Here is a 144,179-nt window from a genome sequence, read left to right as displayed (position 1 = left end):
GGGGAGAAAAAGGGTCCGCATTAAACAAGAAACTTTATTGCTTAATAAGGAAAGGGGCGGTCTTTCACTCCCATCCTTCTATCATTATTTTTTGGCGGCACAGACCCAGTTTATTCTGGAAAACAGACAGTCTAATATATTTTATGCGATTACTTTGCAGTTGGAGCGAAGATTTGATTCAATTTTGGCTCTATTAGAGTCAGGCCAACTGAAGCGTCTTAATGTTAAGAGATTCCCTTTGGCATGGTTATTGGAGTATACCTGGAGAGATCTTAGGAGTTTATTTGGTATTAAGGGAGGCTTTAAATTTACTCCTCTGTGGGGTAATCTTAATTTTTCAGAGCTAGCTAAAATGGAAGACGTTGGGTTCTGGGAAAGAAAGGGGATTAAGTCTTTGGAGCAGTTGGAAGAAGATGGGACATTGCCCTCCTTTCAGGATTGGTGTCTTAGGGATATTTTGGAGGAAAGGGATTTTTTTAGGTATCGCCAAATTGAGCACGCATATAGGAAAGAATTACATCACGATAGGTTCATGATACACTTAGGGGGTAAATTTACGGAATTATTAGATTTAGATGTATCATGACTTAATTTATCAAGTATTTACGGTTTGCTTAGGTATACTATAGACCAGAAGTTTAGCCATGTTACTCAATTGAAATGGTCAAACCAGGTCGGTTTTATCACTGTGGCACAATGGCGTGATATTTATAAGAATGTGGTAAGATCAACGATCAATTTAAATCACAGATGCACACAATTATATATATTATATAGAATTTATTTTTCACCAGATTTAATGTTTAAAATTGGTTTAAGGGAAAATTCGAACTGTAGGAGGTGTAATTGTTCCCAAGCCGATATCCTACATGTTCTATGGGACTGTCCGAAGATCAACCCTTACTGGGAGGAGATATTCATGAGATTAGAGGACCAGCTCCAATGCTCTTTCCCGCGAGTCGCCACCTTTGGGGTCCTGGGCCTGCTCCCGATTCCCCTAGATGATAGATTAAAAAGTGACTTGGCCCTAAAGACTATCTTCCTCGCAAGATTAGTATTAGTTAAACATTGGTTAGATGAGAAGTCCCCAACAGTGAATGAATGGAGTAATTTAGTCAATCGTATAAAATCATACGAATGTGCGTTCGAGAAACGCTATAGGAAGGGCAGCAGACTTAAGGATATTTGGAATCAGTGGAGTTTATAGAGGGTTTCTCTGTACTCCACTGTGTATCCATTGTGTCCACTCAGCGTCTCCAGCATCGGTAGAGAGTGGGGAGGGAGGGGGGGTTGGGGGGGGATTATGCGTATTGATATTTGGACATTCTTTGCGATAGGATGGTAGCTCTTAGTAGAAGGGAGACCGTGTATATGATGTTATTTACAACACGACATGTAATGATTTAAGGTATTATGGATTTTGTTTTGCAAAAGATGTCATGTATAGAGATGAGCGAGCACTAAAATGCTCGGGTACTCGTTATTCGAGACGAACTTTTCCCGATGCTCGAGTGCTCGTCTCGAATAACGAACCCCATTGAAGTCAATGGGAGACTCGAGCATTTTTCAAGGGGACCAAGGCTCTGCACAGGGAAGCTTGGCCAAACACCTGGGAACCTCAGAAAAGGATGGAAACACCACGGAAATGGACAGGAAACAGCAGGGGCAGCATGCATGGATGCCTCTGAGGCTGCATAATCGCACCATTATGCCAAAATTATGGGCAACAGCATGGCCATGACAGAGTGACAGAATGAAGCTAGATAGCACCTAAAACATCCAATAATTGACCCTGACACTATAGGGGACGGCATGCAGAGGCAGCGGCAGCAGGCTAGAGAGTGGCATGGCGACATACCCTAAATGGACTCAGGCTTCAAACCAATGGGTGGCAGAGAGGAACCAAAGGAGGTGAGCAAGAAGCGCTCAAATAATATCGGTACATGATAAAAGTTTGCCAGTATATTTTGTGGATTACACAGCAGGGTGGCGACAAAGTTAACATGGAAGCCATGAAAACAACCCAAAATTCTGCCTGACACAGCTCGTTTGATAAGGGGACCATGTATGGAGGCAGTGAACTAGTAGTAGATTAAAGGTGCTGCAGTTAAAACTATGTTAGTTGGGCGGGGCGTGGTTTGGCTGCCGGTCTGCATGGACGTGTGAGAAGCTAGCTCCAGTGAAGACCTCTCCACTAAGCGACTCCACACCGCAAAATCCCACCGAAAAACGACGCGGAGGTTCGATACCGAAAGGGGAGCATGACGAAAAGAAGAAAAAACATTTCCAAGCCTCGCAAGCTCACAGAATTCTATTTTCCTGCCGCTCCGGACTCGATCCAAGATGGCGCCGACCAAGAGAGACTCGCGCACTCACAAGAGCAGCAGACGGAAGGAGAAGGAGAGGAAGCATTACCTCAAAGCAGAAGGTCCAGCTCCGCTCCGGTGTCCCCGGTCCCCGACGGAGGAGGAGAAGAGGAGGATGGCATGGAAGTGCGAGACAACAGAGGCCGGGAGAAACTGCGTCGCAGTAACTCCGCAATATGGCCGCCGCTACCATCTACCGCCACACAGAACAATGTCAGGAGATCCACTGCTTCCATACATGATCCGGACGGGACGGCGCAAGATACAGAGGCTCCATTGAGCTCCCCCTCAACATCACGGGATGCTTTCGACCTAATACCAGCATCAGACAAGGTATTGACTGAGTCCACAATGAAAAACATGCTGATTGCATGGCGACACTCTTTTCAAAGGGATATGCACAACCTAATATTACCCATTAAAGCAGATATAACTGCATTAGAAAGTAGAACACAGCACACAGAAGAGAAAATGGGAGAAATGGTACGTTCTCATAACGACTTAATTGATGCCCACTATAGCCTTGAGGAGGAATTCACCCAACTACAAGCAAAAGTGGCGGATCTGGAGGACCGGTCACGCCGGAATAATATTAAGTTTCGGGGCATACCTGAACTAGTACCGCAGAGTGAGCTCACTCCCTACTTAAAGAAATGAATGCAAGCTTTATTGCCAGAATGCCCTGTGCAAGAATTATGCATAGACCGGGCACACAGATTACCCCGTCCAAAGCACCTGGACGAGACGATCCCAAGGGACGTGCTGGCACGCATTCATTTTTATACAGTCAAAGAGCAAGTGATGCTCGCAGCTAAGAAAAAAGGCATTCTCCCCCAACCTTTCCAAGATATCACCTTATTTACAGATCTTTCGGCCTCAACGCTCAGACTTAGAAAGCAACTGCAACCAATCACAGCTACGCTTAGAGAGCAGCAGATCATATACAAATGGGGATTCCCAGTCAAGTTGGTGATCACAAGAAATGGCACAACATCTGTGATCAGGTCCCTAGAAGAGGGAACAGGTCTATTGGAAAGATGGGGAATTAAGATCGTCGACGCACCTCAACGGCAAAGAACACCCCCCTCAAGAGTAGAGGGAGAATGGCACACAGCAGGGTCCAAAGAAAAGAGAAGAAGATGAGAAGTTGGAGGGGTCCTGGCTCTCACCGTCTATGCCAAGATCCATCACAGACTGGTAACTAATTATCCGGACTGTTTGTTTCACCCCTGAATGCGCAGTGACAGAACTGCAAAGTTTTTTTTCAATGTTTAGGTTGCAATTCCGTTTGCTATATTTGTTATTCACGAATTATACAGGTCATAAGATAGGTAACACAATAATCGGAGGTCATGGTAACAGAGATAAGATAAGGAATCATAAAGAGTTCTCTATTACGTTTAGAGTCGTCGCTACAGCACTTGTAATGGATATGTTATGGGGTTGAAAATCCTATCCATGAACACAAAAGGGCTCAATAGTCCATATAAGAGAGCCCAGATATGGAGAGATGCACACAGTAAAACCTGCGACATGCTCTATTTGCAGGAATCGCACTTAAAACACATAGATGCAGGTAGACTTAAGAATCCCAACTTCCCGCATATTTATCACTCTCATTATCATTCCAAGAGTAGAGGAGTCGTGATTGCTATTAAAGCATCGGTGGCGTACCAGGAGATCAAGGTAGTAAGTGACTCAGCAGGGAGATACCTAATAGTTGTATGCATGCTTAATAATGAATTATACACATTGGCAACAGTATATGCTCCCAACAAGAGACAAGTACATTTTTTCCGTAAGATAAAGAGACTACTAGAAAGCCACGCACAAGGGGAAATCATACTAGGGGGGGACTTTAATATAACCCCAGATCCGGAAATAGACTGCTCAACTGCTCCTACCAGACGTTCGCAAAACTTAGGAAAAGAGATTTGGCTAACAGAATTGTACGATATATGGAGAGCACAGCATAGTACAGAGAGGGACTATACCTTTCATTCCAATGTTCACAACTCATACACTAGAATCGATCTATTCTTAGTAAATAGACCTCTCCTATCAAAAGTAGTAGATACATCTATAGAAAATATTACGTGGTCCGACCACGCAGCCATAACTCTCACCATTTCGGATGCCCATGACCAGACTCCAACGTACATATGGAGATGTAATAACTACATCTTAAATCAACCAAATTACAAAAAGATCTTTGAAAGAGATCTGAAAGAATATTTTAAATTCAACCCTGCCTCAGTGGAAGATCCCACAATATTGTGGAACGCTCACAAGACATACATTAGAGGCACTTTCATTAAGCTGGGGATACAGGACAGGAAACAAAGAACCAGAGAAATAAAAAATATCACGGATGACATTGCCAGACTAGACGAGATTAACAAAAGAAAACCCACAAAAACTGTTGCGGCAGCAATATTTGAGAAAAGAGAACAGTTAAGGCTATTACTGATACACATATATGACAAAAGACTGCAAAAGTCGGGAGCTATGTATTATGCGGAGGGAGACAAGGCTGGAAAGCTGCTGGCCAAGCGATTTAGATCAAAACAAATCAAAGCTAAGATTCCATACTTATACACAGCAGACAACAAGGGTAAATTACTCACACCTAGGGACATCGCCAATAGATTTAAAAATTACTATGCAGAATTGTATAACCTAAGGGAAGACCCTTTTACTTATCAGCCGACTCAAACCGAAATTATGACTTTCTTAAGCAAATTAAAGTTAAAGACTAGAGATGAGCGAACACTAAAATGCTCGGGTACTCGTTATTCGAGACGAACTTTTCCCGATGCTCGAGTGCTCGTCTCGAATAACGAACCCCATTGAAGTCAATGGGAGACTCGAGCATTTTTCAAGGGGACCAAGGCTCTGCACAGGGAAGCTTGGCCAAACACCTGGGAACCTCAGAAAAGGATGGAAACACCACGGAAATGGACAGGAAACAGCAGGGGCAGCATGCATGGATGCCTCTGAGGCTGCTTAATCGCACCATTATGCCAAAATTATGGGCAACAGCATGGCCATGACAGAGTGACAGAATGAAGCTAGATAGCATCTAAAACATCCAATAATTGACCCTGACACTATAGGGGACGGCATGCAGAGGCAGCGGCAGCAGGCTAGAGAGTGTCATGGCGACATACCCTAAATGGACTCAGGCTTCAAACCAATGGGTGGCAGAGAGGAACCAAAGGAGGTGAGCAAGAAGCGCTCAAATAATATCGCTACATGATAAAAGTTTGCCAGTATATTTTGTGGATTACACAGCAGGGTGGCGACAAAGTTAACAAGTTTGTTGTGGAAGCCATGAAAACAACCCAAAATTCTGCCTGACACAGCTCGTTTGATAAGGGGACCATGTATGCTTACAGTTCATGCCAGTCGCTGCACTGGCTGCCAGTCTCCTTTCGAATACAGTTTAAAATAATAATAACCCTCATCCATAAAGCTCTGTATAATGCTGCACCCCCCTACCTCTCCTCTCTTATCTCAGTCTATCGCCCAACCCGTGCTCTTAGATCCGCCAGTGATCTTAGATTAACCTCTACCCTAGTGCGGACCTCCCACTCGCGTCTACAAGACTTCTCTAGAGCTGCACCAATTCTATGGAATGCTCTGCCCCGGACTATCAGACTAATACCTAACCTCCAAAGTTTCAAACGTGCTCTTAAAACCCATTTCTTTAGGCAAGCCTATAACACTCATTAACTGCATGAAGTTTTAACTCTTCTACTAACCCGTCCTGTGTCGTCCTCCCATCTGTTATCCAGCAACCAACAGGCACCAGACTTCTCTGCAGTCCCATTCACCCTGGACCTGGTATATAAGATGACGGCTGAGTGGTTCAAGCGACAGCAAATCCATTTATTATATTTTGTTCTATTCCCTAAGAAGAATGGCTTGACCATTAAATATTCTTTTACCTCGTGTTACCCCATCATCTTCATAAACCGTAAGCTCTGGCGAGCAGGGACCTCACTCCTGTTGTTCCATACAAATGTTGTGCTCTGTTACATTACATTTGTATTTGTTTCCTATGATTTGTAAAGCGCTGCAGAATATGATGACGCTATATAAATAAAGATTATTATTATTATGGAGGCAGTGAACTAGTAGTAGATTAAAGGTGCTGCAACTATGTTAGTTGGATCTTGTGATGGAGCTGGCGCTCCGCTGCCAGGCGAGCTTTCGCCAATCCAAGCCCCTGTTTCTAGGCTACTCCCCAAACAGCACTTCTAAGAACCTTTTGTATAAGATCAAGTGTAGTAGCGTTCTTATAAGTTTAGGATATGCCGGGTGAGGGGAATGTAAACAGATGCGCAAGAAGCGCTGAAATAATATCCCTAAATGGTAAAAGTTTGCCAGTATATTTTGTGGATTACACAGCAGGGTGGCGACAAAGTTAACAACTTTGATGTGGAATGCCCTGTAATAGCTCTTGGGCGGTGTGCCTTTTATCGCCTAGGCTCAGCAGCTTGAGCACCGCCTGCTGTCGCTTAGCGACGGCACTGCTGCTGTGCCTAGAGCTACCGACTGATGGCGCCATGCCCACGGATGGTAATTCGGAGGAGGAGGAGGTGGAGGAGGGGTGGGAGGAGGTATAGTAGGCCTTTGAGACCTGGACCGAGGTAGGCCCCGCAATTCTCTGCGTCGCCAGTATATGAGCAGCCCCAGGGTCAGACTCGGTCCCAGCCTGCACCAAGTTAAGTGTAGTAGCGTTCTTATAAGTTTGGGATATGGCGGGTGAGGGGAATGTAAACAGATGCGCAAGAAGCGCATGATGCGCATGGAGCTGGCGCTCTGCTGCCAGGCGAGCTTTCGCCAATCCAAGCCCCTGTCTCTAGGTTACTCCCCAAACAGCACTTCTAAGAACCTTTTGTATAAGATCAAGTGTAGTAGCGTTCTTATAAGTTTAGGATATGCCGGGTGAGGGGAATGTAAACAGATGCGCAAGAAGCGCTGAAATAATATCCCTAAATGGTAAAAGTTTGCCAGTATATTTTGTGGATAACACAGCAGGGTGGCGACAAAGTTAACAACTTTGATGTGGAATCCATGAAAACAACCCAAATTTCTGCCTGACACACCTCGTTTGATAAAGGGACGATGTATGGAGGCAGCTATATGGACGACTTTTGGAGGTAGCAATGGAGACAACGTGTGGAGGCTGCTATGGAGACAATTTAATTTGGATAGTGCCTGTATGTGGCAGTCCCAAACATTTTTCAAACCAGAGGAGCAGGTAGGTGGCCCTCCAGTAAAATGGAATAGATTGAGTGCCTGTATGTGGCAGTCCCAAAAATGTTTCAAACCAGAGGAGCAGGTAGGTGGCCCTGCAGTAAAATGGAATAGATTGAGTGCCTGTATGTGGCAGTCCCAAAAATTCTTCAAACCAGAGGAGCAGGTAGGTGGCCCTGCAGTAAAATGGAATAGATTGAGTGCCTGTATGTGGCAGTCCCAAAAATGTTTCAAACCAGAGGAGCAGGTAGGTGGCCCTCCAGTAAAATGGAATAGATTGAGTGCCTGTATGTGGCAGTCCCAAAAATTGTTCAAACCAGAGGAGCAGGTAGGTGGCCCTGCAGTAAAATGGAATAGATTGAGTGCCTGTATGTGGCAGTCCCAAAAATTGTTCAAACCAGAGGAGCAGGTAGGTGGCCCTGCAGTAAAATGGAATAGATTGAGTGCCTGTATGTGGCAGTCCCAAAAATGTTTCAAACCAGAGGAGCAGGTAGGTGGCCCTCCAGTAAAATGGAATAGATTGAGTGCCTGTATGTGGCAGTCCCAAAAATTGTTCAAACCAGAGGAGCAGGTAGGTGGCCCTGCAGTAAAATGGAATAGATTGAGTGCCTGTATGTGGCAGTCCCAAAAATGTTTCAAACCAGAGGAGCAGGTAGGTGGCCCTCCAGTAAAATGGAATAGATTGAGTGCCTGTATGTGGCAGTCCCAAAAATGTTTCAAACCAGAGGAGCAGGTAGGTGGCCCTCCAGTAAAATGGAATAGATTGAGTGCCTGTATGTGGCAGTCCCAAAAATTCTTCAAACCAGAGGAGCAGGTAGGTGGCCCTCCAGTAAAATGGAATAGATTGAGTGCCTGTATGTGGCAGTCCCAAAAATTTTTTAAAACAGAGGACCGGGTAGGTGGCCCTCCAGAAAAATGGAATAGATTGAGTGCCTGTATGTGGCACTCACAAAAATTGTTTCAAACAGAGGACCGGGTAGGTGGCCCTCCAGAAAAATTAAATGCATGAAGTACTATAGCAAGAGCCAGTGGGCCCTGTCCAAAAATAGCCATTTTCCTCTGCTTTACTGTACAAAGAGGAGGAGAAGGAGGAAAATGAGGAGGAGGAGTGGATCAATTATTCAGGTTGAGCTTCCTTCACCTGGTGGAGATTGGAAATTCTGAGAAATCCAGCCTTTATTCATTTTAATAAGCGTCAGCCTGTCAGCGCTGTCAGTCGACAGGCGTGTACGCTTATCGGTGATGATGCCACCAGCTGCACTGAAAACCCGCTCGGACAAGACGCTAGCGGCAGGGCAGGCAAGAACCTCCAAGGCGTACAGCGCCAGTTCGTGCCACATGTCCAGCTTTGAAACCCAGTAGTTGTAGGGAGCTGTGTGATCATTTAGGACGATGGTATGGTCAGCTACGTACTCCCTCACCATCTTTCTGTAAAGATCAGCCCTACTCTGCCGAGACTGGGGACAGGTGACAGTGTCTTGCTGGGGTGACATAAAGCTGGCAAAAGCCTTGTAAAGCGTACCCTTGCCAGTGCTGGACAAGCTGCCTGCTCGCCTACTCTCCCTCGCTACTTGTCCCGCAGAACTACGCACTCTGCCGCTAGCGCTGTCAGAAGGGAAATACTGTTTCAGCTTGTGCACCAGGGCCTGCTGGTATTCATGCATTCTCACACTCCTTTCCTCTGCAGGGATGAGAGTGGAAAGATTTTGCTTGTACCGTGGGTCCAGGAGAGTGAACACCCAGTAATCGGTGCTGGAATAAATTCTTTGAACGCGAGGGTCACGGGATAGGCAGCCTAGCATGAAATCTGCCATATGCGCCAGAGTACCAACGCGTAAGAATTCACTCCCCTCACTGGCCTGACTGTCCATTTCCTCCTCCTCCAACTCCTCCAACTCCTCTTCTTCTGCCCATACACGCTGAACAGTGAAGGACTCAACAATGGTCCCCTCTTGTGTCTCGCCAACATTCTCCTCCTCTTCCTCCTCATCCTCCTCCACCTCCACCTCCTCCGATATGCGCTGAGAAACAGACCTCAGGGTGCTTTGGCTATCAACAAGGGAATATTCTTCCCCCGTCTCTTGTGACGAGCGCAAAGCTTCCGACTTCATGCTGACCAGAGAGTTTTTCAACAGGCCAAGCAGCGGGATGGTGAGGCTGATGATGGCGGCATCGCCACTGACCATCTGTGTTGACTCCTCAAAGTTACTCAGCACCTGACAGATATCAGACATCCACGTCCACTCCTCATTGTAGACTTGAGGAAGCTGACTGACCTGACTACCAGTTCTGGTGGAAGTTGACATCTGGCAGTCTACAATCGCTCTGCGCTGCTGGTAAACTCTGGATAACATGGTCAGTGTTGAATTCCACCTCGTGGGCACGTCGCACAACAGTCGGTGAGCGGGCAGTTGGAGGCGGCGCTGTGCTGCCCTGAGAGTGGCAGCATCTGGGCTGGACTTCCTGAAATGCGCACAGATGCGGCGCACCTTCGTGAGCAAATCAGACAGATTGGGGTATGTCTTGAGGAAACGCTGCACTATCAGATTTAACACATGGGCCAGGCATGGCACATGTGTCAGTCTGCCGAGTTGCAGAGCCGCCACCAGGTTACGGCCGTTGTCACACACAACCATTCCCGGCTTGAGGTTCAGCGGTGCCAGCCACAGATCAGTCTGCGCCGTGATGCCCTGTAATAGCTCTTGGGCGGTGTGCCTTTTGTCGCCTAGGCTCAGCAGTTTGAGCACCGCCTGCTGTCGCTTAGCGACGGCACTGCTGCTGTGCCTAGAGCTACCGACTGATGGCGCCGTGCCCACGGATGGTAGTTCGGAGGAGGAGGTGGAGGAGGGGTGGGAGGAGGAGGAGGCATAGTAGGCCTGAAACACCTGGACCGAGGTAGGCCCCGCAATCCTCGGCGTCGGCAGTATATGAGCAGCCCCAGGGTCAGACTCGGTCCCAGCCTCCACCAAGTTAACCCAATGTGCCGTCAGCGATATATAGTGGCCCTGCCCGGCAGCACTCGTCCACGTGTCCGTGGTCAGGTGGACCTTGTCAGAAACGGCGTTGGTCAGGGCATGGATGATGTTGTCTGACACGTGCTGGTGCAGGGCTGGGACGGCACATCGGGAAAAGTAGTGGCGGCTGGGGACCGAATACCGAGGGGCGGCCGCCGCCATGAGGTTGCGAAAGGCCTCGGTCTCTACTAGCCTATAGGGCAGCATCTCCAGGCTAAGCAATCTGGAGATGTGCACATTAAGGGCTTGGGCGTGCGGGTGGGTTGCACTATATTTGCGTTTCCGCTCCAGCGTCTGGGGTATGGAGAGCTGAACGCTGGTGGATGCTGTGGAGGATCGTGGAGGCGACGATGGGGTTTTTGTGCCAGGGTCCTGGGCAGGGGGCTGACTAGCAGCTGACACAGGGGAAGGAGCAGTGGTGTGCACGGCCGGAGGTGAACGGGCTTGTTGCCACTGAGTGGGGTGCTTAGCATTCATATGCCTGCGCATACTGGTGGTAGTTAAGCTAGTAGTGGTGGAACCCCTGCTGAGCCTGGTTTGGCAAATGTTGCACACCACAGTCCGTCGGTCATCCGGTGTTTCCTTAAAGAACCTCCACACTTCTGAAGATCTAGCCCTCGCCGCAAGAGCCCTCACCACGGGAGCTTCACTAGTTGACAGTGGCGCTGATGCACCAGCTCTGGCCCTGCCTCTCCGTCTGGCCCCACCACTGCCTCTTCCAACCTGTTCAGGTCGAGGACTCTCCTCCGTCTCAGAAGCACTGTGTTCACCCGGCCTCTCAACCCAGCTTGGGTCTGTCACCTCATCATCCTCCGATCCCTCAGTCTGCTCCCCCCTCGGACTTCCTGCCCTGACAACAACTTCCCCACTGTCTGACAACCGTGTCTCCTCATCGTCGGACACCTCTTTACACACTTCCACTACGTCAAGAAGGTCATCATCACCCACAGACTGTGACTGGTGGAAAACCTGGGCATCGGAAAATTGCTCAGCAGCAACCGGACAAGTGGTTTGTGACTGTGGGAAGGGTCCAGAAAACAGTTCCTCAGAGTATGCCGGTTCAAATGGCAAATTTTCCTGGGAGGGGGCAGACTGGGGGGGGAGGAGGCTGAGGTGCAGGAGCTGGAGGAGTGGGGATTTCGGTGACATGGGTGGACTGCGTGGAAGACTGACTGGTGGTGGACAAATTGCTCGAAGCATTGTCAGCAATCCACGACATCACCTGTTCGCACTGTTCTGGCCTCAACAGTGCTCTACCACGAGTCCCAGTAACTTCAGACATGATGAACCTAGGGAGTGTAGCTCTGCGGCGTTCCCCTGCTCCCTCATCAGCAGGTGGTGTCTCACCCCGCCCAGGACCACGGCCTCTGACCCCTGCAGTAGTTGGACGCCCACGTCCCCGCCCTCGTCCTCTACCCCTAGCCCTGGGGTTAAACATTTTTAAAATGAGAGTTATAACTTTTTTTTTTTTTTTACTTTTTTTTGTTTTTTTTTGTGTTTTTTTGTGTTTTTTGTTTTTTTTTGTGTTTTTTGTTTTTTTTTGAGTTTTTAGAAACAAACAATCCTATCCTATTGCTATGGCTATTTTCTAGCCAAGTATCAAAGGAAGCACACTACTATGCCAGATGAGATGACACTGAGTTATTGCCTAATAGAAATCCAACCCCTACTGAATTTTCCCACTTCGGCCTTTGCTATGGATATGTGCGCCACTAAGCGCAGAACACAGCGGTCGCAAGTCTCACTACAAATTGCTCAGAATTGGCAAGTACATGCACTGCAGAAACTACAGCCACCAGCAGATCAACCAGAAATCAAATATATAGAACGCTACTGTAGGCTTCAAGAAGCTATTTGTATTCTCCTATGGCTATTTTCTAGCCAAGTATCAAAGGAAGCACACTACTATGCCAGATGAGATGACACTGAGTTATTGCCTAATAGAAATCCAACCCCTACTGAATTTTCCCACTTCGGCCTTTGCTATGGATATGTGCGCCACTAAGCGCAGAACACAGCGGTCGCAAGTCTCACTACAAATTGCTCAGAATTGGCAAGTACATGCACTGCAGAAACTACAGCCACCAGCAGATCAACCAGAAATCAAATATATAGAACGCTACTGTAGGCTTCAAGAAGCTGTTTGTATTCTCCTATGGCTATTTTCTAGCCAAGTATCAAAGGAAGCACACTACTATGCCAGATGAGATGACACTGAGTTAGTGCCTAATAGAAATCCAACCCCTACTGAATTTTCCCACTTCAGCCTTTGCTATGGATATGTGCGCCACTAAGCGCAGAACACAGCGGTCGCAAGTCTCACTACAAATTGCTCAGAATTGGCAAGTACATGCACTGCAGAAACTACAGCCACCAGCAGATCAACCAGAAATCAAATATATAGAACGCTACTGTAGGCTTCAAGAAGCTATTTGTATTCTCCTATGGCTATTTTCTAGCCAAGTATCAAAGGAAGCACACTACTATGCCAGATGAGATGACACTGAGTTAGTGCCTAATAGAAATCCAACCCCTACTGAATTTTCCCACTTCAGCCTTTGCTATGGATATGTGCGCCACTAAGCGCAGAACACAGCGGTCGCAAGTCTCACTACAAATTGCTCAGAATTGGCAAGTACATGCACTGCAGAAACTACAGCCACCAGCAGATCAACCAGAAATCAAATATATAGAACGCTACTGTAGGCTTCAAGAAGCTGTTTGTATTCTCCTATGGCTATTTTCTAGCCAAGTATCAAAGGAAGCACACTACTATGCCAGATGAGATGACACTGAGTTAGTGCCTAATAGAAATCCAACCCCTACTGAATTTTCCCACTTCGGCCTTTGCTATGGATATGTGTGCCACTAAGAGCTAAACACAACGGTAGCAAGTCCCCCTGCTAATTCCTCACAAAATGGTAATAGATGCAAATTAAAATAAAAAAAGTAGAACGTTATTGTAGCCCTAAGAAGGGCTGTTGGGTTCTTGTTGAATCACTCCTGCCTAACAGTAATCTACTAGCACCCTAACGCTGTCCCTGACCAGCAGCAGCTCTCTCCCTAGCGGCATCCAGAGACAGAATGATCCGAGCAGCGCGGCCAGCGGCTAGTCTATCCCAGGGTCACCTGATCTGGCCAGCCAACCACTGCTATCGACGTGTAAGGGTACCACGTCATGCTGGGTGGAGTGCAGAGTCTCCTGGCTTGTGATTGGCTCTGTTTCTGGCCGCCAAAAAGCAAAACGGCGGGAGCTGCCATTTTCTCGAGCGGGCGAAGTATTCGTCCGAGTAACGAGCAGTTTCGAGTACCCTAATGCTCGACCGAGCATCAAGCTCGGACGAGCATGTTCGCTCATCTCTATTAAAGACCCTTTCTGAGCAACAAAGTAATGACATGTCAAATCCAATATCGGAGGAAGAAGTCACTAGGGCCCTCAAAGAACTTCCACCCAACAAAGCTCCGGGACCTGATGGTATTATAGGGGAATATTATAAGCTTTATAGCAACCTAATTTCCCCGCACATGTCCAACGCTTTCAACCATATGATAGAAAGTGGAGCGTTGCCGGAGGAAAATCAGGAGGCCCTGATAGTTACAATACCTAAACCAGGTAAACCAGCAGACATCCCCCAGAATTTCAGACCAATCTCTCTCTTGAACGCAGACACAAAGATATATGCGAAAGTCTTAGCAGCCCGACTTATGAAGTACTTGCCTGGGTTGATAAATGAAAACCAAGTAGGATTCATTAAAAACAGACAAGCCTCGGACAACACCAGGAAAATCATTGATCTGGCCCACTTTGTGGAACGCCAGCGTCTGTCCTCTGTGTTTTTGGCCTTGGACGCCGAGAAGGCGTTCGACCGCATTCATTGGTCGTACGCCTTCGCGGCCCTGGGCGAGATGGGGTTTAAGGGTAATATACTAAAAGCAATCAGAGCATTATATTCAGCTCCAACAGCAAAGGTATATGTTAATGGTACTCTGTCGGACCCGTTTAATATCACAAACGGGACTCGGCAGGGGTGCCCACTATCCCCACTGATCTTTATACTGTCACTGGAACCCCTAGCTTCGGCAATACAAAACTCCTCTACTATAAGAGGCATAAAAGTGGGCGAATCAGAACATGTCATCTCCTTATATGCGGATGATATCATCCTCTCTCTATCGCATCCAGAGGACTCACTTGAGTCAGCGATGGATCTGATAAAAACCTTTGGTAGGATATCCTACTATAAGCTAAACACGTCTAAAACCCAAGCACTACCCATATTTATAAAACCCGAAACTCTCTTTTACTTGAATACAAAGTATCCATTTGACTGGAGAGCACATAGCCTTCAATACTTAGGTGTACAAGTGACCTTTCCTACGTCCAAACTATATGCGGAAAATTATGAAAAGTTATTAGATACCTTACAAAGGGAAGCAAAAACTATGCTCAATTTGGAAGTGTCATGGTTGGGAAGAGTGGCTGCGTACAAAATGCTGTTACTGCCAAGATTATTGTACCTTTTTCGCACTCTCCCAATTGCCCTGCCGGCAGGATTCTTTGCCAGAGCCCAAAAAATAATGTCTTCTTACATTTGGAAGGGTAAAAAGCCACGGATAACGAGAGCAATAATTATCAAGCATAAAATGGTGGGAGGCTTGGGAGTCCCAGATATTAAGGGGTACTATAAAGCAAAAGTGCTTCAACAGGCGGCTAGCTGGGTCCAATCCAACGAAAAGATGCCATGGATGAAAATTGAACTATCAGTAATTAATTTATCAGAGATTGAGACAGTACTACAGTCCAGTCTGTGGAACTTTAAATTGACCACTTCGCCATTGCCGCTAACAGCTAATATGATTGGCATATGGAAGCAGGCCCACCATATAGAGGGTTCCAAAAAGACCAAATTAGAATTATCAGAGATAACTTTGGAAATGGTGGAATCCACAGTAGCAGATTTAGACCTTCGCGTGTGGAAAATGTCAGGATTAAAAACCATAGGCCAATTGATGGAGGGGAGGCAGGTCCAGAATTTTGCAGACCTTCAAAGGAGGTTTCAACTACCAAACTCCACTATATTTAGCTACCTCCGACTCAAGCATTTCATAGAGGCAAATAAAGAACTAGCATCCAATTATGACGAGGTGCTATGGAAATTAATCCATTCGAAAGCGAAGGGTCTACGACTAATATACACACATCTCACCTCCTGCTATAATTTTAAGACACACTATACACATAGAATGTGGGAAAGAGACTTAGGCCGCACAATCACACCAAAGGACTGGGGCAAAGCCATATCCCTGACTCATAAGGCTTTGAAGTGCACTTCCCATTTAGAAAATGCAATTAAGATGTCGTTGAGATGGTACTTCACACCAGATAGAGTACATCTAGCTTATCCCAACATCCCACCCACTTGTTGGAGAGGATGTGGAGGGAAGGGCACACTGATTCATACTTTTTGGGGTTGTCCTAACATCCAACCCTTCTGGGAAGAAATATATAAGGTGCTAAGGATGGTCATAGACCCAAAATTAAATAGTTCACCTGGCCAAGCGTTGCTATGCTTGGATTTACAAGCGCTGCCTATAACTCAAAGAATGCTACTATGCAAACTCCTAACATTAGCTAGAATACTCATCGCCAAATACTGGAAAACTCCTAACTCCCCACTATTGACAGAGTGGCTAGCAAGAGTAGACACAATATATAGATACGAAAAAGCTCTATCACATGGATTCCTAAAGAATCAACCTATAGGAAAGACATGGAATCCATGGAAAATATACAGAAACTTGGAATAACATAACACCGGGGCCTGGTCGGGATACCTCCAACAGGGAACAGGGAAGAAGGAGTGACTACTTCGTAGGGTAGACTATTTTTCTGATATCAAATGAAAAAATTCATTACCTGGAACAGAATGGCCTGTATACATTCATATGTTTATTTGTTCATAAGTTGGTTTATGCCCAGTTGGGCGATTTGTTAAAAAATAACTTTATAAGGAAACTAATGCATTACAAACCATAAAAGAAGAGTATAAATATATTTCCATCAATAAGTTGGCTAGCATGTAAAATACTGTCATCCTAGTTCTCCCGAACAGATAATACTTCTGTAATGCCATTCTGCTTGTCCGACTTACTGACATATATCTGGTAAGAACAAACTATGTACAACAATAATATGTTAATGTTTTGAGATCAAATGACAGACTGTACTGTTGTAACGCAAAATATTCTTTAATAAAAACAATTTGAACCAAAAAAAACTATGTTAGTTGGATCTTGGCATGGAGCTGGCGCTCCGCTGCCAGGCGAGCTTTCGCCAATCCAAGCCCCTGTCTCTAGGCTACTCCCCAAACAGCACTTCTAAGAACCTTTTGTATAAGATCAAGTGTAGTAGCGTTCTTATAAGTTTAGGATATGCCGGGTGAGGGGAATGTAAACAGATGCGCAAGAAGCGCTGAAATAATATCGGTAAATGATAAAAGTTTGCAAGTATATTTTGTGGATTACACAGCAGGGTGGCGACAAAGTTAACAAGTTTGATGTGGAATGCCCTGTAATAGCTCTTGGGCGGTGTGCCTTTTATCGCCTAGGCTCAGCAGTTTGAGCACCGCCTGCTGTCGCTTAGCGACGGCACTGCTGCTGTGCCTAGAGCTACCGACTGATGGCGACATGCCCACGGATGGTAATTCGGAGGAGGAGGAGGTGGAGGAGGGTTGGGAGGAGGTATAGTAGGCCTTTGAGACCTGGACCGAGGTAGGCCCCGCAATTCTCTGCGTCGGCAGTATATGACCAGCCCCAGGGTCAGACTCGGTCCCAGCCTGCACCAAGTTAAGTGTAGTAGCGTTCTTATAAGTTTGGGATATGGCGGGTGAGGGGAATGTAAACAGATGCGCAAGAAGCGCATGATGCGCATGGAGCTGGCGCTCCGCTGCCAGGCGAGCTTTCGCCAATCCAAGCCCCTGTCTCTAGGCTACTCCCCAAACAGCACTTCTAAGAACCTTTTGTATAAGATCAAGTGTAGTAGCGTTCTTATAAGTTTAGGATATGCCGGGTGAGGGGAATGTAAACAGATGCGCAAGAAGCGCTGAAATAATATTGGTAAATGATAAAAGTTTGCCAGTATATTTTGTGGATAACACAGCAGGGTGGCGACAAAGTTAACAACTTTGATGTGGAATCCATGAAAACAACCCAAATTTCTGCCTGACACACCTCGTTTGATAAAGGGACGATGTATGGAGGCAGCTATATGGACGACTTTTGGAGGTAGCAATGGAGACAACGTGTGGAGGCTGCTATGGAGACAATTTAATTTGGATAGTGCCTGTATGTGGCAGTCCCAAAAATTTTTCAAACCAGAGGAGCAGGTAGGTGGCCCTCCAGTAAAATGGAATAGATTGAGTGCCTGTATGTGGCAGTCCAAAAAATTTTTCAAACCAGAGGAGCAGGTAGGTGGCCCTCCAGAAAAATTGAATAGACTGAGTGCCTGTATGTGGCACTCCCAAAAATTGTTTAAAACAGAGGACCGGGTAGGTGGCCCTCCAGAAAAATTGAATAGATTGAGTGCCTGTATGTGGCACTCCCAAAAATTGTTTAAAACAGAGGACCGGGTAGGTGGCCCTCCAGAAAAATTAAATGCATAAAGTACTATAGCTAGAGCCAGTGGGCCCTGTCAAAAAATAGCCAGTTTCCTCTGCTTTACTGTACAAAGAGGAGGAGAAGGAGGAAAATGAGGAGGAGGAGGAGTGGATCAATTATTCAGGTTGAGCTTCCTTCACCTGGTGGAGATTGGAAATTATGAGAAATCCAGGCTTTATTCATCTTAATAAGCGTCAGCCTGTCAGCGCTGTCAGTCGACAGGCGTGTACGCTTATCGGTGATGATGCCACCAGCTGCACTGAAAACCCGCTCGGACAAGACGCTAGCGGCAGGGCAGGCAAGAACCTCCAAGGCGTACAGCGCCAGTTCGTGCCACATGTCCAGCTTTGAAACCCAGTAGTTGTAGGGAGCTGTGTGATCATTTAGGACGATGGTATGGTCAGCTACGTACTCCCTCACCATCTTTCTGTAAAGATCAGCCCTACTCTGCCGAGACTGGGGACAGGTGACAGTGTCTTGCTGGGGTGACATAAAGCTGGCAAAAGCCTTGTAAAGCGTACCCTTGCCAGTGCTGGACAAGCTGCCTGCTCGCCTACTCTCCCTCGCTACTTGTCCCGCAGAACTACGCACTCTGCCGCTAGCGCTGTCAGAAGGGAAATACTGTTTCAGCTTGTGCACCAGGGCCTGCTGGTATTCATGCATTCTCACACTCCTTTCCTCTGCAGGGATGAGAGTGGAAAGATTTTGCTTGTACCGTGGGTCCAGGAGAGTGAACACCCAGTAATCGGTGCTGGAATAAATTCTTTGAACGCGAGGGTCACGGGATAGGCAGCCTAGCATGAAATCTGCCATATGCGCCAGAGTACCAACGCGTAAGAATTCACTCCTCTCACTGGCCTGACTGTCCATTTCCTCCTCCTCCAACTCCTCCAACTCCTCTTCTTCTGCCCATACACGCTGAACAGTGAAGGACTCAACAATGGTCCCCTCTTGTGTCTCGCCAACATTCTCCTCCTCTTCCTCCTCATCCTCCTCCACCTCCACCTCCTCCGATATGCGCTGAGAAACAGACCTGAGGGTGCTTTGGCTATCAACAAGGGAATCTTCTTCCCCCGTCTCTTGTGACGAGCGCAAAGCTTCCGACTTCATGCTGATCAGAGAGTTTTTCAACAGGCCAAGCAGCGGGATGGTGAGGCTGATGATGGCGGCATCGCCACTGACCATCTGTGTTGACTCCTCAAAGTTACTCAGCACCTGACAGATATCAGACATCCACGTCCACTCCTCATTGTAGACTTGAGGAAGCTGACTGACCTGACTACCAGTTCTGGTGGAAGTTGACATCTGGCAGTCTACAATCGCTCGGCGCTGCTGGTAAACTCTTGATAACATGGTCAGTGTTGAATTCCACCTCGTGGGCACGTCGCACAACAGTCGGTGAGCGGGCAGTTGGAGGCGGCGCTGCGCTGTCCTGAGAGTGGCAGCATCTGTGCTGGACTTCCTGAAATGCGCACAGATGCGGCGCACCTTCGTGAGCAAATCTGACAGATTGGGGTATGTCTTGAGGAAACGCTGAACTATCAGATTTAACACATGGGCCAGGCATGGCACATGTGTCAGTCTGCCGAGTTGCAGAGCCGCCACCAGGTTACGGCCGTTGTCACACACAACCATGCCTGGCTTCAGGTTCAGCGGTGCCAGCCACAGATCAGTCTGCGCCGTGATGCCCTGTAATAGCTCTTGGGCGGTGTGCCTTTTATCGCCTAGGCTCAGCAGTTTGAGCACCGCCTGCTGTCGCTTAGCGACGGCACTGCTGCTGTGCCTAGAGCTACCGACTGATGGCGCCGTGCCCACGGATGGTAGTTCGGAGGAGGAGGTGGAGGAGGGGTGGGAGGAGGAGGAGGCATAGTAGGCCTGAAACACCTGGACCGAGGTAGGCCCCGCAATCCTCGGCGTCGGCAATATATGACCAGCCGCAGGGTCAGACTCGCTCCCAGCCTCCACCAAGTTAACCCAATGTGCCGTCAGCGATATATAGTGGCCCTGCCCGGCAGCACTCGTCCACGTGTCCGTGGTCAGGTGGACCTTGTCAGAAACGGCGTTGGTCAGGGCACGGATGATGTTGTCTGACACGTGCTGGTGCAGGGCTGGGACGGCACATCGGGAAAAGTAGTGGCGGCTGGGGTCCGAATACCGAGGGGCGGCCGCCGCCATGAGGTTGCGAAAGGCCTCGGTCTCTACTAGCCTATAGGGCAGCATCTCCAGGCTAAGCAATCTGGAGATGTGCACATTAAGGGCTTGGGCGTGCGGGTGGGTTGCACTATATTTGCGTTTCCGCTCCAGCGTCTGGGGTATGGAGAGCTGAACGCTGGTGGATGCTGTGGAGGATCGTGGAGGCGACAATGGGGTTTTTGTGGCAGGGTCCTGGGCAGGGGGCTGACTATCAGCTGACACAGGGGAAGGAGCAGTGGTGTGCACGGCCGGAGGTGAACGGGCTTGTTGCCACTGAGTGGGGTGTTTAGCATTCATATGCCTGCGCATACTGGTGGTAGTTAAGCTAGTAGTGGTGGAACCCCTGCTGAGCCTGGTTTGGCAAATGTTGCACACCACAGTCCGTCGGTCATCCGGTGTTTCCTTAAAGAACCTCCAGACTTCTGAAGATCTAGCCCTCGCCGCAAGAGCCCTCGCCACGGGAGCTTCACTAGTTGACACATTTGGCGCTGATGCACCAGCTCTGGCCCTGCCTCTCCGTCTGGCCCCACCACTGCCTCTTCCAACCTGTTCTGGTCGAGGACTCTCCTCCGTCTCAGAAGCACTGTGTTCACCCGGCCTCTCAACCCAGCTTGGGTCTGTCACCTCATCATCCTCCGATCCCTCAGTCTGCTCCCCCCTCGGACTTCCTGCCCTGACAACAACTTCCCCACTGTCTGACAACCGTGTCTCCTCATCGTCGGACACCTCTTTACACACTTCCACTACGTCAAGAAGGTCATCATCACCCACAGACTGTGACTGGTGGAAAACCTGGGCATCGGAAAATTGCTCAGCAGCAACCGGACAAGTGGTTTGTGACTGTGGGAAGGGTCCAGAAAACAGTTCCTCAGAGTATGCCGGTTCAAATGCCAAATTTTCCTGGGAGGGGGCAGACTGGGGGGGAGGAGGCTGAGGTGCAGGAGCTGGAGGAGTGGCGATTTCGGTGATATGGGTGGACTGCGTGGAAGACTGACTGGTGGACAAATTGCTCGAAGCATTGTCAGCAATCCACGACATCACCTGTTCGCACTGTTCTGGCCTCAACAGTGCTCTACCACGAGTCCCAGTAACTTCAGACATGAACCTAGGGAGTGTAGCTCTGCGGCGTTCCCCTGCTCCCTCATAAGCAGGTGGTGTCTCACCCCGGCCAGGACCACGGCCTCTGACCCCTGCAGTAGTTGGACGCCCACGTCCCCGCCCTCGTCCTCTACCCCTAGCCCTCGGGTTAAACATTTTTAAAATGAGAGTTATAGCTTTAATTTTTTTTTAACTTTTTTTTGTGTTTTTGAGTTTTTAAAACCAAACGATGCTATCCTATTGCTATGGCTATTTTCTAGCCAAGTATGAAAGCACACTACTATGCCAGATGAGATGACACTGAGTTCTTAAACAAAATAAACGTAAAATAAAAAAGGACAAATGGCAGACTGTGCCTAATTGAAATCCAACCCCTACTAAATTTTCCCACTTCGGTCTTTGCAATGGATATGTGCGTCACTAAGCGCAAAACACAGCGGTCGCAAGTCTCACTACAAATTGCTCACAATTGGCTAGTAGATGCACTGCAGCAAGTACAGCCACCAGCAGATCAACCAGAAATCAAATATATATAACGCTACTGTAGGCGTAAGTAAGCCGTTTGGATTCTCCTATGGCTATTTTCTAGCCAAGTATGAAAGCACACTACTATGCCAGATGAGATGACACTGAGTTATTAAACAAAATAAACGTAAAATAAAAAAGGAAAAATGGCAGACTGTGCCTAATTGAAATCCAACCCCTACTAAATTTTCCCACTTTGGTGTTTGAGGTGGATATGTGTGCCACTAAGAGCTAAACACAACGGTAGCAAGTCCCCCTGCTAATTCCTCACAAAATGGTACTAGATGCAAATAAAAAAAAAAAAAGTAGAACGTTATTGTAGCCCTAAGAAGGGCTGTTGGGTTCTTGGAGAATCACTCCTGCCTAACACTATTCTAATAGAACACCCTAACGCTTTCCCTGACCAGCAGCAGCTCTCTCCCTAGCGGCATCCAGACACAGAATGATCCGAGCAGCGCGGGCAGGGGCTAGTCTATCCCAGGGTCACCTGATCTGGCCAGCCAACCACTGCTATCGACGTGTAAGGGTACCACATCATGCTGGGTGGAGTGCAGAGTCTCCTGGCTTGTGATTGGCTCTGTTTCTGGCCGCCAAAAAGCAAAACGGCGGGAGCTGCCATTTTCTCGAGCGGGCAAAGTATTCGTCCGAGCAACGAGCAGTTTCGAGTACACTAATGCTCGAACGAGCATCAAGCTCGGACGAGAATGTTCGCTCATCTCTAGTCATGTAATATAATATGTAAAAGAAAACAAATAAAAATAATTAAATAAAAAAAAAAAAGAAACATCTCCCCTCCTCCATTGTGTATAGCCCTGTATAGCCTGACCACCAGGTCTAAGAGAAGTCTATAGAGAACTGTGTAGAAACATCTCCCCTCCCCCCCATTGTGTATAGTCCTGTATAGCCTGACCACCAGGTCTCAGAGAAGTCTCTAGATAACTGTGTAGAAACATCTCCCCTCCCCCATTGTGTATAGTCCTGTATACCCTGACCACCAGGTCTCAGAGAAGTCTATAGAGAACTGTGTAGAAACATCTCCCCTCCACCCATTGTTTATAGTCCTGTATAGCCTGACCACCAGGTCTCAGAGAAGTCTATAGAGAACTGTGTAGAAACATCTCCCCTCCTCCATTGTGTATAGTCCTGTATAGCCTGATCACCAGATCTCAGAGAAGTCTATAGAGAACTGTGTGGAAACATCTCCCCTCCCTCCATTGTGTATAGTCCTGTATAGCCTGACCACCAGGTCTCAGAGGAGTCTATAGAGAACTGTGTAGAAACACCTCCCCTCCCCCATTGTGTATAGTCCTGTATAGCCTGACCACCAGGTCTCAGAGAAGTCTATAGAGAACTGTGTAGAAACATCTCCCCTCCCCCCATTGTGTATAGTCCTGTATAGCCTGACCACCAGGTCTCAGAGAAGTCTCTAGAGAACTGTGTAGAAACATATCCCCTCCCCCATTGTGTATAGTCCTGTATAGCCTGATCACCAGGTCTCAGAGAAGTCTATAGAGAACTGTGTAGAAACATCTCCCCTCCCCCCATTGTGTATAGTCCTGTATAGCCTGACCACCAGGTCTCAGAGAAGTCTATAGAGAACTGTGTAGAAACATCTCCCCTCCCACATTGTGTATAGTCATGTATAGCCTGACCACCAGGTCTCAGAGAAGTCTATAGAGGACTGTGCAGAAACATCTCCCCTCCCCCATTGTGTATAGTCCTGTATAGCCTGAACACCAGGACTCAGAGAAGTCTATAGAGAAATGTGTAGAAACATCTCCCCTCCCTCCATTGTGTATAGTCCTGTATAGCCTGACCAGCAGGTCTCAGAGAAGTCTATAGAGAACTGTGTATAAACATCTCCCCTCCCCCCCATTGTGTATAGTCCTGTATAGCCTGACCACCAGGTCTCAGAGAAGTCTATAGAGAACTGTGTAGAAACATCTCCCCTCCCCCATTGTGTATAGTCCTGTATAGCCTGACCACCAGGTCTCAGAGAAGTCTATAGAGAAGTGTGTAGAAACATCTCCCCTCCCCCCATTGTGTATAGTCCTGTATAGCCTGACCACCAGGTCTCAGAGAAGTCTATAGAGAACTGTGTAGAAACATCTCCCCTCCCCCATTGTGTATAGTCCTGTATAGCCAGACCACCAGGTCTCAGAGAAGTCTATAGAGAACTGTGTAGAAACATCTCCCCTCCCCCCATTGTGTATAGTCCTGTATAGCCTGACCACCAGGTCTCAGAGGAGTCTATAGAGAACTGTGTAGAAACATCTCCCCTCCTCCATTGTGTATAGTCCTGTATAGCCTGACCACCAGGTCTCAGAGAAGTCTATAGAGAACTGTGTAGAAACATCTCCCCTCCCTCCATTGTGTATAGTCCTGTATAGCCTGACCAGCAGGTCTCAGAGAAGTCTATAGAGAACTGTGTAGAAACATCTCCCCTCCCTCATTGTGTATAGTCCTGTATAGCCTGACCACCAGGTCTCAGAGAAGTCTATAGAGAACTGTGTAGAAACATCTCCCCTCCCCCATTGTGTATAGTCCTGTATAGCCTGACCACCAGCTCTCAGAGAAGTCTATAGAGAACTGTGTAGAAACATCTCCCCTCCCTCATTGTGTATAGTCCTGTATAGCCTGACCACCAGGTCTCAGAGAAGTCTATAGAGAACTGTGTAGAAACATCTCCCCTCCTCCATTGTGTATAGTCCTGTATAGCCTGACCACCAGGTCTCAGAGAAGTCTATAGAGAACTGTGTATAAACATCTCCCCTCCCCCCCATTGTGTATAGTCCTGTATAGCCTGACCACCAGGTCTCAGAGGAGTCTATAGAGAACTGTGTAGAAACATCTCCCCACCCCCATTGTGTATAGTCCTGTATAGCCTGACCACCAGGTCTCAGAGGAGTCTATAGAGAACTGTGTAGAAACATCTCCCCTCCCCCCCATTCTGTATAGTCCTGTATAGCCTGACCACCAGGTCTCAGAGGAGTCTATAGAGAACTGTGTAGAAACATCTCCCCTCCCTCCATTGTGTATATTCCTGTATATCCTGACCACCAGGTCTCAGAGAAGTCTATAGAGAACTGTGTAGAAACATCTCCCCTCCTCCATTGTGTATAGTCCTGTATAGCCTGACCACCAGGTCTCAGAGAAGTCTATAGAGAACTGTGTAGAAACATCTCCCCTCCCTCATTGTGTATAGTCCTGTATAGCCTGACCACCAGGTCTCAGAGAAGTCTATAGAGAACTGTGTAGAAACATCTCCCCTCCTCCATTGTGTATAGTCCTGTATAGCCTGACCACCAGGTCTCAGAGAAGTCTATAGAGAACTGTGTATAAACATCTCCCCTCCCCCCCATTGTGTATAGTCCTGTATAGCCTGACCACCAGGTCTCAGAGGAGTCTATAGAGAACTGTGTAGAAACATCTCCCCACCCCCATTGTGTATAGTCCTGTATAGCCTGACCACCAGGTCTCAGAGGAGTCTATAGAGAACTGTGTAGAAACATCTCCCCTCCCCCCCATTCTGTATAGTCCTGTATAGCCTGACCACCAGGTCTCAGAGGAGTCTATAGAGAACTGTGTAGAAACATCTCCCCTCCCTCCATTGTGTATATTCCTGTATATCCTGACCACCAGGTCTCAGAGAAGTCTATAGAGAACTGTGTAGAAACATCTCCCCTCCTCCATTGTGTATAGTCCTGTATAGCCTGACCACCAGGTCTCAGAGAAGTCTATAGAGAACTGTGTAGAAACATCTCCCCTCCCCCATTGTGTATAGTCCTGTATAGCCTGACCACCAGGTCTCAGAGGAGTCTATAGAGAACTGTGTAGAAACATCTCCCCACCCCCATTGTGTATAGTCCTGTATAGCCTGACCACCAGGTCTCAGAGGAGTCTATAGAGAACTGTGTAGAAACATCTCCCCTCCCCCCCATTGTGTATAGTCCTGTATAGCCTGACCACCAGGTCTCAGAGGAGTCTATAGAGAACTGTGTAGAAACATCTCCCCACCCCCATTGTGTATAGTCCTGTATAGCCTGACCACCAGGTCTCAGAGGAGTCTATAGAGAACTGTGTAGAAACATCTCCCCTCCCCCCCATTGTGTATAGTCCTGTATAGCCTGACCACCAGGTCTCAGAGGAGTCTATAGAGAACTGTGTAGAAACATCTCCCCACCCCCATTGTGTATAGTCCTGTATAGCCTGACCACCAGGTCTCAGAGGAGTCTATAGAGAACTGTGTGGAAACATCTCCCGCGCTTTCATGCCTTACCCTCCCCCGGTCATATCTTCTTTCTCTAATGCTTTGACCGGTGGATTAGAGACGGATGATGGAGAATCCACGTGACAGCCACATTGCATCATGGGAAGTAGCAGGACAGATACAGAATAAAACAAAAAGACCTGGGACAGGAAATTTCCTTGAGATTTGGATTTTGTATATTTACTTACACAAAAATCAGGTTAATATGAGAAAAGATGCAATGACATCACAGATTATTACATCCTGCTAAGTGATGAGTGGACCCGAGCCCAAATGTTTGTGTTTGTACCGGACTTTGCAGGTCCCCCCCCCCAGGGCGGGGCTTGGCTTATACACCCCCCCCCCTCCATTAACGTCCGTGCTGGATTGTCGCTCCTTAATGATGTCATAGTGAGCACTGATCCTCCCTAACATGGCGGCGCGGTGTGCGTCCGCCGGTACTTATGATCCGCTGGTGACTTTGCCGACACTGATCCAGATTCAGACCCAGAGCTAGATACAAGGCCGATGAACTACCCGTCATAGTAAGGACCATCTGAGCCACTACCGAGAGCAGTCATGGGGCCACTCCGCTTCACATTGAGGATCACACATCAGAATTTTAGGTTTTTTTGTTAACCCAAAACCTATTAAATTGTAATCACAAGTCCTACAAAAGCCATAAAATGTCTTAAAGGGAACCTGTCACCAGGGACCTCATTTTCAGGAAAGTCAGGTTACAGAAGCCCATCACAGCTGCGTTGTACATGTTTTTCTAACTTTTCTAAGCATTTGCATTACAATATAATTGTGTGTTATAACTTACCTTACTCCCTGACATAATCCTCTGTGTAGTCCCAAGGGTTGGGCTTTGGTTTGGATGCATTTGAAAAAAACAACATGGGACTTGTCTGTGCTGCAGACTCCTCAGCTCTCAGCCCCCACCTTTGTGCTCCTGTAAAGCTCCTCCCGTCTGCTCCTTCTCAGAGGTCACAGCCTGGTGAGCTGACACCAGTGAGGGAGGGAGGATCTGTACAGGAGCACAAAGGTCCCAGCCAGGTGAGCTGACACCAGTGAGGGAGGATCTGTACAGGAGCAAAAAGGTCACAGCCAGGTGAGCTGACATCATTGAGGGAGGGAGCATCTGTACAGGAGCACAAAGGTCACAGACAGGTGAGCTAACACCAGTGGGGAGGGAGGATCTGTACAGGAGCACAAAGATGGGGGCTGAGAGCTGAGGAGTGAGCAGCACAGACAAGTCACATGTTGTTATTTGAATGCATCCAAACCAAAACCCAACCCCTGGGACTAACAGAGGATTCTATCAGGGAGTAAGGTAAGTTATAACACACAATTATATTGTAATGTAAATGCTTAGAGAAAGCAGGTGTGAAATGCGCTGTTTTCTGACATTTATTTCCTTCTCCCGTTTTTGCCGATTTTCTTCTCCAGCTCTTTCATCCTCTGCTCGTGCTCGTACTGTTTCCTTAATCTCTCTCTCTCGAATTGTTGCTGCATCTCCTTCTCCTTTTCCTGATATTGTTCTCTGATTTTTTGCAGCATTTTTCCCTCCTCTTCTTCCCTCTTTTTTGCTTCTTGCTCCATGTTCGCTTTTTGCTTGTCTATTTCTCTTTGTAGGTTTTGAGTCTGGGTCTTCAGTTCCCGTTCGTGAATAAACTTCAGCACAAACCACTTCCGCTCCATCATCTCCTGATCCGGGTCCTGACGGTGTTCGGCCTGGAACTCGGCGTAGCCGATGACTTCATACAGAAACCTGATGACCGCGCTGTCAGTTTCCACTTTTCTCCTTGGACTTTTTTCTGTGTAATTTTCAAGGGCGAAAATCTTATCTGTTCCGATGTCCGTGAACATGTTTGTAATTTCTTTATAATTAGGATGATTATTGTTAGTGAGGACAACGATGGGAATAACGGCTGAAAGGAAAGAAACAGAAGGAAAACCTCCATTATTTTGATCATATCCATAAATTATACTTACAGATAAGAGAGTATCCGCACATAGTACACACACCCTGCACATAGTACACACACCCTGCACATAGTACACACCCCTGCACATAGTACACACCCCTGCACATATTACACACCCCTGCACAAAGTACACCCCCTGCACATAGTACACCCCCTGCACTTAGACACCCCCTGCACATAGTACACCCCCTGCACATAGTACACACTGCACATAGTACACAAACCCTGCACATAGTACACACCCTGCACATTGTACACACCCTGCACATTGTACACACCCTGCACATAGTACACCCTGCACATAGTACACCCTGCACATAGTACACCCTGCACATAGTACACCCTGCACAAAGTACACACACACTGCACATAGACACCCCCTGCACATAGACACCCCCTGCACATAGTACACCCCTTGCACATAGTACACCCCTTGCACATAGTACACCCCTTGCACAAAGTATACACTGCACATAGTACACACCCTGCACATAGTACACACTGCACAAAGCACACACACTGCACATAGACACCCCCTGCACATAGTACACCCCCTGCACATAGTACACCCCCTGCACAAAGTACACACTGCACATAGTACACACTGCACATAGTACACACTGCACAAAGTACACACTGCACAAAGTACACACTGCACAAAGTACACACACCCTGCACATAGTACACACCCTGCACAAAGTACACACTGCACATAGTACACACTGCACAAAGTACACACTGCACATAGTACACACTGCACAAAGTACACACTGCACATAGTACACACTGCACAAAGTACACACACCCTGCACATAGTACACCCTGCACATAGTACACACCCTGCACAAAGTACACACACCCTGCACATTGTACACACTGCACATAGTACACACCCTGCACATAGTATACACCCTGCACATAGTACACACCCTGCACATAGTACACACCCTGCACATAGTACACACCCTGCACAAAGTACACACACTGCACATAGACACCCCCTGCACATAGTACACCCCCTGCACATAGTACACACTGCACATAGTACACACCCTGCACAAAGTAAACACAATGCACATAGACACCCCCTGCACATAGTACACCCCCTGCACATAGTACACCCCCTGCACATAGTACACACTGCACATAGTACACCCTGCACATAGTACACACTGCACAAAGTACACACACCCTGCACATAGTACACACCCTGCACAAAGTACACACACCCTGCACATTGTACACACACCCTGCACATTGTACACACCCTGCACATAGTACACCCTGCACATAGTACACACCCCCTGCACATTGTACACACTGCACATAGTACACACCCTGCACATAGTACACACCCTGTACATAGTACACACTGCACTTAGACACACCCTGCACATAGACACCCCCTGCACATAGTACACTCCCTGCCCATAGTACACTCCCTGCACATAGTACACACTGCACTTAGTACACACTACCAGATAGTACCTTGAGCCACCAGCCCCCAGTAGTATAGTGCCACCAGCCTCCAGTAGTATAGTGCCACCAGCCTCCAGTAGTATATAGCCTGCCAGCCCACTGTAGTATTTAGCGACCAGCCTCCTGTAGTATATAGCCTGCCAGCCTGCTGTAGTATATAGTCAGCCAGCCCCTGCAGTATATAGCCTGCCAGCTCCCTGTAGTATATAGCCTGCCAGCCCCCCTGTAGTATATAGCCAGCCAGCCCCCTGTAGTAGATAGCCTGCCAGCCCCGTGTAGTAGATAGCTTGCCAGCCCCCTGTAGTAGATAGCCTGCCAGCCCCTGTCGTAAACAGCCACCAGCCTCCTGTAGTATATAGTCTGCCAGCCCCCTGTAGTATATAGCCTGCCAGCCCTCTCTAGTACATAGCCTGCCAGCCCCCTGTAGTTTATAGCCTGCCAGCCCCTGTAGTATGTAGCCTGCCAGCCCCTGTAGTATATAGCCTTCCAGCCCCCTGTAGTATATAGCCTTCCAGCCCCTGTAGTATATAGCCTTCCAGCCCCCTGTAGTATATAGCCTGCCAGCCCCTGTAGTATATAGCCTTCTAGCCCCTGTAGTATATAGCCTTCCAGCCCCCTGTAGTATATAGCCTTCCAGCCTCCTGTAGTATAAAGCCTGCCAGCCCCTGTAGTATGAAGCCACCAGCCTCCTGTAGTATATAGCCTTCCAGCCCCTGTAGTATATAGCCTTCCAGCCCCCTGTAGTATATAGCCTGCCAGCCCCTGTAGTATATAGCCTTCCAGCCTCCTGTAGTATAAAGCCTGCCAGCCCCTGTAGTATGAAGCCACCAGCCTCCTGTAGTATATAGCCTGCCAGCCCCTGTAGTATGAAGCCACCAGCCTCCTGTAGTATATAGCCACAAAATAATAAACTTTATACTTCCCTTCCCTTTCAGTGATGCAACGACGCAGCATGCAGCGATCGGACGACGACAGCGTGACATCATCACTCGACGCCTGCATCCCATCACAACATGTGCAGACGAAACAGTGCATCTGTGATCTCCCGCAGCAATGGCAGCTCAGGGACACAGGAAGCATCATCTCAGGGGCACAGGAAACATTATCTCTGGGTCAGGGGCACAGGAAGCATCATCTCAGGGGAACAGAAAGCATCATCTCAGGGCCACAGGAAGCATTATCTCAGGGTCAGGGGAACAGGAAGCATCATCTCAGGGGCACAGGAAGCATCATCTCAGGGCCACAGGAAACATTATCTCAGGGTCAGGGGAACAGGAAACATCATCTCAGGGGCACAGGAAGCATCATCTCAGGGGCACAGGAAGCATCATCTCAGGGGAACAGAAAGCATCATCTCAGGGCCACAGGAAACATCATCTCAGGGCCACAGGAAGCATTATCTCAGGGCCACAGGAAACATCATCTCAGGGCCACAGGAAGCATTATCTCAGGGCCACAGGAAGCATTATCTCAGGGCCACAGGAAACATTATCTCAGGGGAACAGGAAGCATCATCTCAGGGGCACAGGAAGCATTATGTCAGGGGCACAGGAAGCATCATCTCAGGGCCACAGGAAACATTATCTCAGGGTCAGGGGAACAGGAAGCATCATCTCAGGGGCACAGGAAGCATCATCTCAGGGGCACAGGAAGCATCATCTCAGGGCCACAGGAAACATTATCTCAGGGTCAGGGGAACAGGAAACATCATCTCAGGGGCACAGGAAGCATCATCTCAGGGGCACAGGAAGCATCATCTCAGGGCCACCGGAAACATTATCTCAGGGGAACAGGAAGCATCATCTCAGGGGCACAGGAAGCATTATGTCAGGGGCACAGGAAGCATCATCTCAGGGGCACAGGAAACATCATCTCAGGGCCACAGGAAGCATTATCTCAGGGTCAGGGGAACAGGAAGCATCATCTCAGGGTCAGGGGAACAGGAAGCATCATCTCAGGGGCACAGGAAGCATCATCGGAACAGGAAGCATCATCTCAGGGCCACAGGAAGCATTATCTCAGGGTCAGGGGAACAGGAAGCATCATCTCAGGGGCACAGGAAGCATCATCTCAGGGACACAGGAAGCATCATCTCAGGGTCAGGGGCACAGGAAGCATCATCTCAGGGGCACAGGAAGCATTATCTCTGGGTAAGGGGCACAGGAAGCATCATCTCAGGGGAACAGGAAGCATCATCTCAGTGGCACAGGAAACGTCATCTCAGGGGCACAGGAAGCGTCATCTCAGGGACACAGGAAGCATCATCTCAGGGGCACAGGAAACATCATCTCAAGGGAACAGGAAGCATCATCTCAGGGGCACAGGAAGCATCATCTCAGGGGCACAGGAAGCGTCATCTCAGGGACACAGGAAGCATCATCTCAGGGGCACAGGAAGCGTCATCTCAGGGGCACAGGAAGCATCATCTCAGGGGCACAGGAAGCGTCATCTCAGGGGCACAGGAAACATCATCTCAAGGGCACAGGAAGCATCTCAGGGTCAGGGGCACAGGAAGCATCTCAGGGTCAGGGGCACAGGAAGCATCATCTCAAGGGCACAGGAAGCATCATCTCAGGGGCACAGGAAGCGTCATCTCAGGGGCACAGGAAGCGTCATCTCAGGGGCACAGGAAGCATCTCAGCATCAGGGGTCAGACACTTCTGCAGCAGAGGTCAAGCTTTGGACACTGTCTGTAGTGTAGCAGTGTTAACAGTTTCTGCCCTGCACACATACAGGGGCAGATTTAATTACCCGGCCCATTCGCGATCCAGCGGCGCATTCTCTGCTCTGGATTCGGGTCCGGCCGGGATTCATGAAGGCAGTTGGTGGCGCTGCTGCGCTGAAAATCATCTCAACGCGCCGGAATGCACCACCTCGGACCAGGTGAAGGTAAGCGCTCCCCACTTTTTCGGTTTTTAAATGCGGCGGTTTTTCCGAATACGTTCGGTTTTCGTTCGGCCACAGGAAGCATCATCTCAGGGGCACAGGAAGCATCATCTCAGGGCCACAGGAAACATTATCTCAGGGTCAGGGGAACAGGAAACATCATCTCAGGGGCACAGGAAGCATCATCTCAGGGGCACAGGAAGCATCATCTCAGGGCCACAGGAAACATTATCTCAGGGGAACAGGAAGCATCATCTCAGGGGCACAGGAAGCATTATGTCAGGGGCACAGGAAGCATCATCTCAGGGGCACAGGAAACATCATCTCAGGGCCACAGGAAGCATTATCTCAGGGTCAGGGGAACAGGAAGCATCATCTCAGGGTCAGGGGAACAGGAAGCATCATCTCAGGGGCACAGGAAGCATCATCGGAACAGGAAGCATCATCTCAGGGCCACAGGAAGCATTATCTCAGGGTCAGGGGAACAAGAAGCATCATCTCAGGGGCACAGGAAGCATCATCTCAGGGACACAGGAAGCATCATCTCAGGGTCAGGGGCACAGGAAGCATCATCTCAGGGGCACAGGAAGCATTATCTCTGGGTAAGGGGCACAGGAAGCATCATCTCAGGGGAACAGGAAGCATCATCTCAGTGGCACAGGAAACGTCATCTCAGGGGCACAGGAAGCGTCATCTCAGGGACACAGGAAGCATCATCTCAGGGGCACAGGAAACATCATCTCAAGGGAACAGGAAGCATCATCTCAGGGGCACAGGAAGCATCATCTCAGGGGCACAGGAAGCGTCATCTCAGGGACACAGGAAGCGTCATCTCAGGGGCACAGGAAGCGTCATCTCAGGGGCACAGGAAGCGTCATCTCAGGGGCACAGGAAGCATCATCTCAGGGGCACAGGAAGCGTCATCTCAGGGGCACAGGAAACATCATCTCAAGGGCACAGGAAGCATCTCAGGGTCAGGGGCACAGGAAGCATCTCAGGGTCAGGGGCACAGGAAGCATCATCTCAAGGGCACAGGAAGCATCATCTCAGGGGCACAGGAAGCGTCATCTCAGGGGCACAGGAAGCGTCATCTCAGGGGCACAGGAAGCATCTCAGCATCAGGGGTCAGACACTTCTGCAGCCGAGGTCAAGCTTTGGACACTGTCTGTAGTGTAGCAGTGTTAACAGTTTCTGCCCTGCACACATACAGGGGCAGATTTAATTACCCGGCCCATTCGCGATCCAGCGGCGCAGCCCATTCGCGATCCAGCGGCGCATTCTCTGCTCTGGATTCGGGTCCGGCCGGGATTCATGAAGGCAGTTGGTGGCGCTGCTGCGCTGAAAATCATCTCAACGCGCCGGAATGCACCACCTCGGACCAGGTGAAGGTAAGCGCTCCCCACTTTTTCGGTTTTTAAATGCGGCGGTTTTTCCGAATACGTTGGGTTTTCGTTCGGCCACGCCCCCCGATTTCCGTCGCGTGCATTCCGGCGCCGATGCGCCACAATCCGATCGCGTGCGCCACAATCCCGGGGCAATTCAGGTACAATCAGCGCAAATCGGAAATATTCGGGTAACACGTCGGGAAAATGCGATTCGGGCCCTTAGTAAATGACCCCCACAGTGTTTAGAGCTTTTTTAGTGTCTCATGTGCCGGCAGTGCTGCTTCTATGGGGGATTGGGCGGCCATGGCCCCCTGGAAGCTAAAGGACTCGGGAGACCGGCCATACCGCCTACATGAGGATCCGCTACTGCCTCCTTATAAACATCTATTGAGAGAGATGAGGAGGAAGAACAGCTGCTCCCTGTAGTCCATAGCACAGAGAATCTCCGATAGTAATAGTTCTGTGATATCACCGGGTCCTCACACACTGGTCCTCAGCTCTATGTCCATCTCACCTTCCATCCTGCACACCGGCTGGATACAAGGGGGAGGGGGCACTTACCTGTTAGATCTTGTGCATGTTTGAATATCTTCTTGAGTTCATCCTTAAGATCCGGAGTTGGATAATTTTTCACGCTGGCGATAAAGAAAAAAATTGTTGCTATAGAAAATGTCCAATTAGCCACTTGCTGTTCTCCAGCAGAACCCAATATTGACATAAAAACATCCGGCTCCATAAAAAGCTTCCTCCATTATAAATCCATTGGTAGATCCATAGAAAACATCAAGTAAACAGCCGCCGCGTTTCCGGTGTACTAGACGCCCTTACCCTTACCTATGAATGAGGGCGTCTAGAGCACCAGAAACGCGTCGGCTTTTTACTTGATGTGTTCTGTGGATCTACAAATGGATTTATAAAGGAGGAAGCTGCTTTTACGGAGCCGGATGTTTTACCACTTTTTTTTATGAAAACATTTTTTTAAATAAGTTTTTTTAATCAGTTGATCTCCAGTAAATACATTGGGGCAGATTTACTTACCCGGTCCAGTTGCGATCCAGCGGTGCGTTCTCCGACGCTGATTTGGGTCTGCCGCAATTCACTAAGGTTGTGCGCCCGATATCCAGCAGGTCGGCCGGAGTTCACCTTCTTCCCGCTGTATGTGAGTGTTGATCTTGCGACACAAATTCTTTTTTAAATTCTGCGTTTTTTCCGAATCCGTCGGGTTTTCCAATGGCCACGCCCCCCCCCCCCCCAATTTCTGGCGTGTGAAAGCCGGTGCCAATGCGCCACATTCAGATCGCATATGCCAAAATCCCAGGGCAATTTGGCGCAAATCGGAAAAATTCGGACCCTTAGTAAATGAGCCCCACTGTGTGGTCGGGATTATACAGGTTCAGCAAAAACTTATCTTTACATTCAACGGGAAACTACAACGTGGCACAAATATTAAAGGGGTTGTCCGAGTTTTTTTTTAAAAACTATATGTGGCCGGGAGCGGGCTGACTAAAACAATAAAGATGTACTTACCTTCCGGTGCCCTCCGGTATCTAGCACTGCTGTCGCTCCGGTCCGGGCGCCATGTAAACAAACATGGCCGCCGGAGCAGCGCTGGATTCAGCTTCCAGCCGGCCGTGGCCGGGTACGCCTATCCGTCCCTATGCACAGCATTGTGTATGGGGGCCGGAAGGTTGTCGGGTCCGGCCAGAAGCTGAATCCAGCGCTGGATACCGGAGGGCACCAGAAGGTAAGTACATCTTTATTGTTTTAGTCAGCCCGCTCCCGGCCACATATAGTTTTTTTAAAAAAACGTCGGACAACCCCTTTAACCTGACTCTTATATGTGGTCACGTGTGAGGTTTACTACAAACTTTTACTTACCCCGTTTGGTGTCAAGTACAAGTTTGCTACATCTGTGGCTATAGGGGGGGGAGGGGGGGACGCAGGGGTATCGGGTAGTGGGCTCTGGTACCAGTGGAGGCCCAATCAGAAGATACCACTGGTAGATGGAGCACCGGAGTCCGCTACATGTTACCCTTCTGTCTGCTGAAGTACAATGATGAACATTGGGTTTGAGTTTGAGTTATCTGCTTTGTCTTGTCATGTAATGACCTAAATGAGGAGAATTTATGGCACATTGGGGGTCATTTACTAAGGGCCAGATTCGCGTTTTCCCGACGTGTTACCCGAATATTCCGATTTGCGTCGATTTTCCATGAATTGCCCTGGGTTTTTGGCGCACACGATCGGATTGTGGCGCATCGGCGCTGGCATGCATGCGACGGAAATCGGGGGCGTGGCCGAACGAAAACCCGACAGATTCGGAAAAACCACCGCATTTTAAAAAAAAAATGTGTTGCGAAGATTGCGCTTACCTTCACTAGGTATAGGTCGGTGAACTTCAGTGCGTTCCGATGCTCTTCAGCGCAGCAGCGCCACCTGGTGGACGGCAGAGGAACTACCTTAGTGAATTCTGGCCGGACCCGAATCCACCGCAGGAAACGCGCCGCTGGATCGCGAAAGGACCGGGTAAGTAAATCTGCCCCAATGTCTAGTAGTGTCAATGTTGCCGAGGTTAAACGTCTCCTACATTGTCCCAAAATGAAGCCAAAGTGCAGCAAATATTGTGGCTCCAAAAAAGCTCTAAAGATACAAAGCTGCTTCTTCATCATCCAGCAGCAGACAATGAGGTAACTGTGGAGCAGCACCAGGCGCCGGCAGTAAGTGCACACTGGATGATAACACCAGGATTAGACAATCTGCCCCATAATCTTATAAATCACTGTCTGTCTCTTGTACAGAAAATGGATGAATGGAAAAGAATCAGGTTGAGGAGAGCAAATATTTCATTTTGGGAGGAGTTTGTAAACTCTATATACTTTGCTTCCAGAGAGAAGAAGATCCTATGGTCCTGGGGTGAAGCTGTAGGAGCACAGGGGTATCACACACACCCAGGACAGCTACATGCAGAGAGAAGATCCTATGGTCCTGGGGTGAAGCTGTAGGAGCACAGGGGTATCACACACACCCGGGGCAGCTACATGCAGAGAGAAGAAGATCCTATGGTCCTGGGGTGAAGCTGTAGGAGCACAGGGGTATCACACACACCCGGGACAGCTACATGCAGAGAGAAGAAGATCCTATGGTCCTGGGGTGAAGCTGTAGGAGCACAGGGGTATCACACACACCCGGGGCAGCTACATGCAGAGAGAAGAAGATCCTATGGTCCTGGGGTGAAGCTGTAGGAGCACAGGGGTATCACACACACCCGGGGCAGCTACATGCAGAGAGAAGAAGATCCTATGGTCTTGGGGTGAAGCTGTAGGAGCACAGGGGTATCACACACACCCGGGGCCGCTACATGCAGAGAGAAGAAGATCCTATGGTCTTGGGGTGAAGCTGTAGGAGCACAGGGGTATCACACACACCCGGGGCAGCTACATGCAGAGAGAAGAAGATCCTATGGTCCTGGGGTGAAGCTGTAGGAGCACAGGGGTATCACACACACCCGGGGCAGCTACATGCAGAGAGAAGAAGATCCTATGGTCCTGGGGTGAAGCTGTAGGAGCACAGGGGTATCACACACACCCGGGGCAGCTACATGCAGAGAGAAGAAGATCCTATGGTCTTGGGGTGAAGCTGTAGGAGCACAGGGGTATCATACACACCCGGGGCAGATACATGCAGAGAGAAGAAGATCCTATGGTCCTGGGGTGAAGCTGTAAGAGCACAGGGGTATCATACACACCCGGGGCCGCTACATCCAGAGAGAAGAAGATCCTATGGTCCTGGGGTAAAGCTGTAGGAGCACAGGGGTATCATACACACCCGGGGCAGCTACATCCAGAGAGAAGAAGATCCTATGGTCCTGGGGTAAAGCTGTAGGAGCACAGGGGTATCACACACACCCGGGGCAGCTACATGCAGAGAGAAGAAGATCCTATGGTCCTGGGGTGAAGCTGTAGGAGCACAGGGGTATCACACACACCCGGGGCAGCTACATGCAGAGAGAAGAAGATCCTATGGTCCTGGGGTGAAGCTGTAGGAGCACAGGGGTATCACACACACCCGGGGCAGCTAAATGCAGAGAGAAGAAGATCCTATGGTCTTGGGGTGAAGCTGTAGGAGCACAGGGGTATCACACACACCCGGGGCAGCTACATGCAGAGAGAAGAAGATCCTATGGTCCTGGGGTGAAGCTGTAGGAGCACAGGGGTATCACACACACCCGGGGCAGCTACATGCAGAGAGAAGAAGATCCTATGGTCCTGGGGTGAAGCTGTAGGAGCACAGGGGTATCACACACACCCGGGGCAGCTACATGCAGAGAGAAGAAGATCCTATGGTCCTGGGGTGAAGCTGTAGGAGCACAGGGGTATCACACACACCCGGGGCAGCTACATGCAGAGAGAAGAAGATCCTATGGTCTTGGGGTGAAGCTGTAGGAGCACAGGGGTATCATACACACCCGGGGCAGCTAAATGCAGAGAGAAGAAGATCCTATGGTCTTGGGGTGAAGCTGTAGGAGCACAGGGGTATCATACACACCCGGGGCAGCTACATGCAGAGAGAAGAAGATCCTATGGTCCTGGGGTGAAGCTGTAGGAGCACAGGGGTATCACACACACCCGGGGCAGCTACATGCAGAGAGAAGAAGATCCTATGGTCCTGGGGTAAAGCTGTAGGAGCACAGGGGTATCATACACACCCGGGGCAGATACATGCAGAGAGAAGAAGATCCTATGGTCCTGGGGTGGAGCTGTAGGACCACAGGGGTATCATACACACCCGGGGCAGCTACATCCAGAGAGAAGAAGATCCTATGGTCCTGGGGTGAAGCTGTAGGAGCACAGGGGTATCATACACACCCGGGGCAGATACATGCAGAGAGAAGAAGATCCTATGGTCTTGGGGTGAAGCTGTAGGAGCACAGGGGTATCATACATACCTGGGGCCGCTACATGCAGAGAGAAGAAGATCCTATGGTCTTGGGGTGAAGCTGTAGGAGCACAGGGGTATCACACACACCCGGGGCAGCTACATGCAGAGAGAAGAAGATCCTATGGTCCTGGGGTGAAGCTGTAGGAGCACAGGGGTATCACACACACCCGGGGCAGCTACATGCAGAGAGAAGAAGATCCTATGGTCTTGGGGGTAAATCTATAGGGGCACAGGGGTATCATACACACCCGGGGCAGCTACATGCAGAGAGAAGAAGATCCTATGGTCCTGGGGTGAAGCTGTAGGAGCACAGGGGTATCACACACACCCGGGGCAGCTACATGCAGAGAGAAGAAGATCCTATGGTCCTGGGGTGAAGCTGTAGGAGCACAGGGGTATCATACACACCCGGGGCAGCTAAATGCAGAGAGAAGAAGATCCTATGGTCTTGGGGTGAAGCTGTAGGAGCACAGGGGTATCACACACACCCGGGGTAGCTACATGCAGAGAGAAGAAGATCCTATGGTCCTGGGGTGAAGCTGTAGGAGCACAGGGGTATCACACACACCCGGGGCAGCTACATGCAGAGAGAAGAAGATCCTATGGTCTTGGGGTGAAGCTGTAGGAGCACAGGGGTATAACACACACCCGGGGCAGCTACATGCAGAGAGAAGAAGATCCTATGGTCCTGGGGTGAAGCTGTAGGAGCACAGGGGTATCACACACACCCGGGGCAGCTACATGCAGAGAGAAGAAGATCCTCTGGTCCTGGGGGTAAATCTATAGGGGCACAGGGGTATCATACACACCCGGGGCAGCTACATGCAGAGAGAAGAAGATCCTATGGTCCTGGGGTGAAGCTGTAGGAGCACAGGGGTATCACACACACCCGGGGCAGATACATGCAGAGAGAAGAAGATCCTATGGTCTTGGGGTGAAGCTGTAGGAGCACAGGGGTATCACACACGACCGGGGCAGCTACATGCAGAGAGAAGAAGATCCTATGGTCTTGGGGTGAAGCTGTAGGAGCACAGGGGTATCACACACACCCGGGGCAGCTACATGCAGAGAGAAGAAGATCCTATGGTCCTGGGGTGAAGCTGTAGGAGCACAGGGGTATCACACACACCCGGGGCAGCTACATGCAGAGAGAAGATCCTATGGTCCTGGGGTGAAGCTGTAGGAGCACAGGGGTATCACACACACCCGGGGCAGCTACATGCAGAGAGAAGAAGATCCTATGGTCTTGGGGTGAAGCTGTAGGAGCACAGGGGTATCACACACACCCGGGGCAGCTACATGCAGAGAGAAGAAGATCCTATGGTCCTGGGGTAAAGCTGTAGGAGCACAGGGGTATCATACACACCCGGGGCAGCTACATCCAGAGAGAAGAAGATCCTATGGTCCTGGGGTGAAGCTGTAGGAGCACAGGGGTATCACACACACCCGGGGCAGCTACATCCAGAGAGAAGAAGATCCTATGGTCCTGGGGTGAAGCTGTAGGAGCACAGGGGTATCACACACACCCGGGGCAGCTACATCCAGAGAGAAGAAGATCCTATGGTCCTGGGGTGAAGCTGTAGGAGCACAGGGGTATCACACACACCCGGGGCAGCTACATGCAGAGAGAAGAAGATCCTATGGTCCTGGGGTAAAGCTGTAGGAGCACAGGGGTATCATAAACACCCGGGGCAGACACATGCAGAGAGAAGAAGATCCTATGGTCCTGGGGTGAAGCTGTAGGAGCACAGGGGTATCATACACACCCGGGGCAGATACATGCAGAGAGAAGAAGATCCTATGGTCTTGGGGTGAAGCTGTAGGAGCACAGGGGTATCACACACACCCGGGGCCGCTACATGCAGAGAGAAGAAGATCCTATGGTCCTGGGGTAAAGCTGTAGGAGCACAGGGGTATCATACACACCCGGGGCAGCTACATCCAGAGAGAAGAAGATCCTATGGTCCTGGGGTGAAGCTGTAGGAGCACAGGGGTATCATACACACCCGGGGCAGATACATGCAGAGAGAAGAAGATCCTATGGTCTTGGGGTGAAGCTGTAGGAGCACAGGGGTATCACACACACCCAGGGCCGCTACATGCAGAGAGAAGAAGATCCTATGGTCCTGGGGTGAAGCTGTAGGAGCACAGGGGTATCATACACACCCAGGGCAGCTACATCCAGAGAGAAGAAGATCCTATGGTCCTGGGGTGAAGCTGTAAGAGCACAGGGGTATCATACACACCCGGGGCCGCTACATGCAGAGAGAAGAAGATCCTATGGTCCTGGGGTGAAGCTGTAGGAGCACAGGGGTATCATACACACCCAGGGCAGCTAAATGCAGAGGGAAGAAGATCCTATGGTCCTGGGGTAAAGCTGTAGGAGCACAGGGGTATCATACACACCCGGGGCAGCTAAATGCAGAGAGAAGAAGATCCTATGGTCCTGGGGTGAAGCTGTAGGAGCACAGGGGTATCACACACACCCGGGGCAGCTACATGCAGAGAGAAGAAGATTCTATGGTCCTGGGGTGAAGCTATAGGAGCACAGGGGTATCATACATAACTGGGGCCGCTATATGCAGAGAGAAGAAGATCCTATGGTCCTGGGGTAAAGCTGTAGGAGCACAGGGGTATCATACACACCCAGGGCAGCTAAATGCAGAGGGAAGAAGATCCTATGGTCCTGGGGTAAAGCTGTAGGAGCACAGGGGTATCATACACACCCAGGGCAGCTAAATGCAGAGGGAAGAAGATCCTATGGTCCTGGGGTGAAGCTGTAGGAGCACAGGGGTATCACACACACCCGGGGCAGCTACATCCAGAGAGAAGAAGATTCTTTGGTCCTGGGGTGAAGCTATAGGAGCACAGGGGTATTATACATGCCTGGGGCCGCTACATGCAGAGAGAAGAAGATCCTATGGTCCTGGGGTAAAGCTGTAGGAGCACAGGGGTATCATACACACCCAGGGCAGCTAAATGCAGAGGGAAGAAGATCCTATGGTCCTGGGGTAAAGCTGTAGGAGCACAGGGGTATCATACACACCCGGGGCAGCTAAATGCAGAGAGAAGAAGATCCTATGGTCCTGGGGTGAAGCTGTAGGAGCACAGGGGTATCACACACACCCGGGGCAGCTACATCCAGAGAGAAGAAGATTCTATGGTCCTGTGGTGAAGCTATAGGAGCACAGGGGTATCATACACACCCGGGGCAGATACATGCAGAGAGAAGAAGATCCTATGGTCCTGGGGTGAAGCTGTAGGAGCACAGGGGTATCACACACACCCGGGGCAGATACATGCAGAGAGAAGAAGATCCTCTGGTCCTGGGGGTAAATCTATAGGGGCACAGGGGTATTATACACACCTGGGGCAGCTACATGCAGAGAAAAGAAGATCCTATGGTCTTGGGGTGAAGCTGTAGGAGCACAGGGGTATCACACACACCCGGGGCCGCTACATGCAGAGAGAAGAAGATCCTATGGTCTTGGGGTGAAGCTGTAGGAGCACAGGGGTATCACACACACCCGGGGCAGCTACATGCAGAGAGAAGAAGATCCTATGGTCCTGGGGTGAAGCTGTAGGAGCACAGGGGTATCACACACACCCGGGGCAGCTACATGCAGAGAGAAGAAGATCCTATGGTCCTGGGGTGAAGCTGTAGGAGCACAGGGGTATCACACACACCCGGGGCAGCTACATGCAGAGAGAAGAAGATCCTATGGTCTTGGGGTGAAGCTGTAGGAGCACAGGGGTATCATACACACCCGGGGCAGATACATGCAGAGAGAAGAAGATCCTATGGTCCTGGGGTGAAGCTGTAAGAGCACAGGGGTATCATACACACCCGGGGCCGCTACATCCAGAGAGAAGAAGATCCTATGGTCCTGGGGTAAAGCTGTAGGAGCACAGGGGTATCATACACACCCGGGGCAGCTACATCCAGAGAGAAGAAGATCCTATGGTCCTGGGGTAAAGCTGTAGGAGCACAGGGGTATCACACACACCCGGGGCAGCTACATGCAGAGAGAAGAAGATCCTATGGTCCTGGGGTGAAGCTGTAGGAGCACAGGGGTATCACACACACCCGGGGCAGCTACATGCAGAGAGAAGAAGATCCTATGGTCCTGGGGTGAAGCTGTAGGAGCACAGGGGTATCACACACACCCGGGGCAGCTAAATGCAGAGAGAAGAAGATCCTATGGTCTTGGGGTGAAGCTGTAGGAGCACAGGGGTATCACACACACCCGGGGCAGCTACATGCAGAGAGAAGAAGATCCTATGGTCCTGGGGTGAAGCTGTAGGAGCACAGGGGTATCACACACACCCGGGGCAGCTACATGCAGAGAGAAGAAGATCCTATGGTCCTGGGGTGAAGCTGTAGGAGCACAGGGGTATCACACACACCCGGGGCAGCTACATGCAGAGAGAAGAAGATCCTATGGTCCTGGGGTGAAGCTGTAGGAGCACAGGGGTATCACACACACCCGGGGCAGCTACATGCAGAGAGAAGAAGATCCTATGGTCTTGGGGTGAAGCTGTAGGAGCACAGGGGTATCATACACACCCGGGGCAGCTAAATGCAGAGAGAAGAAGATCCTATGGTCTTGGGGTGAAGCTGTAGGAGCACAGGGGTATCATACACACCCGGGGCAGCTACATGCAGAGAGAAGAAGATCCTATGGTCCTGGGGTGAAGCTGTAGGAGCACAGGGGTATCACACACACCCGGGGCAGCTACATGCAGAGAGAAGAAGATCCTATGGTCCTGGGGTAAAGCTGTAGGAGCACAGGGGTATCATACACACCCGGGGCAGATACATGCAGAGAGAAGAAGATCCTATGGTCCTGGGGTGGAGCTGTAGGACCACAGGGGTATCATACACACCCGGGGCAGCTACATCCAGAGAGAAGAAGATCCTATGGTCCTGGGGTGAAGCTGTAGGAGCACAGGGGTATCATACACACCCGGGGCAGATACATGCAGAGAGAAGAAGATCCTATGGTCTTGGGGTGAAGCTGTAGGAGCACAGGGGTATCATACATACCTGGGGCCGCTACATGCAGAGAGAAGAAGATCCTATGGTCTTGGGGTGAAGCTGTAGGAGCACAGGGGTATCACACACACCCGGGGCAGCTACATGCAGAGAGAAGAAGATCCTATGGTCCTGGGGTGAAGCTGTAGGAGCACAGGGGTATCACACACACCCGGGGCAGCTACATGCAGAGAGAAGAAGATCCTATGGTCTTGGGGGTAAATCTATAGGGGCACAGGGGTATCATACACACCCGGGGCAGCTACATGCAGAGAGAAGAAGATCCTATGGTCCTGGGGTGAAGCTGTAGGAGCACAGGGGTATCACACACACCCGGGGCAGCTACATGCAGAGAGAAGAAGATCCTATGGTCCTGGGGTGAAGCTGTAGGAGCACAGGGGTATCATACACACCCGGGGCAGCTAAATGCAGAGAGAAGAAGATCCTATGGTCTTGGGGTGAAGCTGTAGGAGCACAGGGGTATCACACACACCCGGGGTAGCTACATGCAGAGAGAAGAAGATCCTATGGTCCTGGGGTGAAGCTGTAGGAGCACAGGGGTATCACACACACCCGGGGCAGCTACATGCAGAGAGAAGAAGATCCTATGGTCTTGGGGTGAAGCTGTAGGAGCACAGGGGTATAACACACACCCGGGGCAGCTACATGCAGAGAGAAGAAGATCCTATGGTCCTGGGGTGAAGCTGTAGGAGCACAGGGGTATCACACACACCCGGGGCAGCTACATGCAGAGAGAAGAAGATCCTCTGGTCCTGGGGGTAAATCTATAGGGGCACAGGGGTATCATACACACCCGGGGCAGCTACATGCAGAGAGAAGAAGATCCTATGGTCCTGGGGTGAAGCTGTAGGAGCACAGGGGTATCACACACGACCGGGGCAGCTACATGCAGAGAGAAGAAGATCCTATGGTCTTGGGGTGAAGCTGTAGGAGCACAGGGGTATCACACACACCCGGGGCAGCTACATGCAGAGAGAAGAAGATCCTATGGTCCTGGGGTGAAGCTGTAGGAGCACAGGGGTATCACACACACCCGGGGCAGCTACATGCAGAGAGAAGATCCTATGGTCCTGGGGTGAAGCTGTAGGAGCACAGGGGTATCACACACACCCGGGGCAGCTACATGCAGAGAGAAGAAGATCCTATGGTCTTGGGGTGAAGCTGTAGGAGCACAGGGGTATCACACACACCCGGGGCAGCTACATGCAGAGAGAAGAAGATCCTATGGTCCTGGGGTAAAGCTGTAGGAGCACAGGGGTATCATACACACCCGGGGCAGCTACATCCAGAGAGAAGAAGATCCTATGGTCCTGGGGTGAAGCTGTAGGAGCACAGGGGTATCACACACACCCGGGGCAGCTACATCCAGAGAGAAGAAGATCCTATGGTCCTGGGGTGAAGCTGTAGGAGCACAGGGGTATCACACACACCCGGGGCAGCTACATCCAGAGAGAAGAAGATCCTATGGTCCTGGGGTGAAGCTGTAGGAGCACAGGGGTATCACACACACCCGGGGCAGCTACATGCAGAGAGAAGAAGATCCTATGGTCCTGGGGTAAAGCTGTAGGAGCACAGGGGTATCATAAACACCCGGGGCAGATACATGCAGAGAGAAGAAGATCCTATGGTCCTGGGGTGAAGCTGTAGGAGCACAGGGGTATCATACACACCCGGGGCAGATACATGCAGAGAGAAGAAGATCCTATGGTCTTGGGGTGAAGCTGTAGGAGCACAGGGGTATCACACACACCCGGGGCCGCTACATGCAGAGAGAAGAAGATCCTATGGTCCTGGGGTAAAGCTGTAGGAGCACAGGGGTATCATACACACCCGGGGCAGCTACATCCAGAGAGAAGAAGATCCTATGGTCCTGGGGTGAAGCTGTAGGAGCACAGGGGTATCATACACACCCGGGGCAGATACATGCAGAGAGAAGAAGATCCTATGGTCTTGGGGTGAAGCTGTAGGAGCACAGGGGTATCACACACACCCAGGGCCGCTACATGCAGAGAGAAGAAGATCCTATGGTCCTGGGGTGAAGCTGTAGGAGCACAGGGGTATCATACACACCCAGGGCAGCTACATCCAGAGAGAAGAAGATCCTATGGTCCTGGGGTGAAGCTGTAAGAGCACAGGGGTATCATACACACCCGGGGCCGCTACATGCAGAGAGAAGAAGATCCTATGGTCCTGGGGTGAAGCTGTAGGAGCACAGGGGTATCATACACACCCAGGGCAGCTAAATGCAGAGGGAAGAAGATCCTATGGTCCTGGGGTAAAGCTGTAGGAGCACAGGGGTATCATACACACCCGGGGCAGCTAAATGCAGAGAGAAGAAGATCCTATGGTCCTGGGGTGAAGCTGTAGGAGCACAGGGGTATCACACACACCCGGGGCAGCTACATGCAGAGAGAAGAAGATTCTATGGTCCTGGGGTGAAGCTATAGGAGCACAGGGGTATCATACATAACTGGGGCCGCTATATGCAGAGAGAAGAAGATCCTATGGTCCTGGGGTAAAGCTGTAGGAGCACAGGGGTATCATACACACCCAGGGCAGCTAAATGCAGAGGGAAGAAGATCCTATGGTCCTGGGGTAAAGCTGTAGGAGCACAGGGGTATCATACACACCCAGGGCAGCTAAATGCAGAGGGAAGAAGATCCTATGGTCCTGGGGTGAAGCTGTAGGAGCACAGGGGTATCACACACACCCGGGGCAGCTACATCCAGAGAGAAGAAGATTCTTTGGTCCTGGGGTGAAGCTATAGGAGCACAGGGGTATTATACATGCCTGGGGCCGCTACATGCAGAGAGAAGAAGATCCTATGGTCCTGGGGTAAAGCTGTAGGAGCACAGGGGTATCATACACACCCAGGGCAGCTAAATGCAGAGGGAAGAAGATCCTATGGTCCTGGGGTAAAGCTGTAGGAGCACAGGGGTATCATACACACCCGGGGCAGCTAAATGCAGAGAGAAGAAGATCCTATGGTCCTGGGGTGAAGCTGTAGGAGCACAGGGGTATCACACACACCCGGGGCAGCTACATCCAGAGAGAAGAAGATTCTATGGTCCTGTGGTGAAGCTATAGGAGCACAGGGGTATCATACACACCCGGGGCAGATACATGCAGAGAGAAGAAGATCCTATGGTCCTGGGGTGAAGCTGTAGGAGCACAGGGGTATCACACACACCCGGGGCAGATACATGCAGAGAGAAGAAGATCCTCTGGTCCTGGGGGTAAATCTATAGGGGCACAGGGGTATTATACACACCTGGGGCAGCTACATGCAGAGAAAAGAAGATCCTATGGTCTTGGGGTGAAGCTGTAGGAGCACAGGGGTATCACACACACCCGGGGCAGATACATGCAGAGAGAAGAAGATCCTCTGGTCCTGGGGGTAAATCTATAGGGGCACAGGGGTATCATACACACCCGGGGCAGCTACATCCAGAGAGAAGAAGATCCTATGGTCCTGGGGTGAAGCTGTAGGAGCACAGGGGTATGATACACACCCGGGGCAGATACATGCAGAGAGAAGAAGATCCTATGGTCCTGGGGTGGAGCTGTAGGACCACAGGGGTATCACACACACCCGGGGCAGCTACATGCAGAGAGAAGAAGATCCTATGGTCCTGGGGTGAAGCTGTAGGAGCACAGGGGTATCATACACACCCGGGGCAGCTACATGCAGAGAGAAGAAGATCCTATGGTCTTGGGGTGAAGCTGTAGGAGCACAGGGGTATCACGCACACCCGGGGCAGCTACATGCAGAGAGAAGAAGATCCTATTGTCCTGGGGTAAAGCTGTAGGAGCACAGGGGTATCACACACACCCGGGGCAGATACATGCAGAGAGAAGAAGATCCTATGGTCCTGGGGTGAAGCTGTAGGAGCACAGGGGTATCACACACACCCGGGTCAGATACATGCAGAGAAGTAGATCCTATGGTCCTGGGGTGAAGCTGTAGGAGCACAGGGGTATCACACACACCCGGGGCAGCTACATGCAGAGAGAAGAAGATCCTATGGTCCTGGGGTGAAGCTGTAGGAGCACAGGGGTATCATACACACCCGGGGCAGCTACATGCAGAGAGAAGAAGACCCTATGGTCCTGGGGTAAAGCTGTAGGAGCACAGGGGTATCACACACACCCGGGGCAGATACATGCAGAGAGAAGAAGATCCTATGGTCCTGGGGTAAAGCTGTAGGAGCACAGGGGTATCACACACACCCGGGGCAGCTACATGCAGAGAGAAGAAGATCCTATTGTCCTGGGGTGAAGCTGTAGGAGCACAGGGGTATCATACATAGCTGGGGCCGCTACATGCAGAGAGAAGAAGATCCTATGGTCCTGGGGTAAAGCTGTAGGAGCACAGGGGTATCACACACACCCGGGGCAGCTACATGCAGAGAGAAGAAGATCCTATGGTCCTGGGGTAAAGCTGTAGGAGCACAGGGGTATCACACACACCCGGGGCAGCTACATGCAGAGAGAAGAAGATCCTATGGTCCTGGGGTGAAGCTGTAGGAGCACAGGGGTATCACACACACCCGGGGCAGCTACATGCAGAGAGAAGAAGATCCTATGGTCCTGGGGGTAAATCTATAGGGGCACAAGGGTGTCATACACACCCGGGGCCGCTACATGCAGAGAGAAGAAGATCCTATGGTCCTGGGGTGAAGCTGTAGGAGCACAGGGGTATCACACACACCCGGGGCAGCTACATGCAGAGAGAAGACGTCTCCTGCTCCTCCGTGATCATAAAACTATGGACCTGAGGATAAATCTATATGGGCACAGGGTTATCATACACACCCAGGGAAGGTGCAGGACACTACCCGAGGCTCCTCTGATATCTGAGAAGGCACAAGGTCGTCGGGGGCCCTGTTATATATATTGTACTGGGGCCCAGCATCTTCCTGCATAATATCTGATGGTCTAATCCCAGGACGATTGATGAGGACAATGATCAGACTCGCCCTCCTCTTACCTGTAAACGAATATCGGGATAATGAAATCTGAGGCTTTTACAAGAGGTTCTGCCTCCACAATCCTGTCCGCCAGCCCGAATCCTTTACTCCATCCGACCCCCTGATCCAGAGGCAACAGGTTTCCTGGAGAGGAGAAGAAATTCCCATAAATATTGGAAACAATTCAACTGTTGATTGGGAAAGGGAAGTAGCACCCGGCCCAGTATGTTCATAGGAAATGGTGGTCTGTAGCTTATGATGAATATTTTATCAAAATGTATAAAAATACAATTGGCGGCCATCCAGAATGGACCAGTCAAGCGCTCGACTCTAGGAGTTTTGACCAATTAGGTTTATCTCTATTCCTAGCATCTATATGAGCCTTCTATGGGACCTTATAGCTTTCCCCCATTATACCAAAGTCATTGGGGCAGATTTACTTACCCGGTCCTGCAATCTAAATGGTCCATAGATCAAAAAATTGCTAGAATACGTCATAAGCTTCAGACTAATATTCTACTCATGTAAGAAATCTTATCAGAGATCTCAAATCTAGACGGTTCTCTAGGACTCGGATCTCAGATTACTTCATTATATATCCATAGGCCGAGATCTTAGGACTTTATAAAGATGAAGTCACTCCATGGACCTCTCCATAGAATGAACAAATAATTGCTTTGATTTGCTCCAAATGGGAGTCCATCAAGTTACCGTTGTTGATCATTGGACAATTTATGGCCAACAAGTGCAACTATTAAGCCTTGGAGACCCCCTTTATGGAAGCTGTGATGCTCCTCCCATATTTCTTGTATGTCTAGCACTTACCCAGTTGGGCGAAGATCTCTCCAGATTCGTAGGCGCTCATTGAGGCGCAGCCCCTGTTGTCCACCAGGACGATATTGTTAGTGAGCCCATAGGTCAGTCTCTGCGTTGTGTGACTCTCGTCTGTACCTGCTGCATTTGCATAGTTTTTGAAGTTGGTCTTGAACCAGGCACATATGACGCTGTTTATAAAGGACGACTTCCCATGGCCGACATATCCGAAGAGCTGCAGGAGGATTCTCTGAAATCCCTGGTTTCCCTTCTTACATTTGTCAAAGCTGAAATTTTTGATCTTCCTCCTCCACTGTTCATCGTCCATGGCTGGTGAGATGTGAGGAGCCTCAATGCTCTGAGCTCAGGATAATCACAAGACCTGAAGACAAAGTCCATCCTTTACAGCCTCATATGAGGAAAAGCTTCTCCAGACCTTATCTCCACACAGCGCTACAAAACTTCTCTAGGGTGAAACCTCCAGGTGGATTTGAATACCGGGGTCAATGTTTAGTTTCTTGTCTTTATAGATTCCATTTCCTTACAGCTCCTTCACTCGTGAGATACAGGGAAGAAGACATAAAGAACTCCATTAAGATTGGGAGCCTGGCACTGATTAGTCCCCACCCATGATCTTGTCCTCATAAACTTCACGTTATAAGGGTTGGGTGTCCTCTTCAGAGCCCTAAAATCTGTAAGAAAATAAGTTTGTTTCTAAAAAGCTTGTGAGAAGGATATCCTTGTTATGTGACAAGCTGTCCTCATTGGGAGGCGTCTCTTCTGCATCTCCCAAGCCCTTCTTCATTGATGCTCCAGTGAGCTGCTGTGGGTGTCACCACCAGTGGTACCAGCGGCATCACATCCTCAGTGAGGGGGAAGGCGGACATGTAAATATGGAGGCAGTGGGACAGGCAATGCAAACTGAAGCAGCAGGGAGAGCCTCAGGTGTTAAGGCTTTGGCCATACTTTATGAACAGCTTGCAGATAATATTTATTCTGTGGGAAAAAATGCTGATCTGCCGACACCTGGTGGGATGGCCTTTCTTTCCTGGGCACGTACGGTAACAGCCAATGACGTTGCTACGTGCTGACTGCTGTTCCTTGACTCCGTTGGCTTCTTCTGCTGGCTGCCCGCGGCATCACTTCTACTCATATTAACAGCTTTGCTACTTTGAAGGGGCGAGAGGTGGGGTCTTTGCCATTCTATTTGAGGGTCTTTGCCGTTCTGAGGGTGAGCGAGGCAAAGTTATTCCCACGGAAATCCCATGTAAATGATCAATGTCTGCTATTGAAGTTCTGTAGTACCAAAAAATACTGCGACAGCACCTTTACAATCAAGGTATTACTGGATGCCACTCACAGATAACAGAACATTTAAGATCTACGAGTCCATGTGCGCGGTTTATGGACAATACAACTTTTGAAATCCACATATTAAGGCACACTTTTCACTGACACCAAAACTTCTTGGATCCTCTGATTATATAGTTAGTGTATGCTATTCTCACTGACATCATATAGTTTCATATATTTGTCTCCTGGTCATCTCCTCTTGTTCAATACTCAATCAACTTTTTCCCTATTACTTGCCATTTCTAGCATTTTTACCATCATGCAACCAGCCTCTTTATTCCCATCCCCCAGCATCTAAACTGCAATCCTTTGGTGTAATGGCCTTTTACAACATTCTGTGACGCATTTTGTGACCTTGCCTTCTCTTTCTTTCGTTACCTGCAATGATAGTTTTCCCATTTTCAGATACCCTCCAACCCCCCTCAGAGAATTCACCATAATTTGCTATACTCTTTATGCCGACACACACAGTCTATCCTCCTATCTAGGCTTCTACCACTTTAACATCCTGCCTTTCTGGTTGTCTATGGTAGGTGGGCACCAGGGTTTCCCTTTCCCTGGTCTCCTAAAGTCTTTATCATAAACAGAACAGCAGGGAAATTAACACATACTAAACACATGAACACAACTCATACAGTGCCCATACATACACTCACGGGCCACTTTATTAGGTCCACCATGCTAGTAACGGGTTGGACCCCCTTTTGCCTTCAGAACTGCCTCAATTCTTCGTGGCATAGATACAACAAGGTGCTGGAAGCTCCTCAGAGATTTTGCTCCATAGTGACATGATGGCATCACACAGTTGCCGCAGATTTGTCGGCTGCACATCCATGATGCGAATCTCCCGTTCCACCACATCCCAAAGATGCTCTATTGGATTGAGATCTGGTGACTGTGGAGGCCATTTGTGTCCAGTGACCTCATTTTCATGTTCCAGAAACCAGTCTGAGATGCTTCCAGCTTTATTTTTTTTTAAACTTAATTTTTATTGACATTTTGTATTTCATATCATTACATGTTAATATCGCCAAGTTATTGAGACATGTGTCATATACATAACTTGAAATGCATATACATAACTGTCTGTTACATAATGATATGCGAATAACATACAAAGTGTTCTTAAACCAACTAATAACATCAACAATTGCAACATTACTCTAAGTCCTCACTTGTCTGATGCACTTTGATATTTTATTCCATAGGGAAAGGAAAGGCTGAAATATATACCCTTGGCCTCCAAGAGGAATCAGTATGTGACAATATATCCCTTATCTTTTTAGCTCCATTGCCCACTCATTAGATCAGTCAGACAACCCAGTAATACAGGGAGAGAGTGCTGGATATAAGGACACCCAAGAATCCCATGTTTCTTGGAAAGCATGCAATGATTCATTCCTTAAAGCTAAAAGCCGTTCGAAGGTACGATGTTCTGCTAATTTATCCAATAAATTTGCAATTGTGGGTGAATTTGGTGATTTCCAACTTCTAGCTATTAATAATTTTGCTGTTAGTATTATGTGCCCCACCATGCATCTAGCTTTCCTGGGAATATTATCTATATCAACTCCTAAAACCGCCAGGCCAGGGTTTAGTGGAATGTCGCATTTTACTACTGCCACGCACATCTGGAATACATCCCTCCAAAATTGTGATAGCGAAGGGCAATTCCAAAATGTGTGTAATAAGGATCCTTTCCCTCCGCAGTTTCTCCAACATTGGCCAGAGGAACCCGGGTAAATTTTTGCTATTCTCGTTGGAGTCAGGTACCATCTTGTTAATATTTTGTAATGAACCTCTAATAAGTTTGCGTTCTTGGTTGCTTTTTTGACCCAGTAGCATGCGACGTTCCATTTTTTTTGAGAAATTGTAGTGTCTAATTCTACTTGCCACTTAGAAAGTGTCGGGATTGTATTGTCTCCTAAATCTCCTTGGCAAACATTGTATAAGTATCGAATCTTTTGTTCTTTCACCTCTGGGGATTCTGATATCAGATCGTAAAGTGGAATTGGGAGTATTGCTTTACGCACTCCCGCATTTCTCAGTAAGTGTGTCACTTGAGAGTAAAGATACGAGTCTCTGCTGGATAAGTGATATTTCTGAACGGCTTCTTGATATGATATTAGTTTATTTTGGTTATATAAGTCTCCCACATATTTTATACCTTGAAACGCCCATCTATCCAGAGAAACTCCCGGGATAACATATTCCAATGCCTGTATAGGGATTTGAATGTCTTTACTGGGTGTTGAGGATGGGAAGGATTTTGTTAGGGTCTCCCAAACTTCCAATGACGCTTTAATTGTGGGAAATTTGTTTTCTGATATGTTTGTTGAGGGAAAACAGACCCTAGCTAGTAAAAGGTTATGAAGGGATTTCCCTCCTGACATATGTGTTTCAATCATCGGCCAGCTTGAGTTATTTGAATATGCATTCCATTTCCTAATTTGTTGACCAACTATTGCCCTGTAGTAGTTGGACAAGTTTGGGACCCCCATTCCTCCTCTTTCTTTTGGGAGATAATTTTTGCTGCTACCCTTGGTTTTTTATTGTTCCAGATGAAGTTTGAGAGCATTTTCTGTAATTTGGATAATAAGCTATTTGGAAGTGGTATTGTAAGAGTTCGAAAAAGATAAAGTATTTTAGGTAAAGTCATCATCTTGAAGAGTACTATGCGCCCCATCCAAGATGGTTGTGGTTTGGGAATACTTCTAGTTCCTTGGTCAGTTCTGCTATGAGTGGGTCGTAATTAATTTTTATTATATGCTTCAATGGGCTGCAAAGTTTGATCCCCAGATAAGGAACGAATGATTCTGCCCATTGAAATTTAAACTCTCTCATAATGCTCTGTTTCACTTGACTGGGACAGTTTATTCCTAGAATCTGACATTTGGTAGTGTTTATCTTATAGTAAGAAATCTCTCCAAACGAATTCAAGACCCTTTGTGTCTCTCTCAGGGAGGTGTGTAGTGATGATAAGGTTAAAATGACATCGTCTGCGAACAGACCCAGCTTATGTTGTCTCAACCCTGCTACTATGCCTGATATATTTGAGATGGTTCGTATGCTCTCTGCTAGCGGTTCCATGACCAATACAAATATGATTGGGGATAGGGGGCAGCCTTGCCGCGTTCCATTTGTTATATGAAATCTATCCGAACGGTATCCGTTAGCCAATACTCTTGAATTGCATTAAGTATGGGACCCTGAAATCCGAACTTAGCCAGGACTGAAAATGCGCTATTCCCAATGTATCCTATCGAACGCCTTCTCTGCATCCAAAGTGAGGAGCAGAGAAGGCGTCCGAGATTTTTCCATCACTGAGATTAAATCGATTATCCTTCTAGTCCCATCCGGGGCTTGTCTCCCTTTCGTGAACCCCACTTGGTCATTGTGAATTAGATTAGGGATGACCTCTATAAGCCTGCCTGCTATTATCTTGGCATATAATTTGGTATCATTGTTCAGTAGTGAGATGAGTCTGAAATTTGGGGGGGATGTGGGGTCTTTGCCTGGCTTTGGGAGCTTGGTAGCTTATGGTAGCTTCTAGCATTTCTTGAGGCATGGACCCTGTTTGTCTGGCTTTGTTAAATATCAATGCCATATATGGAGCTAAATGTTGGTGAAATCTTAAATAATATTCGTTGGAGAAACCATCTGGACCTGGTGCTTTATATTTTTTTGATTTTTTAATGGCATCCGTAATTTCTTCTACTGTGAAGGGTTTATTCAGGTTTTCTATTTGGGTGGCAGTGAGAGTTGGCAAAGATATCCTTGTAAGAAAGTCATTTATTTCCTGCTTTGAGGGTTGTTTAGTGTTTAAGTCATGCTTCAAGTTATACAAGGACTCATAATAGTCTCTGAATAGATTTGCTATTTTAAGAGGGTGTGTTTCCTTTTTGGGTGGATTTATACTACTATAAAGGAACGGTATTTTATTTTTGACCCTTTTGGGTTTAACCTTATTTGCCATGTATCTACTTGGCCTATTATTGGTCGTATAGTATGAAGCCTTCATAGAAGTCATATTCTTGTCATATTCTGATAACAAAGCTGCTCTCACAGCCTGTCTAGTCTCTGTTATTTGAGTGTGTATGTTCGTCTTATTCGAATGCTGTGCTTCTTTTTCAAGGTGTTTTAGTTTGTTAAGTAGGTCTGATACTATTTTTTCCCTTTTCCTGTTGTGTTGTATTTCCAATTGTATTAATTTGCCTCTCACCGCCACTTTATGAGAATGCCATAAATTGAAAATATCTACTTCTAGATTTACATTATGGTGGAAATAATCCAGTATTGCTTGCGTGATCTTCCTTTGGAAGAATGGGATATTATATAAAAATGGTTGATTACGCCAACTACGTTGGTTGGGGATAAGGTGGGAAAAAGATAGTGTGGTGAAAGTTGGAGCGTGGTCCGACCACGTTGTAGTTCCTATTTTGGAGTTGCAAATTTGCGTCAATGCATCTCTGTCCGCTAGATATAGGTCTATCCTTGTGAATGACCTGTGTCTGTGTGAATAGAAGGTGAATTCTTTTGCTGAAGAATTTAAACAGCGGAATGTGTCATATAACCTTTCGTTATGCAGCCAAGCCGTTAGGGATGGGGGAGGTAATCTGCCCTTGCCTGTCGTATCCATTAGAGGATCGGGGATAATGTTAAAGTCCCCAAGTACTAGTAATTTGCCCTTCCCTCTTTCCCTTACTTTTTTAAGAGTTTTGCTTAAGAATTTTCTTTGCCCAGTATTCGGGGCATAAATATTCACAATAGTGAAGGGTATATTGCTTGTTTTGCAAATAAGGGCAATGTACCTACCCGCTTCATCTTTTAAAACTTCTATTATACTTATATCCACATCTGATCTAATTGCTATTAGGACCTCAGCTTTCTTAGCCTTAGAATTGGACATGTAGATATGTGGGTAGTCCCTGTTTGAGAATTGTGGAGAGTTCCCTTCCATAAAATGCGTCTCCTGGAGACATATAATGTTGGCCTTAGCTTTTTTAGCATCTTTCCACACTGATGCTCTTTTAAATGGTGAATTGAGCTCTTTAGCATTGAGACTCATTATATTAATTGACATTTTGTTTAACTGGTAAAAAGCTATATGACCTATCAGCTATTCTCTTGATACTGTTCAACTTATTTATTTTCCCTATTAAGTGCACTGATGAATTGTAGACTCGTGAGGATTTAATCTTAGCAACATTACATTTAAAACAGTTTAACCTGTAAGACAACTTAGTGAAGGCTGGGATTATCTCATCCTGCTGCCCCCACCAATTGAACTTAATACAACCTTCAGACATAGCCAAGAGGGCTATTGAGAACTATGCAGGATTATTGTATACCTGCATCAAATTTTGGGGATAAAGTCCACCTGTAAGTCCTTCCTGACCTAAAGGGAAAAAGACATCATAACCCAAATTGTGCACCAAGCAATCATGCTACTTGCCAGTCCTTTGTGATTTCTGGTATCTTCTGAGCTGCCGACGTCGCATCCATATCCTCTATTGGGAGGCCCCACGATTGGAGAAGCTTGATTCCCTCTTCTGCCTTTGATAACACATGTGTTGAACCCTCTCGTCTGATGATTAATTTCGTAGGGAAGCCCCATTTGTATAGCATCTCGTTTTTCGGTAGGGTTGTAGTCACGGTTGCAAATTTCTTCCTCGCTTGAAGCGTCGCTTGCGATAGATCTGCATATACTTTGATGTGTGCATAAGGATCTGGAAGCTTTTGCGTTCTTTTTGATTGTAGCATTAAGGCATCTTTTGTGTGGAAATAGTGCAATCTGGCAATGGCATTTCTGGGCAAATTATCTGGTACTGATTTCGGTTTGGGCAACCTGTGTGCTCTATCTATAAGGCATTCTGATAGTTGCAGAGCAGGTAGAGTTGTATGCAGGAGCTCTGTGAGAAAGTTCTTTAGCTCTGACTGGGAAACTGACTCTGGGACGCCTCTGAATTTTACATTATTGCGCCTTCCACGGTCTTCCATGTCAGCCATTTTTAACTTCATAGCCTCTACCTCCTCCTCTAATGCATAATGGGCTTCAATTAGTTCATTATGCGAACTTGTAACTTCTCCCATTTTATTTTCTAGGTGATCGACCCTTACTCCCAGTTCTTCTACTTCTGCTGTAGTTTGGTTAAGCATCAATGTAAAGTCCTTATGTATAGAGCCTCTAAGGGCTAACATCATTCTCTTAATAAAGGTCTCAGAAGCTGGTTGTTCTGTAGACGGGAGATCTTGTAGAGGGTCTTGCTCATTCTCACCTGTTTCCTCCATATCTTGTGCTTCCTCCGAGTGAGCGTCTGACCACCGGGGTCTTTGCTTATCCGGGCTGCAGCTGGGAGAGTTCGGGTGCCGCGTGTTGTCCGGCGCCATTTTGGAGCTTCCTCCTCCAGATTGTCGTTTCTACCGTGACAGTCCCGATTGCTGTGTTGAGGCATTGTCACGCCGCTGCGGTGACCCAGGGCTTCTTTGTTGCACTTGGGAGCTTACCGAGGATATCGATGTGGCTGGCGAGCCAACTTTGCTTCTCGTCTCCTCGTGCTTTGAGCTGTCGTCGCCATCTTGGAGGCAATCCTGGGAGCCGTTTCGGGCCGAGAAGAAGTCTGTGAGGCGCTTTGGCCCGCTTTTAGCGTTTCTTTTTCGGTTCGGCATGTTCCCCTCTCGATCTCCGTCGTCCACCAGGTGAGTTTTTAGCTTGGTGTCGCTTTATCTCGTAGCTTCTTTAGGTCAGGAGTACGGAGCTCTGAACTACACGTCTGCTCCCGAGCTCATCCAGGCCACGCCCCGATGCTTCCAGCTTTATGACATGGCGCATTATCCTGCTGAAAGTAGCCATCAGATGTTACAGGGCACATTGTGCTCATAAAGGAATGGACATGCTCATCAACAATACTCAGGTAGGCTGTGGTGTTACCAAGGGGCCCAAAGACACCATGACACCACCACCACCAGCCTGAACCACTGATACAAGGCAGGATGGATCCATGACACCACCACCACCAGCCTGACCCGCTGATACAAGGCAGGATGGATCCATGATGCCAAATTCTGACCCTACCATCCGAATGTCGCAGCAGAAATCGAGACTCATCAGACTAGGCAACGTTTTTTCCAATCTTCTACTGTCCAATTTCGATGAGCTTGTACAAATTGTAGCCTCAGTTTCCTGTTCTTAGCTGAAAGGAGTGGCACCCGGTGTGGTCTTCTGCTGCTGTAGCCCATCTGCCTCAAAGTTGGACATACTGTGCGTTCAGAGATGCTCTTCTGCCTACCTTGGTTGTAACGGGTGGCGATTTGAGTCACTGTTGCCTTTCTATCAGCTTGAACCAGTCTGCCCATTCTCCTCTGACCTCTGGCATCAACAATGCATTTCCGCTCACAGAACTGCCGCTCACTGGATGTTTTTTCTTTTTCAGACCATTCTCTGTAAACCCTAGAGATGGTTGTGTGTGAAAATCCGAGTAGATCAGCAGTTTCTGAAATACTCAGACCAGCCCTTCTGGCACCAACAACCATGCCACGTTCACAGGCCTCAAATCACCTTTCTTCCCCATACGGATGCTCGGTTTGAACTGCAGGAGATTGTCTTGACCATGTCTACATGATTAAATGCACTGAGTTGCAGCCATGTGATTGGCTGATTAGAAATTAAGTGTTAACGAGCAGTTGGATAGGTGTACATAATAAAGTGGCCAGTGAGTGTACATCACCTCAATATCCGCAATAACAGAATTATTTGAACTGGACAATAAAGGCTGCAACTCACCAAACGTGGAATGACCCAACCATAGGAGGGACACAGTAACATGTAAGAATAAGTTCCTTAACTTTTGTTTATGCTGCCACAAAGTGTCCGATAAGCTTCAAGCATCCTGTCCTGGGATAGAGGTCCACAGAGTGTCCGATAAGCTTCAAGTGTCCTGTCCTGGGATAGAGGTCCACAGAGTGTCCGATAAGCTTCAAGTGTCCTGTCCTGGGATAGAGGTCCACAGAGTGTCCCATAAGCTTCAAGCATCCTGTCCTGGGATAGAGGTCCACAGAGTGTCCGATAAGCTTCAAGCGTCCTGTCCTGGGATAGAGGTCCACAAAGTGTCCCAAAAGCTTCAAGCATCCTGTCCTGGGATTGAGGTCCACAGAGTGTCCGATAAGCTTCAAGTGTCCTGTCCTGGGATAGCGGTCCACAGAGTGTCCCATAAGCTTCAAGCATCCTGTCCTGGGATAGAGGTCCACAGAGTGTCCAATAAGCTTCAAGCATCCTGTCCTGGGATAGAGGTCCACAGAGTGTCCAACAAGCTTCAAGTGTCCTGTCCTGGGATAGCGGTCCACAGAGTGTCCCATAAGCTTCAAGTGTCCTGTCCTGGGATAGAGGTCCACAGAGTGTCCAATAAGCTTCAAGCATCCTGTCCTGGGATAGAGGTCCACAGAGTGTCCAACAAGCTTCAAGTGTCCTGTCCTGGGATAGCGGTCCACAGAGTGTCCCATAAGCTTCAAGTGTCCTGTCCTGGGATAGAGGTCCACAGAGTGTCCAACAAGCTTCAAGTGTCCTGTCCTGGGATAGAGGTCCACAGAGTGTCCCATAAGCTTCAAGTGTCCTTTCTAGGGATAGAGGTCCACAGAGTGTCCGATAAGCTTCAAGCATCCAGTCCAGGGATAGCGGTCCACAGAGTGTCCGATAAGCTTCAAGTGTCCTTTCTAGGGATAGAGGTCCACAGAGTGTCCGATAAGCTTCAAGTGTCCTGTCCTGGGATAGCGGTCCACAGAGTGTCCCATAAGCTTCAAGCATCCTGTCCTGGGATAGAGGTCCACAGAGTGTCCAATAAGCTTCAAGCATCCTGTCCTGGGATAGAGGTCCACAGAGTGTCCAACAAGCTTCAAGTGTCCTGTCCTGGGATAGCGGTCCACAGAGTGTCCCATAAGCTTCAAGTGTCCTGTCCTGGGATAGAGGTCCACAGAGTGTCCAATAAGCTTCAAGCATCCTGTCCTGGGATAGAGGTCCACAGAGTGTCCAACAAGCTTCAAGTGTCCTGTCCTGGGATAGCGGTCCACAGAGTGTCCCATAAGCTTCAAGTGTCCTGTCCTGGGATAGAGGTCCACAGAGTGTCCAACAAGCTTCAAGTGTCCTGTCCTGGGATAGAGGTCCACAGAGTGTCCCATAAGCTTCAAGTGTCCTTTCTAGGGATAGAGGTCCACAGAGTGTCCGATAAGCTTCAAGCATCCAGTCCAGGGATAGCGGTCCACAGAGTGTCCGATAAGCTTCAAGTGTCCTTTCTAGGGATAGCGGTCCACAGAGTGTCCCATAAGCTTCAAGCATCCTGTCCTGGGATAGAGGTCCACAGAGTGTCCAATAAGCTTCAAGCATCCTGTCCTGGGATAGAGGTCCACAGAGTGTCCAACAAGCTTCAAGTGTCCTGTCCTGGGATAGCGGTCCACAGAGTGTCCCATAAGCTTCAAGTGTCCTGTCCTGGGATAGAGGTCCACAGAGTGTCCAATAAGCTTCAAGCATCCTGTCCTGGGATAGAGGTCCACAGAGTGTCCAACAAGCTTCAAGTGTCCTGTCCTGGGATAGCGGTCCACAGAGTGTCCCATAAGCTTCAAGTGTCCTGTCCTGGGATAGAGGTCCACAGAGTGTCCAACAAGCTTCAAGTGTCCTGTCCTGGGATAGAGGTCCACAGAGTGTCCCATAAGCTTCAAGTGTCCTTTCTAGGGATAGAGGTCCACAGAGTGTCCGATAAGCTTCAAGCATCCAGTCCAGGGATAGCGGTCCACAGAGTGTCCGATAAGCTTCAAGTGTCCTTTCTAGGGATAGAGGTCCACAGAGTGTCCGATAAGCTTCAAGCATCCTGTCCTGGGATAGAGGTCCACAGAGTGTCCGATAAGTTTCAAGTGTCCTGTCCTGGGATTGAGGTCCACAGAGTGTCCGATATGCTTCAAGCATCCTGTCTAGGGCTAGAGATCCACAGAGTGTCCGATAAGCTTCAAGCATCCAGTCCAGGGATAGCGGTCCACAGAGTGTCCGATAAGCTTCAAGTGTCCTTTCTAGGGATAGAGGTCCACAGAGTGTCTGATAAGCTTCAAGCATCCTGTCCTGGGATAGAGGTCCACAGAGTGTCCGATAAGTTTCAAGTGTCCTGTCCTGGGATTGAGGTCCACAGAGTGTCCGATATGCTTCAAGCATCCTGTCTAGGGCTAGAGATCCACAGAGTGTCCGATAAGCTTCAAGCATCCTGTCCTGGGATAGAGGTCCACAGAGTGTCCGGTAAGCTTCAAGCGTCCTGTCCTGGGATAGAAGTCCACAGAGTGTCCGGTAAGCTTCATGCGTCCTGTCCTGGGATAGAGGTCCACAGAGTGTCCGATAAGCTTCAAGCATCCTGTCTAGGGCTACAGGTCCACAGAGTGTCCGATAAGCTTCAAGCATCCTGTCCTGGGATAGAGGTCCACAGAGTGTCCGGTAAGCTTCAAGCGTCCTGTCCTGGGATAGAGGTCCACAGAGTGTCCGGTAAGTTTCAAGCATCCTGTCCTGGGATAGAGGTCCACAGAGTGTCCGATAAGCTTTAAGTGTCCTGTCCTGGGATTGAGGTCCACAGAGTGTCCGATAAGCTTCAAGCATCCTGTCCTGGGATAAAGGTCCACAGAGTGTCCAATAAGCTTCAAGCATCTTGTCCAGGTATTGAGGTCCACAGAGTGTCCGATAAGCTTCAAGCGTCCTGTCCTGGGATAGAGGTCCACAGAGTGTCCGATAAGCTTCAAGTGTCCTGTCCTGGGATAGAGGTCCACAGAGTGTCCGCTAAGCTTAAAGCATCCTGTCCAGGGATGGAGGTCCACAGAGTGTCCGATAAGCTTCAAGCGTCCTGTCCTGGGATAGAGGTCCACAGAGTGTCCGGTAAGCTTCAAGCATCCTGTCCTTGGATAGAGGTCCACAGAGTGTCCGGTAAGCTTCAAGCATCCTGTCCTGGGATAGAGGTCCACATAGTGTCCGATAAGCTTCAAGTGTCCTGTCCTGGGATTGAGGTCCACATAGTGTCCGATAAGCTTCAAGCGTCCTGTCCTGGGATAGAGGTCCACAGAGTGTCTGATAAGCTTCAAACGGCACATAACCCCTTTACAGGGATGAGTGCAATGGACTCCATCTCTGATGTGGGACCAAATCATTGTGTATAACAAGCTGCTCGGAGAATCAATACATGAAGCACATGTCTGCTGATGATTCTACTCTATTCACACTGGGAGGAGGGTTTCTATACATCCACCAAACAAAGACCGTTTTATGATTAAAACATTTTAGTCATATATAGAACGCTGGATCTGGGGATGGACAGATAGAGACAGTGAGGCCCTTAGACTAGCCCCTTCCCAACTGTTCCTTCCTATTGGCTGGATCACCCTCAGTGGAGGGTAGACAACTAAAAGATGTTCCCTTCCTTTCACCAGAGTGAAATACACAGAGAAAAAGACAAACTAACACAGAAAAATAGTCTCCAGAGCCGGGTAACAACAAAGAGGGCAAACACAGTACAAAATCACAAGAGTAGAGGATAGTCAAAGCACAAGTAAGAATACCAAGCGACAGACATAAAAAACACAGGATACCAGGCAGCTTGTTAAGAAGCCTCTATACCAGGCTAAGAGTACAAAGAGCATAGCTTAGAAGGAGCTTATATAAGAAACCATAGTCAATAAAATCTATAAGACAATATGAAATATCTACAAAATCCATCGGGACTTATGGAAAGGTCCAGGTCTCTTCAATATTTTGGAAAGTCTTAAGCAAAGAAATTGAAGCACTAAAGAAAAAGCCAATTTCTACAACCGAACAATTATCATCATCAGCAAGAAAGTTCTAACAGAGCGTCTCGGAGGTATGAGGAAGTGTCGTGAGGATTATGGCTGCGACTAGAGTCCACATTGATCATTTATGAGGGAAAGGAACAGAACTTTGTCCCATTTCAGTTCCGTCAGTCAGTGAGAAGACAAAGATCTGAGATACAACCCGGGATACACGAGATCTGAGATACAACCCGAAATACACAAGATCTGAGATACAACCCGAAATACAAGAGATCTGAGATACAACCCGGGATACACGAGATCTGAGATACAACCCGGGATACACGAGATCTGAGATACAACCCGGGATACACGAGATCTGAGATACAACATGGACAGAGATGAGATGAGACAGTTCATCCAGAACTTCAGCTTGGATAGATGTAAGAGAGGAAGCCAAGGCTTTAACCGGATTCTCATCCAACTCTTTGGCCTCACGGGTCATGGAAAGTCCTCGTTCATCAACACTTGTATCTACGTCTGGGAAGATCAAGAATTCAAGAACAGGGCGAAGGCATGGGGATCAGATGGAGCGAAAACAACAGAGAGAATCCCATACAAACTGACAGAGAACATCACCCTGGTGGACAACCGAGGATGCGTAAAGATGAATGATAGTGAATTTGGAGAAATCTACGCTCAGCTTGGTGAGTAGTGGGGGGTCCGTGGTACTTACCTACCCGCACAGGAAGTCAGGCGCTGCTCATGTTTGTATAACCGCCCTCTGTTACTCCTCCAGGTAACCTGCTGCCCCTCGGGAAGACGGTGGAATGGGAAAAGGAATTCCAACTGGTAGAAAGAATAACAAAAGCAGAGAAACAAATCAAATCCTCAGATTTCGTCTTCCCTGTATTTATACACAGGTGAGAACAATTTATACCAAGGGGGCAGTATTATAGTAGTTATATTCCTGTACATAGCGGGCAGTATTATAGTAGTTATATTCCTGTACATAGGGGGCAGTATTATAGTAGTTATATTCTTGTACATAGGGGGCAGTATTATAGTAGTTATATTCCTGTACATAGGGGGCAGTATTATAGTAGTTATATTCCTGTACATAGGGGGCAGTATTATAGTAGTTATATTCTTGTACATAGGGGGCAGTATTATAGTAGTTATATTCCTGTACATAGAGGGCAGTATTATAGTAGTTATATTCTTGTACATAGGGGGCAATATCATAGTAGTTATATTCCTATACATAGGGGGCAGTATTATAGTAGTTATATTCTTGTACATAGGGAGCAGTATTATAGCAGTTATATTCTTGTACATAGGGGGCAGTATTATAGTAGTTATATTCTTGTACATAGGGGGCAGTATCATAGTAGTTATATTCCTATACATAGGGGGCAGTATTATAGTAGTTATCTTCTTGTACATAGGGGGCAGTATTATAGTAGTTATATTCCTGTACATAGGGGGCAGTATTATAGTAGTTATATTCCTGTACATAGGGGGCAGTATTATAGTAGTTATATTCTTGTACATAGGGGGCAGTATTATAGTAGTTATATTATTGTACATAGGGGGCAGTATTATAGTAGTTATATTCCTGTACATAGGGGGCAGTATTATAGTAGTTATATCCCTGTACATAGGGGGCAGTATTATAGTAGTTATATTCCTGTACATAGGGGGCAGTATTATAGCAGTTATATTCCTGTACATAGGGGGCAGTATTATAGTAGTTATATTCTTGTACATAGGGAGCAGTATTATAGCAGTTATATTCTTGTACATAGGGGGCAGTATTATAGTAGTTATATTCTTGTACATAGGGGGCAGTATCATAGTAGTTATATTCCTATACATTGGGGGCAGTATTATAGTAGTTATATTCTTGTACATAGGGGGCAGTATCATAGTAGTTATATCCCTGTACATAGGGGGCAATTTTTATTAGTATAAACAAACAGAAAATATTACAATACATTCTCATCAGAATGAACAAACAGTTAATTAACAAATATCATACAGATCAGTAAATAATAAATTCATAATAATCTTAACTCAAAAAGTCCATCACTGGCAAAAAGAAAAATGTGGAAATTAATATAATTACTTGAAGAATTACCCCAGATATATGTTCCTCCATAACTTAACATTATTACTAGAGATGAGCGAGTATACTCGTCCGAGCTTGATGCTCGTTCGAGTATTGAGGTACTCGAAACGGCTCGTTGCTCGGACGAGTATTTCCCCTGCTCGAGATCGAGCATTTAATTAAAAAAACACAGTGAAGAACAATGAAGAATAGAATAAAAACAGTGAACACAGTGAAGAATAGATTACAGATGTTCGGCACATCTGCTTACTTGTCGGAAGATACGCACGGAACGGCAGCAGGGAGACATCAAGCAGCACGGGGGAGACATCGGGCAGCACGGGGGAGACAGACATCGGGCAGCACGGGGGAGACAGACATCGGGCAGCACGGGGGAGACAGACATCGGGCAGCACGGGGGAGACAGACATCGGGCAGCACGGGGGAGACAGACATCGGGCAGCACGGGGGAGACAGACATCGGGCAGCACGGGGGAGACAGACATCGGGCAGCACGGGGGAGACAGACATCGGGCAGCACGGGGGAGACAGACATCGGGCAGCACGGGGGAGACAGACATCGGGCAGCACGGGGGAGACAGACATCGGGCAGCACGGGGGAGACAGACATCGGGCAGCACGGGGGAGACAGACATCGGGCAGCACGGGGGAGACAGACATCGGGCAGCACGGGGGAGACAGACATCGGGCAGCACGGGGGAGACAGACATCGGGCAGCACGGGGGAGACAGACATCGGGCAGCACGGGGGAGACAGACATCGGGCAGCACGGGGGAGACAGACATCGGGCAGCACGGGGAGACTTCAGTGGAAGAAGAGGAGCGGATCCCGGGACAGCGTATCACCCCGACAAGTAAGCAGATGTGCAGAACATCTGTAATCTATTCTTCACTGTGTTTTTCACTGCATTTTTCACTTAAATGATCCTGTGTTCACTGTTTTTATTCTATTCTTCACTGTTCTGCACATCTGTTAACTTGTCGGGAGATAATATACGCGCGGAACAGTGAAGAATAGATTGCAGATGTTTGCATACATCTGATCACTTATCAGAAGACATTCTTTTTCAATTAAAGAACACATTTTATTCCCGAACCATTGTCCCTTTGAAAAATGCTCGAGTCTCCCTTTGACTTCAATGGGGCTCGTTATTCGAGACGAGCACTCGAGCATCTGGAAAAGTTCGTCTCGAATAACGAGCACCCGAGCATTTTAGTGCTCGCTCATCTCTAATTATTACCAGTTTTTTTAACCTCTATGGATCGTATCCACCTCAGCTCTGATAATATTTGGGTTACAGCGGTCATGGGCTGGAAGGACTCGCTGTGTGCAGACACTCTGGTCCTGGTGTGCCAGTGGTAATATTTAATTGTACTGATGATCATGTACATGGTCCCTCGGTCTATGCTGGCTACCTGTGGTGTCACCCCATAGATGATCTCTGGGTAGGTCAGAGACTGCAGTCTTCCTATTTTGAGTATGTGGGACACCTCCTGCCATATCTGCCTCCCTCCCGGGCACTCAGTAGTAAAATGCTCCATGGTCTCCTCCTGCTTACATCCCAAGGGGCACAAACGCTCAGAGAGACTCAAGAATTTTAAGTTGCCCCTAACAAAGAGCCTCCCATGCAAGGACAACCAGGCGATATCATAGAGCTTTGCGGGAAGCCTCGGACTATTGAGGAACCTCAGGCTTTCCTGCACGGTCGCCATTATGCAGTCCCTCAGAGCAGGCTGAACAGCATAGAAGGACCTACAGATATTGGTATAAAGGTCCTTCCTGGTCTTATTCTCCAAAAATGTCTTGTCTAGCCTCCACTTTTTCAAACACCTGAGACCATACTCCAGATACTGGGGGAGGAAGCCAGGAGTCCATCGGCCCCTCTTGAGACTGCCGCCTCGCACCCAAGACTCTGCAAAAGGCAATATCCAGTCTCTGACACTACTTACCCACAGGAGACCATTATTTGAGTCCAGGCAACCAAAATTTACTTTCAGAAACATGGAGTCAAAAAATACCCTTGGATTTAACATATCCAGTCCACCCTCTCTCCTCTGCAGGTAGGTGATCCCTCTTTTAACTGGGTTCAACCTGTTCCCCCATAAAATCTGGAAGAACAGGCTAAAGAGCCTAGCGGAGAAAGATTCTGGCAAAGGAAAGACGACAGAGACGTAGAGGAAGACAGGGACCAGGTAAGTCTTCATCAGAGTAACCCTTTCTCTATAGGTCAGCCTCCAGTTCTTCCATCGCTGAACCTTTACATTTCCGGTTTCCAACTTCTCTTCCCAATTTAGTTTGGCATTATCTTCCCTCCCAAATTTCACCCCAAGGATCTTAATATGGGTGGAGGCCTTGGCGAATTGTGGCAGATCAAAGCCAGGAGCAGCATCCAATGTCCAGAAAGCTTGACTCTTCTCTAGATTGACCAGAGACCCGGAGGCCTCTGAGTAACTTCTGATGGCTGCAGATAACATCTCCACCTCACGAGGTTCAGATATCACAACAGTCACATCATCCGCGTAGGCGACTACCTTCAAAGGCAAGCAATGGGGGACCGGCACCCCCTGAAAATCACACCGCTGCAGTGATCTCAGGAAAGGATCGATGGCAAACACATACAGCAGTGGACTCAGGGGACAGCCCTGTCGCACCCCTGCCTCTAATCCGAAAGTGTCCCCCTGCCAACCATTGATCAGAGGAAAGCTCTTCGCCTCTCTGTACAAAGTTCTCAGCCAATCTATAAATTCTCCCGGAATACCTTACTTTGATAAAGTTGCCCATAGATAATCGTGATCAACCCTGTCAAAGGCTTTAGCCTGGTCCAGACCTACAACATATCTCCCACACCTCAGAGCTTTACATCTCTCAAACATCTCCCTTATCGAGATGACTGCTCCAGAGATGTTCCGCCCTTTTACTGTGCCGTACTGAGAGCCTGCCAACAGTGCTGGGGACAAACAGACTAATCTAGAGAATAGAATTTTTGCCAGAATTTTCCTGTCGACATTCAAGAGGGCGATCGGCCTCCAATTCTTGATGTCACTAGGCTCCTTACCTTTGGACAGCAGAATAAGGGAGCACACTCTCATGGATGGAGGCATCAGGTGATTCTCTAGACAATTGGTAAACACATCCACAAGGATCGGGGCCAAGAGGTCTCTGAACTTCTTATAGAATTCACATGTAATACCATCAGGACCTGGTGCCTTCTTCAGATGTAACTTATCAATGGCCTCTTTAACCTCCTCCTCTGTTATTCCTGCTGTCAAAGGAGAAAAGTCCAAATCTCTAGTGTCAGGGCCTGGAGTTGCCTCTGCAACATCCCCCACCGGGGCCTAGCCTTTTCTCGGGGCCTGGAGTCAGCTGGGGCCCGCAGTACCTGAGTGGCTGGCGGTTGCGGCCTAGGCACACTAGTGTCACGGTGCTTGGTATGGGGACCGGAGGGCTGTCCTACAGCCTGGCAGGTCTCCAGCAGGGTGGTGTTGGCAAGAAATGATGAGGGAGAGGCTGCTATAGCGGATCTCCCTGGGACAACCCTTTGGTGTCTAGAGTATAAGTCTCTGTGTGGTGGACAGGGTGCCTGTGATGATGGTAGTTGTAGTAGGGACCAGACGGAGGCAGAGGTTGAACAAACAACTTACAGTTCTTTATTGGAACCGACAGGAACCGCAGCAACGTGCCTTTAACAGAGTAGTGGATTGCTGAGATGTACTTGGAGGGAGCCACAGGAGGTAGATCGCCAGCCTGGATGCAGAGGGCAGGCTGGGAGGTAGCTGTGTCCTAATAGGAAACTTCAGCTTGTCCTGGAGTGCTCAGGTATCACCCTTGAAGGTAGGATGATACCCCTTTCCTCTCTCTCTGTCTAACTCACTGCTTGGTCTGACTTGCTAGTCTTTCAGACTCACTTCTCTGACTGAACTGACTGTTGGAAATCTCCAGCCGTCACTTTTTCTCAGCTCTTGGTCATGTGGTGGTTACTCCTCCAATTACATCCCAGCTTACAATACATTAGGATAATACATGTGATTGGATGACACATCTTACATCACATCAAATAATTAACTCCTGCCTTGCCAGGCAGGATCTACCACTGCAGAGTTCATCTGTGTTATCTAGTGTTATGTAGTGACATGCTGTGAGGCTAATCAGACCCTACACAGGCTGCAAGCTACATGGTGGGACGTATTTGCAAACACAGCTCTGCCTTGCATCGGCGAGGGTGTTGCATACCCCCGGGGCAATTGAAAGAGCCGCCCTCGGCTCGACTACAGACTGATTGGGGCGCAGAGGTAGATGATGGGGCTACATGATCTGTAGGGACAAACCGCCCATGGTCCTGGAGACAGGCACCTGGGTTGGTGTCGGACTAAGACAAGGACATGTGTGACAGTTGGTTGCTGACGCCATTAAACCAAACTGTACTGTAGGAAAGGTGTGGTGTCATGTACTGTAATCCACTCCTTGCACCGGGGCCTGTATATTTGTTATATAAACACTTCTTCCCTGGCGACAAATATATAGTGTATATATGCATTATATTGGCATATGTGACACAATAAAACATTGTACAATGTACAAGTACCTGCCGACTGACATTCTTACCCTTGTGTGAGTGGCATCCAGGTGCTATATCTTTAACACCCCCGGTCCCCTAAGGACCCGCAGTTTACGGACTACCCCCACTTGCAAAGCTTTGGTTTGAGGCATAAGATAGCGGTCAAGGTTTACAGATTAGACGGTCCGACACAGCCACACTACAATCTGAAAAGCCTATAAAAGGTTAGTGCAAACTACTGACATATATTGACAGTGTGCAAACATGTTGTAAACTCACATTGGCTTAGGAGCCCAATGGGTACACATCTTATAACATTACAAACGTTACAGATAGTTAGGCTACTCAGGGTAGCAGCATAGAATGTCTCTTTACCTGAAAAGGAAAGGCATAAAAGTGCAGGCATAATGTCCATACCTAAAAGGAAGGCATTAAGTGCAATATAAAAATAAATAAAGTAGCAACTTTTCCTTGAGGTTGGCAAAAGTCTCTCAGAAGGTCTTTAATAGCAAAGTCCATCTTCTGGGTACAGCCCTTGAAGTGGGAAAAGTGCAATAAAGATGCAAAGGGTCTCCTCTATGTGTAGAGGGACAGAGTCCTTTGTAGGGGTGCCATCATAGCACATGACAGTGGGCAGTTCAAGGTATGTCTCTTGACTGAAATAAATAAACAGGGGTGAGAGTCCCAGGAAAGTCTCTGGCTCTATAGGGTTAGCGGAAATAATATTTACATATGTACACAGTATTCACAGTACCTGAAGTGGGCTACAGCCCATCAGGGGTTACTCAGTATCTTCTTCGGTGGTAAGTACTTCGGTGTCAGAAAAGCGTACCTGCCTCCTCCTTCTGTGTGACACCAGTTGGTACTCCTGCAGGTACGCAGGAGCTTTACCTTTTGTCTCCCTTTGAGACCTCCGAAGTTCCGGCCTGGAGAAGATAACAACCTCCTCATCATCCTCCTCTGAGTCAGGCGCTGGAGTCGGAGTCTCAGCTGCCTCTGATGCTTCAGGGGTTGCAGACACTGGAGCCGGATCATCCTCCACAGGCAGCAGTATTGGAGACTGCGGTGGGGATGATGGTCTCTCTGGGGTACCTCTTACTGGAGTGGAAACAAAACAGAGTTGAGGCACAGTCACAAGTTCTAAGAAACTGGGGGTAGGTGAACACAAGGAGGTCTGTAAGTTGGGGGTCGAGGTGAGAGGTGTGGACATAGGGGCAAAAGGACGAAGACATCTCTTCAGCCGGTTCCTATGTACCCGGAGTAGTGGACGGTCTCCTCTTGAAATCTCGTAGACTTCAGGGGAGAGACTGTCCCTAACTAGGTATGGCTCACGCTCCCAACGCCCATCTAGCTTACTGGTGGGATGGTTGTTGCGCAGCCACACTCAATCTCCTGGGGCAAGAGGCTCAGCACAGGCATTACGATCGAAGTCCCTTTTTTGTTTCTCTCGGGCCTCTTCCAACCGCAGATCCACAACTTCTCTGGCATCCGCCAGGCGCCTCTGGTGTTCGTGAACCCAGTCAGTCTGGGGGAGTAAAGACTGGGAATCAGGGGACTCCTTGTCCCAGGTCATATCAGCAGGGAGATGGCCGTCTCTCCCGAACATCAGATAATACGGGGTGTATCCTGTGGAGCAATGAGTGGTATTGTTGTACAGGTACACTAATTCGGTTTTAAAACAGTTTTGGCCAGTCAGCCCTTTTTGCAGGGGTCAGAGTCCTCTGCATGTTGATTAGAGTCTGATTCATCTTTTCGCAAAGCCCGTTGCCTTGGGGATGATAGGCTGTGGTCCTCAGCTTTTTGCAGCCATATAGAGTGCACAGTTCTTGGAAGACTTGGGACTCAAATGCTGTGCCTTGATCCGTAAGGATCTGGTCCGGACAGCCATAGGGGAGGATGAAGCTCTTCCACAGGGCCGCTGCGATGGTCCTTGCTGATAGGTCTCTGACAGGTACTGCAACCACAAACTTGGTATAGTGGTCGATGATCGTGAGAGCATAACTGTGACCGGATCTGCTGGGCTCCAACTTCACATGATCCAATGCCAGGATCTCTAAGGGCCGTTGGCTCACAATGGGATGTAGAGGGGCCCTTTGATTGTGTCGCTCTCCTCGAGCGATGGCGCAGGCTGGGCATTCCCGACACCAGGCTTCGATGTCGGGCTTCATGTTGACCCAGTAGAAGCGCCTTCGGAGGGTGGCTTCAGTCTTCTGAGCGCCAAGGTGTCCGGACTGGTCATGGTACATATCCAGTACTATCTTGGCATCCCTCCTGGGAATCACAATCTGGTATAGCCGGTCATAAGTGATAGGGTCCAGAGTTCTTCTCTTTAGCAGACCCTGGTGCATGTTCAGAGTTTTTCTCTGGCGCCACAATTGAGACAGTTCTCCATCAGCTCTTCTGCGGCGGATTCTTTCAGGCACTCGCCCACTAGAGAGATAGTCCATTACTTCTCCTACGGCGCGGCTATCAGCCTGAAGACTTATCCAGAGGTCCTTTTCCGCAGGGGGCTCTGACTCTTCTTGAGGAGTAGCTGGCGCTGCCTCTGACGGTAAGGAGTAAACTCTCTGGGCATCTTGACGCACAAACCAGGCATAGAACGCTGGCATCTCCACATCTTCCCACTGAGCATCCGTGGAGGGTCCCTCCCACTGGTCAGGGAGACGTGACAGAGCGTCGGTGTTGTCATTGGTCTTACCAGCCCGGTACTTGATGGTGAAGTTGAAGTTGGCAAGTCTGGAGGCCCACCGTTGTTCCAGTGCTCCAAGACGAGCGGTGTTCAGATGCGCCAAGGGATTATTGTCTGTGAAGACAGTGAAGAATGATGCAGCCAGGTAGTCCTTGAACTTTTCGGTCACAGCCCAGACTAACGCCAGAAACTCCAACTTGAAGGAACTGTAGTTCTGGTCGTTTTGCTCCGGTTCTCGGAGGGAACGGCTGGCGTAGGCTATGACCCTTTCAGTTCCGTTTTGGAGCTGGGATAGTACAGCCCCTAGGCCTTGCTTGCTGGCATCAGTGTATAGGGTGAAAGGCAGACTGTAGTCTGGATATCCCAACACCGGAGGCTCAGTCAACCGTTGCTTGAGCATCTGGAAGGCAGCTTCTCGTTCGGCCGTCCACTCAATGGATACTCGGGAACGTTGGCTCTCTTTTGGCAGGCCCCTTAGAAGCTCTTGCAGGGGAGCCGCCAGCTGGGCAAACTTCGGGATGAAACGCCTGTAATAACTGGCAAATCCCAGGAAGCTTTTGATGTCCCGTACGGTTGATGGGGTAGGCCAGTCGTGGACAGCTGCAATCTTCTCTGGATCTGGCTCAATTCCATGAGCGCTCACCACAAGTCCCAGGTACTTGACGCTAGGTTGTAGCAGGTGGCACTTGGATGGCTTGACCTTCAACCCATGTTGGGTCAGGATTTGGAAGACTTCAGCCAGATGGTGGAGGTGGTCTTCATAAGTCTTGGAGTAGATGATGATGTCGTCCAAATATAGCAGGACGGTCTCGAAGTTGCGATGACCCAAACATCTCTCCATCAGCCGTTGAAATGTGCCTGGGGCGTTGCATAGCCCGAACGGCATGTTGTTGAACTCGAACAGGCCCATTGGGGTGGTGAAAGCCGTCTTCTGTCTGTCTTCCGGCGCCATGGCCACTTGCCAGTAGCCACTGGTCAGGTCCAGGGTAGAGAAGTAGGCAGCTGACCCTAGGGCTGCGAGGGATTCCTCGATTCGAGGCAGAGGATAGGCATCCTTGTGGGTGATATTGTTGATCTTCCTATAGTTAACACAGAATCGAAGGGTTCCATCCTTCTTTTTCACAAGGACCAGCGGGGCAGCCCATGGGCTGTGACTTTCCCGGATAACATTGGCTGTCTTCATCTCTTGTACCAGCTTCTTCACCTCTTGGTAGCGGGCTGGAGGTATGGGCCGGTATCGTTCCTTGATAGGAGGATGAGAGCCAATAGGGATGGTATGTTGAATCAGGGTAGTCTGCCCAAAATCCAGTGGGTGTTTGCTGAAGGCCTGGTGGTGCTTCAAAACGACATCCAGGACACCTTGTACTTGGTCTGCAGGAGTAAAATCGTCATCTCCAATATTGAGCTCAAGCCACCAGGATTGCTCAGCAGGCTCACCTTCAGCACTTTGCTTCAGTTCCAGCTGTTGGGAGGCAGACAGAGAGATTTCCACCAAGTCTTCAGGATGGACGCTGAAGAGAATGGTTACGGCTTGGTACTTTCTCAGATCCACTGGGGAGTCTCCCACATTTAGTAGTCGAATGGGTACTTGTCCTCGGGATACAGTGACTAGGCTCCGGGCGGCTAGAATGGGCAGGTCTTCATCAGCTGGTAGAGGTTCTACTATCGCCTGGTAGTCTTGACCTTGGACGCCCATGCAGGCTCGACACGATACTAACGTCTCAGTCCCAGGTTGAAGGCGGACAGGTTGGGGATCCTTGATCCGGGCTCTGCAGATTTCACCATTAGGGCCAGCAAACTTCTGTTGCGCCGCTAGAACCTGCATAGTCTCCTGAATTACCTTCCGGGAACCATTGGGCACTGTTGGCAGGGAGTCGTGGAGAGCCTTCAGCACTTCAGGGTAGCAGTGGCGGAGGACATTGGTACCCAGTACCAGGGAGAAGTTACCGTTTTCGGGCACTCGTGTCACCACTACGCCCTGTCTGGTTAACTCAGTGTCTCCAATGGTTAGCGTGGGCTCCCAGTAGCCACGGATGGGTACGGGTTTTCCGTTCATAGCAATAATGTTCAAGTAAGCCTTGGGAGGCTGGACTAAGGATGCTCCTCCTCGGCATTTCTCGAAGGCAGCACTCCGGAGGGTGGTCACTTGAGAGCCGGTATCAATTAAGGCCGGTAGGGTAACTCCGTTGATGGTTACATGAACCATGGGGCGAGTCCCCACGAACCTGGGCATCCAGTTAGCATCTCGGGGACTTACAGGTTCTTCCCTTGGAGGTCGTCCCTTAGCTCCAAGGGTTTGTCGTTTAACTGACGACATCCATCCTCTTCATGCCCATATTTATGGCAGTAGCTGCACCGCTGGCGGGGTTTCTTCTGACTCCAGGTGCTTAACGACTTTGCTTCTCTTGGGCGCTGTTTGGCCGGAGAGTCACGAGGGGTAGCTGACCGTACAGAGTTCTCTGGAGGTTTCTTCCTCATAGCGGAGACAGTCACTTCCAACTGGGTCAACCGATCGAGTATTTTATGCAGGGTGTCCGCCAGATTAGGGATCTGTCCTGCTAAGCCAGCAACTTCCGTAGCCGCAGGAGTAGGTGATGTCGACTGCTTTGGATGGCAAGCTAGAGCAGAGTCCTCCATTTCCACGGATTCAGGCTCTTTCTGCGGTCCAGTAGGCGGTCGGTCCCCTAATATGTCAATGGCAATTTCCTTAAACTCAAGAAAGGAGGCCTGGGCATGTTGAGAAGAGATGATCTTTAGTTGACACCTTTGATTTCTATCAACAAGTCCATTAATGAATTGTTCCCTCAGGGTTTGATCAGAGGTTTCAGCGTCTTTGGGATCAAGACGGGTTATGGCCTTCCATGTCTCCTGTAGGGAGAGGGCAAAGTCTCGGAGGGACTCTTGGGGCTTCTGTCTTTTCCCGAAGAATTGCTGCTTCAACTGTGAGGCAGTACACTTGTCAAAGGTGTTGCGCAGCCTATCAAGAATTTGGACCACATTCTGACACTGTTCTTGGGGCCAAGACTTGACTTCCCGGAGAGCGGGTCCTTTCAACTGCCCGGTTAGGATGCCCACTTTCTGTTCCTCTGTGAACGGGTACAGGGCGAAGGTGGCTAACAACTTGTCCCTGAATTCAGGGAGAGTGTGTGATTTTCCCTCGTAGTGGGGTAACCAGGGGGCCCCTGGATAGTATGGCATAGTCAGAGGCATCATGGTGGGGGTCCCAGGGACCCTGACTGTAGCAGGGGTGAAAGGACTCTCTGGAGGGCTTAACATGCTCCGGTACCCTGAGGAGGGACCAGGGGACGGGACCTGCTGCAGTCCCGTATCTTCGTCCTGGGCGGACATGACTGGCCTAGCTGAGGGAAGTCTGTAGGGTTATACAATGTCCGTTGCTATGGGCGATGGCTAGAATGGGACGTGGGCACTTTAAGACACAGTCACTATTCCCTGGGAGGTGAGCCAATAACCTAGCATCGGAAACAATCTCTACCCCCCTTTAACTTCCCCAGTGGTACTCACTAAGGATCAGCCGCGGTGACAGGACAGCTCCGGTGCATGAAGGACTCCGTTCCCGTTGTCCGGCAGGCAGCAGGGGCTCGGTGATGCTCAGCGGTGTTCTCCTCCAGTCGCAGGACACGTGCGCCGGAACTCCAGATGAGGCGCACGCTGCTGGCAGGCTTCAGGCGCGGCCTGCGCCGAAATCCAAGATGGCCGATTAACCCTCTTCCTCCAGCTCCTCCTCCACGGTGCTTCGCGCCACTCGCGCAGGGGGCGGAGCCTAGTGACGACTCTGGAGTTCCCGCCAGTGAGGATTTGGCGGGCTGGAAATACTTGCTGTGCCACAGCCTTGTGAGGTAAATGCTTCAACCGCTCTGCACCAACTGTAGTTGAGCTAACAGAGTCCGTTGGCAGGGATTAACACCCCGATTGCTGGAGCGATGCTTGACAGTAGTTTTTCAATAAAGGATAGTCTCTAGTGCCAGAATAAGGCACAGAAGTAATGATCCTGTGTTCGTGACGCCACTTGCAACATCCCCCACCGGGGCCTAGCCTTTTCTCGGGGCCTGGAGTCAGCTGGGGCCCGCAGTACCTGAGTGGCTGGCGGTTGCGGCCTAGGCACGCTAGTGTCACGGTGCTTGGTATGGGGACCGGAGGGCTGTCCTACAGCCTGGCAGGTCTCCAGCAGGGTGGTGTTGGCAATAAATGATGAGGGAGAGGCTGCTATAGCGGATCTCCCTGGGGCAACCCTTTGGTGTCTAGAGTATAAGTCTCTGTGTGGTGGACAGGGTGCCTGTGATGATGGTAGTTGTAGTAGGGACCAGACGGAGGCAGAGGTTGAACAAACAACTTACAGTTCTTTATTGGAACCGACAGGAACCGCAGCAACGTGCCTTTAACAGAGTAGTGGATTGCTGAGATGTACTTGGAGGGAGCCACAGGAGGTAGATCGCCAGCCTGGATGCAGAGGGCAGGCTGGGAGGTAGCTGTGTCCTAATAGGAAACTTCAGCTTGTCCTGGAGTGCTCAGGTATCACCCTTGAAGGTAGGATGATACCCCTTTCCTCTCTCTCTGTCTAACTCACTGCTTGGTCTGACTTGCTAGTCTTTCAGACTCACTTCTCTGACTGAACTGACTGTTGGAAATCTCCAACCGTCACTTTTTCTCAGCTCTTGGTCATGTGGTGGTTACTCCTCCAATTACATCCCAGCTTACAATACATTAGGATAATACATGTGATTGGATGACACATCTTACATCACATCAAAGAATTAACTCCTGCCTTGCCAGGCAGGATCTACCACTGCAGAGTTCATCTGTGTTATCTAGTGTTATGTAGTGACATGCTGTGAGGCTAATCAGACCCTACATAGGCTGCAAGCTACATGGTGGGACGTATTTGCAAACACAGCTCTGCCTTGCATCGGCGAGGGTGTTGCACCTCCAAGAATTGAGCCATTTTCTCTTTATCCAAAACCTTCTTCTGAAATAACTCAGCATAGTAGGATCTCACCACCCCCAGGATACCCTCCCTAGATTCCTGCAAAACTCCCTGGGAGTCAGTGAGACCTGTGATCGATTTCTTGGCCACACGTTCCCGGCAATTTTCATACGGATCAGGAACTCCCAGTTTTCCGTAGTCCCGCTCGATTACCAGGGACGTGTAGCGGCTGTACTGATACTGCTTTATTTCAGATTTCAGTCGGTCAATCGTTTGTTTGTCCCCCCCTCCCGCCGAATACAGTGACTCCAATTCTTTCCGCAGCTTGAGATACTGGCTGTACTTACTCTTACCCTTCTTCACTGACAGTCTCTTCAAGAGGGACCTGATCTCCTCCTTGACGTTCTCCCACCAGTCAGATATGTTGTCATAGAAGTCTTGTCTCTGGAGCTGGTCCTGAAAAAGGGAGTGGATGCAATTCTGGACATAGGCATCATCCAGGATGCTAGAATTGAGCCTCCATAACCCCCGACCAATATCCGAGTGGTTAGTGGCTCCCATGGAAAACAATAAGGCCAGATGGTCAGAATATGGGACAACCTTCTCGCTTATACCACTAACATTCTCTGAGGGACTCACAAATGCCATATCAATCCTGCTGTGCCTGTCAGCACACGTATAGGTGTACCGAGGTTTCCTCCCGTCCAAGGTAAATACATCACGTAGGTTTGCCTGTGATATTATGCTCTGTAGGACCCTGGAGTCCCTGACCACTGCTCTGCCTGAGGACCTGTCACCTGAAGTCATGACAACATTAAAGTCACCCGCCATTACTACAGGGATAGAAGTAAATAAATGCTGCTTCACCTCATTGAACAGCTGGATTCTGTCGGTCACTGTCTGTGGGCCATAGATGTTGATCAGCCGGAGCCGCCTACCATGGATGGTCACTTCTAGCACCAGGCACCTCCCCATATCGACCTCCATCAGCCTGTGCACCGTCACGTCTGTGGTGTTAAACAGTATGGCGACCCCGGCGTACGGCTCCACAGCCAGTGACCAGTAAGAAGGACCAGACCGCCACTCACGCCCAGCCTCACGGAGATGCCCTAAGGTGGTCAGACGGGTCTCCTGCAGGAAGATGACATCAGCGTCCAGATATCTCAGGTGGTCATACACGGCGTGTCTAGTCCTTCTTACTTGAATGCTGTTGACGTTGCTGGAAGCAACTTTTAGAGAGAACCCAGCCATCACAATGAAAAAAAGCAGAGCAGTGACTCCCATCATCATGAGTCAGAGTCAAAGTCCCCCTGTCTTCCACCAGTCTCCATGTCTGACTCCTCAGCGGTATCCACAGGAGGGGGTTTCTTCTTAGTTGGAGGATCCCCTGTGTCCAACTCACACTCATTATCAATTCTTTCCAGCTCTTTTTCAAAGTCCCCATCAGACTCGGACAGAGCATCAAACCTGTTGGAAAGGACCATGACCCCGTTATCACCACTGGACTTTCTCCTGGTCTTAGGCTCCGCACTATACTCCTCAGGCCTATGGGAGGATTTGTCTTTTTTTTTCCTTTTATTCTTTTTCACCTCCTCATATTCAGTAGATGTTACAGAGGTGGCTGCCTGAGGCTGGTCGTGGGTTACAACCTCCACACTCCCCTGAGCACTGTCTGACTGCTGGGGTTCTGCATCACCTGAGCCCTGTACCTCCCGCCTGGTCAGAATTTGCCCCAACACCAAGGCTTCTTCCTCTAAGGCATCTGCCTCCTGCACCATCTCATCATCTGAGAAGTCCCTGGCGATGTTATGCCAGGCCTCCGGGCAATCATGGTGCGGGTGGCCCATCTCTCTGCAGAGGTTGCATCGGACCGTCTCACAGGTGGCACTGAGATGACCGACCTCCCCGCACAGGTTGCATTTAACTACTGTACATACTTTGGCCACGTGACCGATCCTACCACACCTAAAGCACTTCCGTGGTTGTACGGGATAGAAGCAGAAGCCCTTTTCTCTACTTATATAGAAGGAGTTGGGGAGGTGCAGGGTAATGTTGTTAAACTGCCTCAACTTCACCAGAACCTTCCACCCTCCAGTCCAGATACCGTCGGCGTCTCTATTCTTAGTGAGGTCTGACAGCAGATCACAATGGCGTCTGAGCCACACTAGAATGTCCTGAGTGGGAACAGACTCATTCCAGAATATTATATTGACCACCACGGTACCTGGCCTGGATATGGGGACAAACACAAACCTACACCAGCCATCAGTGTCCCTAAGCCGGGGGAGTTTATACCAGAACCTGTCCAGACTAGACATGAGCTTAAAGCTGACATCATAGCCCTGTCTGTCTGGAAGGTTGATGACCGCCAGGATGTCATCTGGTGAGAACCCCATCTGGCTGCACAGGAGGGCTTGTAGTTACAGTCTGTGGCTTTACTGCTGACCTGGTGCGGCCTGTAGCGGCCATGCTGGACAACACCTCCCTCTGCTGCAGGTTTTCTCGCAGGGTTTGTCTCTCCAATGATGTTCTCCTCTGTCTGGGTGCAGGAGTGGGGGGCTGTGCACCTGCTGCTTGTCTCACACTCTGCTGCATCACCTGAGCTCCTCCACGCTGGCTGGTCATGGTACTTGCTGCTTTCATTGCTGCTTCAGTTATTTCCACTTCTTCAGTCTTTCTCATCACAATCGCATTGTCTGCAATCTGTACACAATCTTTACTGCTTACTTTGGGATTTGCATCCCTAGAAGGTTTTTGGGAGTTCACTCCCGGTGTAGGCCTGGAAGCCTGGGCCTTGCCTGGGGAATCTCCCCACCCAGGGTGGCCCCGCCCTGGGCTCGCTCCAGACATGCAGAGACTCAGGAGCTCAGCTCATACACGTTCTCACAGCAAGGGGGCAGGATTATAGTAGTTATATTCCTGTACATAGGGGGCAGTATTATAGTAGTTATATTCCTGTACATAGGGGGCAGTATTATAGTAGTTATATTCCTGTACATAGGGGGCAGTATTATAGTAGTTATATTCCTGTACATAGGGGGCAGTATTATAGTAGTTATATTCCTGTACATAGGGGGCAGTATTATAGTAGTTATATTCCTGTACATAGGGGGCAGTATTATAGTAGTTATATTCCTGTACATAGGGGGCAGTATTATAGTAGTTATATTCCTGTACATAGGGGGCAGTATTATAGTAGTTATATTCCTGTACACAGGGGGCAGTATTATAGTAGGTATATACCTGTACATAGGGGGCAGTATTATGGTAGTTATATACTTGAACATAGGGGGCAGTATTTTAGTAGTTATATTCTTGTACATAGGGGGCAGTATTATAGTAGTTATATTCCTGTACACAGGGGGCAGTATTATAGTAGTTATATACTTGAACATAGGGGGCAGTATTTTAGTAGTTATATTCTTGTACATAGGGGGCAGTATTATAGTAGGTATATTCCTGTACATAGGGGGCAGTATTATAGTAGTTATATTCCTGTACATAGGGGGCAGTATTATAGTAGATATATTCTTGTACATAGGGGGCAGTATTATAGTAGTTATATTCTTGTACATAGGGGGCAATTTTTATTGTAAAAACCAACAAAATACAATTAAACAAAATCATAAATACATTCTTCTGTATACACGATTAGGAATCAAACAAATATAAACTCAGAGTAAATGTAACTTAGAGTCCATAGCTGCTGCTGCTGGAAAGGAAAAAGAAAAATGTAAAATCAATATATATAGAAATTAAACACCAGATATATTCCTCCATAATTTCCTATTTCTCTGGTCTTTTCTGACTTCCAGTGATTTTATCCACCTTAGCTCAGACAATATTTGGGATATTACAGCCGTGTAGTTATAGTCCTCTCTGTGTAGGGACACCCGGGTTCTGGCATGCCAGTGGTAATATTTGATTACTGTTATTATGAGATACATGGTTCCCGGATCTATAATACCATCTGGAGATGGGACGCCATAGATGATGTCCGGGTACTGGAGGAATTGCAGCCTCGGGATGTTCAGCAGGTCAGATACTTCCTTCCAGATCTTCCTCCCTCCCCAGCACTCAGAGATGAAATGTTCCTATCGTCTCCTCCTGCTGACACCCCAGGGGACACTTCCTATCTGCCACACTCACAAACTTTAGGTTCCCTCTCACAAATAACTTCCCATGTAGTGACAACCAAGAGATATCAAACAACTTGGGGGGAAGTCGCTTCGCATTGAGGAACCTGAGACTCTTCTGTAAGGTGGTGGTCACACAGTCTCTGAGAGCGAGTGGGGAGTGGTAGAAAGCCCGACATAGCCTAGTATAGAGATCTCTCCTGGTGTTACTGATAATGTAGGACTTCTCCAGCTTCCACATCCTGACACACTTCAGACCATACACCAGATACTGGGGGAGGAAGCCAGGAGCCCGTCGGCCCCTCTTGAGACTGCCGCCTCGTACCCAAGACTCTGCAAAAGGCAATATCCAGTCCCTGACACTACTTACCCACAGGGGACCATTGTTTGAGTCCAGGCAACCGAAACTGACTTTTAGAAACATGGAGTCAAAGAAAACCCTTGGATTTAACATATCCAGCCCACCCTCTCTCCTCCGTAGGTAGGTTATCCCTCTTTTAACCGGGTTCAACCTGTTCCCCCATAAAAGCTGGAAGAACAGGCTAAAGAGCCTAGCGGAGAAAGATTCTGGCAAAGGAAATACGACAGAGACGTAAAGGAAGACAGGGACCAGGTAAGTCTTCAGCAGAGTAACCCTTTCTCTATAGGTCAGCCTCCAGTTCTTCCATCGCTGAACCTTTGTATTTCCGGTATCCAACTTCTCTTCCCAATTTAGTTTGGCATTGTCTTCCCTCCCTAATTTAACCCCAAGGATCTTAATATGGGTGGAGGCCTTGGCGAATTGTGGCAGATCAAAGCCAGGAGCAGTATCCAATGTCCAGAAAGCCTGACTCTTCTCAAGGTTGACCAGAGACCCGGAGGCCTCTGAGTAACTTCTGATGGCTGTGGATAACATCTCCACCTCACGAGGCTCAGATATCACCACAGTCACATCATCCGTGTAGGCGACTACCTTCAAAGGCAAGCAATGGGGGACCGGCACCCCCTGAAAATCGCACCGCTGCAGTGATCGCAGAAACAAGTCTATGGCAAACACATACAGCAGTGGACTCAGGGGGCAGCCCTGTCGCACCCCTGCCTCTACTTCAAAAGTGTCCCCCTGCCAACAATTGATCAGAGGAAAGCTCTTCGCCTCTCTATACAAAGTCCTGAGCCAATCTATAAATTGTCCTGGAATACCGTACTTTGATAAAGTGGCCCATAGATAATCATGGTCAACCCTGTCAAAGGCTTTAGCCTGGTCCAGACCTACAACATATCTCCCACACCTCAGAGCTTTACATCTCTCAAACATCTCTCTTATCGAGATGACTGCTCCAGAGATGTTCCGCCCTCTTACTGTGCCGTACTGAGAGCCTGCCAACAGTGCCCTGGACAACCAGACTAACCTAGAAAACAGATTTCTAGACAATTTTCTAGACAATTGGTAAACACATCCACAAGGATTGGAGCTAAGAGGTCTCTAAATTTCTTATAGAATTCAGCTGTTATTCCATCAGGACCTGGTGCCTTCTTCAGATGTAACTTATCAATGGCCTCTTTAACCTCCTCCTCTGTTATTCCTGCTGTCAAAGGAGAAAAGTCCAAATCTCTAGTGTCAGGACCTGGAGTTGCCTCCAAGAATTGAGCCATTTTGTCTTTGTCCAAAACCTTCTTCTGAAATAACTCAGCATAGTAGGATCTCACCACCCCCAGGATACCCTCCCGAGATTCCTGCAAAACTCCCTGGGAGTCAGTGAGACCTGTGATCGATTTCTTAGCCACACGTTCCCGGCAATTCTCATATGGATCAGGCGTGACTAAGTTTCCATAGTCACGCTCCACAACCAGGGACGCGTAGCGGCTGTACTGATACTGCTTTATTTCAGATTTCAGTCGGTCAATCTTTTGTTTTTCATCCCCACCCGCCGAATATAGTGACTCCAATTCTTTCCGCAGCTTGAGATACTGGCTGTACTTACTCTTACCCTTCTTTACTGACAGTCTCTTTAAGAGGGACCGGATCTCCTCCTTGACATCCTCCCACCAGTCAGATGTATGATTATAGAAATACACTCTCTCCAATTCACCCTGTATAAGAGAGTGGACTTGCTCCTGGACAAAAACCTCTTCTAATAGGGCAGAATTTAGTCTCCACAAGCCTCTTCCTATATCTGGCCGTTCCGTATTACCTAAGTAGAAGTATAGGGCCAGGTGATCCGAGTATGGGACAGACTTCTCACTTCTATCCCCAATGACCTCCGAGGAACTCACCAGCGCCAGGTCTATTCTGCTATACCTCCCAGCACAGGAGTAGGTAAATTTGGGTTTTCTACCACCCTGCACAAAGACATCAGACAAACCTGACTGTGTTATAATGTCGTTTAAGACCTTAGAGTCCCTGGCAAGAGGTCTACCAGTGGGTCTGTCACTCAATGTCCTAGTGGCGTTGAAATCACCCGCCATGATGACTGGGAGAGATGTAAATAAATAGTCACGTCATTAAATAGATTAACTCTGTCAGTCACTGTCTGTGGACCATAGATGTTGATAAGCCGGAGCCTCCTACCTCGGACAGTAACCTCCAGCACCAAACATCTTCCCATCGACACCTCGGTTAGTCTGTGAATGGTGACATCGTGGGTATTAAACAGTATGGAGACCCCGGCACATGGCTCCACAGACAGTGACCAGATGGACGGCCCGGAGCGCCATTCTCTCTCTGCTTCTTTTAACAAACTAAGACTATTAAGATGAGTCTCCTGTAGGAAAAAGACATCGGCATCGAGATAATGTAGATGTTCATACACCGCATGTCTTGTCCTTCTTGCCCTAATGCTGTTGACATTGCTAGATATTATTTTCAGATTAAAGTTCGCCATTAGAGCTATAACAAGAAGCAGAGAGAGTGTCCCCATCATCATAAATCTGGATCAGATCCCTCCTCTTCACCACCCGTCTCCATGTCTGATTCAGACTCTGGTCCCACCCTATGGGGTCTACGTTTTGAGGGCGGGGTCACCATCGGGATCCTCATCATACTCTGCCACCATCCTCTGCAGTTCCCTCTCTAGCTCCTCCTCTGCGTCTGACTCTGAGAGGACACTGAATCTATTCACAGTCATGGTCATGTCTGTTCCACTGTCCACTCTGATCTTAGATGACTTGTGAACTATGGTCCACTCACCCTCAGGCTTCCGGGTGGACCTATCTTTTTTCCTCCTCTTATTAGCAGATGTTGTGGCTGGAGAGGGAATGAGCACTGAGGGCGGTGCAACCTGCTAGACAACTTCCATATCTCCCTCCGTGGTTTGGGTCTGAGGCTGGTCTGGTGTTGGTATAGCAGCACTTGACTCTAGGACCTGCTGAGGTTCTGGCGTAGCCTGATCTGACCCTAATAACAATGCCTCCTCCTCCCCCAGGTCATCTGCCCCTGCCAATAGGTCTTCATCAGGGAAGCTCTTACATATGTTGTGGCAGGCATTGGGACAATCCCTGTGGGCATGCCCGATCTCACCGCACAGGTTACACCTGATGTTCTGGCAGTCCGCACTCACATGGCCTATATCCCCACACAGGCTGCACTTGACCACAGAGCAATTACTGGCGATGTGACCGACTCTACCACATTTGAAGCATCTGCGGGGCTGACCCGGATAGAAGCATACTCCCTTCTCCCGGCCAATGAAGAAGGAGTTGGGCAGATGCTGGGTTATGTTGTTGTACTGTCTTAATTTCACCAGGACCTTCCACCCTCCTGTCCAGATCCCGTCCTCATCCCGGGTCTTGGTGAGCTCTGACATGAGGTCACAATGCCTCTTGAGCCAGATGACAATATCCTGCTGGGGAACAGACTCATTCCAGAAGATGACGGTGACTGTACCAAGTTTAGAGATGGGGATGAAGCTGAAATTATTCCACCCCTCTGCATCTCTAAACCTGGGGAAGATGGCCCAAAACCGGTCCAGGTTGCACATCAGCTTAAAGCTCACATCATATCCCTGGCGATCGGGGAGGTTAATTACTGCCAGAATGTCACTTGGCGAGAAACCCATTTGTTCACACAATAGTGATCTGACCACAAACCGCCTGTCAGGTAGGTCCTCCTTGGCCCCTCTGTGCCTAAATCTCACCACATTCCTCCTCTTAAACGCCTGACCGGTGTAATGAGAGCCGGATGAAAAAGATGGTGCACCCCGGCTCCAGGCGTTGCCAGAAGAAGACTGGTGAGGGCCCGTACCCTGCTGTGTCTGGGGGCGCTGCGGGGGCTGCTGGGCTCCTGCACTCTGAGGGTCTGCTACCTCAGCAACTAGAGGGGGGAAGTCCTGAGCATCAGACTGTACTACCCCCTCCCCACCATCAGCCTCCATACACTGCTCTGCCTGCTCTATGGCAACATCCCACACAGACTGCGCTTCCCCTGTTGGAACATTATCACACACAATGGTATCAACATTGGTAACAGGAACAGACGCAGATAAATCAGCATTATCACCAGCATTGGGGGCAGCAGTGTCACAGACATTAGGGGCGGCAGTATCACCGACATTGGGGGCAGCAGTATCACCGACATTGGGGGCAGCAGTATCACCGACATTGGGGGCAGCAGTATCACCGACATTGGGGGCAGCAGTATCACCGACATTGGGGGCAGCAGTATCACCGACATTGGGGGCAGCAGTATCACCGACATTGGGGGCAGCAGTATCACCGACATTGGGGGCAGCAGTATCACCGACATTGGGGGCAGCAGTATCACCAACATTGGGGGCAGCAGTATCACAGACAATAGGGGCGGCAGTATCACAGACAATAGGGGGAGCAGTATCACAGACATTAGGGGCGGCAGTATCACACACATTGGGGGCAGCAGTATCACCAACATTGGGGGCAGCAGTATCACAGACAATAGGGGGAGCAGTATCACAGACAATAGGGGCGGCAGTATCACAGACAATAGGGGGAGCAGTATCACAGACATTAGGGGCGGCAGTATCACAGACATTAGGGGCAAAGGCATTAGGCACTGATGTATGAGCAGTATCAGCAGTGGCGTAACTACCGCCATAGCAGCCGTAGCGGTTGCTACGGGGCCCGTGAGGTTCAGGGGCCCGGGGATGCACGCTCCCTGCAGTGCTTTGCCACGGCCTGGGGTAAGTGGTCCGGGGCTGCAGTGCCGGATCGTGCCCCCGGGCCCCTCCCTCTCTGTGCATCTACATGTCTCCTGAGCCCGCCCGCCTCTTTCCGGGACCCCTGCCTGCTCATATCCTTGACCTGCCCCCCAGCCACCTCTCTGACCCGCCCCCCTCATCTCCCTGACCTGCCCGCTCATCAGCCTGCAGGGCGGCACAGTTGATTCTCTGCCCCCCCCTTCCCCCGCTCGACCCCCCCTTCCCCCGCTCGCGTATATACTGTGTATATGTGTATATATATATATATATATATATATATATATATATGTAAATCCTTTGTATATGTGTATATATGCATCTACTATGTATACATGTATATACTGTGTATAAATGCATTGAAGCAAATACTGTATTTTTACATGCATGTATTTATATTAGCATATATATATATGATGTGTGTTTTTGTATGTGGTAAGTATGTATGCTGTATATACTGAATGTATGTGTATATTCTGTATGTATATGCAGCATGTGTGTATATGGTGTTTTTATCCTGCATGTATGTGTATATATGGTCAGTGTATACTGTATTTGTGTATGTATGTATATATGTATATATATATATATGTGTGTGTGTGTGTATTGTAAATGTATTATATGTATATAATGTGTATACTGTATGAGTTTGTATATACTCTGTGTATTAGTGTATAAATGTATAGGAGTGCATAAATGTGTGTGTATAGGTCTATGCTTGTATGTATAAGGGTGTGAGTATAGGAGTGTAGAACTTTATGTGTGTATATAAAGGTGTGTATATATCAGTGTATAAATGTGTGTAATTGTATAAACATGTCTGTATAGGGGTATCTTCCCAAGAACATATGGGGGACGTATATCTGGCCTTTGCTGCCGGATATACTTCCCCCATAGGCTTCTATACGCCGGGGCTTGGTACGGTGAGCACAACGAGTACTCACTGTTTCGAGCAAAAGAGATAGAGCGTGCTCAATCTATGGCCGTAAGAACGACCATGCGGCTCTATTCTCTATGGAGAGGGGAGGGGTGAGCTGCGCTCACCTCTCCTCTCCAGCGCGCCCGACGTGTGCCTGCCATATATATATATTTTAAGGGGAAGGGGGGCCCCATGCAGAAATCTGTTATGGGGCCCAGCCTCTCCTAGTTACGCCCCTGAGTATCAGGCACTGAAGTCCCATCAATGTCAGTACCATCAGTCCCAGCAGAGTCCTGATGATCCTGCTCAGATGCCACAGCGTTACCTTCAGGATCAGGTGCACAGTCCTGCTGCAGTGAGCCGTCATCTGGGACTTGTGGTGCTTTTCCTCCACCACTAGCATCAGGCAGATGTCCACGTTGCACGCTGAATGCTGGGACATGTGGTGCTTGCTCTGCTCTGGTAACTTCAGAGGGACGGCTGTGATCCTTCTGCAGATTGCAGGTTGCTGGGACTTGTGGTGCCTCTGCTGTGGGTGGTTGCTGATCCATGGCTTTTCCTTTCTTGTAGAGATCCCTTGCTGGTATGGGAAAGTCGCAGGCTGGAGTATAGGTTTCCCCTGGGTCTGCTGGACACCACCAGCGCAGGTCTCAGTTGCCGGATTAGATGCCCCTCCATGATGTCTCTGGGCCTGGAAGCGCTCCTGGTTCCTGTAGGTCTCTGCCAGGGGACCCATCTGCTCCAGGACAGCCTCAGTCTGGGCGACATTGTCAGCGAGCTGCTTGGCCAGGGTGGTGAGCTTCCTGTCTAACAGCTCATGTCTCTCCGGGTTTGCTGCCTTCAGCTTGTAGGCACAGTCAATGTTTTTTTGTAGCTGCAGTTTTTGTTCCTTCAGATTTCCCAGTCTCTTTACCAGTGCTGGGATCTGATCAGCCAGGAGGAGCTCAGGTGCATGCTCAGCCGCTGCATAGGGAGTTGCTGCAGGTGCACGCTCAGCCGCTGCAGGTGCACGCTCAGCCGCTGCATAGGGAGTTGCTGCAGGTGCACGCTCAGCCGCTGCACAGGGAGTTGCTGCAGGTGCACGCTCAGCCGCTGCACAGGGAGTTGCTGCAGGTGCACGCTCAGCCGCTGCATAGGGAGTTGCTGCAGATGCACGCTCAGCCGCTGTACATGGAGGTGCTGCAGGTGCACAATCAGCCGCTGCATAGGGAGTTGCTGCAGGTGCACGCTCAGCCGCTGTACATGGAGGTGCTGCAGGTGCACAATCAGCCGCTGCATAGGGAGTTGCTGCAGGTGCACGCTCAGCCGCTGCATAGGGAGTTGCTGCAGGTGCACGCTCAGCCGCTGCATAGGGAGTTGCTGCAGGTGCACGCTCAGCCGCTGCACATGGTGTTGCTGCAGGTTGCTTACAGGTGGTAGGTACTGGCACTCTGCTGGGTCCGGGCCTCTGAGCCACTGTTGGGTTCTGGCGCGCTGCGGCTCTTACTGCTGGGGGATGACACTGTCCAGTAGCAGCACTTGTGGCAGCCTGAGGCCTCCCTGCTAGTTTGGTCTCGGCCTTGCTGCCTCCACTCCCATACCTTGTGCGCTCAGAGCGGATCAGTACAAGCTGCTGCAGGTTCTCCAGCAAGGTCTGCTTCTCCAGAGATGTCCTCCTCTGCCTGGATGATGGAGGTGTACACGGCACAGGTGAGGCCGCGGCTGGAGGCTTCCTCTGCCTGGATGATGGAGGTGTACACGGCACAGGTGAGGCCGCGGCTGGAGGCTTCCTCTGCCTGGATGATGGAGGTGTACACGGCACAGGTGAGGCCGGGCTGGAGGCTTCCTCTGCCTGGATGATGGAGGTGTACACGGCACAGGTGAGGCCTGGGCTGGAGGCTTCCTCTGCTCCTGCACAACCTGCTTGCTCCTCTGTCCTGGATGACCCGACATTGTGTTCCCACTCACTGGCTTCTGCTGCACATTCACACTGGTAGGTGACTTCACCAAACTGGAACTTACTGCTGCTTCTTTCTTCACAACATCTTCACTACTTCTGGCTGAACTGCAGCCGCTGACATGACTTACTGCACCGGAGACTTTAGGATTTTCATCCATTAGTTTGGGTGTCTGGGAGTTATTTCCCAGAGAAGGCCTTGGAGCCTGGGCCTTGCATGGGGAACTTCCCCACCCAGGGTGGCCCCGCCCTGGGCTAGCTCCAGACATGAGGAGACCTCAGGAGCTCACACTGCACACAACCTCTCAGCAAGGGGGCAGTATTATAGTAGTTCTCCAGCAAGGTCCAGAAGTTACCTGTTAACATTTTTTGTAAACATCACCTGTTACCATCCACACTAACGAGCTAAGGGCACACCTCCTACAGGGTGTGGCACTCCCACGCTGGAAGTCCGCTTGTGCATACTGCATCCACTCTCATTTAAGTCTGGAGCGAGACACAGCAACTTAGGTATGACTAAGGACTAACATACTATAGTCCGAAACGCGTAACCGCTGTATTTTTGGTCGGTCCTGTGCGATTGCCATTCATGTTACTTCCATGTTGTTCTACTATTGGAATTTTTCCTCTGTTTTTTAAGGATATGAAGAATAAATTTTTGGACATGTTTTAACAGCGAGTCTTTTTCCTTTGGATCTACCGGATGTTGAATGCTGGATTCCCTTCCTTTGCTTTTTGCCATTGTTTGTTTCATTATAGTAGTTATATTCCTGTACATAGGGGGGCAGTATTATACATAGGGGGCAGTATTATAGTAGTTATATTCTTGTACATAGGGGCAGTATTATAGTAGTTATATTCCTGTACATAGGGGGCAGTATTATAGTAGTTATATTCTTGTACATAGGGGGCAGTATTATAGTAGTTATATTCTTGTACATAGGGGGCAGTATTATAGTAGTTATATTCTTGTACATAGGGGGCAGTATTATAGTAGTTATATTCTTGTACATAGGGGGCAGTATTATAGTAGTTATATACCTGTACATAGGGGGCAGTATTATAGTAGTTATATTCTTGTACATAGGGGGCAGTATTATAGTAGTTATATTCTTGTACATAGGGGGCAGTATTATAGTAGTTATATTCTTGTACATAGGGGGCAGTATTATAGTAGTTATATACCTGTACATAGGGGGCAGTATTATAGTAGTTATATTCTTGTACATAGGGGGCAGTATTATAGTAGTTATATTCTTGTACATAGGGGGCAGTATTATAGTAGTTATATTCTTGTACATAGGGGGCAGTATTATAGTAGTTATATACCTGTACATAGGGGGCAGTATTATAGTAGTTATATTCTTGTACATAGGGGGCAGTATTATAGTAGTTATATTCCTGTACATAGGGGGCAGTATTATAGTAGTTATATTCCTGTACATAGGGGGCAGTATTATAGTAGTTATATTCCTGTACATAGGGGGCAGTATTATAGTAGTTATATTCCTGTACATAGGGGGCAGTATTATAGTAGTTATATTCCTGTACATAGGGGGCAGTATTATAGTAGTTATATTCCTGTACATAGGGGCAGTATTATAGTAGTTATATTCCTGTACATAGGGGGCAGTATTATAGTAGTTATATTCTTGTACATAGGGGGCAGTATTATAGTAGTTATATTCCTGTACATAGGGGGCAGTATTATAGTAGTTATATTCCTGTACATAGGGGGCAGTATTATAGTAGTTATATTCCTGTACATAGGGGGCAGTATTATAGTAGTTATATTCCTGTACATAGGGGGCAGTATTATAGTAGTTATATTCCTGTACATAGGGGGGCAGTATTATACATAGGGGGCAGTATTATAGTAGTTATATTCTTGTACATAGGGGCAGTATTATAGTAGTTATATTCCTGTACATAGGGGGCAGTATTATAGTAGTTATATTCCTGTACATAGGGGGCAGTATTATAGTAGTTATATTCCTGTACATAGGGGGCAGTATTATAGTAGTTATATTCCTGTACATAGGGGGCAGTATTATAGTAGTTATATTCCTGTACATAGGGGGCAGTATTATAGTAGTTATATTCCTGTACATAGGGGGCAGTATTATAGTAGTTATATTCCTGTACATAGGGGCAGTATTATAGTAGTTATATTCCTGTACATAGGGGGCAGTATTATAGTAGTTATATTCTTGTACATAGGGGGCAGTATTATAGTAGTTATATTCCTGTACATAGGGGGCAGTATTATAGTAGTTATATTCCTGTACATAGGGGGCAGTATTATAGTAGTTATATTCCTGTACATAGGGGGCAGTATTATAGTAGTTATATTCCTGTACATAGGGGGCAGTATTATAGTAGATATATTCTTGTACATAGGGGGCAGTATTATAGTAGTTATATTCTTGTACATAGGGGGCAGTATTATAGTAGTTATATTCCTGTACATAGGGGCAGTATTATAGTAGTTATATTCCTGTACATAGGGGCAGTATTATAGTAGTTATATTCTTGTACATAGGAGGCAGTATTATAGTAGTTATATTCCTGTACATAGGGGGCAGTATTATAGTAGTTATATTCCTGTACATAGGGGGCAGTGTTATAGTAGTTATATTCCTGTACATAGGGGGCAGTATTATAGTAGTTATATTCCTGTACACAGGGGGCAGTATTATAGTAGTTATATCCCTGTACATAGGGGGCAGTATTATAGTAGCTATATTCCTGTACATAGGGGGCAGTATTATAGTAGTTATATTCCTGTACATAGGGGGCAGTATTATAGTAGTTATATTCCTGTACATAGGGGCAGTATTATAGTAGTTATATTCCTGTACATAGGGGGCAGTATTATAGTAGTTATATTCTTGTACATAGGAGGCAGTATTATAGTAGTTATATTATTGTACATAGGGGGCAGTATTATAGTAGTTATATTCTTGTACATAGGGAGCAGTATTATAGTAGTTATATTCTTGTACATAGGGGCAGTATTATAGTAGTTATATTCTTGTACATAGAGGGCAGTATTATAGTAGTTATATTCTTGTACATAGGGGCAGTATTATAGTAGTTATATTCTTGTACATAGGGGCAGTATTATAGTAGTTATATTCTTGTACATAGGGGGCAGTATTATAGTAGTTATATTCCTGTACATAGGGGGCAGTATTATAGTAGTTATATTCCTGTACATAGGGGGGCAGTATTATACATAGGGGGCAGTATTATAGTAGTTATATTCCTGTACATAGGGGGCAGTATTATAGTAGTTATATTCCTGTACATAGGGGGCAGTATTATAGTAGTTATATTCCTGTACATAGGGGGCAGTATTATAGTAGTTATATTCCTGTACATAGGGGGCAGTATTATAGTAGTTATATTCTTGTACATAGGGGGCAGTATTATAGTAGTTATATTCCTGTACATAGGGGGCAGTATTATAGTAGTTATATTCCTGTACATAGGGGCAGTATTATAGTAGTTATAGTCTTGTACATAAGGGCAGTATTATAGTAGTTATATTCTTGTACATAGGGGGCAGTATTATAGTAGTTATATTCTTGTACATAGGGGGCAGTATTATAGTAGTTATATTCTTGTACATAGGGGACAGTATTATAGTAGTTATATTCTTGTACATAGGGGGCTGTGTTATAGTAGTTATATTCCTGTACATAGGGGCAGTATTATAGTAGTTATATTCTTGTACATAGGGGGCAGTATTATAGTAGTTATATTCCTGTACATAGGGGGCAGTATTATAGTAGTTATATTCCTGTACATAGGGGCAGTATTATAGTAGTTATAGTCTTGTACATAAGGGCAGTATTATAGTAGTTATATTCTTGTACATAGGGGGCAGTATTATAGTAGTTATATTCCTGTACATAGGGGGCAGTATTATAGTAGTTCTATCCCTGTACATAGGGGGCAGTATTATAGTAGTTATATTCCTGTACATAGGGGGGCAGTATTATAGTAGTTATATTCCTGTACATAGGGGGCAGTATTATAGTAGTTATATTCCTGTACATAGGGGGCAGTATTATAGTAGTTATATTCCTGTACATAGGGGGCAGTATTATAGTAGTTATATTCCTGTACACAGGGGGCAGTATTATAGTAGTTATATTCCTGTACACAGGGGGCAGTATTATAGTAGTTATATTCCTGTACATAGGGGGCAGTATTATAGTAGTTATATTCCTGTACATAGGGGTAGTATTATAGTAGTTATATTCTTGTACATAGGGGGCAGTATTATAGTAGTTATATTCCTGTACATAGGGGGCAGTATTATAGTAGTTATATTCCTGTACATAGGGGGCAGTATTATAGTAGTTATATTCCTGTACATAGGGGGCAGTATTATAGTAGTTATATTCCTGTACATAGGGGGCAATATTATGGTAGTTATATTCTTGTACATAGGGGGCAGTATTATAGTAGTTATATTCCTGTACATAGGGGGCAGTATTATAGTAGTTATATTCCTGTACATAGGGGGCAGTATTATAGTAGTTATATTCCTGTACATAGGGGGCAGTATTATAGTAGTGCTTGGGCTGAAACTCTTTTCTTCCTCAATGTTCTGTCATTGCCTTTTTTTTCTTAGTGTTAGAAAAGAAATCACAGAAGAGGAAAAGATGGAGTTAAAGATCTTACTGCGGACTGCGGACAAGCTGACAGGTAACATCATCCCATGTATAAGGCTCCGGGAATACATCACCATCAATGTGTCACCCAGATGTCCAGTCTCTATCCCGGGACATGGGGTCATATTCTCACCAAAACCAAAACATCCAAATCAATATAATTAGCTGCACACATCACACCGTGACATCCATCGGGTTGGTTAATGTTCGGTTCTGACAGCTTCATCTGAATTTCACAACAACATTTGGTTCAGGACCCAGACTTCAGGCTGAACTTTGACCAGAACACAAACCCAATTGTTGTCAACGGGGACCCCAATTTTAACACCTCAAAAATTGCCAGAAATTAGAGATAATAAAATCTAGAATGCTGAAAACTGATGGGATAACAGGGCAGTCATCCACATTGGACGGGAGAAATAATAACGTGGCATTAAAAAAACTGAGAAAATCATTTAAAAATCATTTTAAACAATTATCTCACAGCGGTTAACGGGTGTTCAGATTTAGTTCAATACATAGATGGAGGACAGACGGTACACTGAGCCCTAAACTGAGCCCCCAAAATTGTCACCTGCCTACTTGCCTCTGCGTATCCAAAGGTGATACGAGACCACGAGGAGCCGTCCCCTCCCTATTCTACAGAGCAGACACAAAACGAGACACAAAAGAATCATGTGACTGGGTCACAACAAGATAGCAGATCCAATAGAGAAAGTCACAACAAGATAGCAGAACCAAAAGGGAAAGTAACAACAAGATAGCAGATCCAAAAGAGAAAGTCACAACAAGATAGCAGATCCAAAAGAGAAAGTCACAACAAGATAGCAGATCCAAAAGAGAAAGTCACAACAAGATAGCAGAACCAAAAGGGAAAGTCACAACAAGATAGCAGATCCAAAAGAGAAAGTCACAACAAGATAGCAGATCCAAAAGAGAAAGTCACAACAAGATAGCAGATCCAGTACAAAAGAGAAAGTCACAACAAGATAGCAGATCCAAAAGAGAAAGTCACAACAAGATAGCAGATCCAATAGAGAAAGTCACAACAAGATAGCAGATCCAATAGAGAAAGTCACAACAAGATAGCAGATCCAAAAGAGAAAGTCACAACAAGATAGCAGATCCAAAAGAGAAAGTCACAACAAGATAGCAGATCCAAAAGAGAAAGTCACAACAAGATAGCAGATCCAAAAGAGAAAGTCACAACAAGATAGCAGATCCAAAAGAGAAAGTCACAACAAGATAGCAGAACCAAAAGGGAAAGTCACAACAAGATAGCAGAACCAAAAGGGAAAGTCACAACAAGATAGCAGATCCAAAAGAGAAAGTCACAACAAGATAGCAGAACCAAAAGGGAAAGTCACAACAAGATAGCAGATCCAAAAGAGAAAGTCACAACAAGATAGCAGATCCAAAAGAGAAAGTCACAACAAGATAGCAGATCCAGTACAAAAGAGAAAGTCACAACAAGATAGCAGATCCAAAAGAGAAAGTCACAACAAGATAGCAGATCCAGTACAAAAGAGAAAGTCACAACAAGATAGCAGATCCAAAAGAGAAAGTCACAACAAGATAGCAGATCCAATAGAGAAAGTCACAACAAGATAGCAGATCCAATAGAGAAAGTCACAACAAGATAGCAGATCCAAAAGAGAAAGTCACAACAAGATAGCAGATCCAATAGAGAAAGTCACAACAAGATAGCAGATCCAATAGAGAAAGTCACAACAAGATAGCAGAACCAAAAGAGAAAGTCACAACAAGATAGCAGATCCAAAAGAGAAAGTCACAACAAGATAGCAGATCCAGTACAAAAGAGAAAGTCACAACAAGATAGCAGATCAAATAGAGAAAGTCAACACAAGATAGCAGATCCAAAAGAGAAAGTCACAACAAGATAGCAGATCCAAAAGAGAAAGTCACAACAAGATAGCAGATCCAGTACAAAAGAGAAAGTCACAACAAAATAGCAGATCCAGTACAAAAGAGAAAGTCACAACAAAATAGCAGATCCAAAAGGGAAAGTCACAACAAGATAGCAGATCCAAAAGAGAAAGTCACAAAAAGATAGCAGATCCAGTACAAATGAGAAAGTCACAACAAGATAGCAGATCCAAAAGGGAAAGTCACAACAAGATAGCAGATCCAAAAGAGAAAGTCACAACAAGATAGCAGATCCAAAAGAGAAAGTCACAACAAGATAGCAGATCCAAAAGAGAAAGTCACAACAAGATAGCAGATCCAGTACAAAAGAGAAAGTCACAACAAGATAGCAGATCCAAAAGAGAAAGTCACAACAAAATAGCAGATCCAAAAGAGAAAGTCACAACAAGATAGCAGATCCAGTACAAAAGAGAAAGTCACAACAAGATAGCAGATCCAAAAGAGAAAGTCACAACAAGATAGCAGATCCAAAAGAGAAAGTCACAACAAGATAGCAGATCCAGTACAAAAGAGAAAGTCACAACAAGATAGCAGATCCAAAAGAGAAAGTCACAACAAAATAGCAGATCCAAAAGGGAAAGTCACAACAAGATAGCAGATCCAAAAGGGAAAGTCACAACAAGATAGCAGATCCAAAATAGAAAGTCACAACAAGATAGCAGATCCAAAAGGGAAAGTCACAACAAGATAGCAGATCCAAAAGGGAAAGTCACAACAAGATAGCAGATCCAAAAGGGAAAGTCACAACAAGATAGCAGATCCAAAAGAGAAAGTCACAACAAGATAGCAGATCCAGTACAAAAGAGAAAGTCACAACAAGATAGCAGATCCAAAAGAGAAAGTCACAACAAAATAGCAGATCCAATAGGGAAAGTCACAGCAAGATAGCAGATCCAAAAGAGAAAGTCACAACAAGATAGCAGATCCAAAAGGGAAAGTCACAACAAGATAGCAGATCCAAAAGGGATAGTCACAACAAGATAGCAGATCCAGTACAAAAGAGAAAGTCACAACAAGATAGCAGATCCATAAGAGAAAGTCACAACAAGATAGCAGATCCAAAAGATAAAGTCACAACAAGATAGCAGATCCAGTACAAAAGAGAAAGTCACAAAAAGATAGCAGATCCAGTACAAAAGAGAAAGTCACAACAAGATAGCAGATCCAAAAGGGAAAGTCACACCAAGATAGCAGTTCCAAAAGGGAAAGTCACACCAAGATAGCAGATCCAAAAGGGAAAGTCACAAAAAGATAGCAGATCCAGTACAAAAGAGAAAGTCACAACAAGATAGCAGATCCAGTACAAAAGAGAAAGTCACAACAAGATAGCAGATCCAGTACAAAAGAGAAAGTCACAACAAGATAGCAGATCCAGTACAAAAGAGAAAGTCACAACAAGATAGCACATCCAAAAGGGAAAGTCACAACAAGATAGCAGATCCAAAAGAGAAAGACACAACAAGATAGCAGATCCAAAAGAGAAAGTCACAACAAGATAGCAGATCCAAAAGAGAAAGTCACAACAAGATAGCAGATCCAAAAGAGAAAGACACAACAAGATAGCAGATCCTGTACAAAAGAGAAAGTCACAACAAGATAGCAGATCCAAAAGAGAAAGTCACAACAAAATAGCAGATCCAAAAGGGAAAGTCACAACAAGATAGCAGATCCAAAAGGGAAAGTCACAACAAGATAGCAGATCCAAAAGAGAAAGTCACAACAAGATAGCAGATCCAAAAGGGAAAGTCACAACAAGATAGCAGATCCAAAAGGGAAAGTCACAACAAGATAGCAGATCCAAAAGGGAAAGTCACAACAAGATAGCAGATCCAAAAGAGAAAGTCACAACAAGATAGCAGATCCAAAAGGGAAAGTCACAACCAGATAGCAGATCCAAAAGAGAAAGTCACAACAAGATAGCAGATCCAAAAGGGAAAGTCACAAGATAGCAGATCCAAAAGGGAAAGTCACAACAAGATAGCAGATCCAAAAGGGAAAGTCACAACAAGATAGCAGATCCAGTACAAAAGAGAAAGTCACAACAAGATAGCAGATCCATAAGAGAAAGTCACAACAAGATAGCAGATCCAGTACAAAAGAGAAAGTCACAACAAGATAGCAGATCCATAAGAGAAAGTCACAACAAGATAGCAGATCCAAAAGAGAAAGTCACAACAAGATAGCAGATCCAAAAGAGAAAGACACAACAAGATAGCAGATACAGTACAAAAGAGAAAGTCACAAAAAGATAGCAGATCCAGTACAAAAGAGAAAGTTACAACAAGATAGCAGATCCAAAAGAGAAAGTCACAACAAAATAGCAGATCCAAAAGGGAAAGTCACAACAAAATAGCAGATCCAAAAGGGAAAGTCACAACAAGATAGCAGATCTAAAAGAGAAAGTCACAACAAGATAGCAGATCCAAAAGAGAAAGTCACAACAAGATAGCAGATCCAGTACAAAAGAGAAAGTCACAACAAGATAGCAGATCAAATAGAGAAAGTCAACACAAGATAGCAGATCCAAAAGAGAAAGTCACAACAAGATAGCAGATCCAAAAGAGAAAGTCACAACAAGATAGCAGATCCAGTACAAAAGAGAAAGTCACAACAAGATAGCAGATCAAATAGAGAAAGTCAACACAAAATAGCAGATCCAAAAGAGAAAGTCACAACAAGATAGCAGATCCAAAAGAGAAAGTCACAACAAGATAGCAGATCCAGTACAAAAGAGAAAGTCACAACAAGATAGCAGATCCAACAGAGAAAGTCACAACAAGATAGCACATCCAAAAGGGAAAGTCACAACAAGATAGCAGATCCAAAAGAGAAAGTCACAACAAGATAGCAGATCCAGTACAAAAGAGAAAGTCACAACAAGATAGCAGATCCAAAAGAGAAAGTCACAACAAAATAGCAGATCCAAAAGGGAAAGTCACAACAAGATAGCAGATCCAAAAGGGAAAGTCACAACAAGATAGCAGATCCAAAATAGAAAGTCACAACAAGATAGCAGATCCAAAAGGGAAAGTCACAACAAGATAGCAGATCCAAAAGGGAAAGTCACAACAAGATAGCAGATCCAAAAGGGAAAGTCACAACAAGATAGCAGATCCAAAAGAGAAAGTCACAACAAGATAGCAGATCCAGTACAAAAGAGAAAGTCACAACAAGATAGCAGATCCAAAAGAGAAAGTCACAACAAAATAGCAGATCCAATAGGGAAAGTCACAGCAAGATAGCAGATCCAAAAGAGAAAGTCACAACAAGATAGCAGATCCAAAAGGGAAAGTCACAACAAGATAGCAGATCCAAAAGGGATAGTCACAACAAGATAGCAGATCCAGTACAAAAGAGAAAGTCACAACAAGATAGCAGATCCATAAGAGAAAGTCACAACAAGATAGCAGATCCAAAAGATAAAGTCACAACAAGATAGCAGATCCAGTACAAAAGAGAAAGTCACAAAAAGATAGCAGATCCAGTACAAAAGAGAAAGTCACAACAAGATAGCAGATCCAAAAGGGAAAGTCACACCAAGATAGCAGTTCCAAAAGGGAAAGTCACACCAAGATAGCAGATCCAAAAGGGAAAGTCACAAAAAGATAGCAGATCCAGTACAAAAGAGAAAGTCACAACAAGATAGCAGATCCAGTACAAAAGAGAAAGTCACAACAAGATAGCAGATCCAGTACAAAAGAGAAAGTCACAACAAGATAGCAGATCCAGTACAAAAGAGAAAGTCACAACAAGATAGCACATCCAAAAGGGAAAGTCACAACAAGATAGCAGATCCAAAAGAGAAAGACACAACAAGATAGCAGATCCAAAAGAGAAAGTCACAACAAGATAGCAGATCCAAAAGAGAAAGTCACAACAAGATAGCAGATCCAAAAGAGAAAGACACAACAAGATAGCAGATCCTGTACAAAAGAGAAAGTCACAACAAGATAGCAGATCCAAAAGAGAAAGTCACAACAAAATAGCAGATCCAAAAGGGAAAGTCACAACAAGATAGCAGATCCAAAAGGGAAAGTCACAACAAGATAGCAGATCCAAAAGAGAAAGTCACAACAAGATAGCAGATCCAAAAGGGAAAGTCACAACAAGATAGCAGATCCAAAAGGGAAAGTCACAACAAGATAGCAGATCCAAAAGGGAAAGTCACAACAAGATAGCAGATCCAAAAGAGAAAGTCACAACAAGATAGCAGATCCAAAAGGGAAAGTCACAACCAGATAGCAGATCCAAAAGAGAAAGTCACAACAAGATAGCAGATCCAAAAGGGAAAGTCACAAGATAGCAGATCCAAAAGGGAAAGTCACAACAAGATAGCAGATCCAAAAGGGAAAGTCACAACAAGATAGCAGATCCAGTACAAAAGAGAAAGTCACAACAAGATAGCAGATCCATAAGAGAAAGTCACAACAAGATAGCAGATCCAGTACAAAAGAGAAAGTCACAACAAGATAGCAGATCCATAAGAGAAAGTCACAACAAGATAGCAGATCCAAAAGAGAAAGTCACAACAAGATAGCAGATCCAAAAGAGAAAGACACAACAAGATAGCAGATACAGTACAAAAGAGAAAGTCACAAAAAGATAGCAGATCCAGTACAAAAGAGAAAGTTACAACAAGATAGCAGATCCAAAAGAGAAAGTCACAACAAAATAGCAGATCCAAAAGGGAAAGTCACAACAAAATAGCAGATCCAAAAGGGAAAGTCACAACAAGATAGATCTAAAAGAGAAAGTCACAACAAGATAGCAGATCCAAAAGAGAAAGTCACAACAAGATAGCAGATCCAGTACAAAAGAGAAAGTCACAACAAGATAGCAGATCAAATAGAGAAAGTCAACACAAGATAGCAGATCCAAAAGAGAAAGTCACAACAAGATAGCAGATCCAAAAGAGAAAGTCACAACAAGATAGCAGATCCAGTACAAAAGAGAAAGTCACAACAAGATAGCAGATCAAATAGAGAAAGTCAACACAAAATAGCAGATCCAAAAGAGAAAGTCACAACAAGATAGCAGATCCAAAAGAGAAAGTCACAACAAGATAGCAGATCCAGTACAAAAGAGAAAGTCACAACAAGATAGCAGATCCAACAGAGAAAGTCACAACAAGATAGCACATCCAAAAGGGAAAGTCACAACAAGATAGCAGATCCAAAAGAGAAAGTCACAACAAGATAGCAGATCCAGTACAAAAGAGAAAGTCACAACAAGATAGCAGATCCAAAAGAGAAAGTCACAACAAGATAGCAGATCCAAAAGAGAAAGTCACAACAAGATAGCAGATCCAAAAGGGAAAGTCACAACAAACTAGCAGATCCATAGGTAAAGTCACAACAAGATAGCAGATCTAAAAGAGAAAGTCACAACAAGATAGCAGATCTAAAAGAGAAAGTCACAACAAGATAGCAGATCCAAAAGAGAAAGTCACAACAAGATAGCAGATCCAGTACAAAAGAGAAAGTCACAACAAGATAGCAGATCAAATAGAGAAAGTCAACACAAGATAGCAGATCCAAAAGAGAAAGTCACAACAAGATAGCAGATCCAAAAGAGAAAGTCACAACAAGATAGCAGATCCAGTACAAAAGAGAAAGTCACAACAAGATAGCAGATCAAATAGAGAAAGTCAACACAAAATAGCAGATCCAAAAGAGAAAGTCACAACAAGATAGCAGATCCAAAAGAGAAAGTCACAACAAGATAGCAGATCCAGTACAAAAGAGAAAGTCACAACAAGATAGCAGATCCAACAGAGAAAGTCACAACAAGATAGCACATCCAAAAGGGAAAGTCACAACAAGATAGCAGATCCAAAAGAGAAAGTCACAACAAGATAGCACATCCAGTACAAAAGAGAAAGTCACAACAAGATAGCAGATCCAAAAGAGAAAGTCACAACAAGATAGCAGATCCAAAAGAGAAAGTCACAACAAGATAGCAGATCCAAAAGGGAAAGTCACAACAAACTAGCAGATCCATAGGTAAAGTCACAACAAGATAGCAGATACAGTACAAAAGATAAAGTCACAACAAGATAGCAGATCCAAAAGAGAAAGTCACAACAATGAAGCCAAGAACAGAAAACCAGAAGTTCAGGCATCTAGCAGAGTAACACAAACTGTGGAACCACCAGGGAATATAACTAGCGATGTCCTGACTGTGACTGGATATATAAATGGACCCAAAGAGTCTCCCATCTGACTGAAGCAAAACTCTGTCCATCAGTTGGACCAAAACTGCAGCAAAACCGCGAGTAGTACAATCAGACTCAACCACAACCAGCAACATAAAGCACAGTTCACACTAGGAATGTAAAACAAAGACACAAAGAGAAATTTAATGCAGCCTAAGCCGCATTCTGCCGACAGAAGATAACGCTGCACATGTGTTTCACAGAGACTGTGCTTCTTATTCAGACACTAACATTACCCGGATGTGTGCGGTCCATGCCTGGTTCATCTTAATACATGTCAGGATGTAACGTTGCTTGTAGAGACAGCAAGACACAGAGGGCAAGCTCTGGCCACGTGTCCAATTTTCCCATCCACAAATCAAACAGGGAGGACCCATTGTTCAATACCAGGAGATGCGTGGACAGACAATCCTCCACCATGTCACATTCTGCCTCCTGGCACTAGATGCCTCTCCCTCATTTTGGTCTCGCACTCTAGTATTGATATGAAGGATGCGATGATATAATTGTAGCATGGATCCAGCACGGTGGCCACCAAGTATTAGGCGCTGTTAAGGTATCAGTGTGCAGGGACTTGAGCATTTAGTGGCTCGTGTGGGACTGGCTGCCCTGACTCGGACCAAAGCTGCTCCAATGTTCCGGCCATTGTGTGGTCTTTTGCTAAGACAGAAAACATTATCACCTGTCGCTTCTTCTACCAAGGAGCCGTCACACTGCCCTTCATCTCTGTCTGCTCATCTCAGAGAGCCACAGCTTTTTGCCGTTGTGTTTCTGTTAGGAAAACTTACGTCTGGAATACTGTACACCAAACTACCACACAGTCTGAGTGCCGGCTGACAGAATAGAGCAAGAGGGCAAACTAACCCTGCGCTGTTCTACCAACTAGACCCTAACAAGGCAGAAACCCCCTGGAGGTCGGGAGCCTCTGCAGCAGGAACCTCTTATCTACCCTGCAAGGTCCTGGGAGGTGAGAGGAACCCAAATAGGTCTGTCAGCCGCAGTGAGGTGGTACAGACAGAAAACTGCAGTGTGGGAGTTAGGACAGTATTCAGACAGGGGGAAAAAACAGGACGAACAAGGATGAAACCAGCCGGGTTCAAGACAGCATAAGAAACCAAAGCAGACACGAGGAAAGAGAACTAAAGATGTAAAGACACTGAACATAGAAAGGTAAGCAAAACTGCCGGGTCACACCAGAACCGCCGGGTCACACCAGAACCGCCAGGTCACACCTAACTGGTGAATACACTACCAGGGTGAAGCAAACAATGCTACAGGATACCAGGAATCCAGCGGCTGTAAGTTCCAGAAGGACAAACACTGGCACAGGTGGAAGGTCCAGATCCAATTTATGCAGAACCGCCCCCAGAATCCCATAGGAGCAGGAATGCAGGCTGATTCAGAAATTTCCCTAAGGCGCACACGCCCTGGATGCCCGCTGCCCCACACGTGCAGCAGGATTAACTCGCTGCGGACCGGGGGTGGAGCCAGCGCGGAGACGCGCAGGCGCGGTGTCCCTTCCAGCGGATCTGACAGTTTCATTGTCATCATATGTCTTCTTTGCAGTCCACTGCTTACACATTTATCTTCCAGTAAATTGTCTGGGGCAGAGACAGATGGATGGGCCACAGAGTCATTGTACATTATTAATGACTGCTCCATGACTTGCAGCTGAAGTGGCTTTGCTACTCTGAAGGTGGCTCTGCACTTCCAACTGAGGATGAGCGTGGTGATAATCCCACAGAAGTTGATGCACCAATGCTTTGCGTGGCCTTTTGGGGTACCAATACACACCACACACCCCGGCACCTACTTGGACCAGCGGAACTTGCATCAGACAGAGACAGAACATGTCCTCTCCCTACAGCACCAGCACCATGCTCTTCTCCCTTCATTTCTGCTATCCTCCCTGCAGTACCAAACATTACTATGACAGTCACCTATGAGTAGCCTAATGCAGTTCTCGGAGTGCCCTGAATAACGGCCATTATTTCAGACCCCCCTCTCCCGAATAACAGCAGCCTCTTCTCTATATCTAAGGGCTGCTTTCTGAAGAGCCCCCGCCTATATGACTGACCCTGTGGTAAGAATGAAATCCGAGTCACGGCACCTGCTGTGACCCGATGGATGATGATGATGGTCAATCGTCTCCAGTCCTTCCAACGGGAAATAATCCAGGACAGACAACCTTGGTTCTTCTTCCAGAGATGAAGCTACTTTATTAGATTTCAGGCCTAGAGACCCCCAAACATTGACAATGGCGATAGCTGTGGCTGCAGATATAGATGAATATACCACCATTCCCAGATATGACACCACATGGCGACCAGCCCTCCTTGGCTTCAGTCCTGCTCCCCTCTCCTTAGCTCTGTCTCCTTTCTGGCGTCTTGACATCTGACCTGCTCGGGCCAATCACAGGTGCCTACAGTGGACATGACCGTGGTTACTAAGCCATACTGTATAGCAGAGGTGAGCAGAGCGAATTTCATCTGAAGTTCAAAAAAACTTTGTTTTGTCATGAAAACAAATTTACTGGGAATGAATTGAAATGGCTGACACAAAACCTGTGAACACTACATAACAGGTCTGAAGGTATAAAGACCCAGTCAACAGCTACCCACCCCCCTGTGACGCCCCCTGTGATGCCCCCTGTGATGCCCCTGTGACGCCCCCTGTGATGCCCCCTGTGACGCCCCCTGTGATGCCCCCTGCCATGGCCGCTGTGATGGCCCCTGTGATGCTTTTTTGTGATGCCCCATGTGATGTCCCTGTGATGCCCCTGTGATACCCCCTGTGATGCCCCCTGTGATGCCTCCTGTGATGCCCCCTGTGATGCCCCCTGCCATGGCTGCTGTGATGCCCCCTTTGACGCTTTTTGTGATGCCCCATGTAATGTCCCTGTGATGCCCCCTGTGATGCCCCTGTGACACCCCCTGTGATGCCCCCTGTGACGCCCCCTGTGATGCCCCCTGTGATGCCCACTGCCATGGCCGCTGTGATGCCCCCTGTGACGCTTTTTGTGATGCCCCATGTGATGTCCCTGTGATGCCCCCTGTGACGCCCCCTGTGATGCCCCCTGTGACGCCCCCTGTGATGCCCCCTGTGACGCCCCCTGGGATGCCCCATGTGATGGCCCTGCGATGGCCCCTCCGATGCCCCCTGTGACTCCCCTGCGATGCCCTCTGTGACTCCCCTGCGATGCCCCCTGCGATGCCCCCTGTGACGCTTTTTGTGATGCCCCATGTAATGTCCCTGTGATGCCCCCTGTGACACCCCCTGTGATGCCCCCTGTGACGCCCCCTGTGATGCCCCCTGTGATGCCCACTGCCATGGCCGCTGTGATGCCCCCTGTGACGCTTTTTGTGATGCCCCATGTGATGTCCCTGTGATGCCCCCTGTGACGCCCCCTGTGATGCCCCCTGTGACGCCCCCTGTGATGCCCCCTGTGACGCCCCCTGGGATGCCCCATGTGATGGCCCTGCGATGGCCCCTCCGATGCCCCCTGTGACTCCCCTGCGATGCCCTCTGTGACTCCCCTGCGATGCCCCCTGCGATGCCCCCTGTGACGCTTTTTGTGATGCCCCATGTAATGTCCCTGTGATGCCCCCTGTGACACCCCCTGTGATGCCCCCTGTGACGCCCCCTGTGATGCCCCCTGTGATGCCCACTGCCATGGCTGCTGTGACGCCCCCTGTGACGCTTTTTGTGATGCCCCATGTGATGTCCCTGTGATGTCCCTGTGATGCCCCCTGTGACGCCCCCTGTGACGCCCCCTGTGATGCCCCCTGTGATGGCCCCTGCCATGGCCGCTGTGATGCACCCTGTGACGCTTTTTGTGATGCCCCATGTGATGTCCCTGCGATGGCCCCTCCGATGCCCCCTGTGACTCCCCCGCGATGCCCTCTGTGACTCCCCTGCGATCCCCCCTGCGATGCCCCCTGCGATTCCCCCTGTGCCGCTGGTGGCATGCACTCTGTGTTATTTTAAATCCTTTATTGTAGATGCATTTGGTTCAGTGATGAATTGAAGGAATCACATCCAATATTTATGACATTTCAGTCATTAGAGACCAATTACAGAGGACGTGCAGACTGAGGTCAGGCCAATGCGGAGGCGGAGCAGAGGTCATTCACCTGCGAGCTGCCATTCAGTGCATGCGGATAATAAACGCTAATAAACTGAAAATTCAAAAATGTTATCAAATAAAAAGAATTGTGCATTTAGGAATAAAAATCCAATAGAGATCAAAGAGATACAAAAGGAACTAAAAACCAGAAGTGCAAAGAAAAGCTCTAAAGAAAGTTGGACGTCACCGTGTAATAGTAATAATGGTCTCCAGGAGATTTGTGGTAGGACTGGAGGACCTTGTGTCCTGGAGAGCAGGTCTGACTCCGTGAACTGTCTGATCGGCCACTTCAATAGGTTCAGTGGTTTTACCATGGAATCCGGGGTTAGGGATTTGTTTGGAAGGTTGAGGGGCTCGCGAGGCCATTAAGTTGATTTGTGAGGCGGTGGAAAGCTCTAAGATCTAATTGTAGGACGTGTGTGACCCGGACGGATCTATCCACGTGTTTTTAGGGTCTGCACAACTGAGTCATGTTGATTATTGACTTTACAGCCTTAGGGAATCATGTGGTCCTAAATTATGGAAAATCTCTCATGTAGTCCCTGTCCCTAAGAAGTCGACGGTGAGTAGGTTGGATGATTATCGTCTAATGTTGTTGACGTCACTTACGTTACCATACAGCGCCATATTCAGATGACCTCCAGAAGAGGGCTGGAGTGAAGGGCGCTATCATCCATCTCCCGGAGAGGGCTTATCCGCACTCAGAGGCCTCCGGTGCTATTGTTAGATGTTTGTTTTTTGATTTCTCAAGTGTTTTTAATACGGTGCAGTCCATTTTATGTAATGAGTTGTTCTCGATGGGTGTTGAATACAACGTGATAAGATGGATTTGGATGAACACGACTGCACGACCACAAATGGTCCGTATATCTGATACTGTGGTCTGCAATGAGGGGGGTAACGTTCTGTTGCCCTTTTTATTTTCTGTGTATTGTTCCGATTTTCGGTACAACTCTGTGAATAGTCACTTGCGGCGTTTCTCTGACGACACATTGGGGCTCATTTACTAAGGGTCCGAACACCGCACTTTTGTCGGGTTTCCCAAATTTTTCCGATTTCCACTGAATTGCCCTGGGATTTGGGCGCACGCGATCAGATTTTGGCACATCGGCGCTGGCTTTCACGTGACAGAAATTGGGGGCCGTGGCCTTCGGACAACCCGACGGATTCAGAAAAACCGCAGAATTTAAAAAAGAATTTGTGTTGCAAGATCAGCACTCACAGGAAGAAGAAGGTGAACTCCGGCGGATCTCGGCACAGCAGCGACACCTGCTGGATATCAGGCGCACAATCTTAGTGAATCCCGGCAGAACCCGAATCCACATTGGACAGCGCATTGCGGTATTGCGACAGGACCGGGTAAGTAAATGAGCCCCATTGTGGTGGGAACCGTTGCTGGTGATGATGGGGCAGGGTGCACCACAGTTATAGATGATTTTGTACAGTAGAGCGATAAGAATGGTTTGTGATTAAATGTTAATAAAACCAAAGAGATTGTGGGGAACTTCAGCAGGAAAACCCCGATTGTTAGTCCTGTAATAGATGGGACTGAAGCGCGGAGGGCGGCCATGTGTAAAGATCTCGGGGAGGATCTTGACAGATTGGAAATCTAACTCTGGAGAGTTGTATGAGAAGGGCCGGTCAGGCTGAGGTCGCTATTGCACGTTATAACCAGGAACTTGCTGGCTGCTCAACATCATTCTTGAGATCTTGAGATTGATTTGCCTTTTATGCTGTGTTGTTTTATTATATGACTTGAGTGTCTTTTTTATATGTTTTTATCTTGTGCAGATGACTGAAGCAAAATTCTCCTTAATTTTATCTAATCTAATCTAGTGCCAGAATCTGCCTCTCACCAAACAGATATTGTCAAATGGCCAACAGACATCAAACACTGGTGGCATCATAAAGATGACACGCGTGGGAGCTACTCATAAAGTCACCGGAGCAGAAGTGCTGGGGAGCAGCTTACGGCAGCAGCTCCCAGCACCCTCCTTCCCCAGCGGTCAGTGCTCCTTCATCTCAGCTCCATCAGCCAAACCATCATCATTTCTCTTACACAGCTGTGCCAGTACTTCATAAGTATGTGGAGCAGAGGGAGGTCCATCCCTGGAGCCATAGTTCTCGCCTGGGCCAATGTCTGGAGCTGTAGTTATGGCAAGGCAAATAGTTGTCCTTCACTGGGTTAATATGATTGAGAAGCAGACGACCGAGCAACCTGGCCAACCGATACCAAGGTCTCCTCCCCATTCTGAGCGGGGAAGCGACACATGCAGGATATCGGGCGCAGGATCTTAGTGACTCCCCGCACAGCACATTATACACAGACAATGCACTTACATGCACCAGGAAGAAGAAGGTGAACTCCGGGGACCTGAGCGGGGAAGCGACACATGCAGGATATCAGGCGCAGGATCTTAGTGACTCCCCGCACAGCGCATTATACACGGACAATGCACTTACATGCACCAGGAAGAAGAAGGTGAACTCCAGGGACCTGAGCGGGGAAGCGACACATGCAGGATATCGGGTGCAGGATCTTAGTGACTCCCCGCACAGCGCATTATACACGGACAATGCACTTACATGCACCAGGAAGAAGAAGGTGAACTCCAGGGACCTGAGCGGGGAAGCGACACATGCAGGATATCGGGTGCAGGATCTTACTGACTCCCCGCACAGCGCATTATACACGGACAATGCACTTACATGCACCAGGAAGAAGAAGGTGAACTCCGGGGACCTGAGCGGGGAAGCGACACATGCAGGATATCAGGCGCAGGATCTTAGTGACTCCCCGCACAGCGCATTATACACGGACAATGCACCAGGAAGATGAAGGTGAACTCCAGGGACCTGAGCGGGGAAGTGACACATGCAGGATATCGGGCGCACGATCTTAGTGACTCCCCGCACAGCACATTATACACTGACAATGCACTTACATGCAGCAGGAAGAAGAAGGTGAACTCCAGGGACCTGAGCGGGGAAGTGACACATGCAGGATATCGGGCGCAGGATCTTAGTGACTCCCCGCACAGCACATTATACACAGACAATGCACTTACATGCACCAGGAAGAAGAAGGTGAACTCCGGGGACCTGAGCGGGGAAGCGACACATGCAGGATATCGGGCGCAGGATCTTAGTGACTCCCCGCACAGCGCATTATACACGGACAATGCACTTACATGCACCAGGAAGAAGAAGGTGAACTCCTGGGACCTGAGCGGGGAAGTGACACATGCAGGATATCGGGCGCAGGATCTTAGTGACTCCCCGCACAGCACATTATACACAGACAATGCACTTACATGCACCAGGAAGAAGAAGGTGAACTCCGGGGACCTGAGCGGGGAAGCGACACATGCAGGATATCGGGCGCAGGATCTTAGTGACTCCCCGCACAGCGCATTATACACGGACAATGCACTTACATGCACCAGGAAGAAGAAGGTGAACTCCTGGGACCTGAGCGGGGAAGTGACACATGCAGGATATCGGGCGCAGGATCTTAGTGACTCCCCGCACAGCACATTATACACGGACAATGCACTTACATGCACCAGGAAGAAGAAGGTGAAACCCGGGGACCTGAGCGGGGAAGTGACACATGCAGGATATCGGGCGCAGGATCTTAGTGACTCCTCGCACAACGCATTATACACGGACAATGCACTTACATGCACCAGGAAGAAGAAGGTGAACTCCAGGGACCTGAGCGGGGAAGTGACACATGCAGGATATCGGGCGCAGGATCTTAGTGACTCCCCGCACAGCACATTATACACGGACAATGCACTTACATGCACCAGGAAGAAGAAGGTGAACTCCAGGGACCTGAGCGGGGAAGCGACACATGCAGGATATCGGGTGCAGGATCTTAGTGACTCCCCACACAGCGCATTATACACGGACAATGCACTTACATGCACCAGGAAGAAGGTGAACTCAAGGGACCTGAGCGGGGAAGCGACACATGCAGGATATCGGGTGCAGGATCTTAGTGACTCCCCGCACAGCGCATTATACACGGACAATGCACTTACATGCACCAGGAAGAAGTCGAACTCCGGGGACCTGAGCGGGGAAGCGACACATGCAGGATATCGGGCGCAGGATCTTAGTGACTCCCCGCACAGCCCATTATACACGGACAATGCACTTACATGCACCAGGAAGAAGAAGGTGAACTCCGGGGACCTGAGCGGGGAAGTGACACATGCAGGATATCGGGCGCAGGATCTTAGTGACTCCCCGCACAGCGCATTATACACGGACAATGCACTTACATGCACCAGGAAGAAGAAGGTGAACTCCGGGGACCTGAGCGGGGAAGCGACACATGCAGGATATCGGGTGCAGGATCTTAGTGACTCCCCGCACAGCGCATTATACATGGACAATGCACTTACATGCACCAGGAAGAAGAAGGTGAACTCCGGGGACCTGAGCGGGGAAGCGACACATGCAGGATATCAGGCGCAGGATCTTAGTGACTCCCCGCACAGCGCATTATACACGGACAATGCACTTACATGCACCAGGAAGAAGAAGGTGAACTCCGGGGACCTGAGCGGGGAAGTGACACATGCAGGATATCGGGGCAGGATCTTAGTGACTCCCCGCACAGCGCATTATACACGGACAATGCACTTACATGCACCAGGAAGAAGAAGGTGAACTCCAGGGACCTGAGCGGGGAAGCGACACATGCAGGATATCGGACGCAGGATCTTAGTGACTCCCCGCACAGCACATTATACACGGACAATGCACTTACATGCAACAGGAGTAAGAAGGTGAACTCCGGGGACCTGAGCGGGGAAGCGACACATGCAGGATATCGGGCGCAGGATCTTAGTGACTCCCCGCACAGCGCATTATACACGGACAATGCACTTACATGCACCAGGAAGAAGAAGGTGAACTCCAGGGACCTGAGCGGGGAAGCGACACATGCAGGATATCGGACGCAGGATCTTAGTGACTCCCCGCACAGCACATTATACACGGACAATGCACTTACATGCAACAGGAGTAAGAAGGTGAACTCCGGGGACCTGAGCGGGGAAGTGACACATGCAGGATATCGGGCGCAGGATCTTAGTGACTCCCCGCACAGCGCATTATACACGGACAATGCACTTACATGCACAAGGAAGAAGAAGGTGAACTCCGGGGACCTGAGTGGGGAAGCGACACATGCAGGATATCGGGCGCAGGATCTTAGTGACTCCCCGCACAGCGCATTATACACAGACAATGCACTTACATGCACCAGGAAGAAGAAGGTGAACTCCGGGGACCTGAGCGGGGAAGCGACACATGCAGGATATCGGGTGCAGGATCTTAGTGACTCCCCGCACAGCGCATTATACACGGACAATGCACATACATGCACCAGGAAGAAGAAGGTGAACTCCGGGGACCTGAGCGGGGAAGTGACACATGCAGGATATCGGGCGCATGATCTTAGTGACTCCCCGCACAGCGCATTATACACGGACAATACACTTCCATGCAACAGGAAGAAGAAGGGGAACTCCGGGGACCTGAGCGGGGAAGTGACACATGCAGGATATCGGGTGCAGGATCTTAGTGACTCCCCGCACAGCACATTATACACGGACAATGCACTTACATGCACCAGGAAGAAGAAGGTGAACTCCGGGGACCTGAGCGGGGAAGCGACACATGCAGGATATCGGGTGCAGGATCTTAGTGACTCCCCGCACAGCGCATTATACAGGGACAATGCACTTACATGCACCAGGAAGAAAAAGGTGAACTCCAGGGACCTGAGCGGGGAAGTGACACATGCAGGATATCGGGCGCAGGATCTTAGTGACTCCCCGCACAGCGCATTATACACGGACAATGCACTTACATGCAGCAGGAAGAAGAAGGTGAACTCCGGGGACCTGAGCGGGGAAGTGACACATGCAGGATATCGGACGGAGGATCTTAGTGACTCCCCGCACAGCGCATTATACACGGACAATGCACTTACATGCACCAGAAAGAAGAAGGTGAACTCCGGGGACCTGAGCGGGGAAGCGACACATGCAGGATATCGGGGGCAGGATCTTAGTGACTCCCCGCACAGCGCATTATACACGGACAATGCACTTACATGCACCAGGAAGAAGAAGGTGAACTCCAGGGACCTGAGCGGGGAAGCGACACATGCAGGATATCGGGCGCAGGATCTTAGTGACTCCCCGCACAGCACATTATACACGAACAATGCACTTACATGCACCAGGAAGAAGAAGGTGAACTCCAGGGACCTGAGCGGGGAAGCGACACATGCAGGATATCGGGCGCACGATCTTAGTGACTCCCCGCACAGCGCATTATACACGGACAATGCACTTACATGCACCAGGAAGAAGAAGGTGAACTCCGGGGACCTGAGCGGGGAAGCGACACATGATGGATATCGGACGCAGGATCTTAGTGACTCCCCGCACAGCGCATTATACAGGGACAATGCACTTACATGCACCAGGAAGAAGAAGGTGAACTCCGGGGACCTGAGCGGGGAAGTGACACATGCAGGATATCGGGCGCAGGATCTTAGTGACTCCCCGCACAGCGCATTATACACGGACAATGCACTTACATGCAGCAGGAAGAAGAAGGTGAACTCCGGGGACCTGAGCGGGGAAGCGACACATGGAGGATATCGGGCGCAGGATCTTAGTGACTCCCCGCACAGCGCATTATACCCGGACAATGCACTTACATGCACCAGGAAGAAGAAGGTGAACTCCGGGGACCTGAGCGGGGAAGCGATACATGCAGGATATCGGGCGCACGATCTTAGTGACTCCCCGCACAGCACATTATACACGGACAATGCACTTACATGCACCAGGAAGAAGAAGGTGAACTCCGGGGACCTGAGCGGGGAAGTGACACATGCAGGATATCGGGCGCAGGATCTTAGTGACTCCCTGCACAGCGCATTATACACGGACAATGCACTTACATGCACCAGGATGAAGAAGGTGAACTCCGGGGACCTGAGCGGGGAAGTGACACATGCAGGATATCGGGCGCAGGATCTTAGTGACTCCCCGCACAGCGCATCATACACGGACAATGCACTTACATGCACCAGGAAGAAGAAGGTGAACTCCAGGGACCTGAGCGGGGAAGCGACACATGCAGGATATCGGGCGCAGGATCTTAGTGACTCCCCGCACAGCGCATTATACAGGGACAATGCACTTACATGCACCAGGAAGAAGAAGGTGAACTCCGGGGACCTGAGCGGGGAAGTGACACATGCAGGATATCGGGCGCAGGATCTTAGTGACTCCCCGCACAGCGCATTATACACGGACAATGCACTTACATGCAGCAGGAAGAAGAAGGTGAACTCCGGGGACCTGAGCGGGGAAGCGACACATGGAGGATATCGGGCGCAGGATCTTAGTGACTCCCCGCACAGCGCATTATACCCGGACAATGCACTTACATGCACCAGGAAGAAGAAGGTGAACTCCGGGGACCTGAGCGGGGAAGCGATACATGCAGGATATCGGGCGCACGATCTTAGTGACTCCCCGCACAGCACATTATACACGGACAATGCACTTACATGCACCAGGAAGAAGAAGGTGAACTCCGGGGACCTGAGCGGGGAAGTGACACATGCAGGATATCGGGCGCAGGATCTTAGTGACTCCCTGCACAGCGCATTATACACGGACAATGCACTTACATGCACCAGGATGAAGAAGGTGAACTCCGGGGACCTGAGCGGGGAAGTGACACATGCAGGATATCGGGCGCAGGATCTTAGTGACTCCCCGCACAGCGCATCATACACGGACAATGCACTTACATGCACCAGGAAGAAGAAGGTGAACTCCAGGGACCTGAGCGGGGAAGCGACACATGCAGGATATCGGGCGCAGGATCTTAGTGACTCCCCGCACAGCGCATTATACACGGACAATGCACTTACATGCACAAGGAAGAAGAAGGTGAACTCCGGGGACCTGAGCGGGGAAGCGACACATGCAGGATATCGGGTGCAGGATCTTAGTGACTCCCCGCACAGCGCATTATACACGGACAATGCACTTACATGCACCAGGAAGAAGAAGGTGAACTCCGGGGACCTGAGCGGGGAAGCGACACATGCAGGATATCGGGCGCATGATCTTAGTGACTCCCGCACAGCACATTATACACGAACAATGCACTTACATGCACCAGGAAGAAGAAGGTGAACTCCAGGGACCTGAGTGGGGAAGTGACACATGCAGGATATCGGGCGCAGGATCTTAGTGACTCCCCGCACAGCGCATTATACACGGACAATGCACTTACATGCACCAGGAAGAAGAAGGTGAACTCCGGGGACCTGAGCGGGGAAGCGACACATGCAGGATATCGGGTGCAGGATCTTAGTGACTCCCCGCACAGCACATTATACACGGACAATGCACATACATGCACCAGGAAGAAGAAGGTGAACTCCGGGGACCTGAGCGGGGAAGCGACACATGCAGGATATCGGGCGCATGATCTTAGTGACTCCCGCACAGCACATTATACACGAACAATGCACTTACATGCACCAGGAAGAAGAAGGTGAACTCCAGGGACCTGAGTGGGGAAGTGACACATGCAGGATATCGGGCGCAGGATCTTAGTGACTCCCCGCACAGCGCATTATACACGGACAATACACTTCCATGCAACAGGAAGAAGAAGGGGAACTCCGGGGACCTGAGCGGGGAAGTGACACATGCAGGATATCAGGCGCAGGATCTTAGTGACTCCCCGCACAGCGCATTATACACGGACAATGCACTTACATGCACCAGGAAGAAGAAGGTGAACTCCGGGGACCTGAGCGGGGAAGCGACACATGCAGGATATCGGGTGCAGGATCTTAGTGACTCCCCGCACAGCACATTATACACGGACAATGCACTTACATGCACCAGGAAGAAGAAGGTGAACTCCGGGGACCTGAGCGGGGAAGCGACACATGCAGGATATCGGGTGCAGGCTCTTAGTGACTCCCCGCACAGCGCATTATACAGGGACAATGCACTTACATGCACCAGGAAGAAGAAGGTGAACTCCAGGGACCTGAGCGGGGAAGTGACACATGCAGGATATCGGGCGCAGGATCTTAGTGACTCCCCGCACAGCGCATTATACACGGACAATGCACTTACATGCAGCAGGAAGAAGAAGGTGAACTCCGGGGACCTGAGCGGGGAAGTGACACATGCAGGATATCGGACGGAGGATCTTAGTGACTCCCCGCACAGCGCATTATACACGGACAATGCACTTACATGCACCAGAAAGAAGAAGGTGAACTCCGGGGACCTGAGCGGGGAAGCGACACATGCAGGATATCGGGGGCAGGATCTTAGTGACTCCCCGCACAGCACATTATACCCGGACAATGCACTTACATGCACCAGGAAGAAGAAGGTGAACTCCGGGGACCTGAGCGGGGAAGTGACACATGCAGGATATCGGACGCAGGATCTTAGTGACTCCCCGCACAGCGCATTGTACACGGACAATGCACTTACATGCACCAGGAAGAAGAAGGTGAACTCCAGGGACCTGAGCGGGGAAGCGACACATGCAGGATATCGGGCGCAGGATCTTAGTGACTCCCCGCACAGCGCATTATACACGGACAATGCACTTACATGCACCAGGAAGAAGAAGGTGAACTCCGGGGACCTGAGCGTGGAAGCGACACATGCAGGATATCGGGCGCACGATCTTAGTGACTCCCCGCACAGCACATTATACACGGACAATGCACTTACATGCACCAGGAAGAAGAAGGTGAACTCCGGGGACCTGAGCGGGGAAGCGACACATGCAGGATATCGGGTGCAGGATCTTAGTGACTCCCCGCACAGCACATTATACACTGACAATGCACTTACATGCACAAGGAAGAAGAAGGTGAACTCCGGGGACCTGAGCGGGGAAGCGACACATGCAGGATATCGGGCGCACGATCTTAGTGACTCCCCGCACAGCGCATTATACACGGACAATGCACTTACATGCACCAGGAAGAAGAAGGTGAACTCCGGGGACCTGAGCGGGGAAGCGACACATGCAGGATATCGGGCGCAGGATCTTAGTGACTCCCTGCACAGCGCATTATACACGGACAATGCACTTACATGCACCAGGATGAAGAAGGTGAACTCCGGGGACCTGAGCGGGGAAGTGACACATGCAGGATATCGGGCGCAGGATCTTAGTGACTCCCCGCACAGCGCATCATACACGGACAATGCACTTACATGCACCAGGAAGAAGAAGGTGAACTCCAGGGACCTGAGCGGGGAAGCGACACATGCAGGATATCGGGCGCAGGATCTTAGTGACTCCCCGCACAGCGCATTATACACGGACAATGCACTTACATGCACAAGGAAGAAGAAGGTGAACTCCGGGGACCTGAGCGGGGAAGCGACACATGCAGGATATCGGGTGCAGGATCTTAGTGACTCCCCGCACAGCGCATTATACACGGACAATGCACTTACATGCACCAGGAAGAAGAAGGTGAACTCCGGGGACCTGAGCGGGGAAGCGACACATGCAGGATATCGGGCGCATGATCTTAGTGACTCCCGCACAGCACATTATACACGAACAATGCACTTACATGCACCAGGAAGAAGAAGGTGAACTCCAGGGACCTGAGTGGGGAAGTGACACATGCAGGATATCGGGCGCAGGATCTTAGTGACTCCCCGCACAGCGCATTATACACGGACAATGCACTTACATGCACCAGGAAGAAGAAGGTGAACTCCGGGGACCTGAGCGGGGAAGCGACACATGCAGGATATCGGGTGCAGGATCTTAGTGACTCCCCGCACAGCACATTATACACGGACAATGCACATACATGCACCAGGAAGAAGAAGGTGAACTCCGGGGACCTGAGCGGGGAAGCGACACATGCAGGATATCGGGCGCATGATCTTAGTGACTCCCGCACAGCACATTATACACGAACAATGCACTTACATGCACCAGGAAGAAGAAGGTGAACTCCAGGGACCTGAGTGGGGAAGTGACACATGCAGGATATCGGGCGCAGGATCTTAGTGACTCCCCGCACAGCGCATTATACACGGACAATACACTTCCATGCAACAGGAAGAAGAAGGGGAACTCCGGGGACCTGAGCGGGGAAGTGACACATGCAGGATATCAGGCGCAGGATCTTAGTGACTCCCCGCACAGCGCATTATACACGGACAATGCACTTACATGCACCAGGAAGAAGAAGGTGAACTCCGGGGACCTGAGCGGGGAAGCGACACATGCAGGATATCGGGTGCAGGATCTTAGTGACTCCCCGCACAGCACATTATACACGGACAATGCACTTACATGCACCAGGAAGAAGAAGGTGAACTCCGGGGACCTGAGCGGGGAAGCGACACATGCAGGATATCGGGTGCAGGCTCTTAGTGACTCCCCGCACAGCGCATTATACAGGGACAATGCACTTACATGCACCAGGAAGAAGAAGGTGAACTCCAGGGACCTGAGCGGGGAAGTGACACATGCAGGATATCGGGCGCAGGATCTTAGTGACTCCCCGCACAGCGCATTATACACGGACAATGCACTTACATGCAGCAGGAAGAAGAAGGTGAACTCCGGGGACCTGAGCGGGGAAGTGACACATGCAGGATATCGGACGGAGGATCTTAGTGACTCCCCGCACAGCGCATTATACACGGACAATGCACTTACATGCACCAGAAAGAAGAAGGTGAACTCCGGGGACCTGAGCGGGGAAGCGACACATGCAGGATATCGGGGGCAGGATCTTAGTGACTCCCCGCACAGCACATTATACCCGGACAATGCACTTACATGCACCAGGAAGAAGAAGGTGAACTCCGGGGACCTGAGCGGGGAAGTGACACATGCAGGATATCGGACGCAGGATCTTAGTGACTCCCCGCACAGCGCATTGTACACGGACAATGCACTTACATGCACCAGGAAGAAGAAGGTGAACTCCAGGGACCTGAGCGGGGAAGCGACACATGCAGGATATCGGGCGCAGGATCTTAGTGACTCCCCGCACAGCGCATTATACACGGACAATGCACTTACATGCACCAGGAAGAAGAAGGTGAACTCCGGGGACCTGAGCGTGGAAGCGACACATGCAGGATATCGGGCGCACGATCTTAGTGACTCCCCGCACAGCACATTATACACGGACAATGCACTTACATGCACCAGGAAGAAGAAGGTGAACTCCGGGGACCTGAGCGGGGAAGCGACACATGCAGGATATCGGGTGCAGGATCTTAGTGACTCCCCGCACAGCACATTATACACTGACAATGCACTTACATGCACAAGGAAGAAGAAGGTGAACTCCGGGGACCTGAGCGGGGAAGCGACACATGCAGGATATCGGGCGCACGATCTTAGTGACTCCCCGCACAGCGCATTATACACGGACAATGCACTTACATGCACCAGGAAGAAGAAGGTGAACTCCGGGGACCTGAGCGGGGAAGCGACACATGCAGGATATCGGGTGCAGGATCTTAGTGACTCCCCGCACAGCGCATTATACACGGACAATGCACTTACATGCACCAGGAAGAAGAAGGTGAACTCCGGGGACCTGAGCGGGGAAGTGACACATGCAGGATATCGGGCGCAGGATCTTAGTGACTCCCCGCACAGCGCATTATACACGGACAATGCACTTACATGCAGCAGGAAGAAGAAGGTGAACTCCGGGGACCTGAGCGGGGAAGTGACACATGGAGGATATCGGGCGCAGGATCTTAGTGACTCCCCGCACAGCGCATTATACCCGGACAATGCACTTACATGCACCAGGAAGAAGAAGGTGAACTCCGGGGACCTGAGCGGGGAAGCGATACATGCAGGATATCGGGCGCATGATCTTAGTGACTCCCCGCACAGCACATTATACACGGACAATGCACTTACATGCACCAGGAAGAAGAAGGTGAACTCCGGGGACCTGAGCGGGGAAGTGACACATGCAGGATATCGGGCGCAGGATCTTAGTGACTCCCCGCACAGCGCATTATACACGGACAATGCACTTACATGCAACAGGAGGAAGAAGGTGAACTCCGGGGACCTGAGCGGGGAAGCGACACATGCAGGATATCGGATGCACGATCTTAGTGACTCCCCGCACAGCGCATTATACACGGACAATGCACTTACATGCACCAGGAAGAAGAAGGTGAACTCCGGGGACCTGAGCAGGGAAGCGACACATGCAAGATATCGGGCGCAGGATCTTAGTGACTCCCCGCACAGCGCATTATACACGGACAATGCACTTACATGCAACAGGAGGAAGAAGGTGAACTCCGGGGACCTGAGCGGGGAAGCGACACATGCAGGATATCGGATGCACGATCTTAGTGACTCCCCGCACAGCGCATTATACACGGACAATGCACTTACATGCACCAGGAAGAAGAAGGTGAACTCCGGGGACCTGAGCAGGGAAGCGACACATGCAGGATATCGGGTGCAGGATCTTAGTGACTCCCTGCGCAGCGCATTATACACGGACAATGCACTTACATGCACCAGGAAGAAGAAGGTGAACTCTGGGGACCTGAGCGGGGAAGCGACACATGCAGGATATCGGGTGCAGGATCTTAGTGACTCACCGCACAGCGCATTATACACGGACAATGCACTTACATGCACCAGGAAGAAGAAGGTGAACTCCGGGGACCTGAGCGGGGAAGTGACACATGCAGGATATCGGTAACACGATCTTAGTGACTCACCGCACAGCGCATTATACACGGACAATGCACTTACATGCACCAGGAAGAAGAAGGTGAACTCCGGGGACCTGAGCGGGGAAGCGACACATGCAGGATATCGGGTGCAGGATCTTAGTGACTCCCCGCACAGCGCATTATACACGGACAATGCACTTACATGCACCAGGAAGAAGAAGGAGAACTCCAGGGAACTGAACGGGGAAGCGACACATGCAGGATATCGGGCGCAGGATCTTAGTGACTCCCCGCACAGCGCATTATACACGGACAATGCACTTACATGCACCAGGAAGAAGAAGGAGAACTCCTGGGACCTGAGCGGGGAAGCGACACATGCAGGATATCGGATGCACGATCTTAGTGACTCCCCGCACAGCACATTATACACGGACAATGCACTTACATGCAACAGGAAGAAGAAGGTAAACTCCAGGGACCTGAGCGGGGAAGTGACACATGCAGGATATCGGGCGCAGGATCTTAGTGACTCCCCGCACAGCACATTATACACAGACAATGCACTTACATGCACCAGGAAGAAGAAGGTGAACTCCGGGGACCTGAGCGGGGAAGCGACACATGCAGGATATCGGGTGCAGGATCTTAGTGACTCCCCGCACAGCACATTATACACGGACAATGCACTTACATGCACCAGGAAGAAGAAGGTGAACTCCGGGGACCTGAGCGGGGAAGTGACACATGCAGGATATCGGGTGCAGGATCTTAGTGACTCCCCGCACATCACATTATACACACACAATGCACTTACATGCACCAGGAAGAAGAAGGTGAACTCCAGGGACCTGAGCGGAGAAGTGACACATGCAGGATATCGGGTGCAGGATCTTAGTGACCCCATGCACAGCGCATTATACACGGACAATGCACTTACATGCACCAGGAAGAACGTGAACTCCTGGGACCTGAGCGGGGAAGCGACACATGCAGGATATCGGGTGCAGGATCTTAGTGACTCCCCGCACAGCACATTATACACAGACAATGCACTTACATGCACCAGGAAGAAGAAGGTGAACTCCGGGGACCTGAGCGGGGAAGCGACACATGCAGGATATCGGGCGCAGGATCTTAGTGACTCCCCGCACAGCGCATTATACACGGACAATGCACTTACATGCACCAGGAAGAAGAAGGTGAACTCCTGGGACCTGAGCGGGGAAGCGACACATGGAGGATATCGGGCGCAGGATCTTAGTGACTCCCCGCACAGCGCATTATACTCGGACAATGCACTTACATGCACCAGGAAGAAGAAGGTGAACTCCGGGGACCTGAGCGGGGAAGCGACACATGCAGGATATCGGGCGCAGGATCTTAGTGACTCCCCGCACAGCACATTATACACAGACAATGCACTTACATGCACCAGGAAGAAGAAGGTGAACTCCGGGGACCTGAGCGGGGAAGCGACACATGCAGGATATCGGGCGCAGGATCTTAGTGACTCCCCGCACAGCGCATTATACTCGGACAATGCACTTACATGCACCAGGAAGAAGAAGGTGAACTCCGGGGACCTGAGCGGGGAAGCGATACATGCAGGATATCGGGCGCACGATCTTAGTGACTCCCCGCACAGCACATTATACACGGACAATGCACTTACATGCACCAGGAAGAAGAAGGTGAACTCCGGGGACCTGAGCGGGGAAGTGACACATGCAGGATATCGGGCGCAGGATCTTAGTGACTCCCCGCACAGCGCATTATACACGGACAATGCACTTACATGCAACAGGAGGAAGAAGGTGAACTCCGGGGACCTAAGCGGGGAAGCGACACATGCAGTATATCGGGCGCAGGATCTTAGTGACTCCCTGCACAGCGCATTATACACGGACAATGCACTTACATGCACCAGGAAGAAGAAGGTGAACTCCGGGGACCTGAGCAGGGAAGCGACACATGCAAGATATCGGGTGCAGGATCTTAGTGACTCCCTGCGCAGCGCATTATACACGGACAATGCACTTACATGCACCAGGAAGAAGAAGGGAAACTCCTGGGACCTGAGCGGGGAAGTGACACATGCAGGATATCGGGTGCAGGATCTTAGTGACTCCCCGCACAGCACATTATACACGGACAATGCACTTACATGCACCAGGAAGAAGAAGGTGAACTCTGGGGACCTGAGCGGGGAAGCGACACATGCAGGATATCTGGGGCACGATCTTAGTGACTCACCGCACAGCGCATTATACACGGACAATGCACTTACATGCACCAGGAAGAAGAAGGTGAACTCCGGGGACCTGAGCGGGGAAGTGACACATGCAGGATATCGGTAACACGATCTTAGTGACTCACCGCACAGCGCATTATACACGGACAATGCACTTACATGCACCAGGAAGAAGAAGGTGAACTCCAGGGACCTGAGCGGGGAAGTGACACATGCAGGATATCGGGCGCAGGATCTTAGTGACTCCCCGCACAGCGCATTATACACGGACAATGCACTTACATGCACCAGGAAGAAGAAGGTGAACTCCGGGGACCTGAGCGGGGAAGCGACACATGCAGGATATCGGGTGCAGGATCTTAGTGACTCCCCGCACAGCGCATTATACACGGACAATGCACTTACATGCACCAGGAAGAAGAAGGTGAACTCCGGGGACCTGAGCGGGGAAGCGATACATGCAGGATATCGGGCGCAGGATCTTAGTGACTCCCCGCACAGCGCATTATACACGGACAATGCACTTACATGCACCAGGAAGAAGAAGGAGAACTCCTGGGACCTGAGCGGGGAAGCGACACATGCAGGATATCGGGTGCAGGATCTTAGTGACTCCCTGCACAGCACATTATACACAGACAATGCACTTACATGCAACAGGAAGAAGAAGGTGAACTCCAGGGACCGTAGCGGGGAAGCAACACATGCAGGATATCGGGCACACGATCTTAGGTATAGAGAAATAGATTGCAACGGCACCATGCAGGAATCGGGTGCAGGTCTTCAGAGCGGGTCTGATGTGGCTCGCTGAATGCAGTAAGAGAGTAAGATGAAGCAGCACTCCAAAATATAGTGAAAAGGAAGTTTATTCCACCATTGATGCGACGTTTCGCCTTATCATTAAAGGCATTTTCAAGTATGTTGAAAATGCCTTTAATGATAAGGCGAAACGTCGCATCAATGGTGGAATAAACTTCCTTTCCACTATATTTTGGAGTGCTGCTTCATCTTACTCTCTTAGGGCATACGATCTTAGTGACTCCCCACACAGCAAATTATACATGGACAATGCACTTACATGCACTGGGAAGAAGAAGGTGAACTCCGGGGACCTGAGCGGGGAAGCGACACATGCAGGATATTGGGCACACAATCTTAGTGACTCCCCGCACAGCGCATTATACATGGACAATGCACTTACATGCACCAGGAAGAAGAAGCTGAACTCCTGGGACCTGAGCGGGGAAGCGACACATGCAGGATATCGGGGCAGGATCTTAGTGACTCCCCGCACAGCGCATTATACACGGACAATGCACTTACATGCACCAGGAAGAAGAAGCTGAACTCCTGGGACCTGAGCGGGGAAGCGACACATGCAGGATATCGGGTGCAGGATCTTAGTGACTCCCCGCACAGCACATTATACACAGACAATGCACTTACATGCACCAGGAAGAAGAAGGTGAACTCCGGGGACCTGAGCGGGGAAGCGACACATGCAGGATATCGGGCGCAGGATCTTAGTGACTCCCCGCACAGCGCATTATACACGGACAATGCACTTACATGCACCAGGAAGAAGAAGGTGAACTCCTGGGACCTGAGCGGGGAAGCGACACATGTAGGATATCGGGCGCAGGATCTTAGTGACTCCCCGCACAGCGCATTATACTCGGACAATGCACTTACATGCACCAGGAAGAAGAAGGTGAACTCCGGGGACCTGAGCGGGGAAGCGACACATGCAGGATATCGGGCGCATGATCTTAGTGACTCCCCGCACAGCGCATTATACATGGACAATGCACTTACATGCACCAGGAAGAAGAAGGTGAACTCCGGGGACCTGAGCGGGGAAGCGACACATGCAGGATATCGGGCGCAGGATCTTAGTGACTCCCCGCACAGCGCATTATACACGGACAATGCACTTACATGCACCAGGAAGAAGAAGGTGAACTCCTGGGACCTGAGCGGGGAAGCGACACATGTAGGATATCGGGCGCAGGATCTTAGTGACTCCCCGCACAGCGCATTATACTCGGACAATGCACTTACATGCACCAGGAAGAAGAAGGTGAACTCCGGGGACCTGAGCGGGGAAGTGACACATGCAGGATATCGGGTGCAGGATCTTAGTGACTCCCCGCACAGCACATTATACACAGACAATGCACTTACATGCACCAGGAAGAAGAATCAGAACTCCGGGGACCTGAGCGGGGAAGCGACACATGCAGGATATCGTGCACAGGATCTTAGTAACTCCCTACACAGCGCATTATACACGGACAATGCACTTACATGCACCAGGAAGAAGAAGCTGAACTCCGGGGACCTGAGCGGGGAAGCGACACAATCAGGATATCGGGGGCAGCATCTTAGTGACTCCCCGCACAGCGCATTATACACGGACAATGCACTTACATGCACCAGGAAGAAGAAGGTGAACTCTGGGGACCTGAGCGGAGAAGCGACACATGCAGGATATCGGGCGCACGATCTTAGTGACTCCCCGCACAGTGCATTATACACGGACAATGCACTTACATGCACCAGGAAGAAGAAGGTGAACTCCGGGGACCTGAGCGGGGAAGCGACACATGCAGGATATCGGGCGCATGATCTTAGTGACTCCCCGCACAGCGCATTATACACGGACAATGCACTTACATGCACCAGGAAGAAGAAGGTGAACTCCAGGGACCTGAGCGGGGAAGTGACACATGCAGGATATCGGGTGCAGGATCTTAGTTTCCCCTAAATCCCTTCCTCATCCAATCCCTTCCCTTCCTTGGTTGAACTTGATGGACAAGTGTCTTTTTTCAACCGTATAAACTATGAAACTATGAAACTATGACTTCCTGCACAGTGCATTATACATGGACAATGCACTTACATGCACCAGGAAGAAGAAGGTGAACTCCAGGGACCTGAGCGGGGAAGTGACACATGCAGGATATCGGGCGCAGGATCTTAGTGACTCCCCGCACAGTGCATTATACACGGACAATGCACTTACATGCACCAGGAAGAAGAAGGTGAACTCCGGGGACCTGAGCGGGGAAGTGACACATGCAGGATATCGGGGGCAGGATCTTAGTGACTCCCCGCACAGCGCATTATACATGGACAATGCACTTACATGCACCAGGAAGAAGAAGGTGAACTCCAGGGACCTGAGCGGGGAAGTGACACATGCAGGATATCGGGTGCAGGATCTTAGTGACTCCCCGCACAGCGCATTATACATGGACAATGCACTTACATGCACCAGGAAGAAGAAGGTGAACTCCGGGGACCTGAGCGGGGAAGTGACACATGCAGGATATTGGCTGCAGGATCTTAGTGACTCCCCGCACAGCGCATTATACACGGACAATGCACTTACATGCACCAGGAAGAAGAAGGTGAACTCCGGGGACCTGAGCGGGGAAGTGACACATGCAGGATATCGGGCGCAGGATCTTAGTGACTCCCCGCACAGCGCATTATACACGGACAATGCACTTACATGCACCAGGAAGAAGAAGGTGAACTCCGGGGACCTGAGCGGGGAAGCGACACATGCAGGATATCGGGCGCAGGATCTTAGTGTCTCCCCGCACAGTGCATTATACACGGACAATGCACTTACATGCACCAGGGAGAAGAAGGTGAACTCCGGGGACCTGAGCGGGGAAGCGACACATGCAGGATATCGGGCGCACGATCTTAGTGACTCCCCGCACAGCACATTATACACGGACAATGCACTTACATGCACCAGGAAGAAGAAGGTGAACTCCGGGGACCTGAGCGGGGAAGTGACACATGCAGGATATCGGGCGCAGGATCTTAGTGACTCCCCGCACAGTGCATTATACACGGACAATGCACTTACATGCACCAGGGCTTCCCCAGACACAAGCTATTAATTTAATTAAATAAAGTTTTGGCCAGGCTGATTTTCGAACCTGGGACCCTCTGCACTGTAGACAGGAGCCTTAACTAACTGAGCTATAAGCCCAGTGATACAAGGATGAGGATTTCTGGTAACTAAGAAGTGTTATCTGCCACTGTTACACTGTTACAGAGATTATTATTGTAATTATTGAGACTATTATTATTATTATAAATTTTGTTATTTTTATTATAATGGAGAAGATTATTAATAATAGTAAAAATAATAATAATCATCTCAATAATAATAATAATAATTATTATTATAATCTCCATAATAATAATAATAGTCGCAATAATTACAATAATCTCTGAGAAGATCCCTCCCTTTATACCAAGGCATTAAATCTGTGTCATTGAGATGATTTTTATTATTATAATATGGCTAAAATTTTGGGTGTGGCCAGGGAGTGATTGGGGGTGTGGCTTAGGGGGATCGCCATTTTGTCCCTCTTTCCCTTTCACAGATGTTGGGAGGTATGAGTATACCCCCCAGCCCAGAGTATACCCCCCAGGACAGAGCATAGAGCCCCTCAGTCCAGAGAATACCCCCCAGGCCAGAGCATAGAGCCCCTCAGTCCAGAGTATACCCCCCAGGCCAGAGCATAGAGCCCCTCAGTCCAGAGTATACCCCCCAGGCCAGAGCATAGAGCCCCTCAGTCCAGAGTATACCCCCCAGGCCAGAGCATAGAGCCCCTCAGTCCAGAGTATACCCGCCAGGCCAGAGTATACCCCCCCCATGCCACAGTAACCCCCACCCCCCAGGCCAAAGTAATCGTTCGCCCCAGAGTATACCCCCCCCCAGGCCAGAATAAACCCCCTGTATATAATAGGGGGTGCTGTCTATAATAAGGAGCGTGCTGTATATAATAAGGAGGGTGATGTATATAATAAGGAGGGTGCTGTATATAATATGGAGGGTGCTCTGTATATAATATGGAGGGTGCTGTATATAATATGGAGAGTGCTGTATATAATAAGGAGGGTGCTGTATATAATAAGGAGGGTGATGTATATAATAAGGAGGGTGCTGTATATAATATGGAGGGTGCTGTATATAATATGGAGGGTGCTGTATATAATAAGGAGGGTGCTGTGTATAATAAGGAGGGTGCTGTATATAATATGGAGGGTGCTGTGTATAATAAGGAGGGTGCTGTGTATAATAAGGAGCGTGCTGTATATAATAAGGAGGGTGCAGTATATAATAAGGAGAGTGCTGTATATAATAAGGAGGGTGCTGTATATAATATGGAGGGTGCTGTATATAATATGGAGGGTGCTGTATTTAATATGGAGGGTGCTGTATATAATAAGGAGGGTGCTGTGTATAATATGGAGGGTGCTGTATATAATATGGAAGGTGTTGTATTTAATATGGAGGGTGCAGTGTATAATAAGGAGGGTGCTGTGTATAATATGGAGGGTGCTGTATATAATATGGAGGGTGCTGTATATAATAAGGAGGGTGCTGTATATAATATGGAGGGTGCTGTATATAATAAGGAGGGTGCTGTATATAATATGGAGGGTGCTGTATATAATATGGAGGGTGCTGTATATAATAAGGAGGGTGCTGTATATAATATGGAGGGTGCTGTATATAATAAGGAGGGTGCAGTGTATAATAAGGAGGGTGCTGTATATAATAAGGAGGGTGCTGTATATAATATGGAGGGTGCTGTATATAATAAGGAGGGTGCAGTGTATAATAAGGAGGGTGCTGTATATAATAAGGAGGGTGCTGTATATAATATGGAGGGTGCTGTATATAATAAGGAGGGTGCTGTGTATAATATGGAGGGTGCTGTGTATAATAAGGAGGGTGCTGTATATAATAAGGAGGGTGCTGTGTATAATATGGAAGGTGTTGTATATAATATGGAGGGTGCTGTATATAATAAGGAGGGTGCTGTGTATAATATGGAAGGTGTTGTATATAATATGGAGGGTGCTGTATTTAATATGGAGGGTGCTGTATATAATAAGGAGGGTGCTGTGTATAATATGGAGGGTGCTGTATATAATATGGAAGGTGTTGTATTTAATATGGAGGGTGCAGTGTATAATAAGGAGGGTGCTGTGTATAATATGGAGGGTGCTGTATATAATATGGAGGGTGCTGTATATAATAAGGAGGGTGCTGTATATAATATGGAGGGTGCTGTATATAATAAGGAGGGTGCTGTATATAATATGGAGGGTGCTGTATATAATATGGAGGGTGCTGTATATAATAAGGAGGGTGCTGTATATAATATGGAGGGTGCTGTATATAATAAGGAGGGTGCAGTGTATAATAAGGAGGGTGCTGTGTATAATAAGGAGGGTGCTGTATATAATAAGGAGGGTGCTGTGTATATAATATGGAGGGTGCTCTGTATATAATATGGAGGTTGCTCTGTATATAATATGGAGGGTGCTGTATATAATATGGAGGGTGCTGTATATAATAAGGAGGGTGCTGTATATAATATGGAGGGTGCTGTATATAATAAGGAGGGTGCTGTATATAATATGGAGGGTGCTGTATATAATATGGAGGGTGCTGTATATAATAAGGAGGGTGCTGTATATAATATGGAGGGTGCTGTATATAATAAGGAGGGTGCAGTGTATAATAAGGAGGGTGCTGTATATAATAAGGAGGGTGCTGTATATAATATGGAGGGTGCTGTATATAATAAGGAGGGTGCAGTGTATAATAAGGAGGGTGCTGTATATAATAAGGAGGGTGCTGTATATAATATGGAGGGTGCTGTATATAATAAGGAGGGTGCTGTGTATAATATGGAGGGTGCTGTGTATAATAAGGAGGGTGCTGTATATAATAAGGAGGGTGCTGTGTATAATATGGAAGGTGTTGTATATAATATGGAGGGTGCTGTATATAATAAGGAGGGTGCTGTGTATAATATGGAAGGTGTTGTATATAATATGGAGGGTGCTCTGTATATAATAAGGGCTGTACTGTATATAATATGGAGGGTGCTGTATATAATATGGAGGGTGCTCTGTATATAATATGGAGGGTGCTGTGTATAATATGGTGGGTGCTCTGTATATAATATGGAGGGTGCTGTATATAATATGGAGGGTGCTGTGTATTATATGGAGGGTGCTGTATATTATATGGAGGGTGCTCTGTATATAATAATGGCTGTACTGTATATAATATGGAGGGTGCTCTGTATATAATATGGAGGGTGCTGTATATAATATGGAGGGCGCTGTATATTATATGGAGGGTGCTGTGTATATAATATGGTGGGTGCTCTGTATATAATATGGAGGGTGCTCTGTATATAATATGGAGGGTGCTCTGTATATAATATGGAGGGTGCTGTATATTATATGGAGGGTGCTGTATATAATATGGAGGGTGCTCTGTATATAATATGGAGGGTGCTGTATATTATATGGAGGGTGCTGTATATAATATGGAGGGTGCTCTGTATATAATATGGAGGGTGCTGTATATTATATGGAGGGTGCTGTGTATATAATATGGTGGGTGCTCTGTATATAATATGGAGGGTGCTCTGTATATAATATGGAGGGTGCTGTATATAATATGGAGGGTGCTGTGTATATTATATGGAGGGTGCTGTGTATAATATGGAGGGTGCTGTGTATAATATGGAGGGTGCTGTATATAATAAGGAGGGTGCTGTATATAATATGGAGGGTGCTGTGTATATTATATGGAGGGTGCTGTATATAATATGGAGGGTGCTCTGTGTATAATATGGAGGGTGCTCTGTATATAATATGGTGGGTGCTCTGTGTATAATATGGAGGGTGCTCTGTATATAATATGGAGGGTGCTGTATATAATATGGAGGGTGCTGTGTATATTATATGGAGGGTGCTGTGTATTATATGGAGGGTGCTCTGTATATAATATGGAGGGTGCTGTATATAATATGGAGGGTGCTGTGTATATTATATGGAGGGTGCTGTGTATTATATGGAGGGTGCTCTGTATATAATAATGGCTGTACTGTATATAATATGGAGGGTGCTGTGTATATTATATGGAGGGTGTTGTATATAATATGGAGGGTGCTGTATATAATATGGTGGGTGCTCTGTATATAATATGGAGGGTGCTGTGTATATAATATGGAGGGTGCTCTGTATATAATATGGTGGGTGCTCTGTATATAATATGGAGGGTGCTCTGTATATAATATGGAGGGTGCTGTGTATAATTTGGTGGGTGCTCTGTATATAATATGGAGGGTGCTGTGTATAATATGGAGGGTGCTGTATATTATATGGAGGGTGCTGTGTATAATATGGAGGGTGCTGTGTATAATATGGAGGGTGCGTCCTCCCCCAGGGATAGTTGGGTTGAACTTTTCTAACATCAGAGACTGCAGAGATCTTCATGAAGCGTCTGGACTAGAGATGAGCGAGCATACTCGTCTGAGCTTGATGCTCGTTCGATTATTAGCGTATCGAAACGGCTCGTTGCTCGGACGAGTATTTCGCCTGCTCGAGAACTGCTCGAGTCAATGCAAACTGTCTTCTGATAAGTTAGCAGATGTATGGAAACATCTGCAATGTGTTCCTCAGTGAACACAGGATCATTTCAGTGAAGAACACATTGCAGATGTTTCCGTACATCTGCTATCTTATCAGAAGACATTGGGGGTCATTTACTAAGGGCCCGATTCGCGTTTTCCCGACGTGTTACCCGAATATTTCCGATTTGCGCCGATTGTACCTGAATTCCCCTGGGTTTTTGGCGCACGCGATCGGAATTTGGCGCATCGGCGCCGGCATGCGCGCGACGGAAATCGGGGGCCGCGGCAGAACGAAAACCCGACGTATTCGGAAAAACTGCCGCATTTTTAAAAAAAATTGTGTCGCGAAAATTTCACTCACCTTCATCCTGGGTAGGCCGGTGTATTTCGAGGCATTCCAGCGGACTTCAGCGCAGCAGCACCACCACCTGGTGGACGTCGGAGGAACTGCCTTGATGAATCCTGGCCGGACCCGAATCCAGCGCAGAGAACGCGCCGCTGGATCGCGAACGGACCGGGTAAGTAAATCTGCCTTATTATTTCTCAATAAAATGACACATTGAAAAATGTTCGGGTCTCCCATTGACTTCAATGGGGCTCGTTATTCGAAACGAGCACTCGAGCATCGGCAAAAGTCTCGGATAACGAGCACCATTGAAGTCAATGGGAGACTCGAACATTTTAGTGCTCGCTCATCTCTAGTCTGGACACCTTTCTACAGCACAATAACCTTGATGTAATTATGATGTCACAGAATTATGTTCCTTTATGTCCCGGCTCCTCTGATCTCTTGGATTTTATGGACTTTCTCTGTAGTGATTGTGTGCAGTCGGTGCAGTAGAAGTCTCTGGGTCAGGCTTGAGCTCCTCTGACTTGTCTCTTGTACCTTCTATTCCAGGAGTTTTCCCGATAGTCGTCCTGACACATAAGACAGCCGGATCTCTGACGGAAAAAGAGGGAATATTCAGGGACATGGGAGTTCAAAAAGTCTTTGCATTTGAAAGTTACACCCAAGAAAATCACAGTAAAAGACGAGAAAAACACGAGGAGCTCCTGAAGTTCTTGTGTGAAGTCATTAAGGACGTTCAGTTTCATGTGGAGAAAATCCCTCGAGATCCAGTGAAGGAGACGGCGGAGAGGAGGAAATTCGTCCTCAACTATGTCCATGAGGCGGCTAAAAAGGAAAGGTTTAGGAAAGAGGAAGAAGCGGAGGCTTTTGAGCGAGCTCTGCAGCAGAAGAAAATCAAGGAGCAGGAGAAGGCCATGAGGATGCAGAAGGAAAGAGAAGAAGAGGAGGACGAAGAGGAAATAAGAAGTAAACACGAAGAACTAGAAGAAAGGAGACAACAAGACCGTGCAAGGCAAGAAGAAGAGCTTCAGCGAGAAATGAATGAAAATAATACGAGGAAGAAAAGACGCCCATGTTGTTGTTGCTCATAGTCATCGAGATCCAGACATGAAGATTTCTGAGCAAAGAAGCCGATGGATAATTGTATCTTCACCAAGGTTCTGCTCAGAGCTCAGATGCCTCAGGACCTCCTGCTTGTCCGGTGTCTGCACATGGCGTCCAGGAGTCACATTCTGATTATTGTATTTTTTGCACTAATCAATCGATTTGTGAATAAAAACCTGTAATACCTAATATTCAAGCCAGTGGGGGGGGGGGGGGGATGCGGGGGTGATTGATGGGAGCAGAGGGTAATCTGAGAGCGTAAGGGTGCTGCCACACGTGGCGTTTTGAACCCGTTTTTGGTCCGTTTTTAAGCAGTGCATTTTTGACCATTTTCAATCAAGATCATTGGTTGTTTTTTTAACGCATGCGTTTTTTAATGGACTGCTTAAAAACGGACCAAAAACACGTTCAAAACAAACGCCATGTGTGGCATCACCCTTACAGGAATGACTATGACACTTATATCATAAATCATAAATCATATATCATAAATACACAAAATAAAATGATCTCACACCATAAAGATCCATCTCCTGCTTCATCATCACTGACCCCTGATCTTTATGCCCTGCACCTGACAAAGGGGCTGCTCTATCTGCCAAAATGCTTTCTATTGATGCTGTCGCGCCCCGCCCTTTAGGACGGGGGTACTGATGGGGGCCAGGGGCCACTTTGCTCCCTGAAAAGGGGGAAGGAAAGAACTTGTAGGGAAATGTTGGTGACACCAGTCGGGATAATATTCGCTGACTTGGGCCCTAGGAGGTCGGTGTTGTGGGTCAGCGGGATGTTATGAACCTTTTCCGAATTGGGGGGCTCCCAGGGGATGGAGGAGGACGAGGTGTAAGTCACTTGCCTTGTGATGATGGTGGCGCCAAAGAAACAACTCATATACTCCTATTTGAACTTGAACTGTAGGGATGCGGCCACCTTGGTGACAACCTCCTCAATATGATTCTCAATGTGCTCCAAATTATGCTTCTTAGTTGCACTGCACTTTGCTTCTTACAGGTACAACCTCTGCTTGCTGTGCTGATTCACTCTGGGTCTGTTTCGGCTTAGCTCCTCTGAGCCTCAGGCTCTCCTGCCTGCCACCTCCAGGTCATCCTGAAACATCGGCTGCTGTCTCCTTCAGTCTACTTCCTCTGACCGATTCCTTCTTCCTTACTGGCGACTTCCTAACTCTGACTGACTCTTAACTCCTCCCTTCCTCTTCCCATAATCCTTTGCTGCTCTCTCACCTTGGTAGGCCGGCCCCTTCTTTTTTAAGGGGAACCTGTCACCACTGTTTGAAAAGATTCCGTTTCGGGCAGGTTCCCGTAGAGCCCTTATAGCATAAGGGCGACCTTTCTTCAGCTAATAAAATCGCTGCTCCGAAAAGGGAAAAATGACCATTTATTCTCTGTCTGGTAACCATGCAGAGCGTCTAGCGAGTCGAGGTGGGCGGATACATACGTGCATCATGCGGCTGTCGACTGTATTATAACACAAATGCCTACGGCGCATGCGCGGCTTTACTGCTTAGCTTCCTTCTTCCGCACCTGGGACCGGAATCTAAATGGTACCCGGTTTTCACCACAGCCGCCGCATAGCGGGTTGGACTTGCTGCGGTATGGTGCCACCAGGTCTTTCCACAAGTGCGACTTTATCCGCAGAGGCAGCCAAGGCGTAGTACAGATGCATCAGGCAAACCCATGGCCGGGAACAGGCAGGACAGCACAGGATCGAAATCGGGGACGTAGCAAAAGGTTGGAATGGGCAGCACAGGAGCGAGGTCACAACAGCAAATCAGGATAATCACAGAGGGCATCAGGAGAGCTTTCTCACAAAGATCCGGCAAAGAACACAGGACGGGGCAGGTATTTATAATGGCAAGCAGCCCGCCAGCGCCAATTATCGGCGCACTGGTCTTTAAATCATAAAGAGTCGGACTGCGGGTAGTGAGGAGGCCACTGCTGGAGCCAAGAGAGGTAAGTTAGGAGGCAGGCTCCGGGGCAGTGGCAGCTGGAAGGCTATATACTTCAATGGGTTGGAAGGCAATATACTTCAATGGGCTGGCTGTATACTTCAATGGGCTGGCAGGCCATATACTACAAGGTGCTGGCAGGCTATGTACTACAGGGGGCTGGCTGGCTATATACTATACGGGCTGGGCAGGCTGTATACTACAGGGGGATGGCTGGCTATGTACTTCGGGAGCTGGCAGGCTATATACTACAGGGGGATGGCTGGCAATATACTATGAGAGCTGGCAGGCTATATACTACAGGGGGCTGGCAGACTATATACTACAGGAGGCTGGCTGGCTATATACTATGGGGGCAGGCAGGCTATATACTACAGGGTGCTGGCTGGCTATATACTATGGGGGCTGTTAAGCTATATTCTATAAGGAGCTGACTGGTTATATATTACATGTGGCTGGCAGGCTATATACTACAGGGGTTTGCTGGCTGTATGATACAGGGGCTGGGCAGGCTGTATACTACTGGGGGCTGGCTGGCTATATATTACGGGGGCAGGAAGGCTATATACTACAGGGGGCTGGCTATACACTATGGGGGCTGGCTGGCTATATACTACAGGGGGCTGGCAGACGATATACTACAAGGAGCTGACTGGCTATATAATACTGGGGCTGGTAGGCTATATACTACAGGGGAATGGCAGGCTATATACTACAGGGATTGGCTGGCTATATACTACAGGGAGCTTGCTGACTATATACTGCAGGGGCTGGCAGGCTATATGTTACAAGGGTCTGGTGGCTATTTACTAGAGGGGACTGGCTGGCTATATATTAAAGGGGTCTGGCAGTCTATACAATACAGGAGGCTGGCAGGCTAAATGATACAGGGAGCTGGCTGGCTGTATACTACAGGGGGATGTCTGGCTATATACTATGGGGGCTGGCAGGCTATATGCTACAGGGGGCTGGTTTGCTATATACTACGGGGGCTGGCAGGCTATATTCTACAAGGAGCTGGCTGGCTATATACTACAGGGGCTTGCAGGCTATATACTACAGGGGTTGGCTGGCTATATACTACAGGGAGCATGCTGACTATATACTACAGGGGCTGGCAGGCTATATATTACAAGGGGCTGGTGGCTATTTACTAGAGGGGACTGGCAGGCTATATACTATAGGGGGCTGGCAGGCTATATACTACAGTGGCTGGCAGGCTATATACTACAGGGGGATGGTTGGCTATATACTACACAGGGCTAGCTGGCTATATACATTAGGGGATGGTTGGCTATATACTACACAGGGCTAGCTGGCTATATACTACAGTGGGATGGCAGGCTATACACATCTCCTACAGGGGCTGACAAACTATATACTACAGGGAATGGCAGGCTATATACTAGACGGGCTGACAGACTTTATACTAAATGGGGCTGGCAGGCTAAATACTACAGGGGGCTGGCAGACTATTCACTACAGGCCTCTTGCTGGCTATATACTACAGAGGCTGGCAGGCTATATACTAGAGGGGCTTGCAGGACATATACTAGAGGGGCTGGCATGCTTTATACTACAGGGGGCTGACAGGCTATAAACAACAGGGGGCTGGCAGGCTATATGCTAGCTAGGGCTGGCAGGCTATATACTACAGAGACTGGCAGGCTATAAATTACAGGGGCTGGCTAGCTATATACTACATTGGGCTGGCAGGCAATATACTACAGGGGCTGGATGGCTATATACTACCTTGGGCTGGCAGGCTATATACTACAGGGGGCTGGCAGGAAATATACTACAGGGTGCTGACAGGCTATATACTACAGGGGGCAGGCAGGCTATATACTACAGGGGCAGGCTATATACCACAGGGGACTGACAGGCTATATACTACAAGGGGCCGGTAGGCTTTATACTACAGGGTTGGCTGGCTATATACTACAAGGAGCTGGACAGCCTGTATACTACAGGGGCTTGCAGGCTATATACTACAAGGGGCTGGCAAGCTATATACCAAAAAGGGCTGGCAGGCTATATACTACAGGGGCTAGCAGGCTATATACTACAGGGGGCTGGCTATATGCTACTGGGGCTGGCAGGGTATACACTAAAGGGGGCTGGCAAGCTATATACTACAGGAAGCTTGCTGGCGATTTACTAGAGGGGTTGCGAGGCTATGTACTACAAGGGCTGACAGGCTAAATACTAAAGAGGCTGGCAGGCTATATATTACAAGGGGCTGGTGGCTATTTACTAGAGGGGACTGGCTGGCTATATACTACAGAGGGCTGGCAGGCTATATACTACAGTGGCTAGCAGTCTATATACTACAGGGGGTTAGCAGCTATATACAATGGGGCTGGCAGGCTATATATATTAGGGGATGGTTGACTATATACTACACAGGGCTAGATGGCTATATACTACAGTGGGATGGCAGGCTATACATTACAGGGTTTGGCAGGCTTTATACTACAGGGGGCTGGCTATATACTACAGGAGGCTGTAAGGCTACATACTACAGAGGGCTGGCAGGCTATATACTACAGGGGCAGGTAGGCTATACAATACACAGGGGTTGCTGGCTATATACGACAGGGGCCGGCAGGCTATATACAACAGGGAGCTAGCTGGCTACATACTGCAGGGGGCTGGCTGGCTATATACTATTGGGTCCTGGCTATATACTACAGGGAGCTGGCAGGCTATTTACTACAGGGGCTGACAGTCTATTTACCAGAGGGGTTGCCAGGCTATCTCCTACAGGGGCTGACACACTATATACTACAGGGGATGGCAGGCTATATACTACACGTGGCTGGCAGGCTATATACTACAGGGGGCTGGCAGGCTATTCACTACAGGGGTGTTGCTGGCTATATACTACAGAGGCTGTCAGGCTATATACTACAGGGGCTGACAGGCTATATACTAGAGGGGCTTGAAGGCCATATACTAGGGGGGCTGGCAGGCTATATACTACAGGGGCTGGAAGGCTATATACTACAGGGGGCTGGCTGGCTATATACTACAGGGGCTGGCAGGAAATTAATACAGGGTGCTGACAGGCTATATACTACAGTGGACTTGCAGGCTATATACTACAAGGGGCTAGCAGACTATATACTACAGGGACTTGCTGGCTATATACTACAGGGAGCTGGACAGCCTGTAAACTCCAGGGGCTTGCAGGCTACATACTACAGGGGGCTGGCAGCTTGTTGACTACAGGGACTGGCAGGCTATATACTACAGGGGGCGGGCTATATACTACAGGGGCTGGCTGGCTATATAATACTAGGGCTGGCAGGGTATACACTAAAGGGGGTGGCAAGCTATATACTACAGGAAGCTTGCTGGTGATTTACTAGAGGGGTTGCCAGGCTATCTACTACAAGGCTGACAGGCTAAATACTAGAGAGGCTAGCAGGCTATATAGTAGAGGGGCTTGCAGGCTATATACTAGAGGGGCTGGCAGGCTTTATACTACAGGGGCTGACGAGCTAAATACAACAGGGGGCTGGCAGGCTATATACTAGTGGGGGATGGCAAGCTATATACTACAGGGACTGGCAGGCTATATACTACAGGCGGCTGGATGGTATAAACCACTGGGGCTGGCCGGCTAAATAGTAAAGGGGGCTGGAAGGTTATGTACTACAGGGCGCTGGCTGGCTGGCTATGTACTAGAGAGGCTAGCATGCTATAAACTAGAGGAACATACAGGCTATATATTACAGGGGCTGGCAGGCTATATACTAGAAGGACTGGCTGGCTATATACTACATTGGGCTGGCAGGCTATATACTACAGGGGCTGGTGGCTATATACTACAGGGATCTGGCTGGCTGTATACTACAGGGGCTAGCAGGCTATATACTACAAGGGCTGGCAGGCTATATACTACAGGGTGCTGGCAGGATATATACTACATGGTGCTGACAGGCTTTATACTACAGGGGGCTGGCTATATACCACAGGGGGCTTGCAGGCTATATACTACAAGGGGCTGGCAGGCTATATACTACACGGGCTGGCTATATACTACCGGGTGCTGACAGGCTACACGGGCTGGCTATATACTACCGGGTGCTGACAGGCTATATACTACAAGGGGGCTGGCAGGCTATATACCACAAAGGGCTGTCAGGCTATATACTACAGGGGCTGGCTGGATATATGCTACAGGGGCTGGCAGCCTGTATACTACAGTGGCTGGCATGCTATATACTACAGGGGGCTGGCAGGCTATATGCTACATCGACTGGCAGGCTATATACTACAGGGGGCTGGCTATTTACTACAGTGGGCTGGCAGGCTATATACTACAGGGTGCTGATAGGCAATATACTACATGGGGCTGGCAGGCTATATACTACAAGGGGCTTGCAGGCTATACACTACAGGGGCTGGCTAGCTGTATACTACAGGGGGCTGGTAGCCTGTATACTACAGTGGCTGGCAGTCTGTATACTACAAGGGGCTGGCAGGCTATATACCAAAAGTGCTGGCTGGCTATATACTAGAGGGGAGGGCTGGCTTTATACTACAGGGGACTGGCAGCCTGTATGCTACAGGGGCTGGCAGGCTATATACTACATGGGGCTGGCTGTATACTACATGGGGCTGGCAGGCTATATACTACAGGGGGCTGGCAGGCTATATACACAAGGGGGTTGGCAGGCTATATACTCTAGGGGGCTGGCTGGCTATATACTACAGGGGGCAGGCTTTATACTACTGGGGACTGGCTGCTATATACTGGTTCAGGGCAGGGCTATGATCAATGCATTTACCTCTTTCGGCTTATACTCGATTCAATAGGTTTTCCCAGTATTCGGTGGTTAAATTAGGTGCCTTGGCTTTTACTGAGGTCGGCTTATACTCGAGTATATACGCTGTGTGTGTGTGTGTGTGTGTATATATATATATATATATTGCATTTATAATAATCCCCAAAAGGGAGGTTCCCGAAGGCAATCTCCTAATCTGAATTCTTGGAGTCTCACTTTTGCCCCGCAGCCGTAATTGTGACCGACCCCCAGGGACACCCACTGATGAGGGCACCCATTGGAGACTTTGATCCATCCTGGGCCCCTTGACCCCTGTACTTCTCAATTTCCATTAATTTGGTGGGTGACTATCCAGCCCCACATTTCCTCTTGAACAATACACACTTGCGCTGTGACAATACTCTTGTGCTGGGACCTGTGAGCAATCAGAACCTAAAGGTGGGAGGTAAAATTGGTTCTTGTTCCTACCGCTCCATGTGTTTACACTTTTTCCTGTAAACCCACCCCCTGTACGTGCTTAGTCGCACCCTACTATCCAAACAATACCCCTCCCAACACTGAGGTCTACCTGAACCCCATCTCCGTAGCTCCAGCTTTCTACCTGCAGTCATCATCCCGTTACCTTGCATTATTTTGTAGCTGCATGTGAAGCATGTGCCAGGAGGAAAGTGTCCACAGGTCACAGGGGGCTTCTCCATCCTCCTCCCCTCATAATAAAGCCCTGGACTTTGGGTGGTTTGTGAAACTCCCTAAACTTTTAGAGTTTTTTTTAATAAAGTCATATCCTTCGCCTTCATCATATTCTGGAGAATAAGGTATCCGATGGGGGTGCAGATTGTCTCTAAGTTCTGGAGAGAATTTTGGGGGCGTTTGAGGTCTCTCTGTCCTTCTCAGCTACATTCCATCCAGAAATCAATGGACGGAGACACTTAATCAACAGTGGAAGAATTTTTAAGATGTTTTGTCTCAAATGCTCAGGAGTAATGGAAGGACATTCTCTCACTTGCAGAAATTCCTTCGAACCATTAAGTCAACTCTTTGACTAAAATATTGCCCTTCTTCTTTAAATATGGGTTCAACTCCAAATCTTTGTCTTGCAGGGACATTGGGGGTCATTTATACCAGGCCTGCATTTCTTTTCTCATGTATTTACAGCTATTTTAGTGCATTTGTACCAACATTTGTAACTTTTTCCCTCACTTACACTCCAGTCCTGAGCAGGTGTAGACAGTGTCGGACTGGCCCACCGGAGTCCCAGAGGATCCTCCGGTGGGCCCTGGCTCAACCCAATACTGAACCCCAGAGGTCCGTCGAAAACAACACAGTTTGGAGGCTGCTAGAGTATATTTCCAGGGGAATAATTAAGAGTGGGTTCCAGAATGATATTCTCTGGTGGGCCTAAGGAAACCCAGTCCGACAATGGGTGTAGAAATACTTTGGAAGGAGATGCAGCAGAGTTTGTGACTTTTGTGTGACTTATTATAAGCAAACTAAAAGTTTTGGAAAAACTTCTGCCTGATACAAAACCAAAGGTGTCCAGGCTAAAGATACATGGACCCCGCTGTGTCTATAAATCCCTCTACCTGGGTCCAGTCTGGGCCCATGGTAATTTGAATCTCGCCAAAAACAGACATCAATGTAAAGCTCATAAAAGACTCCTACCCTGCCCCCAATCCTGAGTTTTTGGGGGAGCTAGTCTGGTGGTCTACACGGATTCTAGTTGAGAAATTTTCTCCACATTATATTGTTCTGCATCCTGTAAGTGACATCATTAATCCAGTGTCGTTCAGTTTACAGCTACCTAGATATTTGCCCCTCCTGTATTACTGGTATCCAACCCGGCAGCTCCAAGGTAAACCGGAGTTATTCTAGAGATTGAACTGGAGATTCTTGTAGGGTCCAGAATTACACCCGACATCTGGATCATTTGAAGGGTTATGGTCCTGAGGAGTGGACTTGGGTCTCTGTCTAGCATCTCCCTGCTCCACAAAATATAATGAGGATCCAGTGGCCTTCCATAGGAGAGGGAGATCCTGTAACATCTGTGCCCGCATCTTTCTCTGTCCGTACAGTACGGCTGAGGATACACTGATTGTGTCATGTACTCTGACATCGCTATGTGGGAGCTAGTTCATACTTGCTGGCTGCCGTGATTGTTTTGTACCACACTTATCTGTCTCCTGCAAACTGTGCTCTGGTTCTGATAGAGTTAACCCCCTGTGATTCATTGAATTCTTTTCCACCATCTGACTTGGATCATGATTAGAGATGAGCGAACATACTCGTCCGAGCTTGATGCTGGTTGGAGCATTAGCGTACTCGAAACTGCTCGTTGCTCGGACGAATACTTCGCCCGCTCGAGAAAATGGCAGCTCCCGCCGTTTTGCTTTTTGGCGGCCAGAAACAGAGCCAATCACAAGCCAGGAGACTCTGCACTCCACCCAGCATGACGTGGTACCCTTACACGTCGATAGCAGTGGTTGGCTGGCCAGATCAGGTGACCCTGGGATAGACTAGCCGCTGCCCGCGCTGCTCGGATCATTCTGTGTCTGGATGCCGCTAGGGAGAGAGCTGCTGCTGGTCAGGGAAAGCGTTAGGGTGTTCTATTAGAATAGTGTTAGGCAGGAGTGATTCTACAAGAACCCAACAGCCCTTCTTAGGGCTACAATAACGTTCTACTTTTTTTTTTTTATTTGCTTGTGGCTGGGCTTGCTGGCACTAGTAGTGCAGCTAGTACCATATTGTGAGGAATTTGCTGGGAGACCTGCGACCGCTGTGTTTAGCTCTTAGTGACACACATATCCACCTCAAACACCAAAGTGGGAAAATTTATTAGGGGTTTGATTAGAATTAGGCAGAGTCTGCTGATTTTTTTTTTTTTTTTTACCTTTATTTCATTTTATAGCTCAAACTCATCTGGCATAGCAGTGTGCTCTCATTGTAGGCTACAAAATAGCCATAGCAGAACACCAACGGCTTACTTAGGCCTACAATAGCGTTATATTTTCCTTTTTTTTGTTTGCTTGTGGCTGAGCTTGCTGGCATTAGTAGTGCAGCTAGTACCATATTGTGAGGAATTTGCAGGGGGACTTGCTACCGTTGTGTTTAGCTCTTAGTGACACACATATCCACCTCAAACACCGAAGTGGGAAAATTTATTAGGGGTTTGATTAGAATTAGGCAGAGTCTGCTGATTTTTTTTTTTTTTTTTACCTTTATTTCATTTTATAGCTCAAACTCATCTGGCATAGCAGTGTGCTCTCATTGTAGGCTACAAAATAGCCATAGGAGAACCCCAACGGCTTACTTAGGCCTACAATAGCGTTATATTTTCCTTTTTTTTGTTTGCTTGTGGCTGAGCTTGCTGGCATTAGTAGTGCAGCTAGTACCATATTGTGAGGAATTTGCAGGGGGACTTGCTACCGTTGTATTTAGCTCTTAGTGACACACATATCCACCTCAAACACCGAAGTGGGACAATTTATTAGGGGTTTGAGTAGAATTAGGCAGAGTCTGCTGATTTTTTTTTTTTTTTTACCTTTATTTCATTTTATAGCTCAAACTCATCTTGCAAAGCACAAAATCCAGTTGTGTGCTGTCAGTGTAGGTTAGAAACTAGCCATAGCAATAGGATAGCATCGTTTTCTTAAAAAAAAAAAAAAAAAAAAAAATAAACACAAAATTTTTTATTTTTCAAGTTTACACTTTAATTTGGAAAATGTTTAACCCGAGGGCTAGGGGTAGAGGACAAGGGCGTGGACGTGGGCGTCCAACTACTGCAGGGGTCAGAGGCCGTGGTCCTGGGCGGGGTGAGACACCACCTGCTGATGAGGGAGCAGGGGAACGCCGCAGAGCTACACTCCCTAGGTTCATCATGTCTGAAGTTACTGGGACTCGTGGTAGAGCACTGTTGAGGCCAGAACAGTGCGAAGAGGTGATGTCGTGGATTGCGGACAATGCTTCTAGCCATTTGTCCACCAGTCAGTCTTCCACGCAGTCCACCCATGTCACCAAAATCGGCACTCCTCCAGCTCCTCCACCTCAGCCTCCTTCCCCCCAGTCTGCCCCCTCCCACCAAAATTTGGCATTTGAACCGGCATACTCTGAGGAACTGTTTTCTGGACCCTTCCCACAGTCACAAACCACTTGTCCTGCTGCTGAGCTATTTTCCGATGCCCAGGTTTTCCACCAGTCGCAGTCTGTGGGTGATGATGACATTATTCACGTAGTGGAAGAAGTGTGTAAAGAGGTGTCAGACGATGAGGAGACACGGTTGTCAGACAGTGGTGAAGTTGTTGTCAGGGCAGGAAGTCCGAGGGGGGAGCAGACTGAGGGATCGGAGGATGATGAGGTGACAGACCCAAGCTGGGTTGATAGGCCGGGTGAACACAGTGCTTCTGAGACAGAGGAGAGTCCTCGACCAGAACAGGTTGGAAGAGGCAGTGGTGGGGCCAGACGGAGAGGCAGGGCCAGAGCTGGTGCATCAGCGCCAAATGTTGCCCGTAGTCAAGCTCCCGTGGCGAGGGCTAGATTTTCAGAAGTCTGGAGATTCTTTAAAGAAACACCGGATGACCGACGGACTGTGGTGTGCAACCTTTGCCAAACCAGGATCAGCAGGGGTTCCATCATTACTAGCTTAACTACCACCAGTATGCACAGGCATCTGAATGCTAAACACTGCTCCTTCCCCTGTGTCATCTGCTAGTCAGCCCCCTGCCCAGGACCCCGGCCCAAACACCTCCCGTGCGAAAACCCCATCTTCGCCTCCACGATCCTCCACAGCATCCACCAGCGTTCAGCTCTCCATACCCCAGAGGCTTGAGCGCAAAAGGAGGTATAGCGCAACCCACCCACACGCCCAAGCCCTCAACGTCCACATCTCCAAGTTGCTTAGCCTGGAGATGCTGCCCTATAGGCTGGTAGAGACCGAGGCCTTTCGAAACCTCATGGCGGCGGCCGCCCCTCGGTATTCGGTCCCCAGCCGCAACT

General features: G+C 48.5%; 2 protein-coding genes across 2 annotated transcripts; one reads left to right on the top strand and one right to left on the bottom strand.

The window, feature by feature from the left end:
* Nucleotides 1–27,721: 27,721 nt before the first annotated feature.
* LOC140075747 (uncharacterized) lies at nt 27,722–50,391 on the bottom strand. The gene is made up of 4 exons (XM_072122024.1): nt 49,897–50,391; nt 49,092–49,215; nt 34,669–34,742; nt 27,722–28,300 (listed from the first exon to the last, which is right to left on the bottom strand). The coding sequence occupies exons 1-4, from the start codon at nt 50,210–50,212 to the stop codon at nt 27,780–27,782; spliced, it is 1,035 nt and encodes a 344-aa protein (XP_071978125.1). The 5' UTR covers nt 50,213–50,391; the 3' UTR covers nt 27,722–27,779.
* A 12,824-nt stretch (nt 50,392–63,215) lies between these two features.
* LOC140076250 (uncharacterized) lies at nt 63,216–132,622 on the top strand. The gene is made up of 4 exons (XM_072122780.1): nt 63,216–63,725; nt 63,818–63,941; nt 94,119–94,192; nt 131,877–132,622. The coding sequence occupies exons 1-4, from the start codon at nt 63,410–63,412 to the stop codon at nt 132,416–132,418; spliced, it is 1,056 nt and encodes a 351-aa protein (XP_071978881.1). The 5' UTR covers nt 63,216–63,409; the 3' UTR covers nt 132,419–132,622.
* Nucleotides 132,623–144,179: the final 11,557 nt, after the last annotated feature.

The sequence above is a fragment of the Engystomops pustulosus genome, chromosome 8 (assembly GCF_040894005.1).
Source record: "Engystomops pustulosus chromosome 8, aEngPut4.maternal, whole genome shotgun sequence".
Lineage (NCBI taxonomy): Eukaryota > Metazoa > Chordata > Amphibia > Anura > Leptodactylidae > Engystomops > Engystomops pustulosus.
This window is presented reverse-complemented; position numbering and strand designations above follow the sequence as displayed.

What these genes read in the sequence shown, in the direction of transcription:
- LOC140075747 (XM_072122024.1), bottom strand. Translation starts at nt 50,212, where the DNA reads ATGGACGATGAACAGTGGAGGAGGAAGATCAAAAATTTCAGCTTTGAC. An exon ending in AGAGATCTTCGCCCAACTGG is followed by an intron (nt 49,216 to 49,896) that starts GTAAGTGCTAGA and finishes TCTCCTCTCCAG; the next exon opens with GAAACCTGTTGCCTCTGGAT. An exon ending in ACATGCACAAGATCTAACAG is followed by an intron (nt 28,301 to 34,668) that starts GTAAGTGCCCCC and finishes CTTTCCTTTCAG; the next exon opens with CCGTTATTCCCATCGTTGTC.
- LOC140076250 (XM_072122780.1), top strand. Translation starts at nt 63,410, where the DNA reads ATGGACAGAGATGAGATGAGACAGTTCATCCAGAACTTCAGCTTGGAT. An exon ending in AGAAATCTACGCTCAGCTTG is followed by an intron (nt 63,726 to 63,817) that starts GTGAGTAGTGGG and finishes TTACTCCTCCAG; the next exon opens with GTAACCTGCTGCCCCTCGGG. An exon ending in TTCCCTGTATTTATACACAG is followed by an intron (nt 63,942 to 94,118) that starts GTGAGAACAATT and finishes TTTTTTTCTTAG; the next exon opens with TGTTAGAAAAGAAATCACAG.